General features: G+C 38.2%; 2 protein-coding genes, 1 long non-coding RNA gene and 1 pseudogene across 11 annotated transcripts; 1 reads left to right on the top strand and 3 right to left on the bottom strand.

Moving 5' to 3' along the window:
- Positions 1–16,329: 16,329 nt before the first annotated feature.
- Positions 16,330–21,252, bottom strand: LOC110769601 (NAD(P)-binding Rossmann-fold superfamily protein). 2 transcript variants are annotated; one of them, XM_021973617.2, is made up of 7 exons: positions 21,066–21,252; positions 20,818–20,920; positions 20,566–20,657; positions 20,415–20,470; positions 18,917–19,063; positions 17,176–17,301; positions 16,330–16,789 (listed from the first exon to the last, which is right to left on the bottom strand). In XM_021973617.2, the coding sequence occupies exons 1-7, from the start codon at positions 21,167–21,169 to the stop codon at positions 16,509–16,511; spliced, it is 909 nt and encodes a 302-aa protein (XP_021829309.1). In that variant the 5' UTR covers positions 21,170–21,252; the 3' UTR covers positions 16,330–16,508. The 2 variants fall into 2 exon arrangements, with proteins under 2 accessions (XP_021829309.1, XP_021829310.1); XM_021973618.2 differs by having other exon boundaries at positions 20,566–20,654; positions 21,066–21,251.
- A 13,342-nt stretch (positions 21,253–34,594) lies between these two features.
- Positions 34,595–50,495, bottom strand: LOC110769595 (uncharacterized). Of its 8 annotated transcripts, none has more exons than XR_015835950.1 (6): positions 50,252–50,495; positions 50,116–50,152; positions 49,541–49,733; positions 35,351–35,444; positions 35,177–35,263; positions 34,595–34,773 (listed from the first exon to the last, which is right to left on the bottom strand). It is a non-coding gene; the product is annotated as an uncharacterized LOC110769595 (long non-coding RNA). The 8 variants fall into 8 exon arrangements; XR_015835949.1 differs by having other exon boundaries at positions 34,598–34,773; positions 35,218–35,263; XR_015835951.1 differs by lacking the exon at positions 34,595–34,773 and having other exon boundaries at positions 34,791–35,263; positions 49,563–49,733.
- Positions 45,700–48,164, top strand: LOC148294187 (uncharacterized; annotated as a pseudogene).
- An 11,235-nt stretch (positions 50,496–61,730) lies between the features above and the next one.
- LOC148294188 (uncharacterized) lies at positions 61,731–75,618 on the bottom strand. The gene is made up of 5 exons (XM_088253303.1): positions 74,683–75,618; positions 65,210–65,326; positions 64,299–64,756; positions 62,699–64,121; positions 61,731–61,751 (listed from the first exon to the last, which is right to left on the bottom strand). The coding sequence occupies exons 1-5, from the start codon at positions 75,616–75,618 to the stop codon at positions 61,731–61,733; spliced, it is 2,955 nt and encodes a 984-aa protein (XP_088109429.1).
- Positions 75,619–112,397: the final 36,779 nt, after the last annotated feature.

Genomic DNA, 112,397 nt, shown 5'->3' on the forward strand with positions numbered 1-112,397 from the left:
CGGGGAAATGGCCAATCACCTTAGGCCTCTATTCATAACTGCAAACTTTGGAGGCATTCCTGTTTCCAAGGTAATGGTAGATGGAGGCGCAGCCATTAACCTTTTACCACACAGACTGTTAAGTAAAATGGGCAGAACAGAAAAGGATCTAATTCCAACACGTCTGACCGTCACCAACTTTGCCGAGGGCATCACTAAGACTCATGGAATTTTGGACGTGGATGTCATTGTTGGAACCAAAAAGCTGAAAATTGCATTCTTTGTGGTGGACACTACTTCTACTACCTACAATGCATTGCTCGGAAGAGACTGGATTCACCAAAGCCTATGCGTTCCTTCTACTCTGCATCAGCAGCTAGCTCTTTGGCATGAAGAAGGTTACATGGAGATAGTAGAGGCCGATCCACGGCCATTTCTGCCTTCTGCCATGTGTTTTGAGGCAAGATACTATCACGATGACCTTGCTCCTTTCACTTTCTTTGGAGTCAACCGGAACGGCCGCCCTCATGGTGTCACGGCCCAAAGGCTCATTGAAGACGGTCTGGCCAGTTCTCTAGAAGACTGGAATAGGCCTTTTGTTCTGAACCTCCAGAACTCCGATGTTTAGTCCCAATCAACAGGAAAAGGATCGAGCTGCAACAATCCGATCCATTACAAAAAGATTGTTGATATACTGGGAAGAAAAGAAACTCATTGTGCAGAATCCAGTCATTAATATGGCGGAATTCACGCACGAGAGTATCGAAGAACAGGAAGAGAGTTTACAGGAAGAAATATTGGACTTCGCACCAGCAGCACTAGATGATTCCTTGCCAGAAGTAGAGGATCCATTACAGGAGATTAATCTAGGGACAGAAGAGGATCCAAGACCTACTTTCATCAGCGCACTACTAGAAGAACCACTCAGAAGTGAAATCATCGCACTTTTGCATGAGTTCAGAGATTGTTTTGCGTGGCATTATCACGAAATGCCTGGATTGGACAGAAGATTGGTAGAACACAAGCTGCCTATCAAAGAAGGCTACCTTCCAGTCAAACAGGGCAGGAGAAGAATGTCCATGGAGACAGAGCTCAAAGTCAAAGAAGAAATAGAAAGATTGCTCAAGGCAGGATTCATCAGGCCGGCCATTTACACTGACTGGCTAGCCAATATTGTCCCGGTTCTGAAAAGAAAAACAGGGGCAGTAAGAATCTGTGTGGATTACAGGAACCTCAATGAAGCATCCCCCAAGGATGAATATCCTATGCCAATGGCAGACATGCTGGTAGACGGAGCTGCTCACCACCAAATGTTATCTTTCATGGATGGCAACGCAGGATATAATCAGATTATGGTGGCGGAAGAAGACATCCACAAGACAGCCCTCATGTGTCCAGGGCATTTGGGTTCTTTTGAATACACTGTAATGCCGTTTGGCTTGAGAAATGCAGGAGCCACTTACCAAAGAGCAATGAATTCCGTTTTCCATGATATGATAGGACACTCTTTAGAAGTCTATATAGATGATGTGGTGATCAAATCCCCGGAAGCAGAAAAACATGTATCAAATCTGAGAAAGGCATTTTTAAGGATGAGACAGCACAAATTGAAAATGAATCCTAAAAAATGTGTTTTTGGAGTACAGGCAGGGAACTTCTTGGGATTTTTGGTACATCAGAGAGGCATAGAAATTGATAAAAATAAAGCAAAGTCCATCATAGAAGCTCAACCCCCGAAAAACAAGAAAGAGCTGCAAAGTCTTCTAGGAAAAATTAACTTCCTAAGAAGATTCATATCCAATTCCGCAGGAAAAATTCAGCCTTTTTCCTCCTTGTTAAGGTTAAAACAGGAACAGACTTTCAAGTGGGAAGAGCAACACCAGCGAGCTTTTGAAGAAATCAAACATTACCTCTCAAATCCGCCAGTTCTGTCCCCACCAAAGAGGGGCAGACCACTTAAGCTCTATGTGTCTGCATCAGAAATGTCCGTTGGAAGCTTGTTAGCTCAAGATAACAAGGAAGGAAAGGAACAGGCAGTCTACTATCTGAGCAGAACTCTGACAGAAGTAGAAAGGAATTACTCCGCAATTGAAAGACTTTGTCTGGCTTTGTACTTCACTGCTATAAAACTCAGACACTACATGCTGCCATTTACCACTTATATCATTGCCAAGACAGACCTAATCAAATATATGCTAACAAGGCCAATGTTGAGGGGCAGAATTGGGAAATGGACTCTGGCTCTGACAGAATTTGCTTTCAGGTATGTCCCACAGAAAGCTATCAAGGGACAAGCTGTAGCAGATTTCCTAGCCGATCATCCAGGAGAAGAAATTGAAAATATGGATTCTTTGGATATAGAAAATGCAGATTTACTGACAAGAGCTCATGTTTGCCTTAACAATCTCATTTATTCGATTCATCTCACACCATGGAAGCTGTATTTTGATGGATCAAAAACTGACTTAACTTCCGGAGCAGGAATTGTTCTAGAAGAACCTTTGGGAGTCAGACATTGTTATTCTTTCCAGTTGGATTTCCAATGCACCAACAACAGAGCTGAATATGAAGCTTTAACCATTGGCCTTGAAATGTTGGTGGAACTGGGAGTCCAGTCTATGGAAATTTTGGGAGATTCTATGCTTGTTTTGAAACAGATTGCTGGAGAATACAAATGTTTGAACCCTGCTCTAGCTGTCTATTTAGTAGCAGCTAGGAATCTGTTGACAGAATTCAGGGAAGCCACTTGGGAACACATCCCAAGAGAAGAGAACTTCGCAGCCAATGAACTGGCTCAAATAGCTACAGGAATACAAATCCTTGAAGATTGTGTGCAAAGAATTATCAAAGTAGGGAAAAAGAGCCTGCCATCTGTTCTAGCTAGAGGAATGGAAATAGACGTCAATTCTGTCATAATCGCTGAGGATGACTAGAGAACTCCCATCCTAAGGTATTTACAATACCCACTCTTGCCTTCTGAAAAGAGAGTCAAAATCATGGCCCTAAATTATCTTATGTGGAATGAAGATTTGGTCCGAAAAAGCAAGGATGAAGTATTGTTAAGATGCTTGGGAAAGAAAGAATACATGAAGGTCATGGGAGAAACTCATGAAGGGATATGTGGAGCACATCAAGGTGGAAGGAAAATGTGTTGGCTAATCAGAAGGTATGGTTATTTCTGGCCAACCATGATGAAAGATTGCATTAACTACTCCAAGGGATGTGAAGCTTGTCAAAGACATGGACCGATCCAGCAGGTTCCTTCGGTTCCCATGAACCCAGTAGTCAAGCCATGGCCATTCAGAGGATGGGCAATGGACCTCATTGGCAAAATTTATCCAGCCAGCAGCCAACAGCATTGTTTCATCATTGTAGCCACGGACTATTTTACCAAGTGGGTGGAAGCCAAGCCTGTTAAGTCTACCACATCTCAAGAAATCATCACTTTCATAGAAGAACAGATCATACAAAGATTCGGCATTCCAGAATCAATCACTACCGACAGGGGATCTTCTTTCATATCCGGAGATATGCTGAACATGGCAGAAGCGTTCAAATTTAAGCTACTCCAATCCACGCCTTATTATGCTCAAGCCAACGGACAGGCAGAATCAAGTAACAAAGTGATAATCAATATTATCAGGAAAATGCTTGAGAAGAATCCAAAGCAATGGCATGAGAAGCTGTCAGAAACCTTATGGGCATATAGAACTTCGAAAAGGGAGGCGACTGGTATGACTCCATATGCTTTGACTTATGGTCACGATGCAATTCTGCCTATGGAGATAGCAGTCCAATCCCTCAGAATTGCCCATCAAAACGAATTGGTTGGAGAAGACTACAACCAAGCCATGTTATTAGAACTGGAAGGGTTGGACGTGAGTAGGATTGATACCCTCAACAAACTCTTAGCAGGAAAACAGGCTGTGTCAAGAGCATACAACAAGAGAGTTAAAAACAAGAGTTTTGAAGAAGGAGAAATAGTCTGGAAAGCAGTTCTGCCCCTCGGAACACATATAGCTGGTTATGGAAAATGGTCACCAACTTGGGAAGGACTTTTCATAATTAACCAAGTCCTAGGATTAGGGGCGTACAGGCTGCAGGATCGAGATGGAGAAGTCCATGCTGCGCCAATCAATGGCAAATGGTTAAAAAATTCTATCCAACCATGTGGGATTCACAGGCTGTACAGACGGATCCTGGGATAGAAAGGGAACAGCTTGAGACTGTTGTTTGACTTTGTTTTAGCTTTAATTTTGTACAAATATCTTTTTCTAAGTTTTCTTTCAGTTTATCCAGAAAAATCAAAATTGCAAAAATAAATAAACTTCTATTAGTCACTTTGGTGACTAACCAGTTCATTACAAATCCAATAAGATCCTAAAATCCTAATTTTCTAAGGGTCTCCTGCAGACTAGTCTTCTTAATGGAGAGCTCCTTCTGAAGCAGTACCCCTTGGTGGATTGAAGCCTCTGCAACTTCCAAAGCTGGCCTGGAAGCTGAAACCATGCTCTGCACGAGGAAGGTGGCCTTGGTCTTAGAACTCAGTCTAGCACCCAGTTCGCGCTGTACCTCCCTGCGTTCTGCCAGTTGTTTTTGAAGCTCCTCAATCTGCTCCTCCAGCCTATCTGCAGTAGCCTTGGCCTCTTTGTACCCCGCGACCATCTGATCCAGTTCTGCCTTCTGTTTTGCATAATCAGCCAAGTTGGCATCATGAGTTGTCTTGCAGAGCTCAGAAGTCTCGAAGGTAGGCTTGAGATCCTCATAACGATCGTGAAGGTTGAGCACATCTCTGGCCAGGTTCAGACTTATCTCAAGAATTGGATTAGGAGCCATGTTCTGCCTGTGCAGCAGGTCCAGATCCTTCATCAGTTGTTCAACAGCTTCCCTGTTCCCCTCCAGTTCCAGCTCATTAGACTGCCAGATCTTCACCCTCTACATCGCCTCATCTGCAGCCTTGAACTTGGCCTTGCTGGGAGTAGAACTGAGTTTCTCCAACCTGTCCAGTTGGGCGTCCAAGTCCATAGCCTCGAACTCAGCCAATTCTGGGTCAGCAAGGGAGGCTGTGATGGCTGAAACAGCACGGGATTGGACAGGCATCTGCTAATTCAAAGTGTTGGATTAGAAAAGGGCAGGGATAAAAGAAAAAATTCATGACATGGTGAATACTTACGGCTGCGAGCACAGGCTTCAAAGGGCTAATAACCACTGCCACGGCTCCTGCAGTTCCGGGCACTTCCACCTGAAAAGAATAAGATGTAAAAGAAAACAAGGACAGGATAAAGCACGAAGGATGGACAAAAATAAAAGGACAAAGACTTACCATGGCTTCAGAAACAGTAGCAGTTAATTCTGCTTCAGATTCTGGGGTTGCAGCAGGAAGCTCCACCTGCTCCACAGGCCCCGAGGCAGATGGTTCTGCCAGGCTCGCAACCGGAAGTTCTACCCGTCCCACAGGTCCCGATTCTGCCAAAGCCTCCATATGCTCCCCAGACCCTAGCATTGCCTGTTCTGCTTGAGCTGTGACAGAGAGTTCTGCTTGTTCTACAGGCTCGAATGCAGGTTGACTGGTTGAAGTTGCTACAGGAACTTCTACCTGTTCCACTGGCTCTGAAACAGAAGGCTCTGGCTGTTCCTCAAATACTGGAGCTGCAGTAGAATGTTCAGCCTCCGTGTCTTCAAAGGCGGCCAGTTCTGAGCTAGTCAGCTCTGTCCGGGGAATGGCACGCTGTTGTTGAGCCAAGGCAATGCTCTCTGCGATCACCTCAGCCGGGATCTCCTCCTAAACAGACAAACAGAAATCAGGAGTTAGAAAAGAAAAAGCAGAAAGAGCATGTCTACGAATGACCAGAATTCAACCCCACCTCTTCGTCGAGATCTTTTCCTTTCTTTTTTGGAGTTTCCACTGCTGTTTCTTGTTGCTCCTTTTTTTCAACAGCCTCAAAAGCTTCTCTCAGCTCATCATCAGTCCCAGAGGCTTCATTCGGATTGGCAGCAAACTCTTCTGTCTCATCAGAATAAATCTCACGCCTCTTCCTAAGTCTTTTAGACCTGGTGCGAGGAGGAGGAGGAGGGCTTTCAGCTGCATAAAAGAAGCAAGGATTAGAAGAAGGAACAAGGCAGAACAGGTCAAAAGGAAGTGGGATCTAAACACAAGGACCCTACCAGAAGTTTCAGGCTGGGCAACGCTGCCCTGAGCAGAAGTGCTCTCTTTCCTTTTCTTTCCAGCAATTGGAGTGGCCACGGCAGGCTGTTCTGCCAGATCTTCATCCTCCTCACCAGAAGGAGGCTCTAGGTCCCCAGCAGCAATGACAGAACTGACTATATGAGGAAGAAATTTGAAGTCAGAACTAAACACAGTATAAGGAAATAAAAGGAACAGGGTAGATCGAAGCTTACCAAACATTGCTCCAGCTTGAGCTGTCTGTTCACCAATGATTTTCTTCATGGAGGGGTCTGATACAGGCAGAATTGATTTGTCAGACAAGTATAAATGACAGAACAAGAAATTGCAGACAGAACGAAGAATTTACATTCTATGATCTGATCATTGACATCTTGAATAGTCTTAACTGTGAATTTTCTGGCCTCAGCCTCGGCAAACACATTTCCACAGGTCCAGCCCTCAAAAAGCACCCTAACCGCAGCAGCCGAAGCGGGCATCCCTCGAAATCTGGCTTTCCACCAAGCATCAAAGTCGGCAGAACTGGATGAGTTGAGCTCCCAGGATGGATAAAGACCATCCAGACTGTTATTGATTTTATTAACTGCACAACGAGCATCCTTGTGCACCTCCAGATTATCTGAATCTCTCCAGGACGAGGCTCGATTGCAACTTCGGTAGTATTTGAACGGAATGACCTGTGGACAGCCAAGTTGTCGTGCGCAGAAATTGGGATGGTAGACTTCTGCCCCCAGATGATAGTTTGGTGGCTTCCCACCTCCATGAGGCAGATCCCTCAGCAAGGCTACGCTCAGAAATATCCTCCTGTATTCTGTCCTGGCAGCCTCGTCTTTTGGCTCCTTTTCAAAAAGCCGGTGCCCAAGCTGGAACCAAGGATAGGTTCTTCTGATCACCACTTGCCATTGAGCCGCGGAGCGCTTAAGACAGTGTCTGAACCACATCAGGTATTCGTCAATGGAACGCTTGGGCACTTCTGCCGACATCAGAGGGAGAGCCAGAACCTGCTTTTCAGGCAGAACTAGATCAGGAAATCGGAACTCTGGAAAATACACCTGCAACCAGACCTGGATCATCCAAAATGAGCCAGGAGCAGATAAATTCAGGGGATTCTCCATTGTGGCAGTATGCAGGTTCTTGAAAAGGTGAGCCAGAACTGACGGCCTAAGTCCAACGTCGGTATGGTTGTGTAAGGCTTCTGCCAAATGCCTGTACTCAAGCAGAACAGCAGAAGAACGATTGGGGAACACAAATCTGTTCAGCCAATACAGAAGGAATAGCATATGCTGCTGATCCTTGTCCTTCTCCACACTGAATTTCCTCAGAAAAACAGAAAAGGAGCAGTTCTGATTGATAGTAGCAGGAGAGACAGTGAAAGGCTTGGCTAGTTTCTCCTGGTTCCTCCTACGATGATAGTCTCCAACAGCATCCACAGGTCGTCCATGGGGCCTGAACCCAAAGATCTGATCCATGTCCAGCAGAGTTGGCGCCATTGGACCCACACGGAAATCAAACGTGTTGCTGGCAGAATTCCAGAAACATAGGGCAGCGGCAAGCAGGTTCTCATCCCGGTTGATGGATTGCTTAGACAGAAGAATCGCATCATAAATTCATGCCCGCCTCCAGTGAGCTCCAAACTTGGGAAGAAGTTTGTCAATCCAGTCCGCCCACTTCACAGGACTATTCCTTACTTCACTGGACGGAAATGAACGGCTTAAATTCTTACTGACCCAAGAGTAGGAAGACAAGGCAGAAGTCCCTTGGTAACATAAGGGTGCTTCGGCATCCTTCTTGATTAACTCTGCTATCTCAGCTGGAACAGAACCAAACCAGCGAGGTCCCAAGGTCAGAGTACTGTCGAACAAATGAAGCACGTTTTCATCCAATTTTTTCTGAACAAAAGGGTGAAGTCTGCTTCGAACTTCCATGGCGTGAGCATCGATTCCAGTCCCGGTAATGTAGTCTGGAGGAACCGAGGAGGAAGCACTCTGGGCACGAGTCCTTGGAGAAGACATTTCCTGGGCTTACAGACTAGGAACGGAAAAGGGTTTAAGGATTGAACAGAGCAAAGGGAAAGGATTCCGACAAAAACCGAGAAAATTGAACTCTGAGAAAGCTAGGTCTTGAGATGAACAGGAACTGAAGATTTCAAATTTCTTTTAAAGGACTCAAAATCGTGGGAAAAGGAAGACAAGACGCCACCTGAAAGCTGATAAGTGATGAGCTAGTGACCAGCTAGTAACTGACCATTTCCCCACGAGGTCTAGGTAGGTGGACGTGGCAGACAGGGGACGTTTTAAACTGGCACGCACAAATTAAAATCGCCGAAAACATTAAATCTGAAAACCGCTTGACAAACGGTTCAGATTTAATGGGGGCATTGTTTGGGCTCAAATTTGGCGCACCCAGGCCTAAAGAAGAAAGCCCACGACATTCCCAAGCCGACTGTTCCAAAGCTCTGAGCCCATCAACGCGATCCGACCCTTTAAATTAAACGGATCGAAACAAATAAACACGGCCCAAAACATTAAGAGGCTTGGGAACAATAGGAATCAGAAAAAACTTGGGCCTCGAAGAAATCCAAAATTAGGCTCAAAAGCAAACTAGACTCAAGCTGGCCTTCAAAACGGAACAGTCCCACGTGATCCCTGACTTGGAGGAGTCAATAATTTCGGCTGAAAACTGAAAATAGAACAGGAGCAGGTATAAAAGAAGAAAAAATCTAAAGTAGCTTGTTGCCAGAAGATTAGAACCCGCTTAGTTTATCTAAAGATATTCTGATATTTTGGAGGAATGCCATTTTCGAGGATAAGCAGACTCTGTTTTTATGAAAAGAGATAAGCGGGAAACAGGAAGCTGTCCAAAAGCTGAGAGCCAGCCATCTCCAAAACTCCAGACTTTTGCAGAAGCAGGTGGAATGGAAGAACAGGCATGGCACTCCATCAAAAATACAGAAGTAGTCACCTCAGGAACTAATCGTTGAGTGTTTACTCGCCAGAAAATGGATAGAACCCCTGTTTATTTCATTTTAAAATTAAAAAGATCTTTTGATTACTTGCCGCCCATTCTCAGAGGAACACTTCCTATATATACAAGAGAGGGTGAACAGAGCAAGACACAATCAATCAACCAACCAACCAAAACTCAGTCAAAAGACAAACACTCAAATGATCACTTGATCACAAAAATCCTAAACAAGTTCCAACAGACTTTGAGCCTGAAATATTCAAAAGCTTGCCAACAAGCTTGCAGAATCATCCTGTCTTCTCCCAGCAAAGACAAGTTTAAATCGCTACCTCTGGTTTGAATCCCAGTTCACTAGCCAACAATAACGAGATTTCTCTCGTTACAAATTTGGTTCAGTAAAAGCCAAGCTAAGCAGAGTTTCGAGTTTCCTCAAATATGAAAAACTCAACAAATTTGTGAAGAGCCCTGACTAAGCAGCACAGGTACTACAGTATATCCCCAGCTCAAGTCTAGCCACTTCTGCCCCTTTCAGACTGGAGAAGTCCCAGTTCTGCCCATCCAAAAGCCTTCCAGGGTTCGAAATAGATTAAAGCTCTGCCAAGCTCAAGCTTTGGTATCGATTTGCAGCCGAAGCCTAACAGTTGAAGCTGTTTAAAGTCCAGTTCAGCATAGACATACCTAGTCCAGTCCAGAACGGAGGCAACTAACCAGGCAGAAATGGAAGCACAGCCCCCCTTTTTTGCCCTCATACAGTCAGTTTTTCCTTTTTTAAGTCTTGTAAAGGGGAGTTCTGCCTGAAATTAGTTCAATCTGTTGTCAGTTATTTTGGCCAGAACTACCGGTTTTTATACTGAGATAAATTGTAAAAGTCCTTACCAGTCTAAGGCATAGAAAAGAACTTACTTGGGAGATATTCCTCACCCAAATTCACAATCGTTTGGTCAAAGTTAGTAACTTGGGGCGCAAGTTATTTTTACCATAAGTCTGTTAGGGTTGAAAAATTGCTAACAGTGGCACGCTCAACACATAAAGAAAGTTAATTCACTGACCAAAACATGGTCTTTGAATTAATGGGGAACTTTGCCCTGTCATCTCAGGAAGTAAATCAAAACGGGTGAACAGAGCTCAAATCCGAGCTGTAACGAGAGAGATATGACCAAAATTCATGTATAGGCAAAACCATAATTTTTCGACACTGGTTTTTTAAAACCAGAATTTCTCTCTCTCTTGCGCAAAACCTCTCTTCCCTCGCGACGACAGCACCTAGCCTGTCACGTTTTGGCCGGCAGTTCCTTCATCTGCCCACTAAATCTGATGAGGCCAATACCAAAATGACCGGGCCACAGTCCTCTTCCAACCTCACCCGTTCCTGGCCGTAGCCCACCGTTGTAGTTGTTGCGTCGATTTAGCTGCACCAAAATGGATTCAGCTGCATCCTCAACTTGTGATACTTGCAAGTGCACGAGCCGTTCGGTAGTATAGCATATGTAAGTGCGAGGTCGATTCCACAGGGATTGGTGATTGAATAATCCAATTCAGTTTTCCTACACAAAACAGAAAAACAAGAAAGAAAATAAATAAAACAAGAAAGAAAGAAAAGAAAATAACTCAAGTAGATAAGTTCCCAAGTTCAATTAGATTAACGGATGGATTCTAGCTAAAGTATGATTAAGCCATGGTGTTTGGTCATAACCTTGTATTCATAATTCCCTAATTTGATCATCTATTGTCTAACCTAAACTAAGCATTAGGAATCCATTAAGCATAGAAGAACATTTTAAACAACCAAGTATGTATCTAATCCCTGTTGTCGAATGTCCATACATACTCTTCCTATTCATAGTTCAATTCGAATTAAAGCATGGTGTCTACTCAGGATGACTAAAGGTCTTCTGAGGCTTGCGAGGAATTCGGCTCGGGTGACTTTGTGTTCCCGAGGCCGGCAAGGATGTAACAGAAAAGATACTTGGAATTAACGGAATATTATTGGAATTGACGGAATATTACAGGTATTGATCGAATATGAATGGGGGTACGCCTAGGTGGAGAGCGTTTTGGTTTTAAGAGGTTTAAACTAAACTGATGATTTCATCTTGGTATTTTTGAGTAGAAGTTTTAATATCTATTTTCTGATTATATGAGACAAGAATTTAAGGTTTCCAAGTTATAAGGATTTTCTACAAATCATATCTATTCTCTTAAGGAATGAATTTGTTTTACATGTGAAAGAGGGGAGTATATTTTATTTAAATCATTGGTAAGGTTCTCGTGGCTAAGGCTATTTTAATTGTTTCTCGTTTTCTACTTATTTGTAACAACTTAATTATATATATAAAGTGGAAGAACTACGTGTGGCTTGATCCCTCAGTAAGTGTACGCAGGTAGCCTGGGGTCCCACCCGGGTGCAGCCGTGAACTAAAGTTACTTATGAAACTTTCATCTGGTCATTTGGATCTAGTTTCACTTCTTTGGTTTTGAATGAGTTTGGGGTCGACCTTGTCGGTGGTTTTAAAGCTCGATTGAAAACGAGGCTTGATTAAATGAATATTTATCTTTCCGTTGGACTAAGTGAGTGTTGTTAAATTGTGGTTGTGGCCAAGACAGGTTTTAAACCATTTTGGATTGTTGTACGAATTGGGCCGAGTGCTTAAACTGCTTATGATTGTGTTGGGTGTTAAACATTGCTTGATGGAAATCGAGAAGTTATCTTATGTTAATTATGGTGAGTAGGCGTAATTTAATTCGAGTTCATTAATTGCTTCGCTAAATCTCATTTTTGACTTAAGAGCTTTGTTGGTGGTTCTGTTTTGAATTATTGAAGGCCATATGCCTATTTTGTAAACTGCTTGAAGGTTAACCTGTGCATGCTGCCAGTTGTGGATATTAACTGTGTTTTTAGCAAGTTGAAATTTTTTGGAAAAAGTCCAATTTACAGGGGAGACTGCCGAATTTTCGGCAGTAGTCAAACCCTAAAGAAACTTTGGTTTTCATTAGAAGGGCAATTTGGTCAAGTGAGCTCGGCACCCGACAGTTATCGGACACGAACAGGGTCCGGCGCAGATTCCAAAGTGGAATTTGGGTTGGGTCTTGTCACAAGTAAATAAACTCCACTATTTTGGATAGTTTGCACATCATCTTGTGCCTTGGTGTTAAATTTAACATCATTAATAAGATAACTCATATATGATGGCACTGCCATGCTTGGACCAGCTGCTAGCCACCTCAAATTTTCTGATATGTCATTATACTCTTCCCCATTAAGTTCACTTTGAACTTGCAAATTAATCATATATCTTAATTCAATCTAACATAGAAAGAAGAAAATTAAAAGATCAATATGTTATTCAATAACATATACCTTAAAGTGTAGCCATTGAATGAAAGTGTTATTGTGCTTATCTTGCAACCACTTTGTTCCCTACATTGACACCAAAAAAATCAAGCATTACGGTCCCTTGTATATAAGATAAACATAATGAATAATGATATTAAAATGGCTACTTAAAGAATAAAACTCATACTCGATATAAGGTAGGGCTTCCTCCGTATTCTCCAAGACATATAAATGTGCCTAGTTCAACAGGTCTCAATCAACTAAGCTCATTATGCAACCTGATAATGGCTTTGAAACTCCCATCTTCTGGCTTGATGACTCCAACTGTACTAACATTAGATAAATGCTCAATGCAAAACTCTATAGCTTATTCAGCTATATACCGCTCAGCAATGCAACCTTTGAGACGAGTACGGTTCTAAACATACCCATTTAGCATTTTCATATATATTTCAAATGGATACATCCATCTAAAATAAACTGGCCCATATAGACGAACTTCTCTGACAAGATGAACTACTAGATGAACCATGATATCAAAGAATGAAGGGGGAAAGTATTTCTCAAGCAAATACACAGTAACTACTACATCTTCTTCCAACTTATCTAGCTTGGAAACATCTACCATCTTTGCACATATAGCATTTGAGAAGAAGCACAATCGAGTTATTGCAAACCTGGTAGGCTTCTCCAAAACAGAACGAATTGCCACAGGGAGCAATTGTTGCATCAAGGTATGACAATCATGAGATTTAAGGCCAAGAAGTCTTGAATCTTTTAAAGATACAAGATTTTTTATATTTGAAGAATAACCTTCAGGGACCTTCATGCCATAGAAAGAATTGCAAACCGCTCTCTTCTCTGCTCTTAAAAAATTCCAAGGCCTTGGAGGCAAGCGAGTACGTCTTTCTGCATACTCGGGTTGCAAATTTGTTTTGACCCCCATGTTCAATAAATCTAACCGAGTAGCAATTCAATCTTTATTTTTTCCAGGGATCTCCAGCAATGTACTAATAATACTATCGCAAAAATTCTTCTCAATGAGCATAACATCTAAGACATGCCTCACAGGAAAGTATTTCCATTACTCGAGATCAAAGAATTTTGATTTTTTCTTCCAATAAACTCTGTCACCATCATTCTCACCAACACTTCCCCCATTTTAAGAGCCAGATTTGTAATTAATACCTTCAACCATCTGTAGCACTTCTTCTCCGGTTAATGGCTTGGGAGGCTTGCCATATTCAGGTTGGATATTCTAAAGCTTGGATTATGTCTTTAAGACGAAGATATTGAAACCCCTTTAAAAGTGCTACTCATGGGAATTGAAAGATAAATAATTAGGATTTTATGGAATAATAGTGTGAATTCTAATACCATATTTATTTTTCTCATAAATCAAATCTCTATTTTAGTTCATTGTCATTTTCACATTTTTATGTTTAAATTAATTTTATCTTTCAACCAAACAATCAACCTTTGATGGAACTAGTTTAGTAATTGGATTAATTCAAGTTGGGTTAGTTTTCTATCTTTTCACACAATCTCTATGGGTGCAACCTCGCTCTTACACGCTTATGCTACAGTCGATCCAAACGCTTGCTAGTTTTTATAAATTTAAAGCAACATCTTTTTCGGTGACAACCATGGTGTTCGGGAAGGGGCATCGATGGTATTCTAATCTCTAATATGAACCCGCCTATATATATATATATATACACACACACACTCCGCATTGTATTTCACTAATTCAAACTGTCTATATTTTAGATAGTCATTCAAAGATCATCTCTACAAAAAATCACTTGAATCTGATATCGTTTGACCACTCAATTGTGTTATAGAAATTTTAGTACTTTCTTGAAGTACTGCTTTCATTGATTTTGTAGGATACAATTGGATGTCGAAACGGTTACTAGTTTGTCTAATTTTTTGCAAGGATGATTTATGAATGTAGACTTAAAAAATAGATGGGTTGGATCGTTGGAAAAAAAAATCATAGGGTACCCTAAATGGTGTTTTTTAAGGGATCCCCCAATAGAAAGGGACTGTATATATATGACTTATTTTCCATATAAATATATTATTAAGATGTGTGATGGCAGTGCTACCTCTATAATGATGATCATGTCTTGGACATGTAGTTTTGACATGTATTAATTTTTTAAAATAGTCTAGATTTTTAGTTAATAAAAATTGAAATGATACCTATATTGTGATCATAGTGATTTTTTCTTGTTCAACAAAGTAGTTTTTTTCATTTTTTTTTTCCTAATGGGGCAGGTAAGGGAACCCTTTCCCCAACGAAGGCGGAAATGGAGATGGGACATGCATTATGCATCCCTAATTCGACCCATTGTTTGAAAATTTCCCCACTTAGTAATATGTTTATGTCACATGTTTGATATCAATCATTTAGTTCCAAAACTAAAATCCCCAATACCATTCGAATTTGGCGTCATCTCTCTCAAATTTCTCAATCTTCAAAGGTACTAGAAGTTTCTTCAACTATTGGTAATTTATAATTATATGAATTTCCCATTAATATATGTTCGGCTACTGGAGAGAATTGCGAATAGAATCAAGACTCGGGGGAGTGGGATACCTTTTCTAGCTATCCTATCCAACGAGTTATGGTTTCTCACTTTATTCTTCTTGGGAATATCATTATTGATATTCAAAATCCTAGTATCTTTCTCCGGTCTTGGCAGTTGCTAAGAATGCATTTTAGGAGGCTTGACGTGCTGCTGTAGTTGTGTTCCTTTTTAAGTGCCTGGTTTTGGGGATTTTTTATTTTTTATTTTTATTTTCAATAGAAACAAAATTTAAGTGGATAAGACATCCACAAGCCAAACGAGCAACAACAGAAAAAAAAAAAACAAAAAAACAAAAAACAAAAAAAAAAGACTAAAAAAACAAAGACACCAGCCAAACTACACAAAGACTGCTACACCAGAAAGACCCAAAGAAACCAAGTCACAAAACAAACACTTCACATCACAAAGGCAGCCATATCCCTCAATATAGTGGAATAAGAATAATCTTTGAAATCTGAAGTGACATAAGCCCATGGAGCTGCCCAGAATTTAACTCTATCCCATAATTTGCCAACACCCACTCCCTCATACTCATAAAAAATCCTCCTGTTACGCTCCAACCAAATGTTCCAAATTACAGACTGCACCAAGCAACCCCATATGGTTGAAGCACGCTTACCCCTGCCCCAAATGTCTTAACCTCCCTCAACAAGGTCCACCAAAGACTTAACGAAAAGGGGCACTGTAAAAAAAGATGATCCACGCTTTCCTCACTCATTTTGCATAGAACACACCAGTGTGGAGACGAATACATGTACAATCTTCATCTTTGGACACGATCAGATGTGTTTACTTTCTCATGGGCCACCAACCAAACAAGAACTTTAACCTCAGGATGAGATTTGGCCTTCCGTATTAGAGAATAAGGGGAAAAGGCCTCTGCCATCCCATTGTTGAGAAGAAAAGAATGAAAAATTTGCACGAGAAAGACCCTGATCCCTCGAGCTCCCACCATCTCCTGTCCAATCTGGAAGTTGACACTCTAATTCCATTAAGAATGTCCAGCATCTTGATCACCTCAGCTAACTCCCTCTCATTTAGATTCCTCCTAAATCCAAAGTCCCAATTATAAGGGAACACCTGAATGTCCACGAAACGAGAAATGCATAAGAAGTGCTCTGTAGACAGCGTGAATAGTCTTGGAAAAATATCCTTCAAAACCCCCTTACTTTTGTGGCTCTCTTGGCCTGCTAGTGGATTGATGGTCTTGTCTGGCCTCTCTTTCCGATGCAAGTTATTTTCAAAATACCAGGACAAAATCTAATGGCAAGTTCCAGGAATTCTTGTTGCTAACATTTTTTATTCAATTAAGAAACAATTTGGACGTCTTTACAACAGCAGAACCTAACTTATCCTCATCTTTCCAACAAGGGGTTGCAGAACCAGGTGTTCTGTGACACTCAGACCTGTTTGCATTACTTACCTGCTAATTTTACATGCCAAAAGATATTCACACCCTCACCTTATCTGCGGCCTCCTTAATTTGCGCAATAGTAAAAATGCCGAAGAAGTCATCATCTCTAATTCCATTGATTACAGCAAGTGCAACATCATCAACACTGACAGGTGGAGTCAAGAGCAGATCGGATGCCGGAAGAGAACTCAATGGTTTGGTAAAGTTCTCTGTAGCACTCATAATTCTTTCCACTGGTTCTCCTATCAGATCCAACGGAAGCTCAAATCCATCCACCCTCCTTTTCCCATATATGAAACCAGGTCTTAGCACAACACCTGAGGACGTTCAAATTGAAAAGAAATGTTAGGAGAGAAAGAAAGGAAACGACAAAATATAAGGAGGGAAGGTAGATTTAATTAGTTAATCACTAAAGCTAGAAAACAACGTTGGAATGATTCATGTAGGTATATAAATGAGTACTAAATTAACAAAGTTACCAGTTGCTCCAATTTAGTTGAGATCTCTTTATCAACTTAAACAAATGAGCCAAAGGGCTTTAAATAATGATGTTTTCCAATCAATTAAAAACATTTTTCTAACAAAGACTATTCTTTCATTCATCATCATTGCTTCTTTAGCAAAATACTTGATAACTAATTTTACACGTTCCACATTTACTCTTCTAAAATTTCCAAAAACAGAGAAAAAACTTAGTTATTACCAGAGTTGGGATATTTGGAGAGAACCTCCGATTCAGCTTTTCTCTTTCCTGTGAAGTATCCAGATGAAAGTAAAAATGGAGGCAGATTGTAATCATGCACTGAGATCAAGATAAACTTGGGAACTCCTGCCAAGGAAAAAAAGAGGAACATAAAAGTTACATATCTAGCGTCTTTTGCGTACAATTGTGAGACATAAGAGTAGCTTTAATTAAGCAACATCTAGGATATACATAATGAGACCATCATTGTTCCATTAATGAATATATGATGAGAAGTTTTCAAAATGCATACCAGTATGTAACTTAATATGGAACAAACTAATCTTCTGGGTCCACTCAAGAAATGGTTTTATGATCTGAACCTTTCATGTTTTAAGTATTCCTTCAAAGACAATCCACATAAGAAATCAAAAATCGGAAATCAACTAGCCATTTGAATGTATTCGTCTGTTAAATTGATTAATGTGAGATGACTAAATGACTTCCGAATTTGGGTGATCGTTTGGATGGACAATCTTTGAAGGGGAACCTAAAAAAGGAATAGTTCAGATCACAGAGCCACACTGTTGAGTACCCTAAATGAGTGTTTTGTTGTATGCATTTAAAAAAGAAAAATCAGCATGTATATATATACAGTTAAGCTCTAGTCCGGACGTCCGTATATTTTTTAATATACAGATGTGCTGGTTTAGCCATTTACCTTGCATCCAATTAGTTGTTTTTAGATAACTCACAGCTTTACATTTGTATAAAACAAAACAATGAGAGACCAAAAAAAAGGCAGCTGTATTGCATACCAAAACAGAGGCAGCTACAATGGAACATCGAAACAAAAGCTGTGGGAAAGTGGTGGAATATATGTTTTTCCTTCCTATGCACTAATATACAATGATATGAAAGTTTTTGAGTTGACGTAGTAACACAACAAGCGAAAGGAAACACACATTCGGACATTAAGCAAAATACAGATGTCCGCATTAGAGAACTCCTATTTATATATGGTAAATGATTTTCCCACTCCCCTTTTATCCACCTACACTCCTTTTTGTTTAGAAAAATGGAGTGTAAGTGGATAAAAAGGGAGTGGGAAAATCAGTCCCCTTTATATATATATATATAGTTACACTTTGACTACCGGCTTGACCAGAGTCAAACCCTATAGCCTTAACCATCTCCCTCTTTCAAATTAATCCCTCTTTCAAAGAACATTACTGAGAAGAATTCTTAAGCTTCCTCTATCCGTTCCTAACGGGTGTTGACTCTCTTGGGAATTCAAAGGTCACAGCAAGGTGCCTTTAATGTTTTGAGGGTTCTATGTCATCCTCTCTATTCTGGTGAACAAACAAAAAGTTAGAAGTCCTCAATTGTAACTAAACTTATAAAAAAAAAATTAAATTAAATAAAAACTACTGTCAACTTATAGGTCCTTCAAAGGCAGTACCTTGACTCAGAGAAGTGATCTAAAAAGAACTAGGAAGATCAACTGAAGACTCTGAAGGGAAATTGCACAAGTAGCTCTACAATTGTTATTAGCTTCTTGTTGCAAAGAAAACAAGCATGATGAATAGAGTTTAGACAGAAGGTTACTTATAAAAGGGAATGAATAAAAGAGAGGAAAGTGAGAGAGGGAGGAAGCTTCAGTACCAAGAAGAGTGAATCAAATAATAGATAAAGCAAAAAAGAAGGAAAAAAACAAGCAAAGGAGTATAATTTACTGCAATATGATAATTGACATCGCTACCATAATCCTTTGCAGCATTTACAGCAACAACATTTGCATCCCCATTGATCCTTTGCATCTGTTCCTCACTGCCAAAACCACCGATGGTTGAAACCACAGCAGTGGCCCCAACAAGTACGTCATCCCAGTTTACGTAGAAAACATCTCCTGCATCACACGAATTACTTCAAAATTGCATGCCATTTAACCAGCCAGTCCAAGATGTCATCAACTTGAAGTAACACATGTTATGACATATTCAGAACAATGACACCAATAAACTCTAAAAGTTAACCAATGGTTTGGTCGGAAGGAATAAGGCCACATCATGCTCAAGCTAGGGTTTTATCATATTCACTTCACTCACACATCATAAATTTCCAGGTCAACAGTTTTTATCTCATTTTACTTCTATATTCTACATTCTCCAGGAAGCACCAAGAGCAATCTTCCCTCGTCACTTTATTTTATTTTTACAAATATCATTGTTCTATTTCGGAAAGGATTTTTAGCCGTTTTGCCCCCTGAACTATTAGTCAATTCAAACTTACCCCCCTAAATTATTTCGTCTGCCGATTTACTCTTTCTACTCATAATAAATATTCAATTTCACCCTTACCGTCAAGTTTTTCTAATTTCATCCACTTTTCTGTTAATAACAAGGACAAATTTATAATTTAATATATATAAATTAAACCCCTTTGAAATATGAATTATATTTTTAAAAGTTAGAAGAAAATCAACAAAATGGGCAAATACCCAACTCCAGATCCCTATCCCCTCCCTTTTCTCTCAAATGGCTTCTAAGCTACAATGAAGTAGAAAGATCCAGTTTGAGTGCTCCAGTTATTTGTATGTCAGCGCTGGTGACTGAAGCTGTGGCAGCTGCAAGAGGTTTAGATTTGGCTGTTCAACATGGGTATAAAAATGGGATTTTGGAATCTGACTCACTGGCTCTTATTGATGGTCTAGAAGGGAGTGTGAAGAATCAGGCTTTGACAATTTTGCCTATTATCAATGAAATCGGAAGCAAGTCTTCTCTGTTCTTGTTTCTGATGGACTTACTGCCCTCCCCCCGGGTAGTTGGTCTTTATGGTTGGGGGAAGTACTTTTTGGCTGGGGTTGGTTTAGCTTGAGCTTTTTGCCTTTTTATTGTTCTGTCTTTTCTGTAGCTTTCCTTTTGCTGGACTCTGTCTGGTTTTTCCTTTGCAATGAATGAGATTTTGGCAAAAAAAAAAAAAAAAAGATCTAATGTACTTGACTCCCAGGCCTTTTGAGCATCGTGAGAGGAAGCTTCATGTCCCTAAAAACTTTAAAATTAGAAATTTTTTTAAAATAAAATAAAAGAACCAAATCCCAACCTAGAGCTGATGCTCTTGACTATTGTGGGGGAGGGAACGAACCCAATTATTCCATTTTACGGCAGTGACAATAAGTCTGAAAACAGAAAGCTTAGATTGATTGCATTAAAAGGGAAACAAGGTACTGAAAAACACGAAGATTGAAGAATGTAACATACCTGGCACCCAGTTAACCTGATCTATCCATGAACCGGAGTAAGTAGGACGCCCTGACCTGCGAAATTGAGCAAACATTTCACACATAAAACAATGGAACTCAAAATTAAAAAGGTGCAGGCCAAATGAAAAAAACAATGATGTCTTCAGCACCTGCTTACACCAATGACCTCTATGCCTTTGGACACCGCAGCTTTGCATATAGCAGAACCAACAAAACCGCTGCCTCCTAATACGACAACCTGCTAAAGGGAAGCGTACGACATCATTCATAGGCACAAACAAATACCCAACACAACAAATATCTGAAGCTGAAGCTGAGGAATTAAAAACGAAAAATTGATTTATAAACTAAATAAATGTGAAATTGTTTGCAAGTTGTGTGGTGCTTTGGCTTTGGCTTACCCGTTCAGGCTTAACATCAGCCACAACATCTATGGTGGCGGAAACGGAATTGAAGGCGTCCTTGTTCACATTTGCCTCTGCATATCTGCATTTTATGCTGAACCTGCATAACCAAATTCAGATTTCAAGATTCTTAGCAGAAGAACACCAATTTATTAAGGCAAGGCAATAACCAAATAAAACCCTCTCAAAGTTCCAGCTGAAGGGAGGAGAGAGAGAGAGAGAGAGAGATAGAGGAGAGAACGAACCGGGTGTGGAAAAGCGAGTTGGGCCTGGAGCGAGCTGGGAAGGAAGCTCCGTGCAGAGGAGAGGGAATTGTGAAAATGGCAGGGAGGTGCAAAAACGACGCCATTAGACTGAAACAGACGACACTCGCTCAGCTCCGTATGCTGACTTTGAGGTGGAGAGCGTCGAGTAATTCAGCCCCATTTGGTGATGTGGTGTGTTTTAGCCTTTGGACGGCTGATATGAAATGCTTGTGGGACCAAAATTTTGTAGTTTCTAGATGGCGAGAAGGGAAAAGAGCGCAAAATTTTGTACTTTCGTAGACATTTTGCAAATACCATCTATTAGAGCACTTTCACCTATTTGCCATGACAAAAAGTAAGGGTAAGGTAAGGGTTGTTACTATTCACGTAAGTAGTAGCAGCCCTGCAAAAGACTTGTGGTGTTTCCACCCATTGTCATGGCAACCCAATGGCAACTACTATTCACATGAGATACGAGGAGAGGAATTTGTATAGAATTTTGGTGTGGGAAGTGAAGAATATGACTAAGTATTTATTTTAAAAAAATTATGAAATTTTTAGTATTTTTTTAGATTTTTTTATATTTTTTTTCAATGTTTTTAATTTTTTTTCGTTGCTCTAAATACATACGTATTGCCCACTTAACACTTTTTTCTCACCTTTTCTTTTCTCTCTCAACTCTCTCTTCGTTCTCTCTCTCAACTCTCTCTTTCTCTCTCGCAGTTCTTTCTTCCTCTCTCAAAGCTCTCTCTCTCTCTCCATCGTCGCTCCACAACCACCACCACTTTCTGTCTTAGCCCTCTCTCGCAAAACCCATCTCATCCTCTCATCTCTCTATTCTGAATCGTGAACCCCACCATCGACCCCATCTTATAGCTCTCTCTTCTGAATAGCCTAAGGTCATAGTTGCTTTCAACCTCGAAGCTCAACTTCATCGCCGACCTCCAAGAGGTTGTCTTCTTTTATTCTTTGGTGTACTTTTCTAAATCTGTGCGGGTTTCTATCAAATGGGTTTTTTTTTTTTTTTTTTTTAGGTGAGACCCAAGGGTATTCACCGCCGACAGCAGTGACTAATCCCTTTCGCCGCGGGAGCTCTCCCAATGGAGGTAAACGGCTGGCCACGAAATGCGCTCCATTCCTATGGGTGGGGATTGAACCCCTAACCTCATGGTTAAGGAATGTGGTGAGCTACCACCACACCACATCTCATGGTTAAATGGGTTTGTTTTGATCACTTTGGTTTCCTACTTTTAGTCTTGATGGTCATTTTCTTCATCTTTATGGGTTTCTCTCAAAATTTGATGTTGTTATTGCTCTGGGTTATCTAATTTCAGAATTTGATGTTGTTAGTGGTTTCTATGGATATTGAAACTAGGTTGTTCAATCTAATGTAAAAGTTTTGGTTTTCTGGTTCAAATTGTTCTTTTATGATTTTTAACACTTGAGAATTTGAAAATTCTTATGTGGGAATGTTAAGCTACTATTCTGATCATGTAGGTTACTAGGTATAAGATGATTTCAGTATGATATTTATGAGTTTTCATTCTTTGAGTATTTTGGCTCTAACCTTAGTCGGGCTATAATATTCCCTTTTATTTTGGCTCTAACCTTCGTCAGGCTATATTAACCTTACTTGGGTTTCTGTCTAATTCCATCTTTCTTTCTTAATGTTGTGGGGATTTTGAATTAGGGTTGTGATGCTTCAGTCCTATTGGATGAAAGCAATGGGAATAAAAATCATTCCATAAATAAGTAGGATGTGCCAAACAAGACCTTGAAGGGATTTGATAAAATTGATCAGATCAAGAAGGTACTCAAAAATGTCTGTCCAGGAGTGGTATCTTGTGCTGACATACTCGCTCTTGTTACTAGAGATGGCATTGTTTTGTGTGTTTTCCTGCTCCTCTAAGTTTTGACATGCTTTTTCCTATTCTGATTTTCAGAGTTTGATCGTTACTCGGCCAAGTATATATGTCTCAACCATGACAAAAGTGCTATTGGATTTCTTAAATTGGAGGATAGAGATCAGTGTTGCTGAAAGCAATAAATGTCATCCAAAAAACTGCTCCCCTGGTGATCATTTAATTAAAAAAAATTGTTAGTCGAAGTTATATTAGTAGTATGCCCTCAAAGTCAACTAATTATTATACTATAATTAATGTTAAGGACATCCTATGTAGTAACTAATTAAGTTATTCATGGGTAAGACCTGTTGTTTTCAACCATGATATTTAGTATATTATCATAACTGTAAAACAACTATAGCTCTAGGAATATATAAGTGGACATGAGAACTATGTAATGAGATTGCATACATCGAGACTTATTATGATCCTTAATCCTAAATATGTTCCTAGTCATAGTAGTATCAATTGGGCATTTGTGGAAACAAAATATCTATGGATCCTAGGTCAAATAATTAAGTCAATTAATTTGGGAATTATTTGGCCTAATTGGGAGTTATTTTATTTAATTGGCAATTATTCGATTCTTACCCTAATTAGAGATTTGATTTAAATCAAATCTATAATTATGTTTTTCTCTCCAAATTGGGGAAGAATAATTCCTTTTCATCTGTTGAATTATTCTTCTGAAACCCTTTGAGACTCCTATAAATACATGGCTACACCAAGGGTTGAGGTACGTCTAAACTTCTGTCTGAAAATACTGCAGAAATTCTATCTCTCAAACCTTAGCCACCATAACTCTTTCTCTCTCTCACACAAGGCTCCAGCCACCACACACGCCTCCGGCCACCAGGTTCACACCATACATCCATCTTCGTACCCTTTTTGTTAGCTATTGTTTTCCTACAATCACTCAAACTAACTTAGGCATCGGAGGGCCTTTGGCCAACACCCCACGGGTGTGGTCCTTTACTCCGTATTGTTTTGCAGGGAGATAATCAATGCATAATTCTGTATTATTTTGTAGCACTCTATCCTATTGTTTGGTTCTGTTTTAAAGTAAAACTTGTGTTTTTAATCTATTTTGTGTTTGTTATCAGTTCATTGGGCTCTAGGTACCACTTGAGGCATTTGAAGCAAAATGGTGCAAAAACGTGGAGACTAAGCTAGAAATTTGTTTCGGACTTATCTTCTTCATCGGAGCTTGGATTGGGCCAAATTACATGTGGTGGAAAAGAAGACATTCTGAACTTGAAGATGGTGGGCTCAAAGCCGTCATTTGAGTGAGAGAAATCCAATTCGTGAGCCCAAGAAGTTGTTCGTCATTCTGACCTAAGCATGACCTAATTGATGCTTGGTCATGATGAACTATGCATGAGCTATTGTTTCTGGTGGGATTTGTTAGTGAAGTGCAGAAGCCAAGAAACTGATTTTCAATTGCAAGTGATGTAGGAAGAAATCATATTCAAATCAGGTGTCCCCTTTCCTTCTCCCTATAAATACCACTTCCATTCCAAACACTTTCATCAATCACATCTTGGGATTCACAATCCCTCTCTAACAATTCCTACCAGATCACTCATCCCAGCATTATTCTCACTCAAACATTCATCAACCCACAACCTCATACACCTCTCCCATAAACCACTCCATCCTTCACATTCCATCATTTCCCAAACACAATCACACCATTCACACCACTCTTCATCTCTGGCTGCAAGCATACATGGTGGAAGCTGTGAGGAGCTCTTCAACAACATAATTCATTTTACACGGGTTTTTCTTACCTTTTCCATGTTTATTATGATTCAAATGTATTTTCCATTAATGGGGTGTAACTAATTACCAGAGCTAGGGTTTCAATGTAGCCTGACAATACAGTTTCATGTTAATGTTATTCTTTATTAATTACTTCTAATTGTCTGGTCTCATTCACTTGTTCTTAGTTGAATCTTTATGCATGTTTAAATAGTTGGCCACTATTAACACCTGCATGTTGGTTATCTAGTTGAAATTTGCATAAACATCATATGACTTTTGAACTGATTAGTGAATAAGTGGGTATGCATTTAGGACAAACAACATGTTTAAATATTTACTTAGTTCCTTAGTGTTCTTCTTAAGCTTAATGGATTCATATTCATAGTTTAGACTAAACACCATAGCTAAGTTGTGCATTCTGAGTACTTGATTAAAACCAAACACCATATGGATAATCATATATAAGAAAGAACGAACTCTAGAAATTGAATTAATCAACTTGGATGATTGTTAACTTGTAGCTTGAAATTGGATTGTCATGGTGAAGTTGAACCCGTAGTGCTTGTTTCATTGTCTCTAATTTTTCTAAAAAAATCTACTTGCTGGTCACTTGCTATTTTGCATCCTTTTTAGTAGTTTTCACTCAAAACAAACTAAACTCAACCTCATTTAAATTCTATTTAGTCTTAGGGTTACTTGTGAGTCTGAGTAGTAGTAATGATTGTCTTCATCCAAGTCTCTGTGGAACGACCTCGTTCTTGCATTCCTATACTATAATTGGTTCGTGCACTTGCGAGAAATAGATAGAGTAAAATCTATCCAACAAGAGAAAGAGAAGTGAAGAGGAAGACAGAATCTTAGACGAATATTCTCGTGGGACGAAAATCACTCTCACAAATTGGTGCTTTCATTGAGAGCACGAGTTGTACTCAACGCGTGCTCAAGAAATCTGTTCCTCCTATTTTCCAATCTACCGAAGCCTTCTAAACAACCATGGTTGGAAGAAAACGCCCTAGGAGAAAAACCACCGCGACGACCCACTCTGGAATAGCCAAAACATTTTACAGCAGCTTCCCATGGCTGCCAGCATGTTCTAGCAGCCCCTTAATGAGTTGCAGCAGCCCCCCGTGGCTGCCCGTGCGGTCCAACCACCTCCGGAAGCCTCACAACCTCTCCAAACAGTTGTTGTAGCAGTCGGGTAGCCGCCAAACTATGAGGCCAGCTTCTCGCAGCCGCGAATCACCTCCGTGAACCACCAAATAGCGGTTGGAATTGCCGCACCAAGCCATTGCCCCGTGGCCCTCTCCGTCGTGCAACCGCAAGGCCGAGGCTCTAGCACCTCCTCCCATGATGGTACCACCATTCGCGGCTACCTTAATATCTTCTCGGGCCATTTCCCGGTCTTTGAGCAAATCCATTCGCTCCCTCCTTTGCAACCACACTTGACGTATGCACCTGTGTACGCGTCTAAGGGAGCCATAGCCCATGTGTTGTTAGGCTTGATCCACACCTCTCTTCCCGACGTACACAATCAAGTGGGCCTTAATTCATGGGTTGATCAACTCACACAGAGGGTCGACGACCAAAACAATCTAATTGGCCAACTACTCAAGCAGATCAACTTGAATCAAGGCCTTGACCTTGGATCCTGTGATGAGGAGAGAGGGACCCATAAGCACACCAGCAAGCATTTCGAGATATCTCAGACTGGTCAGACAGAGACAAATGGGCAGGGGAAAGAATGAGATCATGTTGAAGAAACGCAGACATCTACAAGCCACACTCTGAGCCAATCGACGATCCATTCTAGGTTAGGTCCGAGGACCAATGTGCACAAGAGGTTGGATCGACAGTCCAATATCCACGCTTGCTTAGGCCCACAAAGAAGTATCCATTCTAGGCTGGGCCCACAAGGAGCGCTAGTTCATGAACAATTACATGACTAATGCAACAACCTACGCACACCAACCTACCCGAGGAATCCTCGCAAGCTCAATCTACTAATCTCCCCACGGGCAGAACAACCGAGGAAGTCGACCCTTGCAAGCCAACGAGGAAGTCAACCAACCTCGCCCAAATCGTGAAGGTCACCGACAGGATTCAGTAGGCCATGCACGCGAAAGATGTCGAGAAGCTTGTGAACAACCAGCTTCAAGATTTGAAGATCAGAGAAGGTTTCGAAGATGCCCTACACAAGGAATTGGACAAAGCAAACTCCTCACCATTCACCGCCGAAATCGAGCAGACTGCTCCCCCAAAGCGATTCTTGATGCCCTCTTTCACACACTTCAAAAGGAATTCTGATCCCGAGAGCCATCTGAAGCACTTTAAGGGCGTTATGATTCTCTATAAGGCGGAAGACGAGCTACTGGGCAAGGTGTTTGCAATGACCTTGCGAGGAGTAGCCCAAGACTGGTTCCACACCCTGCCATCCGGGTTGATCAGTAGCTTCAATGAGCTAGCTTATGTCTTCACCAAGGAACACACTTCTTACCGGACAATTAAGAAGAATCCTAGCCACCTGTTCAACCTGTGCAAGAATCCTTACCGGACAATCGTGTACCAGTCATGCACCTACAAAAACGAAGTAAGAAAAGTGAAAAGGTTTACAAAGACTTGAATTTTTTTTTAAATAAAAAATAATAATAATAAGAAAAATAAAAAAAAACGTAAAAAGGGAGTTTTTTTTTTAAAAAAATAAAATATAAAATAAAACAAACTAAAATGAAATTAAGTAAAGTGCAACTTCCCAATTAAACCCTGGCAACAGCGCCAAAAGCTTGATGTAGATTTTCGAACACCTAAAAAAGAGTATCCAAAAATCACAAATTAAATTACTCGCAAGCGAATCAACAATAGTATAGAGATATGCAAGTACGAGGTCGAACTCACAAGAATTGATAAAAACAACTTAATTAATTAAATTGCACTAAACCTAATTAAACGAACAATTGATTAATTTGAGTTAAAGAAAACTTATATCGCAAGAATTAAAAGAAAGAAAAATAAAACACTCAACAAAGATATAATTTAAAAGAAATCAGGTTATGAAGATCTAAGGTTATGAATCCACCAATGACAATCCTATTTCCTTTTCTTAGAGCCAATTACTATCCAATTATGATGCCAATGTTAAAGTTTGTTCTTTCTAAAGTATGAAGTAAGTCTGTCAAGGTCATAAATCGTGTATCCCTATATGCAATTCTACCTTGTCAAGGTGTTAAAATTTAACATATAAGACCCCATTAAGATTAGAAGAATTCAATCAACCAAGTAGGACTAGTGGATGGGGTTTCTCTCCTAGCTATCTACTTTTCTTAATCTTAGTTCCAATAAACCTCGTGGATGGCGTTTCTCTCCTAAACAAACTAGGAAAGAATGCTTCTTTGAATGGGAGACACACCAGCTGACTTGCAAAAAATCTTTGGGATCATTCCACTTCCTAAAAAAATCTGGAAAAACATGAGAAACGTAGATTTATCTCTAAGATTTCCAGGGATATAATACACGTCACTTAGAAAAATCGAGAAAGTCTTCAAATATTCAATCTCCCATAGTAGCACAATTTTGATGGGATTGTATCTTAGGCTGTCTTGACTTGCAATTCTAGAACAATTGGCTTCATAAAAAATTATGAAAATTTGACACAATGATCTTCAATGTCTTAGCTTTTTCTCCAATTGGCCCTGTACTATTGCATAGTTTTAGCAATTGGATTTCACTCAACACTTACGAAATGACTCCTCCCACCATATTATGATGTTGCCCAAGTTTTGGGCTCAACCCGATATCGACTGGTGAAATAAATTGGACGCTTCAAGTTCGTACGAAGTTCGTTCTACAAATGGAGTAGTTGGTGTATTGCATAGTTGTAGTGATTGGATTTCACTCAACACTCACCAAATGACTCCCCCCACCATATTATGATGTTGCCCAAGTTTTGGGCTCGATCCAAAATCAATAAATCAAAGAAATTGGACACTTCAAGTAAGTACAAAGTTCGTATTGTAAATGGAGTGGTTCATGCATTGCATAGTTTTAGTGATTGGATTTCACTCAAAACTCACCAAATGACTCCTCCCACCATATTACGATGTTGCCCAAGTTTTGGGCTCAACCTGATATCAATTGGTCAAAGAAATTGGACACTTCAAGTTCGTTCCATAAATGGAGTGGTTGGGGTGTTGCATAGTTTAAGAGATTGGATTTCACTCAAAACTCACCAAATGACTCCTCTCACCTTATTATGATGTTGCAAAAGTTTTGGGCTCAACCCGATATTGAATGGTCAAACAAATTGGACACTTCAAGTTCGTACAAAGTTCGTTACGTAAATGGAGTGGTTGGTGTATTGCATAGTTTTAGTGATTGGATTTCACTCAATACTCACTAAATGAGTCCTCCCACCATATTATGATGTTGCCCGGGTTTTGGGCTCAACTCAATATCGATTGGTGAAAGAAATTAGACACTTCAAGTTCGTACGAAGTTCGTTCCATAAATGGAGTAGTTGGTGTATTGCATAGTTTTAGCAATCCGATCTCACTCAAAACTTACCAAATGACTCCTCCCACAATATTATGATGTTGCCCAAGTTTTGGGCTCGATCCGAAATCAATAGGTCAAAGAAATTGGATACTTCAAGTTCGTACGAAGTTCATATTGTAAATGGAGTGGTTTGTGTATTGCATAGTTTTAGCAGTTGGATTTCACTCAAAACTCACCAATGACTCCTCCCACTATATTATGATGTTGCCCAAATTTTTGGCTTGATCCGAAATCGATAGGTCTAAGAAATTGGACACTTCAAGTTCGTATGAAGTTTGTTCCGTAAATGGAGTGGTTGGTGCATTGCATAGTTTTAGTGATTGGATTTCACCCAAAACTCTCCAAATAACTCCTCCCACAATATTATGATGTTACCCAAGTTTTGGGCTCGATCCGAAATCAATAAGTCAAAGAAATTGGACACTTATGTTCGTACGAAGTTCGTATTGTAAATGGAGTGGTTGGGGTATTGCATAGTTTTACCGATTGGATTTCACTCAAAACTCACCAATGACTCCTGCCACCATATTATGATCGTGCCCAGGTTTTGGGTCCAATCCGAAATCAATAGGTCATACAAATTGGGTACTTTAAGTCCGTTCGATGTTCGTACCGTAATTGGAGTGGTTGGTGACAGGACCTGACCCAAATTTCACTTTGGAATCTGAGCCGAACCCTGTGCGTGTTCGACACCTGGTGGGAGCCATGCACAAATGACCCAATGCCCTTCTAACTAGAAACCAAATTTTCTACCAGTTTGACTTCTACCAAAAATTCGGCAGAGTCACCCTTGTAAATTTGCTCGTTTTCCCAAATTTTTACCTGTATAAAACATAATTTTTATAATCCCAACATTCAGCATGCACAATAATACCATTCAAGCGACCAACATCAATTTATTATGGCCTCAGGCCTCTCTGACCCAAATAAATGTTGTGTCATCTAAAATTCATCTCAACTTTTAGATCAATAATAATACATTAGCAATTTCAAACACACTAACTCGTGGCTGCACCTTATAACATTAGATTGCCTACATACCCTTATTGAGGGATTAAGCCACACGTAGTTCTTTTAACTCTTTAACATGCACATACAAATCTTTATTATTGTTAAATATAGCAAAATAGCTGCAAATCAACCCAAGTCTTATATTAATGATATATTCAATAACCTTCCCAAATTCTGCAGTAAACTTTCCAACTTTCCCTATTCTCAAAACAACTCATACTCATAGCATAGATAAACCACTTACTGGACTTCCTCTAATTCATGAATAGGGATGTCAAAAATCCCCGCCGGGGCGGGTCCCTGTCGGGTCCCCGACCCTAATGGGGGGAGATTTCAGGGCCAAACGGGCATTGGGTACGGGGATCCCCGAACTTGAAAAATCCTCGACAGGTATGGGGAGGGGATGGTATTGGCGTCCCCATCCTCGAACCCGACCCGAAAATATATATGTTTATATTTAAATAAATAAATATATAATTATAATATTTATGTTTAACCCTAAGTTAACTTCCCTCTCCTAATTCTTCCTACTCTTCTATGGAATTTTATATTGATGTGATTTTGAATAGTTGAGTTGAACTTTTTAGTTAATTTGGATGTGTTGAATGAAAATTTAATATGAAACTTAATGTTAAAATGTATGATAAATATTTTTTATGCAAAAAAAATTGGGGATTTGGGGCGGGTATGGAGGATAGTCCCCTAACGGGTACGGGGACAGGGATTCCCCGAAACCTATTAAACGATGGAGAGCGGGGACGGGGATGGTATTGTCGTACCCGGCCCCTACCCGACCTGTTGCCATCCCTATTCATGAATCCATTGATGTATCACTGGCTTGGATTATCATATATATATATATATATAATAAAAATAAAAATAAAGATACAAATAAACAAACACCGTCGAAAACATTTTTAACCTTCCCTTCGAAACTTACATAAAACTCAATTATAAATACATATATATTTATAAAGATCTATAATTAACTTTTTATAGAATTGTAGGGAAACGAGAAAATTATTAAAATAACATTGATCAAGTGAAATCTTAATGCCAGCGACAACAACTTACTGAAATATAGGTTCTTCTCTTTAACTTATAAGTCAAACTCATAACTTAAGAAATTGGTTGTAATTTATATAAAATTATTTATCTTAGAAAACTCTCCACCCGGACGTACCCCCATCCATATTCCGTCAATTCCATTAGTACCGTCAATTCTAGTATTATTCCGTCAATTCCAAATATCTCGTCAATTCCATATATCTGTCAATTCCATCCTCGTAGGCCTCGGAAACACAAAGTTAACTTAGTCGCATTCCTCGCAGGCCTCGGAGACACCAAGTCAACTCGAGCCGCATTCCTCGCAGGCCTCAGGGGACCATTAGTCAGCCTGAGCCGCATTCCTCGCACCACACGATTCAAGCGTCCCCGAAACTCGTGGGGCATTGTCATAAATGACAAATCCGTTTCCAAAGACAACTAAGGGGGGGGGGGGGGGGGGTACTCCTGAGGTAGGTTTGAAAACCATATTCTGAAACTTATCTCGAAGTTCCTCTTATTTCACAAGCCTTACTTATATTCTCTTCTCAATTTTCCAGAAATCAGTTCTCAATATTGCATAATCTCCAATTATCAACAATACCCTTTAGGTTTACCATTACATACTATAATGCACTTCCAAATACAAAATAACATAAATATATATATATATAATTTAGCAATCTATATATATATATATATATAATCATACATACTAACTCCATAGTCATATAATTTCAAAATAAGTGATATGGTAATTTAATCCATGAAATTAATGTTATTACTAACCAATGAACACTCACACGTGTTTTCACATGAATTCCATAAAATACCGTATTCCACAATGAAAACATTATGCTTCCATACAAAACCTAAAACCATTCAATCCATATACTTAATTTATAAACGTAATAATATTAATTAATGAAGAAATAATAACCTCCAGAGAAACTCCCATAACTTCAATTATTGATGCACTGTCCAAGAATTTCTATAGGATACTATAAAACAATCCTCTAACCTGAGCAGGGTCAAAATAACCTAACTTCCGGTGAAGATTACCCAGTCGTTCTAACACTTTTCGAAGGATACACTACCTTGGAAGACTCATGGTCAACAAAGGGATCAAACTGCCTAAACTTAGTCAACCGGGCCCAGGACCTCCGATCACAAATTCGGGAGTTCTTATAGGTTCAGCATACTCTTCTAAACCCGCCCTACAAGTTTGGTCTGTATCCGGGACTCCGATTCACGATCCGTCAAATCCTATACGATCCTAAAAATATGAGGTACAACATACGTGAGTTTGAGTTCGATCCAACGGTCTGAACCTATCGAACTCGGAAATCGCACAATAGGCGAAATCCGTTCGAGGCTCAAACGGTATCCGAATTGGAATCCGAACACACCTACGCGCTCGTGACCACTAGAAGATCACATCTGGGCACGATTGGAGCCACTTTTGTTCTTGGTCATACCCCGAAAAATGACCGGAAGTGGCTGTAATTTCATCCCGAAATTCGGCCAAACTTTAGGTCGAAAATCAAGTCACCTACGCTAAAAATTGATCCAATCCTACCCAACCATCAGTTAGAGCACGAAAAATAGGTGAGAAACCATACCTTACTCGTCAGATTTGGTGGCCGAAGGAGGGAGAACTAATTTGGAGAAGTTTGAGCAAAACCCGGCTCGTTTTGCGGTGGTTCTGGCGGATTTGCAAGTGGCTGACGGCGGAAATGGACAGGTGTGAGACGACGGGGTTGAGCCGGTCCGTTTGGCTCTGGTGACGTGGCCTCTAGTGGCCGGGAGCGACGGCTGCCATGGGAGGGGGGGTGCCGGCTGAAGCAAAACGAAGGGGGGAGGGGGGTTCCTGGTCGCGGGGAGAGAGAGAGAGAGAGAGAGAGAGAGAGAGAGAGAGAGAGAGAAAAGGAGAAGAAAAAATAAATAAATATTTGACTTTTGCAAAATTTCAATTTTGCCCCTCTAAGTATTTTGATTGTATCTTCCTTAATACAACTCGGATTTGAGCCCACTACGTGTCTACGGACTCGTTTCGATGTGATCTACGCAATGGTATAGTCGGAATTCCTGAATTCCTTCCAGAACTTAAAATGACCCTTTTGGCCCTTTTAATATTAATTAATATTTTAATTTTCAAAAACCTTAATTAATTCAAAAAAAAACATTTTATTTTATTATTTATTTCAATTAATTTTCTCATTTAAACTTATTTCCTCTTATTTTAATTATTTAACCTTCCTCGAATAAAAAGTCAACTCTTAAATCCTTTAAATATTCCCGGGGTGAAATTGTCTTTTTCTTGAATAATTTAATATTTAACTATTAATTTAGGACCGGGTTGTTACAGGTTGGTGTATTGCATAGCATTAGCTGTTGGATTTCACTCAAAACTCACCAAATGACTCCTCCCACTGTATTATGATGTTGCCCAAGCTTTGGGCTAAATCCAATATCGATTGGTCAAAGAAATTGGACATTTGAAGTTCGTATGAAGTTCGTTTCGTAAATGGAGTGGTTGGTGTATTGCATAGTTTTAGCGATTGGATTTTACTCAAAACTCACCAATTGACTCCTCTCACCTTATTATGATGTTGCCCAAGTTTTGGGCTCGATCCGAAATCAATAGGTCAAAGAAATTGGACACTTCAAGTTCGTACGAAGTTCATATTATAAATGGAGTGGTTGATGTATTGCATAATTTTAGCGATTATTTTACTCGGCCACATACTAAATTTGAGTCTAACGATCAATTTAATTGTCGTCACTCTTATATATACTCGGAGGGTTGTAAGTAGAGCCACCGCACACAAAATCAAGACCGACACTCATTAACCATGGGGATTCATCTTAAGAGTCAACTTTTAATTCATTACAAGTATGATTTATTTAGTGGCCATACTCAATTATTGGTCACTACAACCCAAAGAATTAGTGACTTCATGTGTGTGGTCACTAATAAAATCACTCTCAGTGACCACAACTTTGGTCATTAAAGGGCGACAATTTGGTCACCAAAACATGCATTTTGGTCACTAAAACAAGGTCACGTGCCCATATTGCTGACCAAACTGGTTGGTCACTAAATGTCTATAGAACAATTGCTGACTAATTAGATTCATTTACTTTGTTCTTTATTAAAACTATAAAATCACATCATACAGTCTACTAAAGATAAAATTTTGATACCTAAAAAAAATGTAAAAAATAACAAAATGGGCATCATATATCATTTATAAAAAAAAACTATATATATATCAACATTCCTCCAACAAATTCACAAGACACATATCTCTCACAAACAAAATCTAAAAATAAATTGATAAATGTATTCCGCATCTTGAATTAGTAGGAAGTTTCTCCATTGTTGAGATGGCCCCTCTTGATGCTTTTGCTGTGTAATGCTCATGAGCTCATTCCTACAAACACAACCAAATACAATGAACCTACTGCTCGAAAAACCCTTCTCTATTGTCTACCACACACATATTTTAGCTAAACATGCAACAAGGAGAAACAAAAAGGAAAAAACAAAACATCAACAAGACAAACTAATAAGACTGGATCATCATCTTAACAAATAGAAAGAGAGAACCATTAAACTAAAAGAAAAATTCATGAGTGAGACACAGAGAGAGAGAGAGGGAGAGAGAGAGAGCAACTAAAAGATAATATTGAAGATAAAGTCAGCCAAAAAAAAAACCTGGAAACTTGAACCATAGAAAACAATTGTAGTAAGATAATATTGAAGATAAACTTTGCTGATATACTAGAAACTTAAAAATGAAGCTAGCCAAATTAAATCTGATGGGTTTATATTACCATAGAAAACAATTGTAGTAAGATGAGAGTTGTAAGCTAACCCCATTGACGATGAAGTCGAGGATAACTGATCCAGGATGACCAAGCCTGCATACCCAAATAAAACATTGTTTTACTTCCTTGAACTAATAATATATATGCAAAACTATAACTAATTATGTCCAAATGACATACCCATTGTAGGCTTTGAATGCCATGTTCTGATAGCCAGTTGAACTCAAAGTCTGCGAAGATTTCTCACCAAACTTATAAGGAACCACATCATAACCTATAATAAATCATGTCAATAATTATCTTCAACAGACAAACATGTATAGGTTAGGTTATAAATTTCACAGCAGAACCTACAGAAAAAGAAGATGCTAGAGCCAATGATGTAAAAGGCATATAAAACTAACAATATATGTGTATAAGAGGTCATCATGATTACCTTTTCCATGGCATAACAAAAGCGGCAAGGAGGCAGCATGCACTTAGATTGCATGGGTATGGATTACCATTCCCATATTTTCTTAGAGTAAAGCAAGTCGCAGAGTATAGGGCACACTACTACAAAAAGAGAAAAAGACGACGGCATAACATAAAACCGTCGTTGTATTTAAACCAACAACGGTATAAAAAAAAACCGTCGTGGATAAGTGTCTTATTGTTGAATATTTTTAAAAGACGACGTATACAAATAAAAAAGCGTCGTTTTTTTAAAAAGGATTTCTTCAGAGTTAAAATCTGACCAAAAAACAACGACAACAGGTATGAATTCACTGACGTAGAAAATAAAGACGACAGTTCACCAAAAAACCTGCCGTGTTAACTCCTAACTAAACACGACCAACTGTTCTTAATCCGCGTCGTATAATATAACGGAATCCACGTCTGTATACTACGACGGTGCCTTCTCTGTAAACCGCCGTCTTAATTTTTATAGTAAATTGAGCTTAGACCCATAAAATTCATTTGTAATCACCTACAACCCTTTCCTTTATTTTTCTATTTAAAATACCCAATTTTTTCAAGTAAAACCCGCTGACTAGGATCCAAGTAAGCAAGTTACCTAATCTAGCTTAAAATCTGATTTATTCTATTTTTCGGATTCCAAAACTACCCGTATTTACAAGTTAACGTGTTATGTGGAGGTGTAACTAATGACACACGTTGAATTTGGAAAGATCTTGAAATGGTTGTAATGGATGTAGGAATTAATTTAGAAACTGATTTGAAATTAAATATTAAATTCAACATTAACATATTAGAAACGTTTTGGTTTATTTTATGACAAAAAAAAAACGTTTTGGTTTATTAAATAAATGTGTGTTGTTGTTTTCCTTTTATGAATTATACTACTAGTAATCTATTTTATTATAGTTTTATGAATTTTTTTTTTTTAAATGAACCTATTTTTTCTCTAAATAATGTACCTATTTTTTTTCTCTAAATTATGTACGCTTTTTTCTCTGAATAAAGTACCTATTATTTGTTTTATGAAAAACAATTTTTTTAAATGAACCTATTTTCTCTCTCCAAATAATGTACCTATTTTTTTCCTCTAATAATATACCTAGTAAAACAATGTACGTATTTTTTTAAATGAACCTATTTTTCCTCTCCAAATAATGTACCTATACACATTTATAGGTATATTGTAAAATAATTTACCTATGGGTAAATAATGTACCTATATTTTCTATAAATTATTGTGTATCTATTTTTAATTTATGAAAAATGTACGGAAATTTCAATTACAAAGTAACTGACTTAGTTTTTTTTTTTTTTTTTAAATTTGGTAAATAATATACCTATATTTTATTTAAATCATATATTTATATTTTATATGTATATATTTATATTTATATTTTTTTATAGGTACATTATTGGATATGTAATTTACAGATATTTTTTTTGGTTTGCAATTTTAGGGGGCGATATGTGAGAGGGAATGACAACCAAAAGAAATGGGGTGATTGATATGCTATTAATAGGGAGTGTTAATTACAATTATGACAATTAATGAAATGCTTGAAATAAATTATAAATAAAATATGAAGTTTGGTGGCAACGATGTAAAAATACAGGAATACTACAACCTCTTATATCCTACTAGTCATTTAAATTTGAAATTGGGTTTTACACATAGATTTATAGAATGATGGGTATATGTCTAGGAAATAGAAAATGTAGGGATCTATATTGAACAAGCCCTAATTTTTATTTCTTTTTAAGATTTAATTATTTTTTAATTTTGGTGGCCTACGAAAATTAAAATGAGATCCCAAGAGGTATGATATCTTACCATTGAGATCTTTGGATCCTGATCATAATCGAACCACCACAGTGAGAAAGACAAAATCCAAAAAGAAACCAGAACTGAACTGACCACTGCAAGCTTTGAGAAAGACAATGTTTTGAAAGTTAATGATGTGTGTGTTTTGGTGTCTTTGAGATACACCAAAACGCATACATCATTAACATCCAAATTATTGTCTTTGAGATGTGAGAGAGAGTGATGATGTATGTGTGTATGTGAGAGAGGAAGACGAGCCTCCAGAGAGACCAGAAGAACTTGGAACCCTAAATGAAAACTGAAATTGAAAGAAAGAGTCAAATTTATACAATAAATCTTTTAAACTTACGGCGGTGCTTATAGACATACAGCCGTGTAATTTAAAAAACCACGTCGGTTATTCTTTAATGGAATCCACGTCGTATAATGTAATGTAATACACGTCGGTATATTACAAAAAAACGACGTGTTAAATAATATACCATGACGCGAGAGATTAATTTATCGACTTATTATTTTGGAGTATACTACGACGGTACCTACAACACTACTGTCGTGTTTATTTACCACGTCCTAAGTTCAAATTACCGTCGTATTTTTTCAATTTATACGTCTGCCTTCTCTGTAAACCGCCGTCTTATTTTTATAGCTTTTTAAAATTAATTAATTTTTCTTTTGTTTTGTTAATATCTTTCTTAACACAAAACAAAATTTAATTCTCAATCCTCAACAACATTTTCATCTTAAAAGGCAAATCTCTTCGTGTTAAATATTGATCAATATTTACACAATATATGTACACAAATTTGGCAAATACATCGTGGTTTCTTTTCTGCCTTCACCCACAGCTTGTTCAACTGTTTCTTCCTCTCATATGCAAGCTGGGCCCTCTCCTTCCTCTTGTTCTCAAGCTCCTACATAGCCACAGATGAATATATAATAATTTCAGAAAATCAAAATCAACAAAATGTGAAAAGCTCACTCCTCGATTCCTGGTTACATTGTAGTCCCCTTTTCCACAGTGATCAACTTCAAAACTCCTGTGTAGCAAGGGTGGAACCAGCCTTAGAACCTGTTGTGGGTTGTGCCTTTGGGGTGGGGAGAGTGGGGGCTGGGAAGAAGCTGGGAGTGGGCTTGAGGTTCAAAATGAATAGACTTTTCTCTGATTTGGGAGGAACCCACTACAGCCACCACCTGAGTCCGTCTCTGCGAGTGTTTAGGGCTTTATCTTATCATAAGGAGCATCAGGAACACCCTCATATGCCTTCAAATGGGCAAGTGCGGCTGCAAACCCATGCAGGTTCTAAGGCTGGTTCCACCCTTGCTACACAGGAGAATGTAGCAAACCCATGCTTGGTCTTGTGAGGAATCATTCTGCAAACCCATTTGCTTTCAGAAAGACAATTTCTTGTGAGGAATCATTCTGCAACCCTAATTGAAAACTGAGAGTTAAAAAACGCGTGAAAAAATCATATTTAAACAAATTATCGTAAATATCCACGTCGGTTCTAATATACATAGCGACGTCATATTTGAATAATCAACGTCAGTTTAGATAAACAAGCGCCGTCATAACTACATCGGAAATCCAAAAGTCATTTGGCGCGTATTAAAAAGAGAACGACGTCGTTTTCAGAACCACAAAGTAACCACGTCGGTTTATTAAAATACACAGTCGTTGAATTTCTAAGTACAACGTCAGTTTAGATAAAAAAGCACCGTCATAACCACATCGGAATTCCAAAAGTCGTTCGGCAGTTGTGATAACCACGTAAGTTATGAATTATTTACCGTCGTTATAACTTCATAATACGGCGGTTTTTAATAAAAACGTCGTTGTATTGAACTGTGGGAAAATATATAAACTTTTCGTCACCTGACCTAATATTCTACGTTTTTCTCTCACCGATAAAGTATCGTAGTTTCCCTCTCATTTCCCAAAAGCAGCATCATCGTCTGAATCTTCGTATTCATCTCCAAATCACCATCTTCGTCTTCATCTTCGTCGGAAGGAAACTTTCTTTGCACGCCAAAGGTTTTTTCTCACTCTCTTCCCTTTTTTTACATTTCATTTGAATGCCGTCGTTGTTTGGAAACAAGATTCTGTCAAATTGAGGAAATCTTTCACTGGTTTTTATTAAATACATAAGTCGATACTTTCACGACACCAAAAGACGACAGTTCTGTCTTCTTTTCGACGATAGAATGGACACATGACGGTGGTTAAAAACCGTCATGGTGTGACAATTAATATGTCGGTAACAAGATAAGACCGTCGTCTTATGGGAGAAGAACAATCGTTTTGTGTTTTTCTTTGTAAATTTTAAACCACGTCGGTTATTATGAGTAACCGACGTAGTGTATATACATTTACGTCATGAAAGATATAAAACCGTCGTCTTATTTCCATACATGGTCTAAGAGACTGTTTAATAGGACGTCGCTATTTTAGTGTTATCGTCGTTGTTTTGTTATTATTACGTTGTTTCTGTTTAATAACCGACGTTGTTTTCCTTGCAGATTAATTAAAAATGGTTTCGAAATCTCAAAACAAGGAAGCTCAAGCGTCAAAAGCCAAATCAGGTTCAAAGGCACAAGGGGATGAAGCCAAATTAGTTTCAAAGGCTCAAGTGGAAGAAGAAAAATCAACTCAAAGCAAACCCTCGAAGAGGATGAGATTTGCCTCAACCTTCGAGAAAGACTCGAGCACAACCACATTTGTTGAGGAGCCAAAATCCGGCCGCGGTATTAGCACAATGAGCCGTGTTGTGAAGAGGAAAATTGAGAAGGTTAAGCCTGTGGTTGAGTTCAATAAAAAGGGCAAACCACATGGCAATGCTGCTGTTGAGATGCAGTCTTACATTGGTGTTTTGGCACGCACCAGAGTCCCTCTTGTGGACAAGAAATGGGCTCAATTGCCCAAGGATGTGAGGGAGCAGATTTGGGAAGCTGTTCAAATGTCCTATGTTATTGGGGATAGGTACAAGAACATGGTCTTGTCGTCTGCCGCCAAAAAATGGAAGGATTTCAAGTATAACATAACTAAGCATTATATCCTTCCATTCGCACATGACAAGGAGAAGTTAAAAGAAACCCCTGCGCTTTATAAGTTCATAGAGAAATCGCAATAGGATGCCTTCGTAGCTTCAAGGTTAACCCCAGATTTTGAGGCTAAGCATGTTCAGCAGAAACAGAGGAGGGAGAAATTGGAGTACAACCATAGGTTGTCTAGAAAAGGGTATGTTGGTTTGGAGGACCAATTGGTAGAAACCATGCCCGATATTGAAGAAATCGATCGAGCTGTTTTATGGAAGAAGGCAAGAGAAGATAAAACTGGAAACATCCCTGATCCAAAGGTTGCAGAGAAGGCAAAAATAATCGTAAGTCTCACTAACTCTGTTCTAAATTTGAAAAACATAGTGTTTTATTTTGTTATAGACGTCATTTTTCTTTAAATAAGCGCCGTTATCAAATAAACACCACGACGGGCTTAATTTACCGACGTTTAAAAATGAATAGGATGTCGGTTTTTGAATAAAGTAGACGTCTAGATAGAATTAATACGACGGATTAAATTCCTCTATGAACTGCATTTTTGTTTTAAGTTTACTCATGCACACACTCTCCCTCTCTCTGTCTATTTCATTGAAATTTGTGGTGCACAATTTCTGGAAAAGAATGCATTTTTCAATCGAGTTTTTCACTTCTTCATTAAAATTTACGATGGTTTTATCTTATCTAGACGTTAGAATGTTTATACAACGACGGTAATTTTGTGCAGCAATATGAAATTAAGTCCTATGTCTGTTTGTTCAATAGTCCGTCGTCTTACTTTAAATACTACGACGGTTTTGATTTATGTTTAAATCTGTTTTATTTAGAATATACGACGGATTTTTATATACCGACGTTGTAAATTATAAACAACGATGGTATTTAAATACAGACGTTTTAAATACGTCAGTAATTTAAGAAAACCGTCGTTGTTTATAATTTACAACGTCGGTATATTTATCTGTTTTACACCCTGCTCAGTTTCTAACAATCTCTCTTTCTCTCTTTTAGGATGATTTGCAAAAGCAAGTCTCCGAAGGCACTCTGACTGTCTCCGGGACCAATGATGTCTTGACTCTTGCTTTGGGAACCCCCGAGCATGGTGGGAGAGTCAGAGGAGTTGGTGCTGGCGTTACCCCAACTCAGTTCTTCAATTTGCCGAAACAGCAGAGAGTGAAATTTGGTGACAAATTGAAGGAAAGTGTGAGGGAGGCAGTTAGAGAAGAGACCTTGAGGATTGAGGCGAAGTCAAGGGAAAATATAATGGAAGCAGTCAGAGCAGAGAGGGAGGCTATGTTGGCATATTTCCGTCAACTAGTTCCTAATTTTGATCCCGGCCAAATGCTCAAAACCCCAATTCCTCCAATTACTTTACCCCCTCAAGATCAAAGCCCAAAAAATCCAATGTCTGATAAGGCAAGCTGCTCTGGGGCCACTGGTATCAGACCCCTGGCTTTGGAATTAGAAGATCCAAAGCCTGAAGCTGATACTGTTGGAAAACAGACAGAGGACACAGTAAAATCTTTGCTATTTTCTATTTCTGCCTTTTAAATTTTAAATAGACGTCGCTCCTTTTAATATCCGACGGTAAAATTTAAAATAACGACGGTTTATATGCCTTTTTCTTACAAGACGCGTCGTTTTTAGTTAAATACCATGACGCTTTTACTTGTTTTGCAAATTATTGGACATTAAAAATAACGACTGTGTTTTCTGCCGTCGTCTAACTCTTTTATAAACCGTCGTCTATTTCATGATTTCATTAACTGCATTTTAATTAGACGACCTTTCTATAGTATAGCGACGTTATAAAATCCACACAACGACGGTTATTTATTTACCGACGTGTATAACATTTCCTCCGTCAGTATTTACTAGAAACCATCGTTTATATTATATACCACGCCTGTTTTTTGGGTTTAGTTAGACTCGTTTATTTTAGTTCACACACAAACTAACTTATATTTCTTTATTTCTTTCTTGTAACAGGATCTCTCAAAGCTAGACATGCCACCTCCTCTGTTAGCCTTATGCCAACACGTCCAGACCAAGTTGTTGCCTACTAAGGAGGCTGTGACAGTTCACATGCCCAAGGAAGTGTTTGGCTTTGAGCATGATACCTTCCTCTTACCTGAAAATATTTTGCAGTTTGGTTTCATGGTTGAGATTGGAACCACAGTGATATCAGTATACATGAGGTAAATTAAAATCCCATTTTGTTTTACATTTCCCTTTCTTTTAAATTAAAATCTCATTTAATTGACTTTCATATATTTAGGTTCCTATTTGACTATTTAAAAATGGCAAATATGGTAAACCTTGTTGGCCTCGTGGACTCTGGGCTAGTGAGCTCTCAATCTGGATCAATATCAGATAGAATCAAAAACCTGTCAAACCGCCTGAACACAGCATATGGGAATCAATTTTTCTTGGTCCCTTATAATCCAGGGTTAGTACCATTTAAAGTATTTTTCTAAGCTTGTAATATTTTTCTTTGTAGTACTATTTAACCTATATGAATCATTATGTGCAGGGGTCATTGGGTGATGGTAATTGTGAGACCAGCAACGAAGACTGCCTATTACATGAATTCACTGCCAAAACGCATGGTTGACGATGACATGAAAAATATAGTGAATACGTAAGTTGATTTCTTCTGATCTAAGATTTTTTTTCCTTTAAAGTATTTAAATATACGACGATTTTTAATAATACCGACGTTATAATGAACATATAACGACGGTACGTTATTACCGACGTGTTAAATAATTTATTACGTCCGTATTTTCTTAAAAACGTCGTTTCAATCATACTACCACGTCGTTTGGGTTTTATTTAAGAACTTTTTAATTTTTTCTGCTCAATTTTTTGTTATACGACGTTTTACTCTTACCGACGTTATAATGTTATACAACGACGGTAAGTTTTTACCGCCGTTTGAAACAAAATATCACGTCTTTTTTTAAAAAACTCCGTCATTTTGATTGATTTACCACGACGGTTACTATTTGTATTTAAATTTTTTGTTTTGTCATTAACACCCTTTGTTTTCTTGTATAACAGTTCAATTAAAATGTTTAACATTCATATAAACAAAAATTCACGTAAACAGCAGGCCATTTGGAAAAATCTACACAGCACTCCTGAACAACCAACAAGTGTAGAGTGTGGCTATTACGTGATGCGATTCATGAGAGATATAATTCATGATCCTGACCTAAATTTCGAGAAGGTAAAACACAAAATTTTAGATATACTTTCTTTATTTTACTACGTCAGATTTTTGTTTAAAACCGTCGTTTGTATCATTATAACACGTCGATTTTTTGGTTTATTTTGCAATTTGAGAAGAAAAATGATAAAGTTCAGTATAAACAAAAGGATATTGACGAAGTTAGGCATGAATGGGCAGAATTCGTGAACAACTTCTTACCGAAGGATAATTGATGTACATAAATATTTATGAACAATGTTTAGGTTTATTTTAGTTTATTTTAGTTTATTTAAAATGTACATAAATATTTTGTTGTAATCAAGCGAACCAACATAAAAAAAATTAAATTTTGTTTTAAAACTTGTTTAGTTACCAAACATCGACGTCTGATTCTAATTTACACGTCTCATACGTGTACACAATGGTCGTCTTAATGTAACTGGAAATATAACATCGACGGCAATTCTTAAAAACGACATGTAATAGTCATAAAAACGACGGTTTATAATTAATTCATCTTGTATAAATGAATTTTGTACTTATATACTACGTCGGTTAGTATAACCTTATCGACGTCTTAATAATATACAAAGGCGGATATTCTTAAACATACGCCTTTGTATATTTAAACAACGTCGGTTATATACACTAAAATGACGTGGTAATACGATAATCTACGTCGGTTATCCAAAAAAAGACGTCGTTTTCTATTAGTTTCAACGTCTAATAATGTTATGACGTCAGTTTGTGATGTTTAACGTCGTTGTAAAAGCATACAACGTCGGATAGGTCATTTTTCATTTAATTTTTAATGACTTATATTTTATTTAATTCCATATTAAATTCAAAACTAAATCCAAAAATTAAACTGAAAACTACCAAGCATTGAAATATGGCCTGAAAAATGTAATTTTAGTTTTCAAAGTTCAAATGATAACAAAATTCAAACAAATTTAGAGACAAAGCATGGTACTCCTTATACTTTACATAACATAACCCTAAAGTTTATGTGATCCATTGGTGCCCATAAATTCAAAATTATGAAATCCATATTTTAGCCTACTATTGTAGAAGGCATTGTTGTAAGGAGTCCATAGCAATTTTCGGTTCATTTTTCTAATACTTGTGTATTTTTTTAAAATTATTGTAAAATTTAGGGTTTAGGGTTTTTTGAAACGACGCCGATTTTCTCCCGCTGTTTTTGGTCAACTACATAAACCAAGACTAATTGAATTCGGTTTACGACGTCGGTTATTAAATAGCGACGTCCGTTATGTTTACAACGTCGGTCTTAGTACCATTTAAAAACAACCGTCGTCGTTGAGAAACGCGGTACTTTAAAATTTTTGACCGCGACCTAATATTTTCAGAATTTTCCTTTAACCCTCAAATAGTTCATTCTCTCTCTTCAACATAAATTTGTCTGAAAGTTTTCGCTCTCTCTCAAGTAGTTGTTATGTTCTCCCAGCTCTCTCTCAATATCCATGTAAGTACAACTCTAGTCCCTTTAACCCTAATTCTCTCAGCTCTCTCTCAAAGCATTGGGTACGTAGATTCTTAATTGGTAGCTATATTAGGGTTCTTTTATGTTTTGGTGTTTGCATTCTTGTAATAATTGCTCTCTGTGTTGTTCATTTACTCCCGTCGTCTGAGTTTTAAGCCACAACTGGTAGCCTAAAGACGACTGTTTCTCCATTAAACGTCGTCTTTAGGCTACCAGAACCCCGTTCAAATTTCTGGGTTTGGGTATCTTAATGACGACGGTGACTATAGATGCCGTCGTCTGAATTTATATTAAACGACGATTATTTTGTTCAAACCGTCGTCTTGTCCATGTTTTATATTTAATTTTCATTTTGTTCTCTGCTATTTGAATGAGGTAGTGTTTCATTGCTGGTCTTTCCCCTTTAATATATATATATATATATATATATATATTTTTTTTTTTTTATTTATATGAATTTTATAGAGTGTGAGATGGATAAGTCATTGATGCATGCGGATAAAAGATCGAAGGCATATGAGTTAGGGGTGGAAGGATTTTTGAATTTTGCGTCAGAAAATCTTGGAAATACAACTGAGATTCGTTGTCCATGTGTTAAATGTGGGAATATTCGATTGTTTGGGGTTGGAATTATAAGGGAACACTTATACTTTAATGGAATTGACCAAAGCTATAAGATTTGGAGATGGCACGGAGAACTTTGGGAATGGACTACCAATGCTAGTAGAAATGTGGAAGAAGATGAGCAAAGTAGGTTCAATTATGTTTCTAAAGAATTAGGGATGGATGATAATGATTTTGCCAATATTGGATCTTATCCTTATGAGTTTGCCAATGTGAGGATGGCGATGAACCCTTGTACCCTGGTTGCAGTAAGTACATGAAGTTGTCGGCTTTGGTGAAGTTATATAATTTGAACGCAAAACATGAGATGAGTGATGTTTGCTTTACAGAATTATTGATACTTCAAGGAGAATTTCTTCCAGAAGGAAATACACTACCTTCCTTTATGTACGAGGCAAAAAAGACTTTGTCTGCTTTAGGGATGAGTTATGAGAAAATCCACGCATGTCCCAATGACTGCATTTTGTATAGGAAGGAGTATGAGAATGCAATTAATTGTCCTAATTGTGGTATCTCAAGGTGGAAGGAAACCAAAGATGGGTTCTTGAAAGAGGGTGTGGCAGCGAAGGTGGTGTAGTATTTTCCTCAAATTCCAAGGTTTAAAAGGATGTTTCAATCACATAAGACAACTAAGAGTTTGACTTGGCATGCTGCAAGAAAATCAGTTGACGGTTATATGTCTCATCCAGCGGATTCCCCGTCTTGGAAACTTGTTGATGAAAAATGGCCCGACTTTGGTAATGAGCCAAGAAACTTGAGATTGGCTCTCTCATCTGATAGATTCAATCCCCACAGTTCTTTAAGTAGCAGATACAGTTGTTGGCCAGTTATGTTAGTTACATATAATCTCCCACCATGGCTATGCATGAAGCGGAAGTTCATGATGTTGACCTTACTGATTTCCGGTTCTAAACAGCCTGAAAATGATATAGACATCTACTTAGAGCCTTTGATTGATGATTTGAAATCTCTGTGGGATGGGATTAGAGGAGTGTATGATGCCCACATAGGAGAATACTTTACACTCAGAGGTGTATTATTGTGGACAATTAATGATTTTCCTGCCTATGGAAACTTATCTGGTTGTGTCGTTAAAGGATATAAAGCTTGTCCAATATGCGGCGATGATACACCTAGTCATAGGTTGAAAAATGGCCACAAAATTTGTTACATTGGGCATAGAAAGTGGTTACCAATCAATCATCCATATAGGAGGCAACGTGCAGCTTTTAATGGGAAACCTGAATATGGCATGCCTCCCGAGCCATTAACAGGAGAAGAAGTGCTGCATATGGTTTAAGAAATTAATTACATATGGGGCTCGAAAAATGGGGGAAGTGTTGGTGAGAATGGTGGTGACAGAGTTTGTTGGAAGAAGAAATCAAAATTCTTTGATCTCGAGTATTGGAAATACCTCCCTGTGAGACATGCCCTAGATGTTATGCACATTGAGAAGAATGTTTGCGATAGTATCATTGGTACATTACTAGAGATCCCCGGAAAAAAGAAAGATGGGATTGTTGCTCGGTTAGACTTATTGAACATGGGGGTAAAAATTGATTTGCAACCTGAGTATGGAGAAAGATGTACTCGCTTGCCTCCAGGGCCTTGGAATTTGTCAAGAGCAGAGAAGAGAGCGGTTTGCAATTCTTTTTATGGTATGAAGGTTCCTGAAGGTTATTCTTCAAATATAAAAAATCTTGTATCTTTAAAAGATTCAAGACTTCTTGGCCTTAAATCTCATGATTGTCATACTTTGATGCAACAATTGCTCCCTGTGGCAATTCGTTCTGTTTTGGAGAAGCCTGCAAGGTATGCAATAACTCGATTGTGCTTCTTCTTCAATGCTATATGTGCAAAGACGGTAGATGTTTCCAAGCTAGATAAGTTGGAAGAAGATGTAGTAGTTATTTTGTGTTTGCTTGAGAAGTACTTTTCCCCTTCATTCTTTGATATCATGGTTCATCTAGTAGTACATCTTGTCAGAGAAGTTCGTCTATGTGGGCCAGTATATTTTAGATGGATGTATCCGTTTGAAAGATATATGAAAGTGCTAAAGGGGTATGTTCAGAATCGTACTCGTCCCGAAGGTTGCATTGCTGAGCGGTATATAGCTGAAGAAGCTATAGAGTTTTGTACCGAGCATTTATCTTATGTTAGTACAGTTGGAGTGCCTTCAAGCTAGAATATGTGAGTTTCAAAGCCATTATCAGGTTGCACAGTGAGCTTAGTTGATATGGACTTGTTGAACTAGGCACATCTATATGTCTTGGAGAATACGGAGGAAGTCCTACCTTATATCGAGTACGTATGATTTTAATTTTTCATATGTAGCCATTTTAAATATTATTACTCTTTATGTTTATCTTATATACAAGGGACCGTAATGCGTGTTTTTTTCGTGTCAATTGTAGGGAACATATGATCCATATCAAGACCACTTATCCAAAATTTAGAACGAGAACAAAGTGGCTACAAGATAAGCACAATAGCACTTTCATTCAATGGCTACGCTTTAAGGTATATATGTTATTGAATGACATATTGAACTTATTTTAATTTTCTTTCTTTCTATATATATGTTAGATTGAATTAAGATATATGTTTAATTTGCAGGTTCAAAGTGAATTTAATGGGGAAGACAATAATGGCATATCAGAAAATTTGAGGTGGTTAGCAGCTGGTCCAAGCATGGCAGTGCCATCATATAGGAGCTATCTTATTAATGGTGTCAAATTTAACACCAAGGCACTAGATGATGTGCGAACTGTCCAAAATAGTGGAGTTTATTTACTTGCACATACTATGTAAGTTGCTAGTGCCAAGGATAAAAACCCTATTGTCTCCAATATGGGTTTTTATGGGGTTATTCAAGAAATTTGGGATCTTGACTACCAAAAGTTTAGAATTCCAGTCTTGAGGTGTGATTGGATAGATAACACTTCGAGCCTTGTAGTCGACGAACTTGGATTTACCCTTGTAGATCTTAGTAAAATTGGACATAGGAATGACCAATTTGTTATGGCTTCTCAAGTCAAACAAGTATTTTATGTTGATGACCCAATGCATCGTGGTTGGTCGGTAGTGTTATCAATGCCTAATAGAGAATATAATGATGTTATTGGTGATGATGTGCTAGGTGATATTAGAATTGAGTGTGAGCCATTTACTAGAGGGATACCAAATGTTGACACATTTGATGACCTAGTGGGTGAGTTTGGGAGTGAGAATATTAGAGATGGATGTGAAGATATATGGATTGATTGATTGTTGTAATGTATGACATTAGTTATGCAGTTAATTGTATGACATTAATTCATTGCTCTGTATATCATTTTAATTCCGATAACATTTTCATTATGCAGGCTTTGGGCACGACAAATCAAAAATTAAAAATAATCGGTTAAAGCTGAAAATACGACGGTCAAGTTACAAAAATCGCAAAAAGAGACGTCTACAAAACAACCAACGTCAGGTTTTCACAACCGACGTGGAATGACAACGCAAAAATGAAATAAAACCCGCCATTTGAAAAAGAAAACACGTCGGTTAATTAAAATTCATTTCAAAACGGTTAATAAATATTTACACAACCAAGCCCTTGGGGCCAAAACTCTGTAGAAAAATAAGCAAAAGAGAATAAACAAAACAAAAATTTTAACTTTAAAATTAAAAAAATAGAAATCAAACCTGGTAAATTGGTCTAATGTACCTTGAGACTTAAAAACATTTTTTGTCGTAGTGGCAGCTTGTGGAACCAGAGTATCAGTTCATGACTGCCTCTGCTACAGTGCTTCTTCTTTGTATCCAGATGAAAACGAGTTTAGATAGTTATTCTCTGCTTCTTCTTTACTATGCAATGCAACATATGTATGTAGATGATCTGTATGAGAGGGATATACCATTTATCTCATTCTAAAACACTCTAAAACAAGTTTAAAAATCATTAACAAAACATATTCTTTTAAGAGTAACAGAACATATTCTTATTTGCTCACCAAACTTGCACATCGGAAACACATAATCTCTTGAAGTACATATAATCAAACAGAACATATTCTTATTCATAATGAAAATCACAACCCAAACCAAATGACAGTTAGGAGAAACTGAGAATTTAGGAAATCGGGGCATGAAATTTTTGGGAGATAATCAAACTCAACGTCGAACTCAAAATCTAACTCAAATTGAAATCAAACTTGTATCAAAATCAATCGAAACCACAATTAAAAAATCGAAATGAAGCACAAGAATAGAGAGCGCACCTGGGTAATTGAGAGCAAAGAAGCTTCCAGATGAAACCTAGATGATTTCAGAGAGAGATTGAGGGAGATAGAAAACCATGTAGAGGGATAGAGATCGAAAGCTGACATTGAAACCACAGACAAATCGAAAGCTCACCTGAAATTAGGACAAAACCTAGAAATCAAAACCACAGAGACGAAGAGGACACTCGCTCGCTCGACAAAGAAGACGATTGCTGCTCGCTCTCGATGAAGAAGACGATCGCTGCTCGCTCTCGCTGAAGAAGACGGTCGGTGCTCGCTCGCTCTCGCCGAAGACGACGATCGGTGCTCGCTCGCTCAAGACAATCGTTCCAAAGTACTAGCCTCCTTTTTTTGGTAAAAATGTGTGATAGAAAAGAAGTAAGTCCACCGTTGCATATATATATTGGTCACTAATTAGGCAATTTAAGTTGTTTTCAGTGATTAAATTTAAATTAGTCACTATTTGTCACCAATTTTGGTTATTAAAAATTAAAAATTATGTCCCAATCATTTTAGAGACCATTTAGCATAATTAGTCACTAAATGCACACTATTTGTGACCATTGTAGATGTGGTCACTAAGAAATTGGTCACTACAGACCTTTTTTCTTGTAGTGCTGGTTTGTGGTGCAAAGGACAAGAGGCTCTGGGTTAATGGACCCGTGAGAATGCCAACCAAGGTTCTGCACATTACCACCAGGAAGTACCCTTTGTGGTGAAGGTATGATTCACTGTGAATGTTCTTGTTGTTAACTTATGGCTTGATGCTTTATGGGCAAGGCAAGGCTTATGGCTTTTATGGCCATTTACTCAAAGTTGGGAGTTCTCTTGTTTGTGCCAAGTTACCTGTGGCCTATTCATAACTGACCAGTTATTGAAGTACAGTGTCTCTGCATTTGCATTTTAAAGGGTTATGTACCTTTAAATTTTTGTTGGTAATTTACAGGTACCAACACATGGGACAAATTTGAGTTGCGTATCCACAAGAGGGTGATTGGCCTCTTCAGCTCTCCTGATGTCGTCAAGCAAATTACTTCCATTACAATTGAACCTAGTGTGGAAGTGGAGGTTACAATCACATACTCTTAAAATTGGACGTGTTTGCAATGTAGCCATCCTACTTAAAAATGAGTTTGTTTATTGTGTTCTTATTTTGAATTTAAAGACTTGGTAGTGTTGTTTCCAATTTTCTTGATCTACCAAATATGAAGTCTACGCTTCCTTGAATGTGACTTTGGTAGAAGTAGTGTGATCCAGTCTCATCCAAGAGTGTATCTTGTGTCCCCAACACCCTTACTTTGCATTCCATATCCTCCAGGTACTGCAACCACTGAGTTCTAAAATTGCATACCAATTACTTACTGAATACTGTAATTTACATAATTTCAATTTTAATATTTTCTGAAAAGTTGAACTTTATTTTTGTTAAAGCTTATAACTTCTATATGCTTGGTTGTGAGAATCTGAAAGGTGAGTGAAGTTTGCATTTCTCCAATTCTATGGTTGTGTTGTTCTTCCCTTATTTAGTGTTGGATAATGTGCTGCTGTTGGACAAAAGACCAAGCACTTGATCTTTTACCCGTAACCCATCTTGTTTCTTATATGTTTTTTTTACAGGCTTGTCCTTAATTTAATTCTTTGTACAGAAAACATGTGAGTGTCTCTGCCTTGAGTCTAAATATCCAATCTTTTGTTTTGTGCTGTCATGGGAAATAGGCCATGTGTGTGTTTACTTGATTAGTGGCTTAGAGGCAATAAAGTGACTTCTATAATTATTTGGATTGTATATCTCACTATTACATTATTTTGGCTTGTTAAGCAGTTTCCTAAGCCATGGAAGTGGTTCTAACAAAGTTACTGCTAGCATGGGGGAAGTAGTGTTGGTTCAACCTGCTATTAAATGCAGGGGAATAGCTTTGTATACATATGGAGAACTTGACTTGAAGGATAATTAGGTATAGGAATTTTGGTGTATTATTGTAATTTGGCTTGCAGCTTGCAGCTAGTAGCCCTAGAGTACTTTCATTTTTCAGATTTTATTTTGTTCTATTGTACTCTTGATATTCTATTTATGAAAGAAACAATTTTTGAGTATATAGTGTGGTGTGGATAATAGCATATCTGAATATATATTTCTGAAACCATTGGAAACAAGAAAAAAAAAAAAAAAAAAAAAAAAAAAAAGCTAACATGAAAAATTCTTTCATCAATTTTACAATTAATAGACAACAGTTTTGTTGAAAAAATCGTCGTCTTAGAGTTAATAGACGACAGTATTTCAAGAAACCGTCATCTTCACAATTAATAGACGACGGTTTTTTAATAAACCCGACATCTTTGGATATGATAAACGACAGTTCTTTCAAAAAACCGTCGTCTTTACATCTAATAGACGATAGTTCTTTAAAAAAAGTCGTCATCTATTAGATGTAAAGACGACGGCTTTTTTACAAACCCGACGTCTTTGGATATAATAAACGACATTTCTTTAAAAACAACCGTTGTCTTTACATATAATAGACGACAATAACCCGACGTCTTTTGCTATAATAAACGACAGTTCTTTCAAAAAAAACCGTCGTCTTTACAAATAATAGACGACGGGATTTACCGTTGTGGTTTTCAGTATCAAAAGATGTCAGTCGATTTCATGACGATTGAAAAACCGGATACACGACGGTGGATTACAGTCGTCTATTGCGATTTTTGTAGTAGTGTTGTGTCAATTATCTGCTTGGTGTTGATGATGATGATGATGGAATTAATCCCAACTCAAATGTAAGGCTCGTCAGCCCGGCCCAAATTTAATGGGCTTGGGCCGGGCCGGGCCGGGCTTTAAAGAGGAGAGAGAAAATATCGGGCCGGGCCGGGCTGGGCTTTTTAAGAAAATTTAAAGCCCAAGCCCATCTCATGAGCCGAGCTTTAAAAAGCCCATCGGGCCAGGCCGGGCTAAGCCCAACGGGCCGGGCCGAAATGGGCCTAAAAAATAATAAGTGTAAAAAAAATAAAAATAAAAATAAAAAAATTTATAAGGATGGTATGAATAAATATGCAAATGTTTGGTGATGTGTTAAAGAAAAGTATGATTATATTTGGTGGTATGATTATGTTTGGTGATATGATATGTTGTTTGTCTTATTATATATATATATATATAATTGTTGTATTAATAAATGACACAAATTAATGTGCTAATCATCCAATTATAAACTAGGAATGAGTAGAATTCAATGGAAACAAACACAATTTTTATAACAAGTAACACACAAAAAAAAATTAAAGAGGGAGATTTGTCATTCAAGTGATGTAATCCTAATCCTAAACCCTTATTTATACATAATTATATATGTATGCGGGCCTAACGGGCCGGGCTTTTGTGGGCGGGCCGGGCCGGGCTTCAAACACCCAAGCCCAAGCCCGGCCCAAGCCCAAGCGGGCCGAGCCCTCTCAAAGCCCATAACGGGCCGGGCCGGGCTTTTTTTCAATGGGCGGGGCGGGCCCCCGTAGGCCCATGAGCCCGCGGGCCAAATGATGAGGCCTACTCAAATGCAGTTTATCTAGGTATGTCCCATTTGAAAACAACTCTTCATGGAAATGAAAAGCCATTATATATATAAATTCTTCTTTATTTTACTGCCCTTTAATTCATTTTATCTTTTAATTAAAAAAAAATGGTTGGGCAAAAGGAAGTGAATCATTTAATATGGGATATTGCATTTGTTAGGCGCATATGATGATGAAGAAGCCGCTGCACGTGCTTATGACTTGGCGGCATTAAAGTACTGGGGACAAGATACAATCCTCAATTTCCCAGCATAATTTTTCTCTCTGAAATTGGATTTGGTGGATCTGTGATTAATGTAAAATGATTAATTAAAACCAGTTTTACATTAATCAATGTTATTAGCATGAAATTAACCTTAATTTTTACTAAATTATTAATTAATTACAGTTAGGCACTTACCCAGAAGAGCTCAAGGAAATGGAGAGCCAGTCGAAAGAAGAATACATTGGATCATTGAGGAGGTGATAAAAAAAAATAGTACCTCTGCTGGTGTTTACTTTGAAGATTTATATTAGAGATGTTAAATTGTTATTTATCAATATTTTTTTAATTAATTTACAGGAAAAGTAGTGGATTTTCTCGTGGAGTTTCAAAATATAGAGGCGTAGCAAGGTAATTTTCATTAATTTTAATTATGTCAGTAGATTTTATATATTTACACCAATATTTAAATTTTATAATTAAATTGCTTTTTTTTTTTTTTTGGTCTGAACCACGAGGTGGTCATGGATGGGCCCCAACTATGGGGGGCACCTTTAAGCCTTAACCGCAACCCAGACTAATCCCTGCTCACACCAGGTCGGCCCGTAAGGGGTAAAGTGCTGGTCAAAGTGGTGACTACATACAAGAGCAGGGATCGAACCCCTGACCTCTCTTAAGGAATGAGAGTGCCGAACCACTCACACCAACCACCTTGGTTTAATTAAATTGCTTTCACTTGGCTTCTTTTACATCCATTGGGGTATTAAAAAAAAAAAAAAAAAAAAAAGGCACATGTAAGCAAAGATGCTAAGTTGCCCAGAAATTTGTACGGGGTTCTGGTAGCCTAAAGATGACGTTTAATGGAGAAACAGTCGTCTTTAGGCTACCAGTTGCGGCTTAAAACTCAGACGACAGGAGTAAATGAACAACTGAAGTATAATAAACATTTGGACGACGGTTTGATCGTTCAACCGTCGTCGTAGTTAAAAAAAAAAAACAGCTTAAATCTCCCATCCCCATTCATTTTCCAAGAACCCATGGCCAAACAAATATAAAAGAACCCAAACAGAGAGTAATTATTACAAGAATGCAAACACCAAAACATAAAAGAACCCTAATATAGCTACCAATTAAGAACCCATAGCTACCAACGAAAACATTTATGGATTTAAGAAGAGATTAGGGTTAAAGGGACTAGGGTTGTACTTACATGGATATTGAGAGAGAGCTGCGAGAATATAACAACTGCTTGAGAGAGAGCTTGGAGAATCTACGTACCCAATGCTTTGAGAGAGAGCTGAGAGAATATAACAAAAGCTTGAGAGAGAGCTGAGAGAATTAGGGTTAAAGGGACTAGAGTTGTACTTACATGGATATTGAGAGAGAGCTGGGAGAACATAACAACTGCTTGAGAGAGAGCAAAAACTTTCAGACAAATTTATGTTGAAGAGAGAGAATGAACTATTTGAGGGTTAAAGGGAAATTCTGAAAATTTTAGGTCGCGGTAAAAAATTTTAAAGTACCGCGTTTTTCAACGACGACGGTCAATACTTATATGAGCGTTTAATTCTTACTTACAACGGCGGTTTCTACATAAGACCGACGTTGTAACATAACGGACGTCGCTATTTAATAACCGACGTGGTAGACCGAATTCAATTAGTCTTGGTTTATGTAGTTGACCAAAAACAGCGGGAGAAAACCGGCGTCGTTTCAAAAAACCCTAAATTTTACAATAATTTAAAAAAAATACACAAGTATGAGAAAAATGAACCGAAAACTGCTATGGACTCCTTACAACAATGCCTTCTACAATAGTAGGCTAAAATATGGATTTCATAATTTTAAATTTATGGGCACCAATGAATCACATAAACTTTAGAGTTATGTTATGTAAAGTATAAGGAGTACCGTGCTTTGTCTCTAAATTTGTTTGCATTTTTTTATCATTTGAATTTTAAAAACTAAAATTACATTTTTCAGGCCTTAACGGGCAAGATATTGTCTCAATCAGTGCATAGAATTTGCCGGTATATTTTTCTGATTTTGTTTTGAATATATTATTAATATTAGTAATTAAATACAATAAAAAAATATTTCTAAAATTATATTTTTTAAAGCTTTAGGATAGAGACAATATTTCAATGAGTGCTTGGTAGTTTCCGGTTTAATTTTTGGATTTAGTTTTGAATTTAATATGGAATTAAATAAAATATAAAATTCATTAAAAATTAAATGAAAAATGACCTAGCCGACGTTGTATTCTTTTACAACGACGTTAAACATCACAAACTGACGTCATATAATTTTTAGACATCGAAACGAATAGAAAACGACGTCTTTTTTTGGATAACCGACGTGGATTATTGTATTACCACGTCATTTTATTTTAGATAACCGACGTTGTGTATCTATACAACGTCAAATGTTTAATAATAAACGCCTTTGTATATTATTAAGACGTCTATATGGTTATACTAACCGACGTAGTATATCGGTACAAAATTCATCTATAGAAGATGAATTAATTATAAACCGTCGTGTTTATGACTATTACATGCCATTTTTAAGAATTGCCGTCGATGTTATATTTCCAGTTACAGCAAGACGACCATTGTGTACACATATGGGGCGTGTAAATTAGAATCAGACGTCGGTTTTTGGGAACTAAACAAGTTTTTTTTTAAAAATTAACTTTTTTGATGGTTGTTCGCTTGATTACAGCAAAAATATTTATGTGCATTTTAAATAAACTAAAATAAACCTAAACATTGTTCATAAATATTTATATACATCAATTATCCTTCGGTAATAATTTGTTCACGAATTCTGCCCATTCATGCTTAACTTCGTCAATATCCTCTTGTTTATACTGAACTTTATATTTTTTCAAACTGCAAAATAAACCAAAAAACCGACATGTTATAAAGATACAAACGACGGTTTTAAACAAAAATCTGACGTAGTAAAATAAAGAAAGTATATCTAAAATTTTGCGTTTTACCTTCTTCTCGAAATTTAGGTATGGATCATGAATTATATCTCTCATGAATCGCATCACGTAATAGCCACACTCTACACTTATTGGTTGTTCAGGAGTGCCGTGTAGATTTTTCCAAATGGCCTGCTGTTTACGTGAATTTTTGTTTATATAAATGTTAAACATTTTAATTGACCTGTTACAAGAAAACAAAGGGTGTTAATGACAAAATAAAAAATTTAAATACAAATAGTAACCGTCGTGGTAAATCAGTCAAAATGACGGAGTGTAAAAAAAAATGATGTGATATTTTGTTTCAAACGGTAGTAAAAAATTACCGTCGTTGTGTAACATTATAACGTCGGTAAGAGTAAAACGTTGTATAACAAAAAATTGAACAGAAAAAATTAAAACGTTCTTAAATAAAACCCAAACGACGTGGTAGTTAAATTAACACGACGTTTTAAAGACAATTATGACGTAATAAATTATTTAACACATCGGTAATAACTTACCGTCGTTATATTTTCATTATAACGTTGGTATTATTAAAAACCGTTGTATATTTAAATAATTTAAAGGAAAAAAAATCTTAGATCAGAAGAAATCAACTTACGTATTCACTATATTTTTCATGTTGTCGTCAACCATGCGTTTTGGCAGTGAATTCATGTAATAGGCAGTCTCCATTGCTGGTCTCACAATTACCATCACCCAATGACCCCTGCACATAATGATTCATATAAGTTAAATAGTACTACAAAGAAAAATATTACAAGCTTAGGAAAATACTTTAAATGGTACTAACCCTGGATTATAAGGGACCAAGAAAAATTGATTCCCATCTGCTGTTTTCAGGCGGCTTGACAGGTGTTTTATTCGGTCTGATAGAGATCCAGATTGAGAGCTCACTAGCCCAGGGTCCACGAGGCCAACAAGGTTTACCATATTTGCCATTTTTAAATAGTCAAATAGGAACCTAAATATATGAAAATCAATTAAATGAGATTTTAATTTAAAAGAAAGGGAAATGTAAAACAAAATGGGATTTCTAGAATTACCTCATGTATACTCATATCACTATGGTTCCAATCTCAACCATGGAAACAAACTGCAAAATATCATCAGGTAAGAGGAAGGTTGATTCTGTACAATCGGTAAGGGATGCCGATTGTAGATGAGGTAGGCCTGTAGCGCTTGTTTTGTTGCTTTGAGACAAGACCATCGGTAGGAGATGCCGATTGTTCGAGGCCTTGGGCACTTGGGTGAGTTCCTCCAATCCACGTGTCGTCGTATGAGTGGAGGGTCAGATATGGTACAAACAGTAGTCCTCCAAGTTGCCGATTGAGAAGCTTCTCGGTTGGGGACTTGAATCTGTCTTCGGCACTTTGACCCGGAGATGGTCGTATTGTTGTCGATGGTGGTAGTCCCCCAAGTGCCTGAGCGAGTGACCTTGGAAGAGAGACGGCATGATGTACCGATTGTTCTAAGTGGTGGAAGTCCTGTGTTAGGAACACCAGACGTTCGGTAGGAGAGGTGAGTGAAAACTCAACAATGTGCGCCTGCCGTTCGGCACGAGAGGTGAGTGTAAACTCAACAATGCGCGCCTGCCGTTCGGCACGAGAGGTGAGTGAAAACTCAACAATGTGCGCCTGCCGTTCGGCACGAGAGGTGAGTGGAAACTCAACAATGCGCGCCTGCCGTTCGGCACGAGAGGTGAGTGAAAACTCAACAATGTGCGCCTGCCGTTCGCTAATGGAGTTGTGCTTGAAGGTGGCTAGAGGTGCGACGTTCAAGAAGTTGAAGCGTCTCTGTGGAGTGGAGGCGTTTCAACTGACAACGTTTGGTCTCCCCCATGCATGCGTGACACGTGTCGGCATGGCTGTGAAGAGTCGCGTCGTTTGGTATCCCGATGCGTCGCTTCGCTTCCCGATGCTAGATCGGCTTTATAAATGGGAGGGGGGGACGAGAGTTCAAATACTTGGAAATTTTGAGAGTGGAGAGAGCTTGTGAGAGGCGATTTCCGGCAACCGTGCGAAGGCTGAGCAGGCGATTTCCGGCGAGCGTGAACAAGGCGGAGGCGATTTTCGGCGAACTTGAACCACCGTGCAAACAAGGTATGTTGCCGTGTTTTGGCATTTGTATGAATCAAAGTGTTGAATTCATTGATTGTTTGTTTGAACAATGTATGAACGAGTATGAACAAGCAAGAACAAGCATGAACATAAGTGTTTAGGAGGTAGAATAAGATTTTGATTCTAGCATAGCACTTAGTTTCCCTTCGTTTGTGTTTGTAGATGTCAGATACCGAATCCGAGGGTAGGCGTAGTCCGAGGGCCTATGAGGACGAATCGTCCTGGGGGAGTTCGTCCGAGGGGAGTGAGAGTACCGATTCTGGGAGCTCTTCAAGTTGTGAGATAGTGGAGGGGGCAAGAGTGCGTGCCGAGGCTGGGGGCACTTCGACGAGGGTGCCTGAAGATGGTGAGCCTTCGACTTCGGGTCGTGAGGCCGATGGGGGTGGCGTGTCCGTTGCCGCCCCAGGGGAAGGGGTGTTGAGGGTTGTCAGGGGGAGGCAACGGATTCCGATGGCAAAGCCCACGGAACCTTTGTTCGGAGTAGATGATTTAGAGCCGAACACGCTGACTGAGGCTGAGTAGGCGAAGATTCGGGCGGAGTTCAATATTCCGGAATCGGTAGGGATGCGAATTCCGGGGCCTTTAGAGTCGCTCAGTGATAATGACAAGGGCGTAGTCTTCTTCACCGACGTGTTTAAGCATGGACTTCGGCTACCGTTGAGACATTCGGTGCAGAAGATCTTGGCTGCGATCGGGTACGCATCAGGGCAGTACAATCCAAACTTTTGGATTACATTGCTCGGGACGATCACAGCTTTCAGCTTGGCTGGCGAGGGGGAGCCGAGCTACGAACAGTTTGCCCAACTGTATAGTGTGACGAGGGCAAAGAGTGCTGATAATGGGGGGTGGGTGCAGTCCAACTGTCTATCGGCAGGGCAGCGTGGACACTTTGTGGTTGGGGTGCCGAGCTCCCAGAAGACGTGGCGTAAGCGTCGAGTCATTGTGTCCGGTGATTGGGAATCGGCACCGGGAGTGATTGTAGAGAGGCGAATCCCTACATCCTTCCAGACAGTCGGTAGGGTGGAACCTGTCGTTCGGCAGTGGTTTTGTTGGGTTTTTTTTTTTTTTTTTTGTTTTGTTTTTGTTGTTGTTGTTGTTGTTGTTGTTGTTGACCGTTTGCATTTTTGTCTCAGTGTCCCTGAAACGACCTGCTGCACCGATCAGAGAGGTTGAAGCAATCGAGAGGGTGAAGACGAAAATTGCCGAAGAGGATCAGTTCTTTAAGGAGCTGCTCTACTTCAAGAATTTGTTCAAGGCTGGTCTGATCGGAAGGGTCGAACACGACCGAAGAGTGAGGGAGGAAGAGGAAGAAGAAAAGAGGCAGAGTAAGAGATGCCGTTCGGCAGGGTCGGTCTTGTCTACTTTCTGAAGGTACCGTTCCCTTACTAACTTCGTGTGTTTTGCAGTGGCAGGTGGGAGGCCGATGAGTGAAGCTACCAGGCGGCGACTGGAGGGGCAGGGGGCATCGAAGCAGACGAAGGGTCAGTCCCCCAGGCCGAAGAAGAAGAAGACGGCAGGAGGTGCTGGAGGGGCTTCGGCCGATGAGATGACGGTGGCTGATCGCCGTCGGGAGAAGAGGGCGGCCGAAGCTGAGGCCGTTCGGGAGGCCCATCACCGAATGACAGGCAAGCGGATGATCGAGGGTGCCCTCGATGCAACACCGTTGCCGAAGCGGCCAAGGGGGCCGAATGAAGGGACATCGGTGCTAATTCCCGATGATGAAGGAGAGGGAGAGGAGGGCCCGGTCAACATAGCTTGCCCTCGGAAGGCGGTGCCTTTCATCAATTGCATGATCGATGGCGCTCAGATGGAGCTGTCAGAGATCGAGCAGTTGTCGGTGAAGACACTGCGTGAGCAGACCGGACGCGCCTTCCGGCTTCAGGCTGCGGTAAGTTCGTAGAGAGTTGAATTTCAAGTGTATTTTGATTCGGCATGTACTAATGTTTTGGTTTGTGTTGCAGGCTGAAATGGAAATGTGGCTCTGCGCAAAGCGGGCCGTGAATGCTGCCGAACGGTACCAGAAGAGGTTTGAGGAGGGCCGTTCGAAGATAGCCGATGCCGGAAAGATGCTCCAGGAGGCGGATCGGTGTGCCAAGGAGAATGCTGCTAAGATTGCCGAGTTTGCGTCGAAGCTGGCGGCGGCTGAGCTGGAGGTGGTGGCCGCTCAGGAGGCCAAGGTCGCGGTGGAGGTGGCCATGGATGCGGCTGAACGGTCGCATGTCAAGGAGCTGGGAGAGGCGAAGGCGAAAGCCGTTGCCGACTATCGAGCGTCGGAGGAGTTCACGCGTCTGGTGGACAAAGAAGTCATGGAGCAATGTGACGACTTTGTCTACCGATTCAAACGGTATAATGCTGACAAGAAGTTGAACTTGAACTTCCTCCGGGATCCGCCGCCGTTGCCAGAAGGGGTGACCGAAGAGATGGTGGAGGCTTACAAGGGCGAGGATGCTGAGCCCGTGGAAGCTGATGAGACCGAATCGAGCAGCGAGGAGGAAGAGAACCATCCAGCACCGAACGGGTTAAGCATGCCGATAGCCGAAGCTTCGACGGTTGCCGAGGATGTGAATGCCGACCCCGATCTTGAAGGTGCAGCTGCCGATGCCGAACCCTAGGCCCCTTGGTGATGTTGTTTTTGAATATTTATTTGGAATGGCGGTGTGTAAAGACAAATGGCCCTTCTGTGGCCTGTTTATCTATGTTAAGTTTGTTTGGGTTTTATTTGCTATGTTCCTTAATTCTGTATGTGTGCATGCTGTATGTAGAATATTCTGGATGTAATATTGCTGTATGGTAATGCCGTATGTATAGAATAGGGAATTAAAATAAACCAGTTACAAAGTGGATGACCGAAGGTGACGACCGAAGGTGACGACCGAAGGTGACGACCGAAGGTGTGACCACTTTGTACAAAGGTGATGATCGAAGGTGATAACCGAATGTTCGTTCACTTTGTACGAAGGTGGTGACCGAAGGTGATAACCGAAGGTGTGTTCACTTGTAGTAATATTTGAGATGTTCTATATGCCAAGGATGGCCGAGGGTCTGACCATCGGTACCGCGCAAACGGTAAGTCCTCGGTCGGCAGACATGGACGACCTCGTAAGGACCTTCCCAAGATGGACCAAGGGTGCCTTCGCTGGAGTCCTTGGTGGCAAGAGAGATTTTACGTAGAACCCAGTCCCCCACTTTAAACGATCGGCATCTGACGCGCGAGTCGTAGTAGCGAGAAGTCCGTTGTTTGTAGGCAGCATTCCGAAGCTGAGCCTGGGAACGGTGTTCATCAATGAGGTCCAGGTTGAGTGTGAGTTGGGCTTCGTTTTGCTCTGGCTTGTAAGATGCCGTTCGACACGAGGGTGCGTTGATCTCGACGAGGACAACGGCTTCGGTACCGAAAGCAAGGGAAAACGGTGTTTCTCCTATCGACCGTCGGTAGGAGGTGTTGATGGCCCATAGTGCTTCCGGAAGGAGATCGGGCCATGCTCCTTTAGCTGTCCCAAGCTTTTTCTTCAGCGTCCTCTTGATGATCTTGTTGATGGCTTCGACCTGGCCGTTCGATTGTGGATGTGCTGGGGAGGCGAAGAACAGGTTGATGCCGAATCGGTGGCATAGGTGCCGGAACTGAGAGGAGTTGAATTATTTTCCGTTGTCGGTGATGATTGCATTCGGGAGGCCGAATCGGCAAATAATATTCTTCCATACGAAATGTTCAACTCTGGCTGCGGTGATAGTTGCCAAGGCTTCGGCTTCGGTCCACTTGGTAAAGTAGTCGACAGCGACGATGGCAAACTTGAGCTGTCCCTTCCCTTGGGGCATGGGGCCGATGAGGTCTAAACCCCATTGAGCGAAGGGCCACGGGCTAACAATCGGAGTGAGCGGTTCGGCAGGGAGTTTTGGAACTGAGCCGAAAAGCTGGCATTGATCGCACTTTTGGACGAGTGCGACGGCATCGGTATGGAGTGTCGGCCAATAGTACCCCTGCCGAATGGTTTTGAAGGCTAGAGATCGGGCCCCAGAATGGTCTCCGCAGGCTCCTTTGTGAATCTCCCGTAAGACGTAGTTTCCTTGCTGCGGGGTCAGGCACCGAAGCAATGGCAAGGAATGGCCACGCCGATAGAGAATCTGATTCAAGATTAAGTAGCGTGCCGATCGGCGGCGGATGGTCCTAGCCTCAGTTTTGTCGTCCGGTAGCGTTCCGCTTGAGAGGTAAGCATAGATGGGATCCATCCAGCTTGGGTCCTGCCAAACGGCATGTACCTCGCTTTCGGTGGTGCTGCGCCGAGCGAGGATTTCGATCGGTACGTGGCGACCGACGTTGTCGTCAATTGCCGATGCCAGGCGTGACAGGGCATCGGCGTGGCTGTTCTCAGATCTAGGGACCTGGTGAACCTGATACGCGTCGAAGTGGTGTAGCAATTGGCGGGCATGTGTCAAGTAGGCAGCCATCGAAGTATCTTTGGCTTCGAATTCTGTCAATACCTGGTTAATGACGAGTTGTGAGTCGCTGCATATCTTAAGCTGTCGAGCGCCCATGCCCTTGGCAAGGCGAAGGCCTGCTAAGAGAGCCTCATATTCGGCCTCGTTGTTAGAAGCGTGGAATTGGAATCGGATGGCTAACTCGATGGTCGTCTGATCAGGGGCCTTGAGAACCAAGCCGGCCCCGCTGCCCTGTCGGTTGGACGAGCCATCGACGTACAGAGTCCAAAGCAGAATTGATGGATTAAAGGGTCCTTCGGTCGGACGAGCAATTGATGCGGCCGATTCCGAAACGGCATCCTCTGGATTGGATCCTTCAGATGTAGTCAGTTCGGAGATGAAATCAGCGACGACTTGCCCCTTCTCGGCAGGCCGAGGGTGGTAGTGAATGTCGAATTTGCTAAGCTCAATTGCCCACTTTACTAGCCGACCTGATGTCTCCGGTCTTTGTAATATTTGGCGTAGAGGCTGATTGGTGAGAACGGTAATGCTGTGAGCCTGGAAGTACGACCGAAGCTTGCGTGCTGAGAGGACAAGAGCATAGGCAAGCTTTTCCAGCTCAGGGTACCGAATCTCGGCATCCTGCAGGGCGTGGCTGGTATTGAAAATTGGAAGCTCTATGCCGTTCGGCTTGCGAATGAGCACGGAGCTTAATGCCGTTGCCGATACCGATAGGTAGAGAATTAACTCTTTGCCAGGAAGAGGGGTGGATAACAGGGGCGCCCTGCTCATATAGGCCTTGAGGTCGTGGAAAGCGCGATCGCATTCGGCGGTCCAGACAATCTGCCGTTTGCTTCCTTTGAGGGCTTTAAAGAAAGGGGCACACCGATCGGTAGCCTTGGATATAAATCGAGCTAGAGCGGCGACACGCCCCGTGAGGCTCTGGACATCCTTCTGAGTCTTCGGAATCCGCATGTCGAGCAAGGCCTTGATTTTTTCAGGATTGGCTTCGATGCCTCGTTGGCTGATCATGAAGCCAAGGAATTTGCCCGAGGAGACGCCGAAGGCACATTTACTTAGGTTAAGCCGCATGTTGTACTTCTTTAGGACGTCGAACATGAGGGAGAGGTTGTGGAGGTGAGAATCGGCCGTTCTGCTCTTGACTAGCATGTCGTCCACATAAACCTCCATCGATGTGCCGATGAGCTCAGAGAAGATCCTGTTGACCAGGCACTGGTAGGTTGCTCCAGCGTTCTTCAAGCCGAATGGCATGACTTTGTAGTAGTAAAGTCCTTTGTCGGTAATGAATGCCGTATGCTCGCGATCGGCAGGGTGCATGAATATCTGGTTGTAGCCAGAGTATGCGTCCATAAAACTAAGAAGTTCGTGGCCTGCTGTTGCGTCTACCATTTGATCGATTCTTGGCAAAGGGAAACTATCTTTGGGGCAGGCCTTGTTTAGATCGGTATAGTCCTGACACATTCCCCAGGCACCGCTCGACTTCTTAACCAGCACCGAATTGGCCAGCCAAATTGGTTAAGTGACTTCCTGGATGAAGCCGATTGTGCGCAGTTTCTCCACCTCGATTCTCATTGCCTCATACCGTTAGGCATCGTAGGCCCGCCGTTTCTGCCTGATGGGTTTGAAAGTGGGGCAGATGCTGAGCTTGTGGCTGATGACGCTCGGGGCGATGCCAGGCATGTCATCGTACGACCAAGCGAAGACTTCGGTATTGGCGCGCAGGAAGGCAATGAAATCGGTACGCAGTGCTGGACTCAAGGTGGTACCGATTCGAACCTGTCGGTCGGGTTCTGCTTCGGAGAGGACGACCGATTCCAAATCCTCAACGGGTTGTGCTTGTGGGGTAACGGCTTCATCCCTGGGATCATCCGGTTTGTGTTGTGTGGATTTCAGCTGCACCAAAATGGGTTCAACTGCATCCTCAACTTGTGATACTCGCAAGTGCACGAGCCGTTGGTAGTTTAGCGTATGTAAGTGCGAGGTCGATTCCACAGGGATTGGTGATTGAATGATCCAATTTAGTTTCCCTACACAAAACAGAAATGAAAAAGAAAGGAAATAAATAAAACAAGGAAGAAAGAAATAACTAACTCAAGCAGATAAGTTCCCAAGTTCAATTAGATTAACGGATTGATTCTAGCTAAAGTATGATTAAGCCATGGTGTTTGGTCATAACCTTGTGTTCCTAATTCCCTAATTTGATCATTTGTTGTCTAACCTAAAATTAAGCATTAGGAACCCATTAAGCATAGAAGAACAATTTAAACAACCAAGCATGTATCTAATCCCTGTTGTCGAATGTCCATACATACTCTTCCTATTCATAGTTCAATTCGAATTAAAGCATGGTGTCTACTCTTAATTCAAACCAAGATAGCTAACATGCAAGCCTAAATGGTGATCAATCATTCAAACTAGCATATTAACTTATAAGCATAATGAATAAGAACAAAAATCATAATTGAAACTTGGAAACTAATCAAACTTGAAACTAAAGAAAAGAATTTACATAACAATGAAAATTAAGTAGAACTTGGAAAAACTTAAGGAGAATTTCAGCACAAAGATCTCATTATAACAATTGAAAACTAGAAAGAGAAACTAAGAGAATTTGAGGGAGAGAAGGGAAGGGAGCTCTAGAGAAGTGTTTGAGAGCTCCCCCCCTTGGGGTGTGTTTACAAGCTTGGGAAACCTCACTATATATAGGCCTAAGGAAGCTGAAAATCTGAATTAAGTATGGCTAATGCATACAACACTTGTTTTATAAAATCTGAAATGGTTGATGCACTTCACTAATGCATACAACACTTGCATTATAAAATCTGAAATGGTTGATGCACTTCACTAATAAATCCCACCAGCAGCCCTAGCTCATCTTCATGTCGCCATGACCAAGCTTCCAACCATAAATAATAGCTCATCCTGAGGTCAGCATGACCAGCAACTGCAAGGGCTTACGAATTGGGCTTCCCTTAAGCAAATTAAGACTTTAAGCACTCAAACTTGAAGTTCAGAATGTCTTCTTTCCAGCCATATATCATTTGGGCCAATCCAAGGTCGGAGGAGGAAGTTAAGGCCAAAACAAATTGCTAACTCATTTTGCGCGCTGATAAAATCCATCCTGAGCATGGCTCTGTGTTTGCTAGGTAACAGACTCCACAATTATCCAATAGGGCTGAATTTCGGATATGTTATAGTATACACCCATTGGAACAACTTTCATGAAGAATGTGGCCTCATCCGAGCTATGTAGGTTGCTGAAATAAAGCTTGCAATATGACCTACGAAACTGGGCTGGCAGGGGACTGTAGCCAAAATTGAGTTTGTCTTTAAGCTCTTCATCCATTCATCCAAATTAGGCCCTAACATGCATGGATTGCATCATTTACTATCCAAAGCCATCATTATTACCTAAATCTCAATGAACTGAAAGATAAACACAAAAAGGATTAAAAGCACAAGTTTAACTCAAAAATATAACCAAATCATAAGCTAGAAGGGTACAAAATGATATACAATTATGAACCGATCAAATACCCCCAAACCTAGATTTTGCTAGTCCTCGAGCAAAACAACACAAAACAAAGTTAAAAACAAAACAAGAAGTTAACTAGACCACTTTCGTAGGTAACTCGATTGCATTGAGCGAATGCAACAAGCCTTTAAACCTCTAGGCATCCCTAGTAGGAGGAGTTGTGTCTCCTGAGGGTTTAACAGTTACGATACCCACAAACGTTTTTCTAACTCTACAAAACAAAATGGTTAGAAAACTTATTAGATTTGTTAGTTCTTAAGCAAAACCAAAACCAAAAACAAACATAAAAATAAAAACAAAACACAAAACACAAAAAACAAAAAAAATCAAAATCAAAATAAAAACTCAAAACAATCTTTCCGAACATTTTGTGAAGAGAAATGACTCATGCACATGACTTAAATGTTTTGAAAATAAAAGCTCAATTTTAGACATTATTCACAAAGCGGCAAAGTTCAAAACATAATATGCTCAAAGTGTAGTAGTGTGATAGCCAAATGCAACAAATTCCCCAATCTTAGTTTCCACACAATTTCAAAAATCATACCAAGCACAAATGCAACTTCAAATCTCACCAAAGTTGTCCTCTCACAAATGAATCACTCAGAAGAGGGCTACAATGCAACACTCAGTTATAGACATGGGATTAGAGTTAAACCATAAAGGAGTTAACTCAAAATAGGAAGATGAAGAACTTGCATTAATATGATCTCAAGAAGGATGCCAAACACTTAAAAGTAATAAAATGCATGCAATTCAACCATATGACATTTAAGATCAATTTAGGTCTTTATTATAGGTTGTAATGGGGCCAAGGGTGTAAGGTGAGTGAGAAATGAAAGGTATGGATAATACAAAGTCCAAGGAACTCAAAATGTAAGAACATAAAATAATTGTTTACAAGACTTCGAATCATCACGATTAGATTTTTTTTCTTTTACATGATCAAAACTCCTTATACCTTCATGTACATTGATTCAAACTCCTTTCCAAACACCAAATTATTTTGAAGGCCCAAAAATGAAACCCAAAAACAAAATTTCATTCAACTACCATTTAATCATAACTTTTTTCTTTTCTTTTCTTTCACCAATTGTGTGATTTTCTTTATTTTCTTTTTTTCTTCTATGTAATATCCCTTCCCAAACTTAGCATGAAAAACACATCCGAATTAGAGCTCATGAGTTCCTTAGAAAGGTAAATATTTGTTTTTCGGGCTAAGGCGAGGAAATATAATTGGTAAAATGAAAGAAAAGGTTTACATGTAGGCTCAAAATGGTTAACAATGGAAAATCATGCTTAAGCATGCATAAGGTTAGCTTGAAAGGCACAAACGATCCAAAGAAGGCCTTAATATCATTTCTTTAAATGTCATGAAATCAAATTGCATAAGAATGAATGAATTTTAAGTGTTCAACCAAATCAATGAATAATGAGATCAAACAACAACTTTGATGACAAGAAAATAAGAGTATGTGTATAACACTCATGAAATGAAGCACAAGGCTCAAAAGCTCACATTATATGGTTATATAAGTCTAATTTATGCTTGATATAATTCTTTGGGTCATGCAAATCCTTTAATTGGAAAATTATGAAACAAATGGCAAGTGCAAAGAAGGTTTCGAACATACCATGCTAGAACGATGCCAAATTAATTAATTAATGAATTATTTTTTTATTTTTTATTTTACAAGAAGAATTTACAAGGAACAAAAAATAAATAAATAAATAAATAAATAAAATTCAATTTTCATTTAAGTCATGCAAACATTTATCACAATCTCATCAAATGTGTTCGGAAAGTGACTCAAAACAAAACAAGACTCAAAATATAGAAAAAAAAAAAAAAAAAAAAAGCGCAAGAAATATATATATATTTTTTTAATAAGAGAAACTAAATTTACTTGGTAAACTCCAATACCCCCAAATCTAGATATGAACATTGTCCTCAATGTTTAAAAATTAGGAACAAGCAATGTCATAACAAGAAATGAAAGGTACTAAAGTAAATATAAAATCACAAAACACACAAGAATTGAAATAAAATAATTACAAAATAAAAATTACAAACAAACAAAAAAAATAAAAAAAAATAAAAAAAACGAAACAGTAAAACACTCGAAACAGAAAACAAACAGTCTTACACAAACCAAAACCCAAATGATTGAAAGCCCAACCCAAAAGAAGTTAACACACTTTGAAACCTAACAACGGTGAAAACCCGAAGCCCACAATGAAGTCCGAAGCCCACATGTTATTAATTTATTTATTTTTATTTATTTATTTTAATTTAATGAAACGTGAATTGGGAGTGCGAAGGCGGGTATTTACGAAACAGAAAAAGTGTGGTCCTTGATGCCTTGGTTCCTGGGAAGTCACGGGGAAAATAGGTGAGGGACGTGTCGGCGTGCAGAGGCCGCTTTCACATCCCCCAAGCTAGAATTATTAGACTCGTAGGAAGGCGCGACGACTTTTTCACTTGAAGGTGGTGAAAGGTGAAAATGCAATTAAGGGGGTTGGGAAACGGGTGCGGCGACATATAGAGATAAGCCGTAAGGGCCGCACAGAACTCAGAACCGCAATGGCTAGGGTTAGCAAAAACTAAGTCTATAAAAGGTAAAAAAAAAGAAAGGGTAAAAAACACAAACTCAGAAACACACAAAAGAGAAAAGAAAGAAGATAAGAAGTGAGAAATCAAATGGCCTCTTCCTACCCCTTTTCGTTGGATCTCAACCTAGCTCCACCGACTCAAACACGAGGCCAAGCAGCGGCACCAGTATGGATGCCCTACTTTGCTTCCGCACGGGGGCCTGTGACAGTAACTGACTCAATACTCCTGGACAACGATGTTGCCATTGGAGTGGGCAGAAATCTGGTGACTCCTAAAGATATACGTGTTCTGGGGACAAGGGATGACAACCGGGTCGTGAGCGATGCCCTGGCACTGAGCGTGCAGAGTACGGCAACAGTCGCAAGTTTGGGTCATCGCCTACTTGCGAAGTCCCATGAGGTAGAGGTGCTGAAAGGTCAGTTGGCGGCGGAGCGAAGTATGGTTGAGGAGTGTCAGACTGCTATAAATAGCTTGAAAAGGGAGAGGTCAAGGATAGTGGAGGTGAATCGACACCAGCTAGAAGTATTGCGGGACGAGAATAGAAACCTATCAAAGATGGTAGAGTTGTACTCTCGCGACATGCGAAAACAGCTGGAAGACCTAGACCGACCGGGTAAACGCAAGCAAGCAGATCGTGAGAGTAGTTACGCTCAAGCTAAGATTGCGATCTTTGGGAGCTCAAGTGGTGAGCCCCAAGAGGCTGTGCATGAAGCCCAGGAAGAGGACAGCCAGAGGGCCAAACTCAAAGCTCCAATGGTCGAGACACCGAGCACTGTGAAGAAATGACTTCTACTGCATTATTGATGTTTTTATTTTAATTTATTTTATTTTTTTGGTTGTTTTTGTCTTTATTTTGTTTTGGAAATAAAAGAGTAAATTTGCAGAAGGAAAAAGAAAACGGAAAAGAAAGCACACTTTCCAAACTTAAATCAAACGAAGACGACAAACGGAAATGGAAGCACAGTTCCCTAACTAAAATAAAATAAAGATGACAGCCGAAAGGAAAAAGCAAAAACACAAAGCTCTAGAAAATGAAAGTAACGGGCAAAAACATAAAACACCAGAAAACACGGAAAAAAGAAAAGTAAAGTGAAAGTAAAGGTGCTCCCCCTTGAAGCGATTAGGTCGAGCATGCCCGGGAAATCCGAAATGGTGTTGGCTCTCTCTCTCATCAGCGTATGTCTATTTAAACCACACCTCTGCAAACGGATGATACCCAGCATTTCTTCCTGCAAACTCAAGGAAAAACATCAAAAAATTCAGAAGCAAAACAAATGGCATCCTCATGCACTCACCTTGATGATCTCAACCTTGAGCTCTCACTTGCACCACCGAATGCCCAGACAAGGGCTCCTCCAACTCCTGTCTTCCCAAACTCCACATATCATCACGGCACGGCCTCAAACTTTGCTGAGATAATACCAAACTTTTCTGAGGCAATGCCGAACAGAGTAGCGCTGCTGGGAGGCATGATTGGCAGCAAGCTCACACCGACAGATCATCTGCATGTGGCACAGAGGTCTGACAAGGCAGCGGTGGAGGAGTCCCACAATTTAACTGTGCTCCACGCGGTCTCCGCTACCAATTTGGGCATGCGCCTACTAGCGAGGACAAGGGAGTGTGCCGCGATGAGCGAGGAAATAGCTTCCTTGAAGGCTATGGTGGCGGACTTGCAGAAGCGGCTCTACTGTGCCAATCAACACGTGGAAGCACTGCAGAGGAAAAATGAGGACCATGTCGAGCTGCTGCAGATTCTGCAAGTAAGAGAAAATAGAGGCAAGCCATGATGATGATGAAGATGAAGAAGAAGAAGAAGAAGAAGAAGAAGTTTTTTTTTTGTTTTTTTTTTGTTTTTTTTTGTTTTGTTTTTTTTTGTTTTTGTTTTTGTTTTTGTTTTTGTTTTTAATGCAGCGTTTGAAATAAAAATGTGTTTTAACACTCAGAAATAAACTAACTAACCATACCACGTAAATAAATAAATAAACTAACTTAACAAAACAAAAACAAAGACTATACAGAAAAGAAAACAAAGAAAATAAATAAATAAATAAAACTTAATTTAAAAACACACGAATATACAAGCAACTCACGGATGACCAGTTAAGGGCCTCAGAAAACACAGCCAGGGGATCCGGGAAGGTTGGAGGGGTCACAATGGTCCCGCTTAAAACCCAAACTTCTTAGACACCGAAGGTGTCGCCTAAAGAACTCCTAGACACTGTATTAACGGAAGTGCTCACTGGGGTTACCATAAGTCGGCTCATATGAAAAATAATTTTTTTTTTTTTTAAATTTTTTTAAAAATATATTCTCGTAAGAAAAAGAAACAAAAACAAATTAAGATAACATGAAACAACAAACCATAAACGAAAATGAACTAAGTACTCTAAACAAACTCAAACAAACGATATAAATTATTGTACTAAAAGAAACAAACCAAGAAACCAAAGAAAAAAAAACAACCAGCACTTTCTATCACCTATTTATCACCATTTGGACAGATTCGTTTCTATGTTTTTCAGCTTCGACCTATGTTCAGTTTTTAGGCTATAACTTTCCAACCGTAAGTCCAAATTTTACGTTCTTTATATGGTTGGATTCAACATAGAAAAACAAAGAACTCAACGCGGACCAAAAGGCAAAAACAACTACGAAAATAAACAGAATTCAAAGAAGAGAAAGGATTGAAATGCTCCCCCTTGAAGCGATTAGGTCGAGCATGGATGCACTTGGAGGTCACGACTTCTCCCACTACTCCACACTTCCTATCTTTGAAGTTGCCATCTCTCTCCATTTTTATTGAGCTATTTACATTGCTAAAACAAACACATACAAAAACTTGAAACGGAATTAAAGGATTACGAAATATAAAAAAAAACTAAAAATAAAAGGGAAAAATCAACACAAGTCCAATTCCATGCTTCAAAGCAACAAGCACCAATGGATTGTGTAAGCTGGGACTTAAACCCAGTTCTCCTGCTTGTTGGGCAATTGTCCTTTTCTGTTGGACTACAAACACAACTTGTCCATTAACGTCATTAACTTTAAAACAAGAAATTGTCTAGTTAAGAAAAAAAAATAAAGTAGGAAAGTCAAATAGAATCAAACAATGTTACCGATCCCCGGCAACGGCGCCAAAAACTTGTTGTGTGGATTTCAGCTGCACCAAAATGGGTTCAACTGCATCCTCAACTTGTGATACTCGCAAGTGCACGAGCCGTTGGTAGTTTAGCGTATGTAAGTGCGAGGTCGATTCCACAGGGATTGGTGATTGAATGATCCAATTTAGTTTCCCTACACAAAACAGAAATGAAAAAGAAAGGAAATAAATAAAACAAGGAAGAAAGAAATAACTAACTCAAGCAGATAAGTTCCCAAGTTCAATTAGATTAACGGATTGATTCTAGCTAAAGTATGATTAAGCCATGGTGTTTGGTCATAACCTTGTGTTCCTAATTCCCTAATTTGATCATTTGTTGTCTAACCTAAAATTAAGCATTAGGAACCCATTAAGCATAGAAGAACAATTTAAACAACCAAGCATGTATCTAATCCCTGTTGTCGAATGTCCATACATACTCTTCCTATTCATAGTTCAATTCGAATTAAAGCATGGTGTCTACTCTTAATTCAAACCAAGATAGCTAACATGCAAGCCTAAATGGTGATCAATCATTCAAACTAGCATATTAACTTATAAGCATAATGAATAAGAACAAAAATCATAATTGAAACTTGGAAACTAATCAAACTTGAAACTAAAGAAAAGAATTTACATAACAATGAAAATTAAGTAGAACTTGGAAAAACTTAAGGAGAATTTCAGCACAAAGATCTCATTATAACAATTAAAAACTAGAAAGAGAAACTAAGAGAATTTGAGGGAGAGAAGGGAAGGGAGCTCTAGAGAAGTGTTTGAGAGCTCCCCCCCTTGGGGTGTGTTTACAAGCTTGGGAAACCTCACTATATATAGGCCTAAGGAAGCTGAAAATCTGAATTAAGTATGGCTAATGCATACAACACTTGTTTTATAAAATCTGAAATGGTTGATGCACTTCACTAATGCATACAACACTTGCATTATAAAATCTGAAATGGTTGATGCACTTCACTAATAAATCCCACCAGCAGCCCTAGCTCATCTTCATGTCGCCATGACCAAGCTTCCAACCATAAATAATAGCTCATCCTGAGGTCAGCATGACCAGCAACTGCAAGGGCTTACGAATTGGGCTTCCCTTAAGCAAATTAAGACTTTAAGCACTCAAACTTGAAGTTCAGAATGTCTTCTTTCCAGCCATATATCATTTGGGCCAATCCAAGGTCGGAGGAGGAAGTTAAGGCCAAAACAAATTGCTAACTCATTTTGCGCGCTGATAAAATCCATCCTGAGCATGGCTCTGTGTTTGCTAGGTAACAGACTCCACAATTATCCAATGGGGCTGAATTTCGGATATGTTATAGTATACACCCATTGGAACAACTTTCATGAAGAATGTGGCCTCATCCGAGCTATGTAGGTTGCTGAAACAAAGCTTGCAATATGACCTACGAAACTGGGCTGGCAAGGGACTGTAGCCAAAATTGAGTTTGTCTTTAAGCTCTTCATCCATTCATCCAAATTAGGCCCTAACATGCATGGATTGCATCATTTACTATCCAAAGCCATCATTATTACCTAAATCTCAATGAACTGAAAGATAAACACAAAAAGGATTAAAAGCACAAGTTTAACTCAAAAACATAACCAAATCATAAGCTAGAAGGGTACAAAATGATATACAATTATGAACCGATCAGTTTGTCCGCCCCTCTGCCGTTCGGCACAGTAGCGTTAGCAGCTATCGAGTATGCTTCGCGAGGCGTGGCTCGTGCCGAACCTTTGGTTGCCGAAACGTAACATGTCCGTGCACTCAACTGATCCCCTCGCACTTGGCCTACGCCAACGTGGGTGGGGAACTTGAGGAGCAGCATGTGTGGTGACAGCATGGCTTTCATTCTGGTGAGCGCCGTCCTGCCGATGATGGTATTATACGCTGTTGGGCAATCGACCACCAAAAAGTGAGTATAGATGATCGTTCGTTTGGGAATGGTGCCAACCGCAAACGGAAGCAGGACACTGCCGATTGGTTCGATCACGTCACTAGAGAAGCTTAGGGGAGGGGTGATGTCCTTGTTCAGATGTTGCGGATCTATGCCGAGGGCATTAGCAGCGTCGACGAATAAGACATTGACCGAACTGCCAGTGTCGATGAGGATTCGGCCTACGTCGAAATTTGAAATGTCGGCTCGGATGATCATGGGATCAGAGTGGGGGAAGATGATGCCTCGCTCTTCTTCTTCGGAAAAGGTAATAGGCTCCCAGCCGATTCGCTGGACTTTGTTGTTGCGGCCTTGATCTACGCTGAGGATCTGGGGGTACTGAACGGCACGCACATAATCTTTGACAGATCGGTTGCTAGTTTCGGCGATGGGTGTCCCTCCACTAATCATATTGATCTGCCGATTCGGTGGTTTATCCGAGGCTGGTTTAGTGCTCAAATACTGATCCAGCCTTCCTTCATTGATGAGGCGTTCGACAATTTTCCGAAGGGCGATACACGATTCTGTATCGTGACCATTGTACTGGTGGTATCGGCAGAATACTCCGGTGTCCTTCTCGTTCTGCCGAGGGAGCTTGCGATTGTTCGGCTTTGGTATGATTTCCCCCTCTGTCAGGAGAACATGCTCATAAGTGGTGTTGAGCAAAGTGAAAATTTCCCCCGGCCGATTCCGCTTCGACTCGCCGAAGTCGCCTCGCCTATCGGAGTCCTTGCCCTTTTTGTTGGTGTCCTGCCGATCTCGGAAGTGGTTTTTCCGTTTGTTTCGCGGCGTGGAAAAAGCAGGGGCAGGGGGTGCCGTTCGGTAGGTGGCCTGGTTTGTAGTCTGATCCGCCGGGAATCGGTCATAAGGTTGGGTCGAAGGCTGATCGGTCGGTACCGTTTTGGTTGGTAGAGCCGAAACCGACCCTTTGGAATTGAAATTATCAGATTGCATACTTAATGTTTTTTTTTGTGTCATTCGTGGTCCTCAAGGTTAGATGTGTGATCACAAATGGTCCCTGCCATTAGGTTCCGTCAAAAACTCCGTTAGTTTGCTGACGTGGCATATATATGTATCACAAAACATCCTTGAGGTTCACGCACCTATCACAAATGGTCCCTGTAAATTTTTTTAATTTAAAATTCATAAAATTTTGGTTTTCTTTTTTAAATACACATGACACTATATTATTGTAGATGTGGGCTCCACATATATGCCACATCAACAAACTAATGGAGTTTTTAAAAAATAATTTAAAAATGAAAAAACCAAGGGTTTAGGGTTCATAAATGGTACTCAAGGTTAAAATCCATCTATAAATGATTTTTTCATTTTTAAATTTTATGAATTTTAAATTATTTTTAAAAAACTTCATTAGTTTGTTGATGTGGCATATATGTGGAGCCCACATCTTCAAAAATATAGTGCCATATGTATTTAAAATACAATATATATTTTTAAATAATATTTTAAAAAAACCAAAATTTTATGAATTTTAAATTAAAAAAATAAAAAATTTCGCAGGGACCATTTGTAATAGATGTGTGAACCTTAGGGATATTTTGTGATATATATATATATGCCACATCAGCAAACTATCGGAGTTTTTGACGGAACCTAACGACAGGGACCATTTGTGATCACACATACTAACCTTGAGGACCATGAATGACACAAAAAAACATTAAGGATGCAATATGATAATTTCGTAAACCTTAGGGACGTTTTGTGATAATAAGCCATAATTTAATTACTTTGCAGTGGGAGGGAAGGTTTTGACTTTTATGTCTTTTACATGTTGTCACAATTTATTATCATGAACAATTAGGTTATTAGGCACTGAACGAAGTCATATACTTGCGTATGCAGATTCAAATTATCTTATTAAATTAATTATATGATTTTAGGATTTTAAATGAACATTGATTAATTACGACGGTTGGTTATATAGTTGAGCAGATTCAAAGTAAAATTAATGGATTAATTGGTACGACCAGTTTTATGGTTGAGCAGCCAAGGTCCAATTCCACCGATATGTAGCTCTTGATTTTGACTTTTGTGTACACAAGTTCAGAATTATAGTAATTAGTAATGGAATTTTCTTCATGTTTTTTATTTTATATTTTATTTTCAAGTTTTATGTAGGATCACTGAGAAGGAGGTGTCTGGCCCCACCAACGGGGAGACGAACGCAGAAGCACAAGGACTTTGAGAGAGAATTGCATGCAAAAGAGAGAATTTGCCCAAAGTTGAAAACTGAAATCTTATATAGCATTTATTCATATAAGTAAGGTTTAGGTTCGATTTTTTCCTCTCTTGATATTATTTATGCAATGGCGGATCCATAAATTTTTCAAGGAAGGTGCAATATTTAAAAGTTTAAACATTTGCAAGGGACTCAAGTAAGGTCTTGGGTTCAAGTCTTAACATCCGTGTAGTGTGTTAGAAAAAAGGCTAAAAATTCAAAAAATAATTTAAACAACCAAATGCTCTTAGAATTTAAACAATACTAATGTCATGCATAATTAAAATAGATACCAATTTTACGTCTATAACTAATTGATTATAGTCTATATGAAATATCAATTAATATGAACAAAATCCTAGTCAGTGATACAATTGATTATACTTTACCAAAATTCATATCATATATGAACAAAATTCATGTCAATTACATAACTAATCTAACAAAAGTCAATACCAATTAATCTACCTAAAAAGCACATGTGATTTGGAGGTCACGAGATAAAAGTACACGTGAATAAAAGTTGGGAGCTTCACTAATATACCCAAAATAGGGGCTGAAATTATTAAAAAAAAACCACATGGAATGCACTTTAGAAACACACCCAAAATCCATTTACTATATAAGAAATTGGTTTTAAAGTTCCTATAAATTACAGGACTGCTACTGATGCCCAACAAAAAAAAAAACTCAAAAAACACCCAAAACAAGCCTAGCCCAATTTTATAAAAAAGCCCAAACTTTTTTTTTTGGTTACAAAAAGCCCAAACATTTTATTACAACACAAAAGTGTCTTGAAAACCGTAACTTCAAGCACACATCTTCATTAAACCATCTCTGCAAAACGTCTCTTCATTTCACCGTCTTCATCATTTATGCAAACTGAAACTCCATAACTACCACCAAGCTTGATCTACTTCCAAAAACCAACACCACACACTAACCTCCACCTACAAAATAAAGACAAAATTTCAGAGAACAATTTCAACAAGAAAAGGCTTCAAAGGTAAGACATGTAAAAACCAAACCTTTATTGTAATGTTGATTAATTGTTGTAAAGTTTCAATCTACGGTAATAACAGTATTTTGGATTCAAATCCAAGACAAAATCTTGAAACTATATTGGATTTTCACTATTGGACTAACTGCACCTGACTATAAAATAGTCGGTTTTCAGCAACTCAAAAAAGAAAGAGATATTTAGTCAAATACAGATTCTTAACACTACTCGTTTACTGTCATGTTGATTAATGGCTGTAAAGTTCCAGTATAAGGTAATAACACTGCTTGTTTCCTATGAAATCCTATTTCTAATGCATGTCGACCATTGTAACGTTCCAATCTATGGTAATAACACTCCTAGTTTCCTATGAAATCCTATTTTTAATGCATATCTACCACTGTAAAGTTTCAGTCTAGGGTAATAACAGTATTTTAGATTCAAATCTAGGACAAAATCTTGAAACTATATTGGATTTTCATTATTGAACTGATTGCATAGGACTATAAAATGGTCGGTTTTCAGCAACTCAAAAAAGAAAGAGATATTTAGTCATATACCCATTCTTAACACTGCTAGTTTACTTTCATGTTGATTAATGGCTATAAATTTCCAGTATGGGGTAATAACACTGCTTGTTTCCTCTGAAATCCTCTTTCTAATGCATGTCTAACCCTTGTAAAGTTCCAATATAGGGTAATAACACTGCTAGATTATCTGAAATCCTATTTCTAATGCATGTCTACTCCTTGTAACGTTTCAGTATAGGGTAATAACACTGCTAGATTCCTCTGAAATCCTATTTCTAATGCATGTCTACCCCTTGTAAAGTTCCAGTATAGGGTAATAACACTGCTAGTTTCATATAAAATCCTATTTCTAATGCATGTCTACCACTGTAAAGTTCCAGTAGAAGGTAATAACATTGCTTGTTTCCTATGAAATCCTATTTCTAATGCATGTCTATAAAGTTCCAATATAAGGTAATAACACTGCTTGTTTCCTATGAAATCTTATTTCTAATGCATGTCTGTAAAGTTCCAATATAAGGTAATAACACTGCTACCAAACAGCAAATTATAGTCGACTCAAAAACCAATAGTGCATAAACAGAAAAACATGAATATACTCAGATTCAATTGAAAAAAGATACCTCAATTAATATGATAACCGAATCAAATATCACAAATTTATAACCACAGCTCAAACCAAAAACACAAAAGCAAATCCACAACCAAACCGAATCTGAAATCAATCCAAATTATAAACAAAAAGAAATTAAAATCACAATTTAAAACTCAAACGAATATCTAAATACAAATTAGAACGAAATCAGAAAATCCAATAGCTTATCTCCAAATCTACAATAACAAAAATAAACATATAAAATCAAGAAGAATTGGATCTACATTTCAAATTTAAACTCCAAAACTGCAAAAATTATGAAAACTTAACCACCAACTTAATTAATTGAACATGAAATCACCTAAATCATACTACAATAAAATCGAATATGAATTCAAATTAAAAAAAAAAAATCAAATACCTCAAAATCGAAGATCGTAGATCGAATAGGATTTTATACTGAGCCAAGTCACCAATGCACCATGAGCCATTTCATCCCCTAAATCCGCCAAGTCATTGTCCATTTGTTCATGTTGCAAATCCTCCAAATTTTTCACAGATCCAACATCTAATGGATTGCCAGTGCCAGTGCCTCTGACTTCAGCATCTGCTGTGCCATTTGGACTAACATGCTTGAAGGCAGAGCCATCGTCAACTCCATCTTCCAAAGCATTACTGCTTGATGTTCCCTGAATTGAGATGGCTGCAAAGTTTTGATCCACGGGCTTGGAAAGGGGTCTCCTAGTTTTCCTATATCCAAAAGACAAATTAATTAGAATTAGAAGAAATAGTTACCTTACACAATCAGAATCCTATGACTTCATCATTCTTATTCTTTTTTAGAGAGAGAGAGAGAGGGAGAGAGAGAGATACTTGAGAACAGAGCTTAGGATTTCATAGTCAAAACTGAGGTGGAAGAACAAAAACTAAAAATTGGGGTTGAAGATGAATATGAGAGACTTGGAGGTCATGAATTCTGATCTGGTGTTTATTAGGAATTCCAATTTTATGTTAAAAGGGTAATAAAGGTATTTCATTTTAATAATTAAATTAAAAAATATACAGCTGTTGATTTTTGGGTTTATTTTGGGTGTGTTTATATACATTAAATAGTATAGGGTATTTTTATAGTTTTATGTCTAGAAATGGGTATTTAACTAATTTTCTAATAAAAGTTCGGGGTAATTTTCAGTGAATTTTTCAGCACACATATGAGTTTTTAATGAATTTTTTAAGTTAGGTCGATTAGAAATTGACATGTGTCAGCTTGTTGGACCATTTATAAAAAAATCAAAATGAGAAGTGCTGAATTAACTCAGCTTCAATTCTAAAAAAACGTTCGAAAATTCATATAACTTTGGTTGTGGAGCTCCGATTGATGAACCGTGCTCTCCTACATGCTCGTGAGATCGAGCCCAAAAATCTAAGGTAAATATTTAGGGTCTCACATAGCAGCAAACAAAACAATTTCTTTGAGGCATTTAGTCGAACAAGTGGTGGGCACTAGCAAAGGGGCAAATCGCCGGAAACTTTGGCCATGTTCGCTAAGGTATAATCATCCGGCAATACATTACAGTTACAAATTTCTTCGAACATGGCCATTAATCAATTAGTTCCATAAATACACACTCTTGAGCTCAACATAGTGGAAGACTAGATTTGACTTGGTTGGGTTTCCACAAAGAGCATAAGCAGAGATGAGGTTTGTGGCATGAAAAGGGTTTTGTTGGAGGCCATGAGTGAGAACTTGAGCATGAGCTTGTTGAGTGAACAAAAGAGAGTGGTGGGTAACTGAAAGCTGAAGAAAATGGTGGAGGTTCAAAGGCTGGTGTAGCACAGTGGCACAAGTGTAATAGCGTGAGGTTATGAGGGTAAATGTCTTGCATGCAGGCGAGAGGTTCATTAAGCACAGAGAGGTAGTTTGAATTTGGTGGGGAATTTAGATTTCTGAAAGGAACTCTAGTTGAACGGCTAATTTGTTCAAAGCCTAAAGGGAAGAGGTAAAAGAGTAGGCAAACCACATTTGCCTTACACATCGGCATTTATATGCTCCAAGGGAAGAGACAAATTAGTAGGCAAAATATATCTACTCTCCCCAATAAGACAATATTTGCCTACTACAAGTGAAGATGTATATTGGGCCCCACTTACTTTTTATAATAAAAATATCATCCTCACTCTCACACTATTTTCTATAAAATATAATAGTAAATGTAAAAGATAAAAATAAGTAATATAATAATGATTTGTATACTTGCAATGCCTAGTACCTTGAAGTGACCAACTTTTTTCACGAGGCAAATGAGTAAGAACCATGCACCTAGGTTGTTATAGTACAATTTGGTATATTTCATTCGTATACTTCATTCGTATACTCCCTTGGGGATGCTCTTACTTGTCTTTTAAAATAATATTTATTATATGTTTATTATTACTATTTATTGATGACTTTTGGGCTGTAATTTGTGTTGCTTGTTCTTTTTTATTTGTTTCTTGGGTTTATTTTTGTTTTGCTTAAGTTAGGAAAGGGGAGGGGTTTTTTCTCTCACACACTAGTGTCATGGGATTCAAACCTGAGACCATCAATCTGCAAATAAAGGCCATTTTCCACTCGGCTACGCCATCCACAAAAAATATTTGCTTCTTGTGTTGTTTGGAGTCATTCTATGGTGAGGGTGCCATATATGGACTATAGAATCATGTGGCTAATCTGAATGTCTACACGAGGGGTCTATATATATATGGCACCCTTACTATAGAATTTCGAACATTGTATGTTCTGGCTTTGCTCTCACATACAGTGGCGAACCCACAAAGGCACAATGAGGTGCAAATGCACATCCCCTCATCGGAAAATGCATTGGAGATGCCGGAATTTGCACCTCTGCTTGTGCCCACCAAGTGTTTGATTAAAAGCCTCAAAGAAGTTGTTTTTGAAGGAAACCTTTAGAAAATCATGAGTTTCATTTGAATATCAACATAGATAAATAAAATCATGGCAACGGAAGCTTAAGCATGCATCTATGAGTTCAAAAACAAAAACTTTTTCCCATGAATCTTTTAAGCCAAGTGATAGTTGTACTACTTTCCTAGAACATACTTCTAGTAAGATTGGAAGGAGGAGTTACCCTTGGTGCGTGCTTTCAACCCTATGATCGAATTCCACCAAAGTTGTTGAAGCTTGAATGGCCCCTTCAAAATCTCCACCTTGTTGTTGAAGCTTGAATGACTCCTTCAAAACTTCAACTTAGGAGGTTCTCCAAAAGTCACCAAAATAGGTAACCTCTAAGTCTCTTCACCAACTAGAGCTTGAGAAGAATATGATGAGCTTAGTGAGAGGATGATGCTAGTGATCCCTCACTAAGATGGTATGAAAGTGTAGAGAGAGTTTTTTGGAAGACTAGAGCTTTCGTTCTCTCTCTTGTTTTTCACTAATGAACCCTTAGGCTTCAAAAAGATGATAGTCATCTTTTTCTTGAGTCAACAAGTAACAAGTTGACTCTAGCAACCAAAAGCCCATATGAACGTCCATCCCTTGAAATTGGGCCTCTTGGTTTCAATTTAATTTATGTTGTCATACAACCCAATCTCCATGTCCAAAAGGATAAAGCCCAATGAGCCCGGAATTCAAAATTCCCGTTTGAAGCCTATTCCGACATCACGTGTCATTTAAATTAATTCCATAATTAATTTTGCCTTAACCAATTAACAAAGCTTAATTGATCTCTTCAATTCATCATCTCCATAACGGTTTCTCAAATAACTCAAGTTTAACGGTGTGCAATCCATTAGGTTCTAATTAGCAAGGTCGTGGGCAATTTGAACTCTTCGTAATTGATTGTGAATTAAAACCCCTTTTTAATTCTCCCTATTAGTTAGGATCATTAGTCCTTAGGGCTTCCACCATCCATGAGTGACACCTAGCAGTATGTCATGGATATCCAAGCTAAGTAGAATAAGCAGAGAACCTATTCAGTTGGAATTACAATGCAATACGGTCCTTCCCTATTACAATACTTTTAATCTCATTACTAGGGCATGGTGCATGTCAAAACCCCTAATGAGATTGTCACGTCTTATATGATTTGTATTAGTATGACAAGAACATCCTTCTAAGTCATACCGAATACTCTGATAAGAGATTTGCTTAATCATATCTTCCGAGCATTCTCCTTCTTTACTGAAGGATAGAGATTCCATGTTGTACATTCACATGTCTCTATGAGTTAATCGTGAATCCCAACAATGCTTGTAACACATCCGTGATTAGGACATATCATTATAGCATCATCAAAGATCCACAACCTTCCCACAAGACAACCATGGTGCCTCAGGTCTAAGGACTAATTTGCATTATTGCAACTTGGAGTTTCTTGTTTGACATATAAGTAAAATTTCCATACAAGAAACTCTCGTTTGATCGCGTTAAGTGAACTCATTCTCCATTGAGCACCTACATACTTGTCTTAGTGTCTCCACACGAATGACTTGAGACCAGTCATCCTCCCAATTGAGAAGACATAGCATGTACCGGTCTTTCCGGATTGTCAGTGCCCATTTGACAATCCTATGACTAGGAACATTTAGGGCATGAAGATAATAGAGGAAAGGTCTCCTGAATCTAACTTCCTTAGATTACTTTCTCTCTATCTCACATCCCTTGGACTTATTGTTTAAGCATGTGTAACTGTTAATGAGACATTTACTAATAAACAATAAACTTGCCCTTTAAGAGGATTAAACATAAGTCTAATACATGAAATATCCTTAAAAGATTACATCATATGATTGGCTTTTAGGGCATATTTCCAACAGTTTTGTTGTTGTTGTGCGAGACCTGAATATTTACCTTAGCTTGTTAGGCTAAATATCACGATCATTTAGGAGAAAACGGTTCGTCAATTGGACCTCTACGACCAAAGTTACAAATTTTAAAAGATTTTGAAATTTTTTCACTTAAAGTTGCAGACAAAAGTCGAAGAAGAAGACGACGCGATGCGTTTGTAGTTAGAATCCTGCGCTTCTCAATTACTTTTTCATATGGCAACTATCAAGGCGCCATGTGTTAAATTTTAACTAGACTAACTTTGAAAATTCATTAAAAATACATCTGTGCTCCGAAAAATTCACCAAAAATTAGGAGCTTCGGCAGGTGGCTGCCGCTTCGGAAGAGTGTCTTCCTTCGGCATGTTGGAAGGAGATGCGATCACTCGTCTTCTAAGGGTTTGCATGTGTGCTTAATGCTGAATACGCTTGGTTGATTATGGCACAAACAGAATTTACAAACTCACCATCATTGTTGCCCCTTCGACGCTTATTACTCCTTTTTGTATTGCAGTCTGTTACATACTGCAACAGCTTTTCATTCATCTCTACCAAGTCATCAGTTTCGCAAGCTTGATAACTACCTGGTTTTGCTGATTGTGTACTCTACTTTCTGTTGGTTCCTGAGAGTATACTCTACTGTAGAGCATGCAGTACAAGTTTTTCAACTGGACTGGGATTTCTGGTGCCACATTTCTTAATTGGAAGACACAGATATAATGAAACGTTGACGCCTGGGGAAACATATATTCCATCTGGGTTTCTAGTTTCGTTGACAGCGAAGAGTTCTGACCCACAGCAAGGCCTGAAATTCATGTAAATCATAAACATTAGCATGATGGTGTAAATGGAAAAGAAAAAATCGTATAATTAATAATATGATGTTAATAGAGAACCTAACAAAAATTACACAGTTAAATCTGGATAAAGCATAGGGAAATTCACTTAGATAATCACTAAATATAAACCTTAATCAATAATACTCACTTTATAAATTTCAATTAGAAATACTCACTTTGTAACATGAAAGTACCCAATTGCCCTTCATATAAATATATCAATATTGACACTTTATCACCTCAAAAATTCATTTTCTGAGGCCCAACTTCTCCTATTTCCTCTCCGCTCACACTTTCCCAAATCTTGCCTCAGCTCCAGCTCGCCAGCCATCTCGCTACTGTCCAATCCAATTCTCCACCCATCCATCGTCATAACCCAACTCTCCTCAAATTTGGAAACCTAGCTTGACCCTAGCCAAGCCGCCGCAACTTACGACCTCCGTTGTCGACCTCCACCGTGAAGCCACTATCGCGACTCCACAGCCAAACCATAGTCACGACCTCCGTCGTCGTTCTCCACAGTAGTGAGTTCTGATATTGGTTTTGTACTCTCTGTCTGTTATAAATTCGTTGATCCCCCTTTCTTATTATTGCAACAGTACTCTATACTAAATCCACCCTCTTCTTTTTGGGGATGGGTATGAGATTTTCAAGACTAAAGATTGGAATTGTCTACACTTTTGTTTTTTTTTTTTTTTACAACCAATTGGATTGTAGATATTTGTTTATAGTGGAGTTTGAAGGTGTGTTTTGTTTTCTTGGTGCAGAAATACAAGACTGATGATTTGAAACATAGTGTTGAGCAGGTAAGTAAAGGATAAATTGACTTGATATGATTTCAGTCTAAACCTTATCAGAAGTGTGTTTTACAATCTGCACTTCTGATTTTGGATATGCTTTGTGATTTAGGAAGCGAGTGAAGGCTAGAAAGTGCCAAAGATAGTGTAATTGAGAGAGTAGAGAATGTGAAATATTAGAGGTTTTGCAGAGAATGCAAATCAGCTTCTTGTATTACTATCTTGAGGAGATATATACAAATGTAGCTAGCTAACTATTAGTTACAAACAAGATCACAAAGCATGGATTATTTCTAGGATTTGTGTTTCCCTAAAACATGGAAATGTAAACATGGAAAAGTGTTTCTATAAACATGGAAATGTGGAAGTGTGATAGATGAGCTTTTCCTTGTTTTAGGGAAGCTGTCTATGTCTTGTTTATGTCTTGACTAACACTCCCCCTCAAGTTGATGCAAAGATATCACGCATGCCCAACTTGTCAAGTGAGTCATAGAAAACTTTACTTGATACGGCCTTTGTCAGAATGTCAGCAAGTTGGTTTTCCGAGTTTACAAACGGAAACTTAATTATACCACTTCCTAGTTTCTCTTTGATGAAGTGTCGATCGACTTCCACATGTTTGGTACGGTCGTGTTGTACTGGGTTATGTGCTATCTCGATAGCAGCTTTATTGTCATAGTACAAGTTTGTAGCCTTTAATGGTTTAACTCCAAGATCCTTCAATAATCTCCGTAACCAGAGCAATTCACTCAGTCCTTGAGCCATTCCCCTAAATTCTGCTTCAGCACTTGATCTAGCCATAACTCTTTGCTTCTTACTTCTCCAAGTGACTAAGTTGCCACCCACAAATGTAAAATATCCAGAAGTAGAACGTCTATTTGTGATGGATCCTGCCCAATCAGCATCTATGTATCCTTCTAGGTCCATATGTGTATGTTTGGAGAACATCAACCCTTTTGCAGGGGCAGCCTTCAAGTACCTCATAATCCGTGTTACTACATTCATGTGTGCCTCACTTGGTTGATGCATAAACTGACTCACCATACTCACAGCATAAGCTATGTCGGGGCGTGTGTGTGATAGATAGATCAGTCGCCCAACCAATCTTTGATACCTTTCTTTGTCAGTGGGTACTTGATTTGGATACATCCCTAACTTGTGGTTTTGCTCAATACGTGTGTCAGCTGGCTTGCAATCAAGCATTCCAATTTCTGTTAACAAATCTAACACATATTTTCGTTGGGATAGAAATATGTCATGTTTTGATCTAGCAACTTCTATGCCAAGAAAATATTGTAACTCACCTAATTCCTTCATCTCAAATTCACTAGCAAGGAGCTCTACAGATTCTTCATTTCCTCATTGTCATTACCGGTAACCACCATATCATCAACATAGATAATAAGGGCCGTCAGTTTGTCACCACGACGCTTTAAGAATAAAGTGTGATCCGAGTTGCTCTGTTTGTACCCAAAGCGCTTCATGGAATCGGTGAATCTTCCAAACCAGGCTCGTGGTGACTGCTTTAGCCCATATAATGATTTTCTCAGCTTGCAAACGGTGTTGGGACCGAGTGTCATAGAGATCCCAGGTGGTGGTTCCATATACACTTCTTCTTGCAAGTCCCCATGAAGAAATGCATTCTTTACATCATACTGCAGTAGTGGCCAGTCAAGATTTGTAGCCAATGACATGATAACACGTATAGTGTTGATCTTGGCAACAGGTGCAAATGTCTCATGGTAGTCAATTCCATATGTTTGTGTATACCCTTTGGCCACTAATCGAGCTTTGTATCTGTCTATGGATCCATCAGCTTTGTATTTAACAGTGTATATCCACCGACATCCAACTGGTTTCTTCCCTTGTGGTAACTAAACCATTTCCCATGTAGAATTCTTTTCCAAAGCTTCCATTTCAATTTCCATTGCTTCAGCCCATCTGGAATCTGTTATAGCATCCTGCCACTTATTTGGAACACATACAGTAGACAATTGATTGACAAATGATGCATATGACTTTGACAATCTATGAGTTGAAACATGGTTATTAATGGGATATTTTGATTTGGCAGTAAGGTCAGGACAATATTGAGGTTTAGGTTTTCCTCTAGTAGTCCTAGGTGGGAGTGTATGGTATAGCATTAGGTGGGTCGGGAATTACCTCGAGTGTTTCTTCATCACGAGACGATTGGTCTGATGGTTGAGAAGGAGGGGTTGTATTTTGTAGTTGATCACAGCAAACATTTGGATTGTCTTCTCTGGGATCTTCACCAAATAAGAGCGACAATTTTTCAGTACCTTCATCGCTGTCCAAATAACCATCTTCAAGTTCACAGGGGATCGGCGATCGGTCGCTGGGTTCTGCGCGACCGGTCACATTTGGACAGATTGGTATTTCATCGCTGGAGCCATGCGACCGGTGGCTGGGGTCCGTGCGACTGGTCGTTTCTGGAATGCAACCGGTCGCTTCTGGCCTGCGACCGGTCGTATTTGGACAGATTCGATTTTCAGTATCGCTGGAGCAAGGCGACCAGTGACTAGGGTCTGTGCGACCGGTCGCTTCTGGCCTGCGACAGGTCACTTCTGGCTTGCAACTGGTCGTATTTGGACAGACTTGAATTTCTTCTTGAATTTTTTCTTCCTTCTCTTCATTCCTCCTTTCTCCCTGAAGAGAAGGGGGCGTAGAAGCTTCAAAGTATGATAAATCTTCATGGAATGTGGCACTTGTATATTTTTGATTTGATCCATACCCAACGAACACACAACGAATGGCACAAGGGTCCAGTTTACTTCTTTGATGAGATGGAACATGAGCATATACAACACAACCAAATATGCGAGGAGGCAGCTTGAGGACTGTAGGAAGAGAGACATGACGAGCCAAGGTGTTCAGTGGAGTTTGAAACTTCAAAACACTGCTAGGCACTCGATTAATCACATAGACTGCAGAAAGAAGGGCATGTCCCCATAAGTAGTGAGGGACCGATTTATCCAGCATGTATGCACGAGCAACCTCAAGTAATTGTCGATTCTTTCGCTCTGCAACACCATTTTGTTGTGGAGTAAAAGATGTGGAGGCTTGATGAATGATGCCGTGGTCTCGGAAGAATTGTGCCAAGACATTGTTCACATATTCCCCACCATTATCAGACCGGAATACTTTGATGGAGGCTTGGAACTGTGTGGTAATCATAGTATGAAATTCACGGATTGCAGCGGAAACATCACTTTTATGAGCTAGTAAGTATACCCAAGTCATGCGAGTGCAGTCATCAATAAATGTAACAAACCATCTTTTGCCATTGGAAGAAACTTTAGCAGGACCCCAAACATCAGAGTGAACCAAATCAAAAGGAAATTCCGTTTTATTATCACTTAAGAGAAAAACAGTCCGATGACTTTTGGCCAATACACAGGTTTCACACCGAAACTGATGATTATCTAAGCCATGGAACAAAGACGGAAACAAACGTTGAAGATAGCCAAAGGATGGATGTCTTAGGCGACGATGCCAGAGCCAAATCTGGTGTTGATCGCGAGCTTGTGAGTTGGAACCATGAGTATGAGCTGCCCTTGGTGGTGAAGAGACCGTCAAGGAATACAACCCCCCTCTTCGTTTACCATGCCCAATCATCACGTGAGTTGTGAGGTCCTGAAAAATACAATGGGAAGGATAGAATGTGGCATAACAATTATGTGAGTCAAGCAATTTTCCAACAGACAGCAAATTGCAATTGATGGAGGGAACAAGTAGTGTATGAGATAAAGATAAGGAAGGGGAAAGTGATATAGTTCCTTCTCCAGCAACATTAGAAGGAACTCCATTGGCACTATTGATGTAAGGATGACGAGACTTAGAAGATAATGTGGAAAACATAGTAGAGTCAAAAGTCATATGATCAATGGCACCTGTGTCAATTATCCATGTAGTGGGTCGTGTACCTGATTCGGCGTCGGAGAGTAGGGTGGAAGATGGAGAAGCATCGGTAGTTATAACACATGCTACCTTGGGTGTTTTGTTGCGGGACTTGAGAGCATCCCTAGCCAACTTCTCATGAGTAATTTGAGAGTAGTCATGAGAAGACCGGAGTGGTGGAGTTGTGGAGTCGATCTTGTTGGAGTCGATCTTAGAGGAGTCGGCCGTGGAGTTGATTGAGTTGTTGGTGTCACCCATGATGTAAATAGATTAAGAGATGTAGAGAAAGAAATAGCTTAGAACTTCAGCAATCAAGAGCACAAATAAGACTTGTGATCAAGACCAATTTTGAGGCAAGGCAAAGTATGAGATAAGAATAATATAACAACAAATTATGGGCAAGGATAGGTAGAGTTTAGGCAAGAACAAGGTTATGCAGAGGCAACCAAAATCGATTGCTCTAATACCATGCCAAAGATAGTGTAATTGAGAGAGTAGAGAATGTGAAATATTAGAGGTTTTGCAGAGAATGCAAATCAGCTTCTTGTATTACTATCTTGAGGAGATATATACAAATGTAGCTAGGTAACTATTAGTTACAAACAAGATCACAAAGCATGGATTATTTCCAGGATTTGTGTTTCCCTAAAACATGGAAATGTAAACATGGAAATGTGGAAGTGTGATAGACAAGCTTTTCCTTGTTTTAGGAAAGCTGTCTATGTCTTGTTTATGTCTTGACTAACAGAAAGAACCCAGAAAAGTTCTGTATGAAGATAAGGATTTAGTTTCTGCTGTTAGTTACTCTTTTTAAGAGAATCACTATGCTAATGAATCTGGAAATGTATGAGACACTACTGATATGTTGGAAAGAACTGAATATGGTTGGTGTATACTCACAGGTGTTTGTATTCTATTTCTTTTTATGCTGCTTTCTTTCTCACATTATTTACTCTGGGTCTGCTTCATAAGAAAGTGATATGGCAGCAATAAGAAAGCAATAGGAAGACAATATAACGACAAACATAAGACACTACGTAAATCTGATGTCCAACTTCAACTTTATAATTTCCAAGACAGAGTTGAAAAAATTGATATGGCAACAATAACAGAGCAGTATGAAGACAATATAACAGCAATCAGATGACAATATAACAGAAATCAGATGACAATACGTAAACTTGATGTTCATCTTCAACTTTATAATTGCCAATACAGAGATGAAAAAATTGATATGCCAGTAATAAGGAAGCAATAGAAAGACAATATAACGGCAATCAGATGACAATACGTACACCTGATGTCCAATTTCAACTTTATAATTGCCAATACATAGGTAAAAAAAAGTGATATGGCAGCAATAAGAGGGCAATAGGAAGACAATATAACGGCAATCAGATGTGGTTGTATTACCTTTGTATTGCCCCTCATATATGGCTTATATTGCACATGTATGGTTTATATTGCCTATATATTGGGCAAAAAGGAGGACTCTCAAACCAATTAATGCAAAAAATATTTAGCAAAAACCAGGCAATACCACGACACTACAATGGCAATACCATGGCAATACAAGAGCAAAATAATCCCTCTATAATTTTATTCACTTGAAAATAAAGGTGATATGAGGACAATACAGTGGCAATACAAACGCAATTAGGGGCAATACAAAGGCAATTGGAGGCTATATAATGGCAATAGTAGGGCAATAGGAGGCTATACAGTGGCAATAAAAAAAACTCCAATAGTCCCTCTTATGGGGGGCAATATAGGGGCAAAATACACAATGTATACAATGTTCTCTCTTCAATGTATAATATAAGTAAAAGTATTTTTCCATTGTTCTTAAAAAAAAAAAGTATTTTTCTATTGCACACATTTGCGAATATAAAAAGGACAAATTCAAGATTGAAATTTCTCAAGTAAATTGAAATCAATTTCATTGAATGAGGACTAAATTACATGACTAAAATATATAGTTCCTCAATTACATGTTTTTTTTCCATATAATTACAGCACACTTCCTGTGACAGAATGGAATGTTGTCCCACGCCAAATTGATGATGGTTCTCAATGACAACAATCTTCCATAAGTCAAAAATCTAGGTCCAACTGTCATTAAAAATAAAAAATAATAAAAAAGAACCCTGCAAAAGAGATGGCAAAACAAGAAATTAGCAAAATAGAAACTGAGACAAGAAAACCGCAATCAGAAACTAAAAAACCTAAGAAACTCATACTAATTGGCAAAGAGCTTCCTAACCTAGAACACCACCAAGAGAAAATTGGAAAAAGTGGAACACATAAAGCACAAAGAAACTGTTAAACTAAATAAGAGGGACATAACTAGACATCAAAACACCTCAAGGGATGAACTTAATCAACCAACCAATAATCAATATAACCAAACAACATCCATAATATTAATACAGAACTAGATACAACTACAACACCCATAACAGCAATACACATAGAACAATGAAATTAAAAACAGCTGGATTCCAATCCGATAAGATTGAAGAAAAGTAACTATCCATGTACAAAGTGATATTACGGGAACAGCATTAGGAGCAAAAAGAACCATTAAAAAATCTTCAGATGGTTTGGCAAAAAATGGGGTAATGTGGAATTATCTGACTCCACATGTACTTTATAAGCTTCCTAAAGAAGGAAATAGTGAACAGAACAACCAAAATTTTCTGAAGCAGTCCAATATTCTCCATTTTCTAAAACACAAACAGATCCAACAAACAATTCCTGATAAAATAAAAACAAACCAATCCTATGTTTCTATTTAGGTGTAAGAGAATCATGAATTGAAACAAATAATCTACAACGGCACCGTTAGAACGAGGAAATCAGATCCGTAAATTACATTTTATAGCAAGCCATATCAAGGGAGGTCTATTTAATGCTCTTACAATACTTAAAATTTTGCTCAAGCATCTCATGAGGATGCCTATTTTCAACTTTCCCATGTTCCAATACTTCAAATATTAACACCAAAAGATGTGTATTTCAATGGTTGATTGCATCACACTCACATAAAATCTAATAGCATAAGAAACAAACACATTTCCATTCATTTCAATAAATGACTCCATTTCCTAAAATCAGCATGTGGGTCCATCGAATAGTAAGCTAATCTTACAATTCAGAACAACCATGTCAACCAATAGCGTAGGTACTGGTAATTTAGTAACACAACTTCCATTAATACTAGAAGAATTTAATAACATGTCTACACAAATTTGCAAGCTGCCCAGCCACTAAAATTGTAAGGTTAAAATCTGAAATATGTAAAGATCAATTAAAAACTACAATAATACCATTATCAATGATCAATTAAAAACAAGTAGTCCACTTGATAATTCATAAAGCCACAACTCATAAATTAGGCATTGAATCAATCCCTAAATTAGAATTTCGAAAATTAACCCCTAAGTTCTAAATGCCCAACTGAATCCCTAATTCCTAAAGTAGAATTTAGAAAGAAAAAAAAAATTGAAATTGAATGACATGAAGAAGAAGAGAACCAAAGAAGTAGGTGGTTCAGGTTAGTGGTACGGAGGAGTACTGAAATTTGAAGACGGAGAAGAAGAGGACTTACAGTTAGAGAGCAAAGGAGAGGAGGCTGGAGCGGCAGTGCACCTTAATTTAAAGAAGTAGTTGGGTGTACGGAAGGGGATTTGCATCCATATCGTAAGAAGTACTTAGGTTATTAGGCACTGAACAAAAGTCATATACTTGCGTATGCAGATTCAAATTATCTTATTAAATTAATTATATGATTTTAGGATTTTTAATGAACATTGATTAATTACGACAAAAATTCTGTTTACGGTTGGTTATATAGTTGAGCAGATTCAAAGTAAAGTTAATGGATTAATTGGCACGACCAGTTTTATGGTTGAGAAGCCAAGGTCCAATTCCACCGATATGTAGCTCTTGATTTTGACTTTTATGCACACAAGTTCAGAATTATAGTAATTAGTAATGGAATTTCCTAACTAGAAGAAGTCCATCACTAGGAAATTTCCTTGCATTATGAAGAGAACACTAAAGGACAGCCATTGTCTAGCCATGATTCAAGACGTCATGACCATGATTCTGGGAAGTCAATTGCCCAATTATCACGACATCATAGCTGATTCCTCCTCATTGATTTGCTGTTATTTACATACCACTTATGGACCTTTATTTTAGCCTATCATAAATTACTTACTGTAAATATCCTTGTTTGAATTAATAATTAAAGGATATTTTAGGAATAACGGTGGGTGGGAAGATAGGATTATATTTTTTCAAATTTATATGGTGGGTGAAAAGATAAAGTGGGTGAGAAAATAGGACAAGGGGGTGGAAATAGCAGCACTCAACTATATAATGCAATATCAATACACATAACCCTCATCGGGTCATTCTCATCTTTCTTGCCTATTACCTGTTACTTCTCTCTCACCTCACACTACTACAAAAAGGGCAAAAGACGACCAGTAAACAACGACGGTAGATCAAAAAACCGTCCTTGTTTTTTAAAAGACGACGGTAATAGAAACCCGTCGTAGAAACATACTTTAAACACCTAAAAAACGGCACACGTATAGATATTTTGAAACCACGACGCACCAAATTAAAAAAGCGTCGTCTTATTACAAAGGTATTTTCAGAGTTAAAATCTGAACCTAAAAACAACGACTGCATCTATGAAATCACCGCCGTAGAAAGTAAAGACGACGATATAAAAATAAGACGCCGTGTTAATTAATTAATAAACACGACCCAATTTTCTTAGTCAGCGACGCATAAATTCAAAGGAATCTACGACGGTTAATTACAAAAAAAATCGCCGCTTTAAATTAAGTTACCACGACTGTAAATAAATTTATCGACTTTTTAATTATAATATACTACGACGGTATCCATAACTCTACTGTCGCATAATTGTACTAACCACGACGGTTTGTTAAATTAACGACGTACAAATTTTATGCAATTATTCGTCTATCATTACCAGAATGAACTCTGTTCCTCATCATAATCGAACCAGAATGAACAAAGGCAATGTTTTAGAAGTGGATGATGTGCCAATTACTCTCACAAGGAGTTTGAGGGCAAGAAGCTTATCTCAGCCGCCAAGGAAGGTCTCAAGCTTGATGAGAGTGAAGACGAGGCAAAGAAGAAGGAAGAGTTGAAGGAGAAGTTTGAGGGACTCTGCAAGGTTGTGAAGGATGTTTTGGGTGACAGAGTGGAGAAGGTTGTGGTGTCTGACCGTCTGACCGTGCTGGACTGCCAACATGGAAAGAATCATGAAGGCTCAGGCCTTGAGGGATAACAGAGCGGCTGGGTACATGTCGAGCAAGAAGACCATGGAGATCAACCCAGAGAACCCCATCATGGAGGAGCTGAGAAAGAGGGCTGATGCAGACCTTGTTCTCCTTCTATGCAGAAAGACAATTTTTTAGATGATGTGTGCGTGTTTGTGTCTTTCAGATACACAAACGCGCCCACACATCAACATCCAAACTGAAAAATGAAAGCGAGATGAGACAGAGAGGTGATATGCCTCTAGGGAATTGAGAAAAAGTTGAAACCCTAATTGAAAAATGAAGACGACAGAAAGACAGAAAACCCATTATTTATAAACAAATCTTATATACCACGTCGGTGTTTTAAAATATCGACGTTTATATATAACATACACGTCGTTTAAATTTAAAATAAGGTCGTATAAATTATTTAACAACGACGCTATATAAAAACGACGTTGTAATTTTTTGGAAAATTAATTTATTGTGTAATTAAAAAAATTACACGTCGGTATGAGTAATTAAAACGACGTGGTATTAATTTTTAACGTCGTTATTATTGAATATAAGGTCGTTTGGTAATTTTTGTTCCTGTTTTGCATGCGCATATCATTTTCGTTTTTTTAAATCTTTTTACATTTTTTCTTTCCAAGTTTGATAAAATTTGCAGACAAAGACGAAAAGTTTCCAAGTTTGAACACTACTCTGGTTCTTTTACTTCAACTAAATAAGACGACGGTGGCTTATTATTTACATGGTTAGATTTATAGACCACGACGGTTCGTCAGTCACCCTAGCGTCGTGTGAAAGTGTTCGTCGTTGTTTTTTAAAATGATATCCTTTTTTTGTTTTTGATTTTTAAGGATATCATTTTAAGTTTCCAAGCTTTCATCACATGTTTGATTTCTCTGAACAATGGTTTTTGTTTCGAAAATCTTTTTAATTATTTTTCTGCTGAAAATATTTTACGTTGTTCCTAATTTGTTTTTGTGGTATAGACGACGGTATATTAATATTTACGTCGTTTTATTTTCAATACCACGGCGAATGTTTATTATTAACGTCGTTGTAATATTTAATACTCTGTTTTTATTATATCATAAGACGTCGGTTGTTTATTATTGACGTCGTTGTAATATTTTATCACGTCGGTGATTAATTACCGTCGTGTAAATTTATTATTACGTCGTTTGTTTTGTTCTTACGTCGTTTGAAATATTATAATACGTCGTAGTTTATAAATAATCGTCGTGGTTTTTCTTAATTTCACTGATATATTTTCACTTACAGGTTTAATTTGTTTGTAACCATGGTTTCCCAATCCCAAAGTAAGGAGTCTAGTTTGAAAAAAAATGAATCCTCGAAGAAGGAGCTTAGAGTTGTAAATCCTGAAACCAAGGCCTCGAAGAAGATGAAGTTTGTTTCATCTTCTGAGACAGAACCAGCCAGCACGGCAACTATTTCTGAGGAGGCAAAGTCAGGTTGGGGTATGAGCACAATGCCCCGTGTTGTGCAGAGAAAAATTCAGAAAATCAAGCCTGTTGTTGAGTACAATGCAGAAGGGAAACCTTATGGCCGTGCACATAATGAGATGCAGTCCTACATTGGTGTGTTGGCACGCTCCAGAGTCCCACTTGTGGACAAGAAATGGGTTCAAATATCCAAGGATATAAAAGAGCAGATTTGGGAAGCCGTTGACATGGCTTTTGTGGTTGGTAAAGGGGGCAAGCAAATGGTGCTATCTTCTGCCGCCAAGAAATGGAAAGATTTCAAGTCCACACTAACGAGGTTTCATATCCTTCCATTCATCAAGGAGCAGGATAGATTAAGGCAGCCCCCTGAAACATACAAATTCATAGAGAAAGCTCAATGGGATGCCTTTGTAGCTTCAAGGTTATCTAAAGAATTTGAGGCTGTGCATGAAGAACAATCACAGAGGAGGGAGAAACTCGAGTACAATCATCGATTGTCTCGAAAAGGATATGTTGGTTTTAAGGAGGACTTGAAGGAAATCATGCCTGGGGTAGATATTGATCGATCTACCTTATGGAAAAAAGCAAGAGAAGACAAACATGGCAACATCCCGAATCCAAAGACTGCAGAGAAAGCAAAATTAATTGTAAGCCTACTCACTCTGTTTTAAAAATTTTATTACGTCTGCTGTTATATTTTTCCGTCGTGTGAAAAGTTTTACTACGTCGAAATATTTTAAAAGGCGATGTTAAAGGTCTGAATCTGGAATCCATGCTCTGTTTTTTGTAATTATATCATAAGACGTCGGTGGATTATTATTGACGTCGTGTTAATATATTAATAACGTCGGTATTTAGTTAGCGCCGTCTTAAATATTATATTACGTCGATTGTTATGTTATTGAGTCGTGTGAAATATTATATTACGTCTATTTTTTATAAATAACCGTCGTTTGTTTCCTTATTCTGACTTTTTATTATGTCTTTTTGTTAGGATGATTTGCAAAAGCAAGTCTCTGAAGGCACAATTTCTCTGTCAGGATCCAATGATGTTTTGACAATGGCTTTGGGTCCCGAGCATCCAGGAAGAGTTAGAGGTGTAGGGGCTGGGGTTTCCCCTAAGCAATACTTCAACTTACCTAGACAACAGAAGGTTAGGTTTGCTAATCAATTGAAGGAAAGTGTAAGACTTGTCCTTCAAGAAGAGACTTTGAAAATGGAGGCTAGATCAAGGGAAGAGAGTTTAAAGATGGAGGCTAGGACGAAGCAATTGGTAGAAGCTGAGAGGGAAAATTTGCTGAGTCAGCTTTCAAAAATCATCCCCAATTTTGATCCAAGCCTGCTGAAACTGAATACATTGTCCCAAATCCAAGGGCAAAGTCCCAAAAATCCAATGTCTGACAAAGCAAGCTGTTCTGGGGCACTTGATGTTAGAGCCCTACAATTTGAGGAGGATACTGCCAAGAATGGGGAACAGCAGGAGGAAATGGTAACGTCTTTGAACTTTGAATTTTCTGTTTCTCTGTTTATATTTACCGCCGTGTTAAAGTTATACCACGACACTCTTTATTAAACCGTCGTTTGATGTTATTCAGACGTCTGTAATTATTTCATACCGTCGTCTGTTAATGTTTACCACGACGGTTTATTTATTTGTTTTAATTTTTCTACAATGTCATTTATATATTTCTTTATTTCTTATAACAGAAATCAGGGGAAGTTGAAAAGAGAGTAGAAGGAAAGATACTTGAGATAGTTGAACAGGTAAATTCTCATAACTTTGCTTTTTTCAATAAAGGAATTACCACGACGTTTAATGAATGTTACACGTCTGCAATTATTTAATTGAATGTTTAAATTGTTGTACAAGCTTAGATACCGTCGTAGTATATGAAATACGACGACGTTTATTATTTACCGTCGTGTGATTAAATATACACGTCTGTAATTCTTAAATACCGTCGTTTGTTATTATTACCACGACGGTTTAATTTAATTTTTTTACTTTTTTTTTTTTGCCCTTTTTGTACTATGTCTTATATATATTGAGTTTATTTCTTATAACAGAAATCTGGGGATAGTGAAAAGATTGAAGAAAAGAAAGATGGAAAGGTAAATTCTCTTAACTTTGCCTTTTTCATTTATTTTTCAATTTTCAGACGTCTATATTTTCTTTCAACCGTCGTTTGTTTTAATTGAATGTTTAAATTATTGTACAATCTTTCTTATATATATATCTCTTTATTTATTAAAACAGCAATCCAGTGTTGGAGAAAAGAAAATTGAAAAGGTAAATTCATTAATTATGAATTTTGCATTTGAATTAGACGTCGGTTTTATTTAAACGACGTAATAAAGTATTCATTACGACGGTATTTTTTTACCGTCGTGTAACTCATTTTAAGACGACGTTTTGTTATTTAAACCGTCGTTGTTAGTTATTTACCACGTCACTTATGTTGCTTTATTTGTTCAAACAGAGTACTGAAGTACCAGATTATACAAAGCTGGAGTTGCCATCTTCTTTACAATCCCTTTGTAGTTATGTTGAATCGACACTAAAGCCTCAGGAGAAGGCTATGAGCTTTATGATTGAGAAGGAGGTGTTTGGCATAGATCGTAACACCTTCGTCTTGCATGAAGATATTACCCAATTTGCTGGCATGGAAGAAATTGGGGCTACTGTCGTTGCAGTATATATGAGGTTTGTCCTTATCAAATATTCATTTGACACTCTCCTTTTGTTTAAAAAAAAAAACACTCATGGTTTCAATTCATATATTTAGGTGCCTGTTTGATCATCTGAAAGCTGCAAATATGGTGAATATGGTTGGCTTTATAAACCCTGCTCTAGTTAGTGCTGACGCTGGTTCATTAACTGAAAGATCACGTCTCGTAGCCAATCGTCTTCAAAAAACAGATGGTGAACAGATTTTCCTGATGCCTTACAATCCAGGGTTAGTCTCCAAAACAAAAGACAGGATTTTGTTTGTATGATGCTCTGCATATAACACTATTTAACCTTTATATTTATTTTGTGCAGCCGTCATTGGGTCTTGATCATTGTAAGAGCAAAGAAGGAAACCGTATATTTTCTGGATCCACTGCCTGGAAATCGGTTTGTGGATGAGGACGGGAAAAACATTGTGAACTCTGCTCTAAAAATGTATAATACACACATAGGCAGAGTAGGCCGTAAAACACCTCTCTGGAAAACTCTGCCCGGCACTCCAAAGCAACCAAGCAGTGTAGAATGCGGGTATTATGTCATGCGCTTTATGAGAGACATCATAAAGGATACTTCCCTGGAATTTGAGAAGATGGTAAGAAGAAAATTTTCAGATTTATTTTTATGTGGGTTTTTATATTATCAACGACGGTAAATTAAAAATACCGTCGTTGAATATATATACTACGTCGGTGAATGAATAATAGCGTCGTCTGTGAGATTAATCTTTGTTTATGGACTGCAGTTTGCCAAAGGAAAGGATCAAGCGCCATACCCCCAAGCTGCCATTGAAGAAGTTAGGAAAGAATGGGCAGAGTTTGTGTGTGTTCATATGGAGTAGAGGAATTTTAGCATACTTAAACATTTTTATAAAATGTACAAATTTTGTTAGAATTAGACAAGTTTTTGTACAAAATTGGTTAGAATTCGCAAGTTTTTGTTGAAATCAACGTCCCTGTAAATTTGTTGAGGTTTTCATGTTATGAAAAACCGTAGTTTGTTCAAAAAGACGTTGTATACACATAACAACGTCACAGTTTTTAAAAAAGCGACGTAAGAGGTTTTTCAAACGACGCTCTTGGTTCTATAGACGACGTTGTTTTTTTGAAATTAGACGGCGAGAAGTTAAGAGTTGTGGTCGTGGAAAATATTTTGTATGTCGTTTTATGTGGAAAAATGGTCATGGTTTAGAATTTAAACGACGTTTTGTTTTAAAATTAAGTCGTTTATAATAATTTAAAACGTCGTTAATTTATTAACGCCGACGTGGTTTGTGGGTTTTATTCATAATATTTTATTCCATTTCATTCAAATATTCATAATAAATTGAAAATAAATCCAAAAAATGCAACGTCAACTCCTATGAAGTCATTGAGATATTTTCTTCCCCCTTAAGCTTTAAAAAATTAAGTTTGAGTTATACAAATTTAAAATTACCACCAAAAAGAAAAATGTTTTCATGAGTCACAACATCACTTATACTTTAATGGTTTAGGGTTTAGGGTTTAGGGTTTAGGGTTTAGGGGGATGAAGGTTTATTTTTGGGGTTTAGGGTTTATGGTTAATATATATTAGGCCCTAAAACCATAAATCCTTTTCTATAATTATTTAAAAATATATATATAATTTATGGTTTATATTTTATGGTTTAGGGTTTAGGGTTTAGGGTTTAGGGTTTAGGGTTTAGGGTTTAGATGTCATATTAAACGACGGTTTTATTGTTTTCCGTCGATGATTTACGAAGAGCGCATTTCTAAACCTTGATTTCTTTAAAATGACGTTGTACACACATAACAACGTCATAGTTTTTACCAAGCGACGTAAAAGGGTTTACAAACCGTCGTATTATAAATTTATAACGACGGTAAATAATTCATAACTGACGTAGTTATCACAACTGCCGAACGACTGTATTTTAATAAACCGACGTGGTTACTTTGGGGTTCTGAAAACGACGTCGTTCTCTTTTTAATACTCGCCAAGTGACTTTTGGATTTCCGATGTAGTTATGACGGCGGTTGTTTATCTAAACGGACGTTGATTATTAAAATATGACGTCGCTATGTATATTAGAACCGACGTTGTACTTATATAATTTGTTTAAATATGATTTTTTCACGCGTTTTTTAACTCTCAGTTTTCAATTAGGGTTGCAGAATGATTCCTCACAAGAAATTGTCTTTCTGAAAGCAAATGGGTTTGCAGAATGATTCCTCACAAGACCAAGCATGGGTTTGCTACATCCTCCTGTGTAGCAAGGGTGGAACCAGCTTTAGAACCTGCATGGGTTTGCAGATGCACAACCCACAACAGGATCTAAGGCTGGTTCCCCCCTGCTACACAGGAGGATTGAGGTTGATCACTGTGGAAAAGGGGACTACAATGTAACCAGGAATCGAGGAGTGAGCTTTTCACACTTTGTTGATTTTGATTTTCTGAAATTATTAGATATTCATCTGTGGCTGTGCAGGAGCTTGAGAACAAGAGGAAGGAGAGGGCCCAGCTTGCATATGAGAGGAAGAAACAGTTGAACAAGCTGAGGGTGAAGGCAGAAAAGAAACCACGATGTATTTGCCAAATTTGTGTACATATATTGTGTAAATATTGATCAATATTTAACACGAAGAGATTTGCCTTTTAAGATGAAAATGTTGTTGATGATTGAGAATTAAATTTTGTTTTGTGTTAAGAAAGATATTACCAAAATAAAAGAAAAATTAATTAATTTTAAAAAGCTATAAAAATAAGACGGCGGTTTACAGAGAAGGCAGACGTATAAATTGAAAAAATACGACGGTAATTTGAACTTAGGACGTGGTAAATAAACACGACAGTAGTGTTGTAGGTACCGTCGTAGTATGCTCCAAAATAATAAGTCGATAAATTAATCTCTCGCGTCATGGTATATTATTTAACACGTCGTTTTTTATAATATACCGACGTGTATTAATTACGTATACACGTTTAGGTCGTGGAAAATGGTTTGTACGTCGTTTTCTGTGTAAAAATGGCCATGATTTTAACTTTAAACGACGTTTGTTTAAAAATTAAGTCGTTTATTATAATTTAAAATGTCGTTAATTTATTAACGCCGACGTGGTTTGTGGGTTTTATTAATAATATTTTATTCTATTTAATTCGAAATATTTATAATAAATTGAAAATAAATCCAAAAAATGCAACGTCAACTCCTATGAAGTCATTGAGATATTTTCTTCCCCCTTAAGCTTTAAAAAATTAAGTTTGAGTTATACAAATTTAAAATTAAAACCAAAAAGAGAAATATTTTCATGAGTCACAACATCACTTATACTTTCATGGTTTAGGGTTTATATAAATTTAGAAAAGGGATTAGGGTTTAGGGTTTTATGGACGAGATATTTTAGGACATAAAACCCTAATCCCTTTGGAGAAATTAATTTTTTTTAAAATATATATAATTGTGGTTTTATTTATTAGGGTTTAGGGTTTAGGTTATATTTGTCTATTAGGGTTTAACGACGGTAGTTTGGTTTTGCGTCGTAAGGATATTTACAACGACGTCATTTTTAAAATAAGCATCATGTTTAGGTTGAACTTTTAACGACGATTGTGTTTTTGTTTCCGTCGATGTTTTTTAAAAAGCGCGCTTTCTAAAAATTTCACCTCGACCTAAAATTTTCAGATTTCGCTCTAACTCTTATACAAGTTGCCAAAATTTCTGTGTCCTAAAACATTTCGCTCCGCTCTCTCACTTCAACTCTAATTCAAAGTTGGTCTCTCCGTCGAATCCAAGTTGGCCAAGTTTACAACTCCGTCGAATCCAAGTTGGCCATAAGCTGTGAGCTCTGCCTACCAGTAAGTGCAAACTCTAATCTCATGCTTGTAAATTCATTGAATGATATTCAGTTCTGTGGTAAAGGGTTTTGTGATGTTTTAATGTTGTCGACGGTATGGGTTAATGGATTTAATGTTTATTGTTTTCATGAATCGGGTTTAGGGTTTAATGTTGTCGGATCTTTTAATACTCTCTGTTATTATGAATCGGGAATGGATTTAATGTTTTCATGCTTAGTATATGTTGGTTTCGTGCTTAGTATTAATGTATATGTTGTGTTCTGAATATATTCTGGGTTCTTGAAAATAAACTGGGATTTCGAAATCTTTTTTATGCATACGACGACGCTTGTTTTAACAAACCGTCGTCTATAAAAATATACCACGACGCTTGTTTTAACTACCGTCGTGGTTCAAGTTCGCTGGCGTCTGTTTCTTGCTAGCATTAGACGACGTTTTTTTAAAACCCGTCGTCTATATATGTGTAAAACGTCTGTTGTTGTTAAAAAACCGTCGTCTGTTTACTATATTATTTGCTATTAAAACCTTATATAATCTGCTATAGTGATAGTCATTGCTTGTCTTTTCACCTTATATATGTTGTGTTCTGAATATATTTTGGGTTCTTGAAAATAAACTGGGATTTCGATATCTTTTTATGCATACGACGACGGTTTTTTTAACAAACCGTCGTTTGTAAATATATACCACGACGCAGTTTTTAACTACCGTCGTGGTTCAAGTTCGCTGGCGTCGTTTCTTGCTAGCATTAGACGACGTTTCTTTTCAAAACCGTCGTCTATATATGTGTAATACTGTTGCGTCGATTCAGCTGCATCAAAATGGATTCAGCTGCATCCTCAACTTGTGATACTCGCAAGTGCACGAGCCGTTTGGTAGTATAGCATATGTAAGTGCGAGGTCGATCCCACGAGGATTGGTGATTGAATAATCCAATTCAGTTTTCCTACACAAAACAGAAGAACAAGAAAGAAAATAAATAAAACAAGAAAGAAAGAAAAGAAAATAACTCAAGTAGATAAGTTCCCAAGTTCAATTAGATGAACGGATTGATTCTAGCTAAAGTATGATTAAGCCATGGTGTTTGGTCATAACCTTGTGTTCCTAATTCCCTAATTTGATCATTTGTTGTCTAACCTAAAACTAAGCATTAGGAACCCATTAAGCATAGAAGAACAATTTAAACAACCAAGCATGTATCTAATCCCTGTTGTCGAATGTCCATACATACTCTTCTTATTCATAGTTCAATTCGAATTAAAGCATGGTGTCTACTCTTAATTCAAACCAAGATAGCTAACATGCAAGCCTAAATGGTGGTCAATCATTCAAACTAGCCTATTAACTTATAAGCATAATGAATAAGAACAAAAACCATAGTTGAAACTTGGAAACTAATTAAACTTGAATACTTAAGAAAGAATGTACATTACAAATAAAAGTAAAGTGAAACTTGTAGGATTTTCAAAACATTTTTTCAAAGTTCATTTGAATATTAAACATGCATTTAATCAAATTAATCGCAGCGGAAGTCTAAGGTGGTTGTTTAAATTCAAAAACAAAACTTCTTCCAAGTATCTTAAGCCATGAACATTGATATGTTTTTCATAAATGAAAATTCAAGAGAAAGGATAAGATCTAATTACCCTTGAAGCAATTATATGAACCAATTTGTGTTTGGTCTTCTCTTGATGATTTCCTCTTTGTTGATCTCCTCTTTGATCTTTGCTCCTTAATCTTTCTCCTCCATGTGAGCCACAAAAGTATATGGCCTCTAAGTCTCCACACCAATGGAACCTTGAGATGAGAAGAAGTATCTTGAGAATACTTGGATGCTAGTGCAAGATTCTCAAGATTGGTTTCAATCTAAACCACTTTGAAAAATGAAAGTATTTCACTCTTGAAAACTCTCCTTTTTCTCTCTTTGATCTCCCAAACCTATTTGGTTGATGTTGGATTGTGTTTGTGTGTTAATAAGCTTATGGAAACAATTCCCATACACATTCACTTAACAATTTTCGGCCAAATCCCATTGGGCTTCCAAAATTGGGCCTTATGACACTTAAACCATAATTTATAGGTGTCTTAAGCCCTTGGGCTTGATACCCAACCATTTGGACTTCCCTCTAACTATTATCGAGGCCCAAATACGTTTTTACACGTAGTAAATCATCCACATCAAATCAATCAAATTGATTTCCTCATTCTCATTTGTATTACTCAAAGTTAACCATTTAAGGTGTGCGATCCATTAGGTTCTAATTAGCAAGGAAGTGGGAAAATATTAGAACTCTTTCTAACCAACTGGAATTAAAACCCCTTTTTAATTCTTCCTTTATTTGGATCGATCACAATCAATCCTAGGACTTCCACAAGCCAAGAGTGACATCTAGCAATATATCAAGGCTACCCAAGCTAACCAGAATAGATGAAGAACCTATTCAGTTGGAATTGCAATGCAATACAATCCTTCTCTTATACAATGTTTCAAATCATATTATTAGGGTACGGATTGTTTATGTCAAACCCCTAATATGATTTATAACCTCATGTGATTCAAAAGAACATGATTAAGAACAACTTTCTAAATCAAGCTCAAAATACTTTGGCCAAAGATTTACTGAATCACATCTTGAAACATTCTCCTTCTTTATCGAAAGTAGAGATTCCTTATTGTACATTCACATGCCCCTATGATGAATTAAGAGATCCCAACAACACTTAAGACAAATCTTTTACGGCTTGCCTTTAAGAGCTATCAAAGATCAATAACGCATCACAGGACAACCATGATGCCTCAGGTCTAAGGACTAATTTGCATTATTGCAACTATGAGTTCTCATTTGACATATAGATAAATACTCCATATGAGAACTACGGTTGATCGCGTTCAGTGTACTCATTCACTAATGAGCACCCACATACTTGTATTAGTGTCAACTACACAAATGGTTTGAGACTAACCATCCTCCCAATTGAGCATACATAATATGTGCTAATCTTGACGGTTTATCAATGCCCATTTGATAACCTATGATTAGGAACATTTTGGGATGCTACAGTTAGAGATTAAAGGTCTCCCGAATCTAATCTTCTTTAGATTACTTTATCTCTTATTTAGCATACCCGGGACATTTGTTTCTTTACACGATGTAAAAGATAACAAATAAGTTTGCCCTTTATATATCATATACGAAATGTATTCTAAGGAGATTACATCAAATGTATTGGCTCTTAGGGCACATTTCTAACAATCTCCCACTTGCACTAGAGCCACATAGCCATGTATCTCATACCCATTATCTCTGTATGTCTATCCAGTTGTGACTGTGACATAGGCTTAGTGCGTGGATCTGTTACGTTGTTTGCAGATGCCCCATCTAATGGTAACATTTTTCTATGTGTTTGGATCTTTGATGAGACCTAGGTTCCTTGGCTTGAACTATCGCCCCATTGTCATCACACAGTAAAGGTACTTGTGACATTATGGTTAGAACCTCATTTAGTTCGGTAATGAACCTTTTTATCCAAACAGATTTTATTGTAGCTTCTAAAGCGACAATGTAATCAACTTTAGTTGTTCTCCAACAACTACGTGTTCATTCAAAATGAAGACGTACCCTTAGGTGGATTTGCAATAATTGATAATAGATATATTACCCAAATTAGTAAATGCTTCCACTTGCTACTCTGATGTTTCTCTCAGATGAGGAACATGTCCTTAGTCCTTCTTAAGTATTTAAGAACATACTTGACTGCTCCCAATTGATCCAATCATGGGCTTGATTTATATCTTCTAGTTATACTCGTATAACCGATATTATGTCTCGTACATGCTATGACATATATGAGAATCCCAATTGCATATGCATAAGAGATTTTTACTCATCTACTGTATCTCATAATGAGTTTTTGGACACATGCTCTTAGAAAAGTGAAGTCCATGTCATACTGGAAGTAAACTTTTCTTAGACTGTTCCATATGAAATCTCCTTAGCATCTTATCAACATACAAGGATTGAGATAATCCAATTATTCTCTTAGATCTATCAGGATAAATCTTTATCTCAAGTATGTAAGATGCTTCTTTAAAATCTTTCATTAAGAATGATTTTAATGAGTCACAGCTTCACTGAAGATATCATTCCTATATCGTTTCCGATAAGTAGTATGTCATCTACATACATCACTAGGAATGCTACCAAACTCCCACTGACCTTTTGTACACTCATTAGTCATCCATGTTTTTGTACGAAGTCAAATGTTTTGACAACTTCATCAAATAGGATGTTTCAACTCCAAGAACCTTACATCAACCCATAAATGGATCTATGTAGCTTGCATACCTTATGCTTATCAACTTTAGAAATGAAGCCTTCAGGTCGATCTATATATAGTTCTTCCTGAAGGTGGCCATTCAGAAAAGCCGCCTTCACATCCATTTTGACAAATCCCATAATCATGGTATGCAGCTATTGCAAGCCAAATCCGAATAGACTTTGTCATAGTGACAGGAGAGAAGGTTTCTTCATAGTCAATCCCTTCTCTTTGCTTGTAGCACTTTGCTACTAGCCTTGCTTTGTAGGTTTCTACTATCCCATCTGAGCCTATCTTCCTCTTAAAGATCCATTTATTCCCTATTGGTACAATACCAGGAGGAGGATCAACTAGAGTCTAGACTTTGTTGGTATACGTAGAATCCATTTCGGATTTCATGGTTCCAAGCCATTTCTATGAGTCAATGTCTGACATTGTCTCATTGTAGTTCGAAGGGTCTTCGATATCCTTACAATCACTTAGGAGATTCAACTCTCCTTTGTTGTCATGAAGGAAACCATAATACCTTTTAGGCATTCTGCTAACCCTTCTTGAACTACGTGGAGTCTGTGTTACAACAAGTTTGTGGATCTGGGATTGCACTTAGTTCAGTGTTGATTTCTAGCTCATTGGACAATTCCTTGAGTTCTATCTCATGTCCCCCTTTTCCCATCAAGAGTGTATTCCCTTTTAGGAAGGTAGCTGACCTTGTGACAAACAACTCTTGCTCGTCGATGTGATAGAAGTGATATCCCATAGTTTCCTTTTGGATACCCTATAAATCTACACTTCACTAACCTTGCATTTTGTTTATCCGCATATTGCCTTTACATATGCTGGACAACCCCAAATCTTGATCTAATCAAGACTTGGTTTCTTCCCAAAACACATTTCAAATGGAGTTTGTGGAATGGATTTGGAAGGCACTCTATTTAGCAAATGAATTGCAGTTTCAAGTGCATATCCCTAAAAGGATATAGGTAAATTAGTACAGCTCATGGAACTCATTTTAGAAACTCCATTATGTTGTGGAATTCCTGGTGGAGTTCATCGTGATAAGATGCCGTGTTCCTTGAGGTAATCAAGAAACTATGTGCTTAAGTATTCACATCCTAGATCGAATCTAAGGATTTTAATACTCTTGCTTGTTTGGTTTTCAACTTCATTTCTGAATTCCTGAAACTTTTCAAAATTCATATTTATGCTTCATTAAGTATAAATACCCTAACCGTGAATGATCATCGGTAAAGGTAATGAAGTATGAATAACCGCCATCTGTGTTTGTATACAAAAATCCACAAACATCTTAGTGAATTAATCCCAACAGTTCTGTAACTCTTTCTCCTTTACTAGTGAAAGGAGACTTGGTCATTTTACCATGTAGACAAGATTCACAAGTAGGCATATGAACATGATCAAATGATCCAAAAGGTTCCATCTTTTGCCATCCGGTGAATTCTATCTTGGCTAATGCCTCCAAGTTAAAGGTGTCACAATTTAGTTGATGTATCCACATCTCTAGGCCTCTCAGGTCTAGTTGCATCTTTATCCATATACAGTTAATGCTACCATTCATTTCTTAAATGAAAAGAGACCATCAATCAAAATTGCATAAGCAACGATATGATTGATATGTGAAATAGAACAAAGAATTTTGTCAAACAAAACATTAACTCCATCTCTTAAAATATAGAGACGGATATTAAGTTCTTTACACATCCAGAAATGAAATAACAATTATTTCAAATTCAGGTCTTCTTCAGAGGGTAGTCTGAGATGTTAGGTGCCTATTGCATTGGCAACTACATTAGTGCTACTTCCCACAGTCAGCACCATTTCTCATTTTCCAAGTCTTCTACTCCCACTAGTCCATGCACACAATTGCATTTATGTTGACTAGCTCCTGAATCAACTATTCAGTTTAGAAGCTTTAACTGTAATTACTAATTTTAGAACAAGAGAGTGACCTTCCGAAGGTTTTTCTCTTGAGGCTTGCAAGGCATCTCTTGCAATTTCTCTTCCAATGTCCATCCTTGCCTTAGTGAAAACAAGTACCTTTAAGTTACTTGTCTTTCTTTTGTATTCTTTCTTCCTTGGGTTTTTAGAAAACTTTTCTTCTTCTTTCCTTTATCCTTACCTTTTGTTTGGATTTGGAAGAAGAAGAACCCTTCTAAAATTGCAACTATCCTTTTAACCCTTTATCTTTTGAGATATTCATTTAAGCTACTATAGCCATATTGAGTAGCTCATATAGGGTATCATTCATCTTTCCCATATTATAGTTCATAACATATTGGGATTAACTAATGATAGGGATGAAAGAAAGAATCTTGTTGAACTTCAACATCAAAGAAAAATCCATATTTTCCAATATCTTATGTAATGATATTACATTGAGATCATGTTGATTAACCGGGAACCCACTTACCATTCTTGTCACAACAAGTTCACATATGGTATTGTAAGCTAGGAGTAGCTTCACCTTTTCATGGATGCCAACATGTAACTTTTACCTCGGTTGTCATCTGACACATGCTTCTTATAAGCCTTTGTCTCCTCCTCAATGGCATATGGACCAAGAGGGGTATGTGGTGGGGTTTTCTTATACACAACTAATTTCATCCAATTATAGGACAAGTTGGTGTTTGTGCATCAAACCGGATAGTTCGTGTCATCTTGGACGTTTGAGTCAAGTATCTTTGAGATTGGGTTTGTGATGGTTAATTTGAAATTCTGCAAAACGTAAATAGATTTTAATTTAGATTAATCTTCTACCAAGGACTTAGGGTCTTTAAGTCATGATGGTAGCTCCCACTATTTTTGGCAAATTTCATATCCCTCCTGAAATCCGAGAGTTTCCGTTGAAACTCTTAGTGGGGATGGGAGTCTCACTTTCACATAGTTTTCCTCAACCTAACAGTTTGTTGGATTGCTATGATACTAATGAGAGGATACTCTTATCCAATCACATCATTAATGTGAATACCCATCACTATGGCCTCTAGAGAACTAGACCTCAACCTAACAGTTTGTTGGTTTCGTTCGTCTTAGTTAAGTTATTCCCACCATGCTTGTGGGTATAGGGTTTCAAGTATGACCTCAACCTAACAGTTTGTTGGCCACACTCGTTATCTATCCGCACTACATCAAGTATGTGTAATAGGCTTCCCTTGGATGGTTACAAGTACTGGATGTTGCCTCACTGAGGTCCAACAAGGTGTAAATGTGCCACCCAATAAGAGACTACCACGGTGGAAGGCCACAAAATAGCATTCGAAGTGCCATTTCGCTTATCAACTTAATATTGCTTTGAGGGTAGTTAAATTGGTCTCATTTTAATCCAATTTTAATCCTGTTAAAATTACCTATCTAATCTCATTAAATGGTTCCCAGTGCAATATATTAGTAGCACATAATACTCCCACTAAATGTTTTAGAAACCATTTGCTTGAGATAGTGGGAATACATGATACTACTAATTGATTAATTATCATCATTACCGAACATTCCAATTGCATTGGGCTTATAGGATGATTATGGACTTTCTTGTTGATCCAACACGAGCCACCATGTTGGATCATGGTCTTGGAAGGTGATTCATTTTAATTACGCGCGCATAAAAATAAATTAGGCATGAAAGCCATTTCATTATTACATAGCCAATCAAAATCGAATACATATCCAATAAGCGGCCAATCACATAGCTCAATTGTTTGGTCTAAGTCCATAACCATCCTTTAATTATTTAAACGCTTTAAACAATTAAACTAGCAATGTAAATACATGCTCTTGGGTTGCATACATATATATGGGTTTAATTCAAGTGGTAACTATATTCAAATAAAATAAATTTACCATGGAGTGAAAACATTTTACTACAATAGTAAATGTAATTGTAGAAACCTTTTAGGCATAGTTACATTTATCATATATTGCAACTAGGTCTAAAACTATTCAACAATTAATAATGGATCCAAAGTTGATCCACTAGGGTGTGGGGTTAAAGCATGCATTTGTATAATACAAAGTGGTGATCATAATTTTTTCAACTAAGTGAATAATCATGAATGTGACTAGGTAGGCCAACCACACTCACCAAAGTAATCAAAATTAATTTTAGTGTGGTAGGTAAAGAATTAGTGATATGAATAAATTGATCAACTTTTGCATTTTATATCAAATCACCAACATTTATACCTAGAAAGCCCCACACACTCACCAAAGTAATCTTATTAATTTTAGTGTGGTGGGTAAATGTTTATTGAGTGGAAACATTTTTGAAAAACTTTTAATTTTATAATAAAACACCATCATCAACTTTTGACCTATTTTGGTGGAAAATTCCACTAAACAAAATCATCAAGATTAGCCACCTAACTTATGGATCAAAAAGATCCCATAACAAGAACATCAAGAACACCAAGAACATGCATATGAACTTATATGAATGTTCATGCTATTTCCGGAAAAATCCATATTCCATTTTAACCATCTCATGCTCTTAATATCATATATTTCATGAAGTTAAAATCATGGGAGTTTTAATGCAACTATGCTCTAATATTCATATACATATATGAACACAAAGAGAGCATCAATCATCAAAACACAAATCCGGAAATCCAAAATCCCAAACAACCCCTTTCACTCCATTTGATTTTTATTCAATCATATCAAAATAAATCAAGTATAACTATTATACTTTTAAATGAATTCACAACCCATATATGCATCTCTAAACCCCAAAAACATATCAAGTTCATGACCTATGGCTCTGATACCAATTGTAGGATTTTCAAAACATTTTTTCAAAGTTCATTTGAATATTAAACATGCATTTAATCAAATTAATCGCAGCGGAAGTCTAAGGTGGTTGTTTAAATTCAAAAACAAAACTTCTTCCAAGTATCTTAAGCCATGAACATTGATATGTTTTTCATAAATGAAAATTCAAGAGAAAGGATAAGATCTAATTACCCTTGAAGCAATTATATGAACCAATTTGTGTTTGGTCTTCTCTTGATGATTTCCTCTTTGTTGATCTCCTCTTTGATCTTTGCTCCTTAATCTTTCTCCTCCATGTGAGCCACAAAAGTATATGGCCTCTAAGTCTCCACACCAATGGAACCTTGAGATGAGAAGAAGTATCTTGAGAATACTTGGATGCTAGTGCAAGATTCTCAAGATTGGTTTCAATCTAAACCACTTTGAAAAATGAAAGTATTTCACTCTTGAAAACTCTCCTTTTTCTCTCTTTGATCTCCCAAACCTATTTGGTTGATGTTGGATTGTGTTTGTGTGTTAATAAGCTTATGGAAACAA

The sequence above is a fragment of the Prunus avium genome, chromosome 5 (assembly GCF_965620075.1).
Source record: "Prunus avium chromosome 5, drPruAviu1.hap1.1, whole genome shotgun sequence".
NCBI lineage: Eukaryota > Viridiplantae > Streptophyta > Magnoliopsida > Rosales > Rosaceae > Prunus > Prunus avium.

What these genes read in the sequence shown, in the direction of transcription:
- LOC148294188 (XM_088253303.1), bottom strand. Translation starts at nt 75,618, where the DNA reads ATGCAATCTGATAATTTCAATTCCAAAGGGTCGGTTTCGGCTCTACCA. An exon ending in AAGCAGAACCCGACCGACAG is followed by an intron (nt 64,757 to 65,209) that starts GTTCGAATCGGT and finishes GGCTACAACCAG; the next exon opens with ATATTCATGCACCCTGCCGA. An exon ending in CAGCCAGAGTTGAACATTTC is followed by an intron (nt 61,752 to 62,698) that starts GTATGGAAGAAT and finishes TTCTACATACAG; the next exon opens with CATGCACACATACAGAATTA.
- LOC110769601 (XM_021973617.2), bottom strand. Translation starts at nt 21,169, where the DNA reads ATGGCGTCGTTTTTGCACCTCCCTGCCATTTTCACAATTCCCTCTCCT. An exon ending in AACTCGCTTTTCCACACCCG is followed by an intron (nt 20,921 to 21,065) that starts GTTCGTTCTCTC and finishes TTGGTTATGCAG; the next exon opens with GTTCAGCATAAAATGCAGAT. An exon ending in GAGGTCATTGGTGTAAGCAG is followed by an intron (nt 20,471 to 20,565) that starts GTGCTGAAGACA and finishes TCAATTTCGCAG; the next exon opens with GTCAGGGCGTCCTACTTACT.